This window comes from Lacerta agilis, chromosome 1, assembly GCF_009819535.1.
Source record: "Lacerta agilis isolate rLacAgi1 chromosome 1, rLacAgi1.pri, whole genome shotgun sequence".
Taxonomy (NCBI): Eukaryota; Metazoa; Chordata; class Lepidosauria; order Squamata; family Lacertidae; genus Lacerta; species Lacerta agilis.
In genome coordinates, this window is record NC_046312.1 from 82,256,830 (window position 1) to 82,378,632 (window position 121,803).

The 121,803-nt window shown below is 46.0% G+C and overlaps 5 protein-coding genes across 10 annotated transcripts in view; 3 read left to right on the forward strand and 2 right to left on the reverse strand.

Moving 5' to 3' along the window:
- The window catches only part of MTCH2 (mitochondrial carrier 2), a 13,686-nt gene extending 13,588 nt beyond the window's left edge, over positions 1-98 (forward strand). The window contains exon 13 of the mRNA XM_033159667.1: positions 1-98. This exon is cut by the window's left edge and continues 99 nt beyond it. The gene's annotated coding sequence lies outside the window, so the exon portion shown is untranslated.
- A 3,103-nt stretch (positions 99-3,201) lies between these two features.
- LOC117052659 (glycine N-acyltransferase-like protein 3) lies at positions 3,202-10,612 on the reverse strand. 6 transcript variants are annotated; one of them, XM_033159679.1, is made up of 6 exons: positions 10,446-10,611; positions 7,590-7,761; positions 7,037-7,144; positions 5,412-5,538; positions 4,931-5,060; positions 3,202-3,666 (listed from the first exon to the last, which is right to left on the reverse strand). In XM_033159679.1, the coding sequence occupies exons 1-6, from the start codon at positions 10,496-10,498 to the stop codon at positions 3,255-3,257; spliced, it is 1,002 nt and encodes a 333-aa protein (XP_033015570.1). In that variant the 5' UTR covers positions 10,499-10,611; the 3' UTR covers positions 3,202-3,254. The 6 variants fall into 6 exon arrangements, with proteins under 6 accessions (XP_033015570.1, XP_033015597.1, XP_033015612.1 ...); XM_033159706.1 differs by having other exon boundaries at positions 7,590-7,694; positions 10,446-10,608; XM_033159721.1 differs by lacking the exon at positions 10,446-10,611 and adding an exon at positions 10,355-10,422.
- A 1,781-nt stretch (positions 10,613-12,393) lies between these two features.
- AIP (aryl hydrocarbon receptor interacting protein) lies at positions 12,394-19,582 on the forward strand. Its single transcript, XM_033159732.1, has 6 exons — positions 12,394-12,604; positions 15,917-16,096; positions 17,137-17,325; positions 17,707-17,883; positions 18,268-18,409; positions 18,909-19,582. The coding sequence occupies exons 1-6, from the start codon at positions 12,506-12,508 to the stop codon at positions 19,112-19,114; spliced, it is 993 nt and encodes a 330-aa protein (XP_033015623.1). The 5' UTR covers positions 12,394-12,505; the 3' UTR covers positions 19,115-19,582.
- Positions 19,583-22,568: 2,986 nt separating this feature from the next.
- Positions 22,569-98,738, reverse strand: LOC117052696 (unconventional myosin-X-like). The gene is made up of 41 exons (XM_033159745.1): positions 98,430-98,738; positions 82,219-82,317; positions 80,036-80,194; positions 75,565-75,752; positions 75,026-75,160; positions 74,156-74,280; positions 73,784-73,797; positions 72,818-72,902; positions 69,497-69,600; positions 68,066-68,195; positions 67,349-67,467; positions 64,091-64,237; positions 62,999-63,099; positions 62,563-62,629; positions 61,863-61,955; positions 59,885-59,953; positions 58,811-58,893; positions 57,873-57,981; positions 57,151-57,231; positions 56,440-56,564; positions 55,680-55,794; positions 48,793-48,899; positions 45,379-45,681; positions 43,124-43,163; positions 40,800-41,582; positions 38,995-39,118; positions 37,930-38,173; positions 37,039-37,134; positions 36,566-36,659; positions 35,020-35,075; positions 33,460-33,602; positions 32,235-32,429; positions 31,352-31,509; positions 30,108-30,231; positions 29,166-29,463; positions 28,314-28,521; positions 27,943-28,079; positions 27,635-27,761; positions 26,819-27,268; positions 25,962-26,153; positions 22,569-25,358 (listed from the first exon to the last, which is right to left on the reverse strand). The coding sequence occupies exons 1-41, from the start codon at positions 98,448-98,450 to the stop codon at positions 25,245-25,247; spliced, it is 6,162 nt and encodes a 2,053-aa protein (XP_033015636.1). The 5' UTR covers positions 98,451-98,738; the 3' UTR covers positions 22,569-25,244.
- Positions 98,739-113,279: 14,541 nt separating this feature from the next.
- LOC117045647 lies at positions 113,280-117,886 on the forward strand. The gene is made up of 3 exons (XM_033146939.1): positions 113,280-113,299; positions 116,137-117,443; positions 117,746-117,886. Exons 1-3 carry the CDS (start codon positions 113,280-113,282, stop codon positions 117,787-117,789), a joined length of 1,371 nt encoding a protein of 456 aa, XP_033002830.1. The 3' UTR covers positions 117,790-117,886.
- The last annotated feature ends 3,917 nt before the right edge of the window (positions 117,887-121,803 follow it).

Consider the following 121,803-nt stretch of genomic DNA (forward strand, 5'->3'; position numbering starts at 1 on the left):
TTGCGGCCGCTCCAGATGCACAGAATGATGGCAGTGTGTTGATTTCTATACAGTTTTTTTAAAAAAGAAAAATAATCAAATTAATCTTGGGCAATGGACCTGGCTGTGAGCATGACTTAATGACAAGTGTGATGGGGGTTTCATTTCCATCTCTCAGATTGGTGGAAGGCAGCAGGAGCAAGGATGACAGGAAAGCTACCCCTGTCGGGGGGGGGGGGAGACGGCTTACACTGTTGGGAATGTGGAGAGTTATTTTCCTTTTTCGGAGAGCACTGATGTCTGTGTTGATGGGAATGCTATCTTTCTCCCCAGCTCCTACCTTCTGATGGTACCACCCAAGGACTACTGTGGGTTGCTGGGACAGCCCCCCCACCCCACCCCGGAAACAAAAACTGCCTGTGGGGTTGAATATGGCCATGTGCAGGGGGAAAGTGGACCAATATTTTTTTCCTCCTGTCCCCAAGACAGTACAGCTCTTAGCCTTCTCCCCTTCAAACATTTTGTTATATTCAGGCATGAAAAGATTGGTGCAAATTGCTAGCCCTGCTTGACTGTGCAGGGAGTTAAGCATTACGGAAGCTGTGGTGGGCAAATCAAGCATGTATGCTGTCCCCAAGCAGATCTGGAGTGTGTCTCTAAATTTCCTTGGCAACACTCTTGTGATAGCCACCATGGAGAAGGTTGCTTGAAATGGTTCCACACAGCCATTGCACGGAGGGGTGTTTCAGGGCAGATGCTGACTATGTGGACTAGGCAGGCTTCCTCCCCTTACCCAATCAAGCCACTGCAAGCAGTCAGATTTGTGGTGGAAATGACCCAGTCTGACCATTAAGAGGTGGTGTGCACAAGGCTCCCACACAGTGACGTCTGCCGTATCGTGATCCAAATTGGCCTCTCTCTGGTCACAGTAATTTGTGAATCGGGCCTCCACAGCCGAAGTGTTGGGGTACTCTGAGGAACAAGTCCCTGCATCTCATCTGCTACTGTTTCAGGGGTTCTGAACAAACTGGGGGGGGGGGGAATAGAAAGCAATTGTCTTCTGAAAGTGTTTTTCCAAGAGGATTGAAATGTGTCAAATGCAGTCTATTGGCCATAAGAGGTTCTAGAAGAGGTGAGTTCTTATGTGCCTGTGCCTAGAAAAATTGCTCTTTGAAAGCATGACCGTGAAACCACTGGCAGTGCGGAATGTGACGTGTTAACTCAGTATGCTATTAGGAAAGTCTCTATTAGCATTCTTTGTTAATAAAGTTGTAGACAGTGTAACCAGAAGGCATAATTCCTGTAGGCTTTTGTTCTCGTGCAAACCAGCCAGCTAAGGCAGAAGAGGGTGAGGTTAGCCCCCTGTCCTCATTCTTGTGCGATCTGTGCTACTCGCTCTTTGACCTTCCATGATTTCACAAAAAAGCACGGTTGCTGCTACTCACGTCACATTACCACCTCCAAAAAGAAATGCTGGGTTTGTGAGGGACGGAGGTGGCGGTTTGCCTTATTTGTCTACTGCCTAAAGATGTAGCTTTTAGACAGGGGTATTTTGTATACTCGTTTGCAAACTATAAAAGGCAGTTCCATTTCCAGCCACATTTTTCTTCTTTCTTAGCTCTCATCTTACACTCACTCCAGATGGCATTTAGGGGTTGGTTTGTGGATTGGAGCAAGGCCGCCATTTCTTGGAGGATGAATGGATCAAACTGCACTAGTATGTGACCAAATAGATAATAATGAATTAGGGTGATGAACATAGGTGAAGATAATGTCATGAAATGCAAAAGCAGCTGCATATCTACTATGCTGGTGGAGCCAGTCATACAGGTAAGATACTTAAATTTCTAAGAGCCTAAATTGGCCTTCATCAATATGGTGCCCACCAGATATTTTGGACTACAACTCACACCATCACTGATTATTAGTCATGCTAGCTGGGGTGGATGGGAGTTGTGCCCTCCAGATGTTTTTGGATCTGGAGTGAGAAACATCTTTTCTAAATGGATAAAGATAGGAGTGAAGATGATGCAGAGAATTGCCCACAAGTACTAAGAGTACACACACACCTGTGCAATATTCCAGTAAACTGTTAACATTGTACCAGACAATGTGTTCCCCCAAGCTTAGGGACGACCTCTTGTTCTTGGCTCCTAGAACAGCTAAATGCATTATTACAGGGTTGTTGGGTTTTTTTATGCCCCAGATAATGCTTTGTACTTGCTCAAATGTAGCTATTTTATTCCTTGGGATCAGTAAAGTTTGAGTTGCTATTTGAAGCTGTCATTCAGCAATGATGAACAGGTATGAAAAATGGGCTCCCAACAGTAACCCTTGTGGTATACTGCTGGAAGTGCACTCATGCGTTGATACTAGAAACTATGGGAAGAATTGAGCTTCAGTCTTCTGTCACTCTGTTTGCCAGACAGACCAATCTCTCCTCTCCTCCCACCACATGCTGTTCTTGGGGTTCTCTCAACACCTCCCACCCTATGAGCCAATTTCAGGGGGCACATGGCACGAGGAGAAAGCCCTATTGTGCTAGCAAAACTCCTGTGTGGGCTTCTGATGGGGGACCAGTTAGTTGACTCTGGCCCTATGTATCATCTGCTGGTCCTCAAGCCAAACAGTGTGCATTTTACAAATGTGATATACTTTAATTGGAATTTTCTGGTGTTAAAAGTCAAATATTGTATAGCACATGCCTTAACAGTTATCTGCAGCGATTGCACATAGCTTCTCCCAATACTTCATTTAAGGTTCTGTTTACAGACGTTATCATTTCTATTACAGTACTTTACTGAGCCTCTACCAGAGGTCTACAGTAATGTTTTGTCAGGGCATAAACAGGGAGCAGCACTGTTAGATTAGCCAACTGGAGGCCTCAAACAAGTCAAAAGTTCTCAGTAGACTTCCTTCAGTCATTTTGATTCGTCATGATACAGTCCTGAAGCCTAGGAGTTTGTAGGCTTCTGGGTGGCCCAGCAACCCTCAGGTGCAACTCTTCTGGGAGCACAGATGGAATCGGTGAAAATCAAATCTATCCCTCATCTGCTGGCTATTTGTTTGAGGTCTGGATCTAATTGGTTTTAGCTGGAAAGGTATTGATTCAGCTTACCACATTATTAAATGTGAACCTAGTTCTTGAGATAAACTTCATACAACTTAAAAGATAGATAGATAGATAGATAGATAGATAGGAATTTTCTCATTTAAACCATCTGTTTCTACTACCACTGGTTTATTTTCTACTGACAGAGCTTTTGAAGAGCCTGTCACAGCAGAGAAATGGGTGTATGCAGGTCATAGGATAGAAAGCAACTAGTAAAGTTGGCTTCAAGGCATTGTAGGGCTCTCTGCATTGATGTGTTGTTTTCCAGGACATCACCATAGACTGGGTAATTGAGGCTCTGTAGCTTCCTGCCTAGTGCTGCTATCACCAGCTGAATGTAGCCTTTGCCACGGTGCGCTGGCATGGTGTAAGCATGGGTCAGGCACCCAAATTGATCCAGCAGGACCCAAGAGATAGGACATCCTCCAGCATCCAGAAGGCAACTACTAGGGAAGCAGTCAATTAGCTGAGTCAGATAGCAGAGACTCAGCTCATTGCCGCCTACACTCCAGGTCTCATTCAGCAGGGGAGCATGAGTGGTGTTGAGTGATGAGAGTTTCAGCTCTGATCCTGACCTGAAGAAGGAAAGAAAGGTTAAGACCTAGCTTCAGAAGTAACACTTAAGGCATGATGAACCAGCCAGCTACAGCACCCAAGTGTCAAGTTTGAAGTCTGCAGATGGAGCTGGGATGCCCTGCAACCACCTGAAGATTAACATGACAAAAGGTGTAACTGAACCCTCTGTAACTTACCTAGATCTACGAGCACATGGTGGTGCTTGTTCTATCTCTAGTCATGGAGAATGGGAGGCCCTAGCTAGTTTATTATTTATTAAATTTATTCCCTACCGTTATTAGTGAGGGACCCAGTTTTTATGCTGACTTCCTTACTTGGGCTACATTTCCCCAAAATTAATTAAGAGGGAATGATAAGTGGCATTGTTATGAGACTATTAAATGCCACCAATGTTGTTTGTTCAATGTACTTGCTGCAACAGAGTTAAATCTTGAAGTACCAGCAAAGATTTAGTACAGAGAAGCTCATTACATTGTGTAGCTGCTATTAGCCCAGTGGACTCATAGCAGTATAAACTACAGCTATGCTTTTGGTAAGTTGATCCCACTCTAGACATGAAATGTTTCAGGAATATTAACCCTATGAATGCACAGTCCTTTACTGTATTGTAATATTTATCAACAGTGATGTTACATTCTAACCTCACTACCTGCCCTGTTGAATGTCCTCCCCTCCCCTTCCCATTTTACAGAGGACTTATCCAGTGGTCGTGATGAACATTACTAAGTATCTGCCTTTTGTAAAGCCTACAAATATGATTTACAGAGATCCACAAACATTGGCTTACTAGCCAGCCAATGTTTGTGCTTTCTCCTAATCACCTTGCTTGTGTCCTTGGGCATGTGCAGAGTACCTGGGTAAGAAGCAGGAATCATCTCTCATTTGAATTATCGAAAAAAATTAGAAACATTGAGGAGTCTTTCTGCAGTTACAACTGCCAAGGTCCTTGTCCTTTCTTCCTGAAAAGATAACTGCCTAGGTATCTGAAGAAGTGTGCATGCACACGAAAGCTCATACCAAGAACAAACTTAGTTGGTCTCCAAGGTGCTACTGGTAAGAATTTTTTTATTTTTTATTTTGTTTTGCCTAGCATAAGAATCACCTCTTGGCATTGAGTTTATTTCCTCCTGCACATATTTTCCCCTGTTACAGGTCTCCAGTGAGTGGGCACCATGCTCTAAATTACTAGTGCACTGGCAATGTCTCCTGCCTTCCTTGTATTGCTTGCTACCTGCAACCCCTGAGTCATAGAGCATGACATACGTGGGTGTGGAAGAAGACAAATTCAAGGGTTTCTGCACAACAAAAACCTGGGTCCGAGTCACCAGCTTTGCGGAGAAATGCTTGGCAGCTGCTAGGTTTTGAGATGTCTGATACACACCATCCTGCAGACCTGGGTGTGGAAAATGGTGAGGGGATTAGTGAGGTGCTCAGAGGAGAGGGGCAGAAGTCGCAGAAGCACAGACCACAACTCTGTATGGGAAAGGTAAAACGGTGATCACCTCAAGGAAGCCTTGCTCTGACTAGCGAAGAGGATTTAAGCAGCACCAAAACTAAGATTTTCTTCCACAGATGCAGAACAGGTGACAATAACACTTCTCTAAATGCATATGCCAATGCTGAAACAGTTCAGAAAAGTACACACACACTCTTAAAACTTGTGCATACAATATTCCCTTTTTTAAGAATTCTAAATTAGTAACACTGGCACATGCACAGAGCTTTGGGTGTTGAGATGTCTTACCCTGAAGTAAGAATTCTTGTTTCCAATCAATGGCATCAGAATCTTCCACCAATTTCTCATAGGCATCCAGGTCCTTATAGAAAACTGCACAAGATTGGGTAAAATAGTTCATTTCTGAAGGCACTTTCTAGGCAAAAACAAGCAGGAAAGATGGGAAGAGGTCATTCCTTTGCACACACTAGCCAACCTAGGACTCTTCATCTAAAGAGCAGGATTAAAAAGCTTTAAAACAGGTGGATTTTTAAAACAGGTCGATTTTTTTTTTATCATAGCAAACCCTCTGCAAGACATAGGCAACCACAGAAGGCACACATTAGATTGCTCATCTGATCAGTGGCAAGCGCCCCTCTTCAGATGATGGAGGTGCAATTTGCATCCAGCCTCAGATGATCAATCTCATCATTTTTTAATTTCTCCCCTTTTTGCTGCTGCTCCCAATATCGGGTTGGGGGTTTGCCACCTTTTAAACCAATTAAGTGTTACTATGCAAAATATGTGCAGTTTTTCTGTTTTAGGGGGCTTAAATGAACCCCCCCCCACTAGCATATCTGATGTAGAGAACAGCATTTCCCTAGCATTCAGCTGACAATATTTCATTGCCAGGAAAATATGCCCCAGCTCGTACCTCATTTATGAGTGTGCTGTGGAAAGTGCATGTGCAAAGGAGTTAGGCATCTGTTGGGGTGTTGTTGGCACCCTGGCAACAGAGAATTTCCTGCACCAGGAATGCTCCACCTCCCAATCCCATCTTCCCCACTATGAATCTTTGTATGTGGCTATACTCTCCCTTGGGTAAAAGTGTGCATCATCCCCCTTTAAAAATAATGGGGCAGACATGTTGCTGCCCCAGCACCAATGCACCACACCCCTACTCTGAGAGCATAAGTACAAGTTATCAAGGTATCAGCACTAAATTAAGGTTAAGGCCGACAGCATACAAACTCACTCACACAGAAAACCAAAGATCATCACAGCCAACCACAAATGAACAATCGCACCCTACGCCAATCCCAACCTCTCCCATCACCAAAGAGAAACAAGCGAACAACAGAGAACGTACACAATCAACGCTGACACCAAACCCTACACATACTAAGGAAAATAAAAACATCGTCACCCCACCTCACCCACCCACCTCCTTTCCCCTTTCTCTCCCTAATGTCTCAACAACCAAATCTGATTTGTAAGGTTAAGGCTAACATGCAAAGCGATTGCTATCTGCTTCACTTTCTGCCAGATTGGGCAGAGAATTAGGGCTTTGCCTGCCAAGCACATCAAAGTGCAAGTAGATAAATAGGTACTTCTCCAGCGGGAAGGTAAACGGCGTTTCCGCGCGCTGCTCTGGTTTCGCCAAAAGCGGCTTAGTCATGCTGGCCACATGACCCGGAAAAACTGTCTGGACAAACACCGGCTCCCTCGGCCAGTAAAGCGAGATGAGCACCGCAACCCCAGAGTCGTCCGCGACTGGACTTAACTGTCAGGGGTCGTTTACCTTTTTTTTTTTTTAACCTTCTCAGTTCCCACTGGTAGTGCTTTCTTCGTCCTCACAATTCAAGCCCTTTGCTGATGCTACTCACAGAACCAAGTCAAACATCCCTCTCTTGGATGTCCCATCCCAGCAATACCTCTCTCTGGAGCCGTGCAATGACCACTCGGAAGCTGGGCCAGGAATCTACCAGTATCTCCTGATGGAAAGCGTTTCCCCGACACACGTTCAGCACAGCCCCATGGACCTGGTGAGACAAGAGGGAGAGGGCACAGCATGGCCATTTCAGCTATCTTGACGTAACAGAAACAGGCGCATTAAAAGAATTCAGATGTGTTCCTGGTTTCTTTCAAATGTCGCCTGTCAGTTTTGTGGCCAGCCTTGCCGTTAACCTTGTCAGTGGTCAGTTGATCCATGAAGGCAACAGTGAGTCATGACACTGCCAGCCCAACCTTATCTGCCATTTTCTGGAAAGCCCTTGTGCCCAGAGTACAGTTCCTTGATCTAACATTTCTAGCGCTAAAGGATAAGAAAGAAACCACTACTCCCTTCCCTTAGATTCTTGGACTGAAGAGGTATCTGTCACAGACTGGGCTCCTGGTGGTGTTCACATTAAGCTTTGGGTTGGATTCATCGCCCAAGCAGAGGTTCTGCATCTGCCTGGCAAAGAGCAGAGGAGGATGCCATCTCACCTTTAGAGATTCAGGGAAGCAGCTCCTCAGCTCTTTCTTCAGCACTTGAAGCTCATTCTTGTTGACTAACACCAGCATCCTCAGAGTAGGCTGGGCCTGCAGATGCTCCAGAAATGAAGACAAAGACCAATGGTGCTTGGGGTGAAAGGATGTAACCTTCCCTTGTACTTCCCTTTCAGCCATGGCAGAAAAAGCAACACACATTTTAATAATGCTAGGATGTAGAACTTTGCCAATCTCAGATTTACTTGGGTCATATGACTGGGTAAATGCCATAGAACACAGACAATGAGCTGTACAAAATGGCACTGCTGTGCGTCCTTTCACACTCCAATCTTGAAAGTTGGACTAACCTGGGCACTTTGAAATTGATGAGAATGATTCTATGCCCTACAACAAGTTTTTGAGTAAGTGCATTCAAGGTTAGTAACAGCTTGATCAGTAACAGGGTTCTGTCTCAACAGAGTCAGGAGTTCCTGATGAATTCAAAGTCCAAGGCAAAATAACTTTTGACTAAGTCATCTTGGGACATCATTGGCAAGCTAGCTTTTTCCTGAGGCCTTCCCCTTCATTTGTTTGAGAGAATCACCTGGCACTACTTCAATGCAACGTAGCTAGCTGCTCTGGCACCCAGAGTAGCGGGGGCGCCACAGCGATCCGCCCGGGGGTGGTGGTGGCTGGCAAGCTGCCCACAGAGTCCGCCTGGCGGACACAAGCCCCATGCTGCCATTTCAGGCAGTGCGGGCTCCCGAACCACCATGTTACTCCCAGGAGAGACGTGTGGTTCAGGCACACTGCAGGCCAGGCCCCGCAGTAAGTGCCACCCCCCACAGTGTGCCATTTTGTCACCCCCTCAGGGATGACACCCAGGGTGGACCACACCCCCTGCACCCCCTTCCTACGCCCCTGCTTCTATATTAACCCACCTTTCTGCAACACACCTATGCTCTGCTGGTAGCACCCTGCGTCCAACTTTCCTGCTTTTGGAATAGAGGGTAAATCAAATGGCATCTTTTTTTTCTAAACTCCCAAGTGCTCTCGAACAAAAGAGAGGAGGACAATGTATTAACTGAAGGAAGGAAGCACAAGATCACTGGAGAAAGTTCAGAATTCAAGTCTTTCATCGATTGCCTTTCATGTTAATTTACACTGGCATCTGTCACACAACGTTCATGCAGGAATAACATCTCTGCAGGTACGCTAGCATCGACAGCAGCCCAAATGTGTACAGCCACGCAACCAATACCAATTCGCTGATCTGGTGACATTAGAGAGCTGACTGAGCCTATCATAATAAATTATTATTCCATAATAAATGGAATAAAGCAATAAAACAAAACTGAGAACTCTTTAGATGTAAAGTCCAGTGTGTAATAGTTAGGAACGATAGTATTGAAAGTAATTCCTTCATCCTTTATGTAGCCTACATTGCTCCTATTTATTTTTTGACATGTTTCAGGAAAGAGCCCACACATTTTAAACTGTGTAATGAGATATGCCCTAAGACAAGGGTAGGGAACTTACAGCCCTTGGCTGTAATTTGCCCACCGGATAATTTTGAGCAGGCCACCCTCATCTGCCATACCCTCTACTGCAAAGCCCCCTCTGCAGTGTTTCCTAAGTAAAAGGTAAAGGACCCCTGGACGGTTAAGTCCAGTCAAACTTGACTATGGGGTGCGGCACTCATCTTGCTTCAGTCTGAGGGAGCCGGCATTTTCCCGCAGACCACTTTCTGGGTCATGTGGCTAGCATGACTAAACTGCTTCTGGCTCAACAGGACACCATGACGAGTGCCAGAGCACATGGAAACACCATTTACCTTCCTATCACAGCGGCACCTATTTATCTACTCACACTGGTATGCTTTTGCTAGGTTGGCAGGAGCTGGGACAGAGCAATGGGATCTTCCTAAGTATCCAGCAATCAGCTGCTTGTTGAGTGCTTTGGAAGTGCTGTACTACACACTTTCTAGTGTTCAGTGCTTCCCAAGTGCCAAGCACAGGACTTGGAAGGCTCTTAGAGCTAGGGTCCTGGGCCTTTACTATTTGCTCATGGTTGGGGCATGTGTGCATCAGCCAACGCATCTTCTGCTTATCTCCATAACGAACGGCATCTGTCCCAATTCTCTCTTAAAGGTAAAGGGACCCCTGACCATTAGGTCCAGTCGTGGACAACTCTGGGGTTGCGGTGCTCATCTTGTTTTACTGGCCGAGGGAGCCGGCGTACAGCTTCTGGGTCATGTGGCCAGCATGACAAAGCTGCTTCTGGCGAACCAGAGCAGCGCACAGAAACGCCGTTTACCTTCCCGCCGGAGCGGTACCTATTTATCTACTTGCACTTTTGACGTGCTTTCGAACTGCTAGGTGGGCAGGAGCTGGGACCGAGCAACGGGAGCTCACCCCGTGGCAGGGATTCGAACTGCCAACCTTCTGATCAGCAAGCCCTAGACTCTGCTGTTAAAGGTACAAGGTGCTTGTCCTCTGTGTCTGACAAACCTACACCAGTCAATAAAAGATTCTAACTCCAATGTGGACCCTTGGCACAATCAGATTTCTTTGTAATGACCAAGCAAGATATTCAGAAATCAACCTTGTTGAATACATCAAAAAGCAAAAGCATAACTTATCATATTAAAACCTAGCAGGAAAAGCAGCATCTGTCAGTGCTAGAAAGGCAGCTTAGATCTGAACTAAAAACACACAAAAATACCTAATTGTGGTGTGTGGAGCTCTGTAGTGCTCCCATCTCCTTAATTGGGCACTTACCGTCTGCAAAATGATATGAGGATGTTTCTGGATCCAGTTCCAGGGACCTTGCAAAAGGGGAGGAAATATTCTCTTTAGCAGGGCCTCTTACCTGCCAGGTACAATGGAAAGGGCTAGAGTCCTCTTGTCAGTCTGCACAGTCATCAGAGGTGGTTAGGGGTGAAGCGAGAAGGTGAAGAGTCCTCTGCTAGATTGTCCTCATGCAGCAGACAAATGATTCATCCCCACATTTTCTGAGCCCACGAGAAATGGTTCAACCTAGCTTGGAAACAGTTATCCTGTCCCTGTCAAACATGTATTTTTATTTATTTTTTGGTTAATTATTAAAAAAACCCACATCCCTAACATCCTAGTTAAGAATGTGAAGGAGAATGTAAACAACAAAGCAGAAAAAAAATTGAAGCTGGAGAAATGGGAAATTGAAACCTTTGCAAAAAATAAAAAAATCTGGTAGAAAAACAAACAGGAAAAAACACATTCTTAGATTCTGGTGCTTGTCCAAGTTTCTCAAACTCTGTCTTGGAACAGATGGTTTTCCATAACTACTGTATGTATGGTGCCTCCATTCTCAGCTGATTGGCCATTGGCTATGCTAGCTGAGGCTGATAAGAAGTGGATACCATAACATCTGGTTGAGCACAGGTTCCCCACCCACAATTCAGAGAAATAACTTCTTGCTTTATTTCCTGGTTATTAACACCTTTAAAGAACCCACATATTCTCAATTAATGCATAATGGTTTTGCTTTGCAATCTTTTGAGTGCATGCACACGAAAGCTCATACCAAGAACAAACTCAGTTGGTCTCTAAGGTGCTACTGGAAAGAATTTCCTATTTTGTTTCGACTATGGCAGACCAACACGACTACCCACCTGTAACTGAATCTTTTGAGTGTAACCTAAGGGAACCACAAACGAGTTTGATTAGAAATACTCTTGTGCTCCATACAACAACTAGTGCATCACCAGGGAAGTGAAATGAATTACACAAGTCCATGATTGCTAGAAAATAATAACTGAGCTGTTCATAATGGAGAAGGAAAAGCAGCAAGGCTATTAGAAACAAGTTTCAACAAAACATTTATATTCTATTATAGTATGGTGATTTCTAAACTGGTGCTCCCTAAGCTGTCAAAAATGGTCTTCAAGGGTGTTAAGCACTGAAAAGAACTACTGGATTAGCAAACCAATAGGAAGGAAAACTGATGGGAGAAAGGCTTCTTCCTTTAGATTTTCTGTAATTAAGAGAAAGAAAGGGAGTATTAGTGACCTAGAGCAGCAACAGGATATGGCATTTCTTTTTACATTTAGCCCAGCATAGAATACAGTAACAGAATCAGAGTTGGAAGGGACCCCATGGATAATCTAGTCTAGCCCCCTGCAATGCAGGAATATGCACTCATACCGGGATCATTCAAACCCGCAACCTTGGTATTAGCAAGTTAGCTCAGTATGTTGAGATTTTGTGTGTAACGTTGCTCTGCTGTTCGATTCCCACTGTAGGCAGTATTAACAATTTTTGTATTACATCAGCCGATTAGCAGTATGCAACTACTACTACGTTATTGAAACACGACTTGTGCATTTTAAACGCTACTGAAAATTGCATGTTAAACATATTAGAATTTATTTCATATTTACAATGGGTTTTTGGGCAGTAAGCCTACTAGTGTCCGACTGAAGTCAGTGGTGGACGCGGCTAAGTTAGTTTAAAAATGGCTCGGCGTTCGATGCTTCCTCTTCTGCCTGACTGAAGAAAAGGTTTGTGCAGTACGGTATTTTAAAGTCTGCAGACTCCATAACTATGTACGAATGCAAGGAGATCCCCCGCAGATTCGGGAGACGCAACAGGCACGCAAAGAAAATCGCGCAGGCGCAGAATGGGCTCAGGACGCTACTTGGGACAGGAGTTGAGAGCCCAGATCCGCGCAACGCAGCGCCGCCCGTCCCGCTGTTTACAATAAGTATAGCCGGCCGAGGCTGAGCCCGAGTCATTCCGAAAGACTTCGGCTGCCGCCCGACGCGTCCGAAGCCGGATACGGAAATAACCGACGACATCCGGCATCCGCCGAAGGGAGCTTCGGCGGCTCATCCGTAAGCTACGGAGACACACGAAGGTTGCCTCGAAGCAAAACTCGGGCGAGGAGCCATCATGGCGGACCAGGTCGCGCAGCTCCGGGCGGATGGCATCCAGAAGCGGTTGGTGCAGGAAGGCCGAGGGCCCCTACCAGATTACCAGGATGGTACCAAGGTGAGAGAGGATGGTTTCTCGGTGCTGAGGTAAATAACGGGACGGGGCCGGAGAAACGCGCATGCGCAAGCTAGCGGCGATGACGCACGGGGAGGCTAAAATACGCGTGCGCAGGGAAGATAGTGGGGTGCGGGGTTTGCGAGTTGAGTTCGTTGTTGTTCAGTCGTGTCGGTCTCTTCGTGACCCCATGGACCAGAGCACGCCAGGCACCCCTATCTTTCACTGCCTCCCGCAGTTTGGCCAAACTCATGCCAGTCGCTTCAAGAACACTGTCCAACCATCTCATCCTCTGTCGTCCCCTTCTCCTTGTGCCCTCCATCTTTGCCAACATCAGGGTCTTTTCTAGGGAGTCTTCTCTTCTCATGAGGTGGCCAAAGTACTGGAGCCTCAACTTCAGGATCTGTCCTTCCAGTGAGAACTCAGGGCTGATTTCTTTAAGGATGGATAAGTTTGATCTTTTTGCAGTCCATGGGACTCTCAAGAGTCTCCTCCAGCACCATAATTCAAAAGCATCAATTCTTTGGCGATCAGTCTTCTTTATGGTCCAGCTCTCACTTCCATACATTACTACTGGGAAAACCATAGCTTTAACTATACGCACCTGTTGAGTTCGTTGCGCACACTTTAATACATCCAGAATTTTGCTAACTCGAGGCTGATTTGTTCCTGCCTTCGAGATGGAGGGATTCTTTCCCCACTCCGGCCATAAATGTGCATTTTGCAAGCTGTGCTTCCAGTCCACTTCAAATATGTGACGGGTTAATCCCGGGAGGGAGGGGAGGAAGTATGGGGGGGTCTTATTTATTTAATAAAATATATACACTGTTTGACTGTAAAACACACACACACACAAAAGCTGTTTACAAAAGATAAACCAGCAAAATCAAGAACAATGTACAACTACATTAATACATGAACATTAAAATACTAAAACATTAAAATTGTCTCAATTTCTAAGCACCTGGGTAAGCTCGTTTAAGCAGGAATGCTTTTAGAAGGCACCAGCAAGAGAACAGTGAATGTGCCTGCTTGATGTCAATAGGCAGGGAGTTCCAAAGTGTAGGCGCTATCACACTAAACAAGTTCTTACAAATGCAGAATGTGTATTTTGTGACACCTGCAGTAGTGCCAATTCTGCTGATCAAAGCAGTTGAGTGGGCACATGTAGGGTAACACATTCTCGTAGGTAAACTGCTCCCAAGTTGTTAAGGGCTTTTTACACTAATAGTAAAACCTTACAAATCTGCAACCAGCACAGGTGTTATATGCCGACAAGGCCTCACTTCTGCCAGCAATCATGTCACAGCATTTTGCACTAACTGCAGCTTCCGGGTCAAGGGATCGTGCTACTATTGGTGCGGCTCCTGGGTTTTATATTTGGGGGTGCATCTACAAAATGGCTACATGCACATCAGTTTCCTTTTTGGGGTGGACAAAGTGTGGTGCACAGCGAGATTCCTTTCTTCTTTGCTAGTTACAGGTGAAGCGTGATCTGATTGGAAGCTTGGAATCCAGCGTCATGTTTAAATCATTCCTATTCGTATCTTTTCATGTGGGGTGCAACAGGAATAGTGACAACCAATAGGTAGCTTGTCATTCACTTTTGTGTTCAGCACTTTCCTTCAAGCACTTTGACAATGCCAATGAAGCACCAAGGATCTTTCCCCAAAGCATCAATAGATACAAGAGGCCCTGCCCCAACCTTCAAAATGGGATCATATTTGCAGTGAGAACATACTTGGTACTTGTAAACTGAATATGTGCATTAAAATAGGATAAAGCCACCTCTGTGCTACCAGTAAACACTTTACAGATTAATCTGCATAATTCGATAGTGAAGAAACTTGACGTGTGTTGCTTCTCCCAGTCATAGTATGCGTGAGAGAAACCTTTATTCCTTTAAGAAGGGCCATACGTGAGTAGCAGAACAGGTGCTCTGTATGCAGGTTCTGCACCAGGCATCTCCAATTAAAAGGAACAGTTAGGAAGGGGGAGGAAAGGGCCTCCTCTTCCCAAGACCCTGTTGAACAGCTGCTGCTAGTCGGAGCATGCAACCCTAAACTAGGGGGCAAATAGTCTGATCTGCAATAAAGTAGCTTCCTGTGATAAAAGCCACCTAAGCCACCTTAAGCTAGTAGCAGATCTGTGCTTATAAGATGCTGAAGTGGCTTCCTCCATTTAAATTTCCTAATGCAGTAACTCCCCCCTTTATTCTCTGCCTGAGAAATTGGGGGGGCAGAGACATTTATAAAAGTTATTTTTATTTGCTGTATAATTCCCCTACAGCTTCATGAATAACAGTTTCTTCTGGCCCAGTAGCTTGTGAGACCTGCTGCTCAATCCATCCACATAGAAGTATGGTATGGTGAGTGGGCTGGTACAGGCTTGTGTTTAAGTTGTAGCCATAGGTGGCCAGGACTTGCATGTAGGTGAGTGAATGGGCTAGCAGAAGATGGAATGGAGTGCTCTGTTCCTCTGCATCCAGCTTGGTACTGCAACTCTCCAGTCTTTCTTTGGCAACCCCCAGCTGACTAATAAACATTTTTGCAGGCTAGGTAATTTTTCTGGGCTTATTTACAACCCTGGGCTAGGACTTGCTATATCTATTTGCCAGTTGATTTGACCAGTTATTTAAATGGATGTTGAGAATCAAATTTGTATTTATTTAATGCTTCCCATATAAAATCCCAAAGTGATTTAGCAACATCCGTGTGTGTGTGTGCATCAAGGACAGATACAGGGGGGTGGAACTCCACTTGAAAAGCTTATTGTAGAAAAGGATGGTTATTTGATAGGCACCAAAAAGATGAAAGAGTTGGTGCCTGCTTGATGTCATGAAAGAGAGCTTCACAGGGTAGGTACCACCATGTTAAAGGTCCAGTTCCTACAGTGCATGGAATGGAACAGCTAATACAGTGGTGCCCCGCTAGACGAAAATAATTCGTTCTACGAATTTTTTTGTCTAGCGGTTTTTTCATCTAGCGAAGCGGCAATGACAGCCGCGCTCCGCTAAACGAAAAAAAAAAAGACGAAAATTTTTCGTCTTGCGAAGCACCCCATTGACTTTTTCGTCTTGCGGGGCAGCTTCCGCTAGACGAATGCCGTTCGTCTAGCGAGGCATTCGTCTAGCGGGGCACCACTGTAAGCTGAAATTTCTACAAACTGTTGTGAGCTTGATTGCACTAACTCTGTCACTTGTATACAGTGAGCGCAATGTACTGTGCTATAAGCTTTATTCACCATCGTATTAGAAGTTGGTGTAATACCACGTCAATCCCTTGATCCAACCACTCTGCTTCCCTTTCTCTTCAGGTGACCTTCCACTATCGCACACTGCTCTGCAGTCCAGACCAGCGAGTCTTGGATGACAGCCATACCCGAGGGAAGCCCATGGAGCTAATCATTGGCAAGAAATTCAAGCTGCCTGTTTGGGAGACTATCCTGCACACCATGAGAGAGGGAGAGGTGGCTGAGTTCTTGTGTGACACAAAGGTAATCCTTGTGGGATAATCAGCCTCATAGAATTGTTGAGTTGGAAGGGACCACGAGGGTCATCTAGTCCAATCCCCTGCAGTGCAGGAAGTGGGGCTCAAACCCATGACCTTGAGATTAAGAGTCTCATGCTCTACCGACTGAGCTATCATACAACCAACATTCTTAAGTCTAATTAATGCATGAAGGAGTTAATACCACAGAATAAGCTGTCCTGCCAGGCTTAGTTAGGTCACTTACCCTTAGGCCATCAAGCCTATTCTAACCTCCACACACATCTACCTGAGAAGCTCAGCATGTAAAGAGCTCAGACCACATGGCTCTCAAAAACCACTCTTTTGAGTTCCTATACAAATAATTTAGAAACTTTAACCACTTTGTAACTTAGCCAACTTTTACTGTCTGTGCAACTTTATGAAGCCATTTGAAGTAAGTAAACCATTTTTAACTTACCCAATGTGTAAGAAAACCTTTGGAAGGAGCTTGGAAGGGTGTATTATGAAGGTCTAACAAATTATTTTTCCACACTTTGCTTTGCTGTATATTCTGCTATTTTAAATCTGCTGGGGTTCTCTCACTAAACAGTACTTGCCTCAGACTTGGATCTTGGCATCCAGGTACTCTTCTTTCTATATACCTATTTTTAACTTGAACCCAGAATCCCCACTTCTGCTGCAAGCTAGCTTGGTCTAGTGTGGGAAGTGGCTAAGACATACCAGGCCAGGAGAGGCCTCTTCCCTAACCCTGGCACCTGTAGTTTCCCTAACATATTGTACCCATAATTATGCTTTCTTGGTGCAGAATTAGAGTTTCCTTGGCTGCAGCTTTCAGGATTCTCCTTCCACAACTCACAACTAAGTATTTGGACCTGGCACAGGTGATGGAATGCCAGATTTGCTCTTTTTGAAGAGACAGTCCACCATTTCAGCACGTGCAAAAATATGTATCTTGTATCTTTTGGCGTGATGGTATTCCCTGGGAGAGGTTCTTTTTCCCTAGCAAGAATAACTATGCCTGATCTTTTCTTTCTTTCTCTCCAGCATGTGGTCTTGTACCCAATGGTGTCAAAGAGCTTGAGGAACATTGCAGCTGGGAAAGATCCTCTGGAGGGACAACGGCATTGCTGTGGCATTGCTCAGATGCATGAGCATCACTCCCTGGGTTACCCAGACCTTGATGAGCTACAGCAGAACCCCCAGCCCCTCATCTTTGCCATTGAGATGCTCAAGGTGAGGGGAAGGAAAGGTGAGGTCCTCTGGGACAGTCAGAATCAGCAGAGTGATGGCTCTCTTGTGTATTTGGGAGTTTCTCCTGTATGTGGGTGTATGGATGTGCAAAAAGGGAGGAGAAAGCTGATTCCCAACATATCTGTCTTGGTCTCCACTTTTATTTACTCGGCTAAATACATGAGGTGATTTTGCTAGCTTTTCTCTACTGAGAACCCTCCTATTATCTCACTTCCCCCCAGTTTCATAAATCTCACCAAAGACTGTTTTTTTTTCCCTTACCTGTACCCTGGAATGTGGAAGGCACACAGTCAGACAGGCTCTTAGAGTGCTCACATTGCCCCTGCTATCTAACCCAGCCTGCTGCCTTTGTGCCTCACTTAGGTGGAAGTTCCTGGCACATACCGGCAAGATCCTTGGGCCATGTCAGATGACGAGAAAGTGAAGGCCGTGCCCCTGATCCACCAGGAAGGCAATGAGCTCTACAAGGAAGGCAAAGTGCAGGAGGCAGCTGCCAAGTACTACGATGCCATCGCTTGCCTCAAGAACCTGCAGATGAAGGTGACTGAAGGCGCGTCTTCCTCACTCCCTAGTGCAGCTTCACTTTTGTCTACATGTTTGTGCTAAGAGGGTGGGTCAGCTCCGGGTGTAGCAATGATCCCACTTCCCTTGCATCATGCTGCAGAGGCAGGTGTGAGTTGTGGATTGATATCCAGGGTTGGCACCGCATAAAGGGCAGCCCTGCTTCCAGCGCAGTTCTTCCCCTGCCTTTCATTCCATAAGGTCTGCTCTGATGGCAGAGCTTCCAGGAGGCCACTCCTTTTCAGTCAACAGGGCCCTTGGTTGTGCTGCCCAGCCATCATGGCACCTCTGTTCTCATATGTTGGGGAACCCTTGAAATCCTCCAGCTGTGCCTCACACTCCTTTCCTTGTCCTGTACCCCAGGAGCAGCCCGGATCCCCAGATTGGATCCAGCTGGACCAACAAATTACCCCTTTGCTGCTGAATTACTGCCAGTGTAAGCTGCTGAACGAGGAGTATTACGAGGTGCTGGATCACTGCTCCTCTATTCTCAACAAATATGAAGGTACGGTTTTGCTGGCCACACCGTGCCCTAGTGGGGACTGGGAAGCAGCTCTGAAAATAGGGAGTTGTGGGATTCAATTAATCTAACTTTGTGTTGCGAGGGACTGCATGTGGGGGCAGAGGAGACCTCCTGTGGTTTTAGAGAGCCAGCATGGTATAGTGGTTAACGTGTTGGACTAGGACCTGGGAGACCAGGGTGCAAATCTCTCAGACATGAAGCTCACTGGGTGACCTTGTGCTATGCTAGTCACTGTCTCCTAGCCTATCCAACCTCACAGGGTTGTGAAGATAAAATGAGAAGGGGAGAACCCTGGTGCACCACCTAGGGGGAAAGGTGTGATATGTGTCATTTTAAATAAATAAGAGAGTCCTTGCATGTAACTGGGGTTGAGGGGGGAGCTTTGTATTGTGCCCTGGTTGAAAGTGGAATAGACCACTGGGTGGGTGTGGTCAGTGTACGGAGCCTGCCTGCATTACTCAGGTGCTGGCTCTCCCCGCAGATAACGTCAAAGCCTACTTCAAGCGAGCCAAGGCCCATGCTGCTGTTTGGAATGCAACCGAAGCGCAGGCTGACTTTGCCAAGGTCTTGCAGCTGGATCCGTCGTTGGGCCCTGTGGTCGCCCGGGAGCTGCGTAGCCTGGAGACCCGCTTACGTCAGAAAGAAGATGAGGACAAGGTCCGTTTCAAAGGCATATTCTCCCAGTAGCCACGATGCCGCCTGCTGCTGTCCCACTTGGGACAGCTGAGGCTTTGCTGTCAGCGCCCTAGGGCCAGGCAGCACCAATGGACCATGCGACTCCTTGGCTCAGGGCTAGTGTGGCCCTCCCCTTTGCACAGATATTGGGGGAGCCGCCCTTTTTTGTCAGCAAAGTATGTTGCCTCTGTGCAAATAGCAGTATTTGCCAAAGGGAAGAGGGAGAGGGAAGGGAAGGCTTTCTGATTTCCCAGGCCAAAGAGGAATGTGTCTGCCAGATTAGGTGTGAGCCTCTTTATGTTATCCCTCCAAGTGACCCTTTACCCTGTTCCATTGCACACGGTGCCTTTTCCTGTGTTGCTCATGAAGAGAGAAACTTTGCTTGTGTGAGAGCTGCCAGGAGATACTGTGAGGTTTGCTTTGTGTTGTGGGCCAAGGCTTCCTTTCCATCCCGCCATCCCCTCCTGCTGTTAGGGAGCAGGGCAGGCTGAATGGGCCATTTGTGGTGAGAGTTGCATGAAGGTGATCAGTTCCCCTTTGAGCGCCATTCCTCCTTGCCATGCCCTCTGTGTGCAGTAGTGCATGTGTTTGCGCTTGTACTCAGTCCATCCTGGCTAGTGTGCAGGTTATGAGGTGAGGTTGCCCTTTTCTGGTTCCTGGCTGTGTGGGATGATGCCCCAGGATCCAAATGCATCTCCCTTTGTGAGGGAAGCTTATGTGGTGTCTGTATTGCTGAGTAAGAAGGAACCAAACCATTGGATGCTCCGTCCAGCAGGTCTTTTTAAAGGAAAAAGAGAGACTGCACCTACTGCACTGTGGTTGTTGTGTTGGAAACCCTTGGCTTCTTTAGTTAAAAGTGTGTTGTGGTGTGATAGGTCAACCATAGACATGTGGTACCCTGTGCTGCTTTGCGATCTAGGAGGCTCTGCCAAATGCCAGCTTCCCTGTTACTTGATGTAATGGCTGCTTTCAACGTTACTTCGTGTTCCTGGTGCTTTTTAGCTGGTTGGAGGAAGAGGCAGTTTCAGTTTTTTCTGCTAAAATGAAGAAGTCTTCATTTCTTTGGGCCTTTAGTACATGACTAAAGAGAGAGAGGAGTCCTGTGCATGTTGTTTCTTGGTGCCCCCAGTGGCAAATATTCCAAACTGATGCAGCACAGCAACAGGCCTCGCCAGCCAACCAGCCCCTGCTAGAATGTATATATTTGAGCAATATACTGTGCAGAATATTCTGAAACTCCAAGGGTGACTTTGATTAAGGGTGACTGTTGCCACCTTCTGAAACGTCTAAGCCACATAAAGCAACACAGGTAATTGTTGGCACCAGTGACTTACCTAAGGCCAAGGGCACACCAGGAGGGCAGTGCCTCATAAGCACCAACTTTCCCTGTGAGTATAGCAGCAGCCAACAGTTAAGGGGATCATTGTCAAAGGCTCAGAGAGTGTTTTCCCCTTCCTTCTGTGTAGGAAAAGATTATGGGTGGACATGCCGTCATAAGCAGCTTTTTCCCTGTAATTATTTCAGAAACTGAATCAAAGACAGTCAGATTCACTGAAAGACTTATAGGATATAAAGAACACTTGTTCAGGGCATTCTTCCGTGAGGAAGGATCTTTGCCCCAACCCAAATGGGCTCTTACAATGCCTTGATTCCCTGTTGTATGGTGAATGTGATTGCAGTCTTTGCCTGGACTGTGAAACCGGCCCTAAAAGTGGGAGATACCATTTACCTACCCAGTTCAAATTGGATTGTGTTCCTACCAAATACATCTACAGAGCCAATAATAATGTATGATTTTAATTTTTTTTACATCTTCCCAGTTACTTTTCCTTGCAGATCAGTTTATTCTGTTTTGCTGGTCTGTGCTGTCTCTCTTCAGTACGCATCTGTACACAGTGCAGATCCCTCTCCAGACCGTTTTCAGCACCAGTGTGCATAGCGCGGTGTGTATAGCTGGATTAACAACTGAAGCTGTCGAGGTGTCCCATGGGGAAAAGGCACCTTGCTTTTTTCAAAGTACTGTGTGCCTGCACACTCGCAACTTCTACTCCAGAGGGCAGCCCATTGTTGTCCTGATATTACATGCACTTGAACACCATACAAAATTGAAATGTCATGAACCAAGCAGAAAGGAACACTTTGTTCATCCTTCTGTGGCTTTAAAATTTGCTACCCAATGTATATTTAGCCTAGCACATGCCCCTAGGGATAAAGTGGGTGAACAGAGAATGTGGGATCGAACGCCACAGTTGGCACAATCTATTATTTCTGTGCGGCTCCCATTCAGTTCAGCGGCTCTTGCACTGGTGAACTTGGCAGTAGATTGTGCTCAGTAACGGTCATCTAAATAACCACCAGTAGAATTCAGAGTTGTACAATAAAGTTTCCTCTCCACCACAAAGTACTGCAAGAAAATGCTTTTGCTTATGTTTTTTAATGTTAGATTATTGTATGTTGTCTGTCTTTGAGCTACAAAGGTTGTTCTGCTTTTTTCTGGACCATATCTATATTTGGAGGAGGTAGGGCTTTGTTGGTCAGCTTTGAGTCTCATGCTACACCTTCAAAGTCTCTGTACTGCTAGTGCAAATCAGTTGCAGAAGACAAGCCTGGTTAATGCAAAATCTTTGGGAAATAATTTTTAAAAATCATCATTGTATCTCTATATTGCAGGTTCAAGTGTATGGTATTTGTTTATATAAAAATTAAACATATTCAAAAGCAATTTGGTGACAGTTCTGGCATCTTTAGCTTTTGGTGGAAACTAGAAAAGAAGCCTGCAGATTGAAAACTGGCGTGCTTAGTCTAGACCCCCGTTTACCTCTGTATTGCCGTCAATAAGGAAAATTGCAACTTTTTCTTCCACAAATGAAAACAAATAATTTGGTATGAAGGAAAGTTGAAACATCTGTATACCTACTCTCCTGTTCAATGGCTTGAACAAGGAGTTGGCTCAGGAAATCAACACAGGCACAGCGTTGTATGTAAAAATTATTGTACCCTGTTCAGTTGACTTTCTGTAGCCTAATCCCTCCCCTCAGTGATGGGATATAAATTTTATAAAGGAGTCCAGGAAGGAATCAAGCACTTCTAAAATATGAAAAGCTTTAGTCCATGGGCTGGATCCCCTTAAGCTAGATTTTGCTCACACAGCAGTTTTTGTTTTTTGTTTTTTTTGGTCTGCTGTTACTAATAATGGACAGAACCCACTGTTGTGCAAGTTTACATCTGCTTGCACAACAGGACTTCCACCTTTTTCTCCTCACCTCTGCAGCCCCTATGGTTCCTAAAATTGTGGGAAGACTGCAGGGGGAAGGAGAGGAAGGTGGACTTCTGCTACGCAAGTTCATTCCACCCGTGCATGGACTGTTACAAACAATCCAAGGAATTTGAAAAAAATTAAAAATGGGAAAGAATTCTACAAAAAAGTCTTGTGAGCCTGTGAGTGAGGTACTGAAACACCAAGAAAAACAATTTCAATCCAATAATTTATTAAACTTCCATCTTGTAAAGCCAGTTACAAATTAAACAAACAAAAAGAGCAGAAGGAAATCTGCAATAGAATTAATGGAAGTTATACTGCTAATTGGGTTCAAGCTGCCTGCAGCAACCCATGAGCCAGGACAGAGCAGTAGTTCAGGGCTAAGGACTGGGGAGCAGGAAGGTGTACTAAGAAGGTTCTAGTTTGTATCAGACCAAATAGGGAATATCCAGTTCACTAGTCATCTTTGTTCTGTTTTGCAATCTGGTGATGGCCAAAACAAAGAGGTAAGAACTCTTAATGTGACTCAGTCTGGTGTCTTAAGGCAATGTTTCTCTTTCAAAACTACAAATGGTGAGACAGCCTGTCCAGCCTGTCTGATGTAACTACATAACATGCACAGAATATTTGGGTGGGCACCTTACAGGAGAAAAGAGGTGGCTGCTAAACCCTGAACTGTGGCTTTTGTGTTTCCGCTTCAATAAAAAAGCAATTATAATTACGTCACTGGATGGCTTCTTCAGACAGGTGTGACTTGCTTTATTTGCATTCCCAGGGACAAAAGGATGGGAGTGTGGAAACTAGATCCCTGATTGGACAATCCTTTGTAGAGGAAAAGTTCCAGATTCTTTGGGTTTTACTGAGTGGGCTGGACAAGAGATGTGAAATTCAACCTTGGTAGGTTAGAGCAGATTGGCAGCTTGATTTGCCTAGCTGAAAAAGAAAGTGGGGAAACCCCAAAATAGCCTGGAATAGGGGGAAATGCTGCCTTTGTGCTTAGACAGGAAGGCATAGTTGAATATAATTCGCCCCAAATTACACGAATGCAGAAATGGATAGTAGACAAAGAATTCAGGATCCTGAGAATCTTGGCTGTATTTTTCTTTTTTAAAAATTAAGTCCCTAGCCCCATAGGCTATGAAAAGATGCTTACAAATACCTGGGTAATGGCCAGAGATGTCTCAGAAGGCAGGAGGTGGACAGAGTAAGATTTGAACACTTTGGGGACTGGACTTCAATACTTTATCCACCTCTTTACCCCTTTCCTACTGCTAGCAGAAGCAGGATAAAGAGACATATTTTGCATTAACTGCCTTTCATCTATCATCTGCCAACCCACTGCAAGCTAGTAACTTTGGAGGGCTTATGTACATGGCTGCAACCACAATGGACCAATGTGGCACTTAGCCTAGTGGAAACTTGTTGGTCTCCAGGTGGACGAACCCCTCCATAAGCTCCAGCTAGCACAGCACATAGACAGGGATGAAGGAAAGTGTAGCCTAGGAACATCTGGAGGGCCACAGATCCTCCATCCCTGCCCCAGGGCTTCAGCAGCTTATAGGATAAACCCATTCTTCCCAGGTTGGCATGCTGGAGGCCTTCAGGAGAGAATGGGGCAAGTCCTCTGACAGGTGGGGATTCAGAGATGTACAGCCAACTCCTGACTCCTCCCCGTGCCCTGTTCCTTTTCTACCTCATCAAGCACAGAGGATTCCTTCAGCCTTCTGTGTTCCCAGTTACCTTGACTCTAGTTGGCTTTTCTCTCTGCTGCCTTAGCAACCAGCTTCCTCTTACCTTCTCAAAATCCATTCATTTAGTCTGTTTTACTATCTGTAGCCTCCCAAGGCTTTGTGTGGCATAAAAACTAGCCTATAGAAAAGGATAAGGAATAAAAGCAGCCCAAACTCCAGGAAGGAAGGGAAAGCAGCATCAAAGTGATTAGGGAAAAGGGACTGTTCTCCTTGCAACTGGATACACATAAATCTATCCACAATTCTCACCCCTTGGACTAATAAGAGAAATGGTTTTTTTTATACTACCGAGTGGCAAACTCTCCAAACATGCACCATGAGAAATAGCTCCTCTCCAAACGGCTTGGAAGAACAGCACCGAAAGAAACATGTGTCATTTTACACACAGCTGGTGGTTTCCATAAGGATCCTGCTTCAAGAGTCACAAGCCTCTGTGAGGATCTCCACTAACATCAAACAGAGAGTGGTTGCCTTTTAACAATTGTAGCTTTGAAAACTTGTGATTTGGAAGTAATTAAACCTTAAACTTCTGGGGATGGTAATACTGATAACACAACACAACCCACGCAGCAGAGAGGCTTCCAATACTAGTCTATTCAGTAGTAGCAGCTCATCCCTGAGCGAACATCAGCCCCCCAAAGGGTTAGTTTAGTCTTTACCATTGGAGAGCTTGGCTGCCTAATTAACTGGAGCCTCTTATCTCTTGCACATGCGGGAATCTTGCTTGGTGCATCACAGTACAACATTAAGATTCCCCACCCGCCTTTCTGCTGCTTTTATTGCACAAAATATTTCCGCGCCTCAATCTCTCCAAGAAAGGTAGACACATTTGCTTCTGGTGTTCTCACTTTGCATCTGCAGTAAGGTCTTTACTCCAAGAGTGAGGCCAGAGGGAGCCTGGCCTCCAGCTGCCTTGAGTAGCTAGCCAGAGTAGTCAGGGTTGTGGTTTTGGTTAAAGAGCAAGCCCAGCAGCTGTGGGTGCTCAGCATCAGTCCCTTTTTCCTTCTCTCAAAGCAAAGGGAAAAAAGGGAGGTGTTTTTTCCTTCTTACAAAAAAGGATTTTTGCTACAAATCTGGCTGGGACACAGTGTGTATCTTTCCTCAAGGGCTCAGTGCAGTGCCACAGGCCTCATCACCTTGTCCAGATACTCGCACGACTGTCCAGGCTGCTGGCCGATTTGATGCTACAACATTTCTTCACAATCATGTTGATGTAGGCTTTCATGATTTTAATGATCTCTCCCACCTAATAAGATAAGAGGGGGTGGTCAGGATCACTTAAGGCACTGAGCAGCTACATAGCAGCAATTCTGATGGTGGCCAAAAGCCAATGGAATATAACTGGAATGGGGACTTGCAAAGGGTCTTCTGTATCCACTTTCTTTCTTTCTCCCAACCCCTACTGCTACTATGACTTTGGGAAATGCAAGAAAGAAGCCTGCATTTGACAAGACTTTCTTTGGCTGTGCACACCTGTTCCCTGAGCAGAATTCAACCCCCGTTTACACATGGGGTTTAAATTCCGCTCAAGGAACAGGCACCGGCAGCCCAAAAAACCTGTCAAATGCAGGCTTCTTCCTTGCTTCCCGCCCCACTTCTTTGCTCAGGGAACGGGAGGGAGAAAGAAATGCTTTGCCAGCTTTGAGATTGGTGATTTCCTAAGTCCCACCCACCTGTCAAATCTGACCCATGTGGCCAATCTGGGGAGCTAAAAGGGTTCCCCACCCCTGCAGCATACTTTAAAAAGGAAGCCTCTTGGCGTATGCTTTTTGCCCACCCAGTCCTGCCTCAGCACAATTCCTTGTGGTCACTCACAAAACAGGCTAGCTTAGTGTTCCATGAAGCATACCTGGGGGGTTTCAAAGTACATCTCTCTCTCATCCACTGTCAGTTTGAAGGTATTGGGCTGGGGAGCCCCAAAGAAGACAATGTGCTCATACTGGAACGTTTCTAGGGGTTTGGGGTCTCCCCGTTTGTACACTGACACATTCTCTGTGCTGACACTAAGCCAGAGGTCGTTGGGAAAGCCACCTTCCTTACACTGCAGGAAAGAAACAAGAAGAGTTAGCAAAGGGAAGGTGTTGCTTGGGGGGGAAAGCATGCAGTGGACGACTGAACCAAAGACTGAAAGCCCCTGGTCAAAAAACAATCCTCCCCCCCCCCCATCCAATGAAACCCCACAGTAATTAGTAAAGATTCCTCAAAAGCAAATAATTAAAAAATGGTGTCAAAATAAGACCCAAAATATTTGATTTATTTCGATTTCCACTTCATTCTTTAATGGGATCTGCCAAATCCTAGCTCAACCATGAACAGGCTTGGTAGCCAATATTTATTTATTGTGTTTACATCCTGCCTTTCCAGACAGTTCAGGTCTGAGTACTCTGTTCTCTCCTACTTCCCTGTTTTATTCTCCCAACAATGCTGTGAGGTGATTTAGCTGTGGCTGAGCCAGGATTTGAACCTGGGCATCCTCCCTCCTAGCCCAATGCTCTTAGCTACACGCACATGGGCTCTTCAGCAATTCGTCGATTAGCTTGCACCTCAATTCCCTCCCCCACAATCCTCAATCTGTAATAGTGGGGGTAATAAAATGGAACCATATTTGAAGGTTCTTATGAAGTGCAACTGAGATAATAAACATAATCCTCCTGTAGCATCTTTCAAAAGAAGGATTAATACTGAGGCTTCTTGTGTGTCTCTCACCTCCACATCAAAGACAGTGGAGCCGTAGCCCGACCATTCCTTCATGATGTTCATGTACGCCACCATGGCTTGCTGTTGGAGCAGCCCCTGTAGTTTGCACCACTTTTCTGTTATGCTGGCCCGAGCCGCCGACAGCTCCTCTTTCACCCACATCTCCATCATCTGCTCCTCTTCCACCTTTTGCTTCTTCACTGAGCCCGCCTTAAAGCTACGCTTCAGAGTGCCCTCCAGGAAGCTGGTCCGCCTTTTCTCCAGAGCATGGCTGCTGGGACCGCTACTCTTCATGGACTGCAGGATTTTGGACTTCAGCCTCTTCACTGGATAGATGTTGTCCAGGGACCAGGAGATTTTGGAAATATCCCCATAGAGGTACTGCAGCCTCAGAGCAGCCAAATGCTGCAGTGTCTCCTCTGGGCCAGGGAAATGGCCGTCAATGAGACTTTCATGAGCCTGTGAATGGCAGAAGGAGCAATTTTATTTATGGGTCTATAAATGTTGTTGCTTACTATTTTATTGTTCTTTAAAACTTTGGAATTTTAATACTGTACATTGGTATGTTGTAACCAGCCTTGGGAGGTAGATACACTAGAAAGCATGCAAATAACTAGCTAACTAAAATATGTTTTTTCCAAAGGCTGTTTGCTTCAAGAGACCATCTCAATGCCTATGGTTACCCCTTTGGAATTATAATTAACTTATGTATATTGCCTTATAAGTCAAGATAAACAACTCAGTCTCCTAGTAGCAACAGGCTGTTGAAGGCAAATTCTCCACAACCCTGGCTTGACCCAGCCACCCACCCTTGTGAAGACTTACCTGCTCAAACATGAAAGCAAATTCCACCCCTTCCTTGGGAACATTTTCAACATCCAAGAAACAATACAGTTTAAAATAGAGCTGCCAGTGCCCATCCTCATCCTCCTCTTCCACGGACCCAGCAAGTCTAAAAGATGAGGAAGAAGCTGGTTACCATCTGGTTCGTTGGTTGAGAAGAGCTGGTCTACACATAGCATCTGCCTCTGAAAACAGCATCTCCGTAGCAACATGGCAGAAGGCTTTCTTGTTTAGAAAGTATCAGATCCCCCCAATGCTAAACAGGAGGATTATTCCTGTGAAACACCTACCTCTCAAACTTGGCCAGAACATCAGCTACAATCACCCGACTCTCAATGGCCTTGTCCACATGCTTGTTGCGTTCAAAGAGGGCGAACATGTTGCGACTATCTTCCATGGCCAACCCCCGGATCAGCTTCTCTACCACCTACAAAGAGAGGAGAGAGACCACATCACTCCACAAAGGATTTGGTTGCACAAGGAACCTCTCAGACAGATGCAAACAGGCTGGACTGAGAGAGAGAGAGAGAGAGAGAGAGAGAGAGAGAGAGAGAGAGAGAGAGAGATTCCCTCCACCTGCTAGTAGAGGCTATCTGAAGCAAGCTGAATGCACCTTCTTCCCTGGACAACTTTGCCTTGAAAATTCTGCCTTCGTTCTTACCTCTCCGGCACTGGTATGAGAATTGATGGTAATTTGACAGGAACCTCCTCCGTGGCAGTAGACAGTGGTGGTCATTTCCTCCCGGGTGATGAGGGCCTGTATTTCCTCCTGGGAGGGGACAAACTCCCTGCTCTTGGTTCTCTTCAGTGAATCAGTGATGAACTGAGAATACCGATCTATTTCAGTGCCTGGAAAGAGATCTTTTAATCTGGTTGAGGAAGGGTGAGGAAAGAGAAGAGGTAAATAACTTGTTGCCATTCTGTCGTGAAACAAACTTTGATCTAGAACCGTGTCATTTGTATAGCGAGGCCAAGCCAACTCAAGAGGCTGTGGGCTACCTACCACCTATGAAGATGTTGCATCACTTAATATAAGCAAATTTCATTCATTTGGACAGAGGTTATTTACTATTTTCTGCCTCTGAGACCAATATTTACACCTTTGTCTAAAAATATCAGAACCAGCTTGGCACTGCTGCTTAGTAGAAAGCAGGTATGAGGGACAGTAGTACAGGAAGCACTGGAGTTTTCACAAAGCAAGGTGGAGGTAAATTGGGGGTGGGTGGCCTCCGCAATGATCTCTAAGGATCCAAGTATTAGGCAAAGGGCCTCCTGTTTTGCATGCAGAAGGTTCCTGGTTCTATCTCCAGCTGGGACTGAATCCTGGAGAGCTGCTGCCCTTCAATGGAGATAATACTGAGCTAGTTAGACTGATGGGCTGACTCAATATGAAGCAGCCTCTCCATGTTTCTATATGTCTGCAGTGACTGGTGCTATGTAATGTATTCCTCAGTGCTATGGAGTCAGTGAGCTAGCTAAAATTGCAGAGAAATTCCTCCAGGATGGTTCTTACCTTCTGAGGTGGAACTTGAGGTAACGGAGGATTCCTCTGCTGGGCAGGAAGGTGCAGCTCATGCAGGTCATCAGCTGCCAGTGGTGAAGGTTCCCCGGGCTGTTGGGCTGTGGCACATGGTTTGTCTGCTTGATCAGCTGACAGTACACCTCGTCCCGGAGGGGCCTGAGATCATGGCAGGTCTGCAAAATGCCCTGGATAATGGGGATGGGGTCAGAGACTGTCTCGATCTCCTGAAGGGAGTTAAAGATCTTCATTGCTTCGTCCTGGAGGCTGCTGTAGCCTTTCTCTTGCTGCACTGCAGTGGGAGAAGGCGGCACAAACAACAAGGCAGGGAGAAGGCAGTCACTATGTCCTCCAACTGCGGACGGGCCAGATGGTAGTTCATCACTCCAAGAAACACATTTGCTCATGCCCACAACCCAGAGGAGAAAGGAAACTCCTCTGACAATTATCACTACTCAAAGGTTACTTGAGAGACAATTCAATTCCCCCCATTAGAAAGTTACATGATAGGGCTATGATTCTGCTCATTTCTTAATGCACAATTCTTTGTGTATCAGCTAGTGAATTCCATTCCACTGGGTAAGTTCACTGCATCTTCCCACTTCTACAGTGTTTTTCTTACGCATCAGACTTCAGCCGGAGTCAACACAGTAACTCCGACTTACCCTGCAATTCTATGCATGTTTATTAGGATGTAAGGCCCACTGCGACTTACTTCTGAGGCAATGTACACAGAATTCTTGTGCACACTCAGCTAAGAAGTAAGTCACACTGAAGTTGTACCTACTTTTGAGGAAACATGTATACTGGGTTGCACTGTAAAGCTGGATGACCTTCATCCCGGCAAGATTGTGCCTCAGTCCCATCCCCTCCTCTCAAAAATTATTCCTTTTGAACCCTTGACATTGCATCCTCGAAAGCCACCATGTCACTCACAGTTGACCCCAACGTCCCCATATGGCAGTGGCAGAAGCGGCGAGTGCAAGGGGTGCTGGGTGTATCTCAGGATAGGATTCCTCCGGTAGGTCTGTTCGACCACTTCAGGGTTCATGCTGTTCTCCTGAAAGGAAGGGGTGGGCAAGTAGAGGTTACCTTTACAGGGCTTCACTCTTTCCCTCCAAACATCTAATTGCACTATTAAATGGAAGTTCTCCCAGTCCATTACAGAAGAGATAAAACAACAGTTAAAGGCCTTGTACTGCAAAAATGGCAAGGTGGTCAGCAACAGGGGAAACTGCCAAAGCAAGTCCATAGAAGGATTTGTAGATCACTTTATTCCACAGAATATCCAGAGTATCTCAGGCCAACAACATCCCTTTCATCATAAGGAATTCTGAATATTTAGAAACATGCCATGTTCTGACAGATCATAATATTGCTTTTAGTTGTTGTTGAATAAAATGTGCATCTACACCCTTCTGCCGATTTTAATCGTGTGTGTGTGTGTGTGTGTGTGTAGGGAATCTAACCAAGTGTATATGTATTTCCATCTGTCTCCCTGAAAAGGGGGGGGGGGCAAATGGAAAACTTCAGAGAGAAGATTACAAGAGGTGCTTCTTTGTAGCTGAATGGAGGGTTCCCTACGATACAAACACATAAAGCTGCCTTCTGTACAGTCAAACTACTGGATATCCTTCTTCCATGGGAGATGTAAGGTATTGTACCAGGGACGTTCTATATGCAAACAATGTGATCCGCCACTGAGCTATGACTCTCACATAAAAATGTGCAGCCTTTGGATTATCCAGCACGTATGAATGTGCCTTAACACACTATTCCCGCTGAAAGAGGGATTCTACCAGAGTCCTTTGTAGAATCCAGACCTACTACTTAAGAATTAATAGACCGTCCTTTGTGTACAAAAATGTTACATTCTTGCTTTTGATTATTCTAACGTGTGTGCAGAGAGAAATTGTATACCTAGAAGAGGGGCAGGAAGAAAGGGAAAGTGCCAAGGGACATCTCCGCTTCTGAACTGAGCAGAATGATGCAAATAATGGGAGGGAAGCTCAAATACCTGGGTATTTACACACACATGAGCAAATCCTAAAAGGTTGTATATGAAGAGAGCAAGGAAAACTCATTTGCCTTAATAACTTAAACCTGTGAGTATAAGGGGATCCTAGTACTCTGGCTATAGAGCTCATACTCATGTGCAATTAAGAGTTAGAGGCACTTACTCTAATGTCCCGAATCAGCTGCTGCGTGGGTGTTTCAATGGGAACCTTGCTGTCAATGACTCCTTGGATGGCAGAGACCCAGCGCATGGCTTCATTCAACAGCTTTGTGTACAGCCGGTACGAGTGTTTTCTGCCATGCACAGTGATGTTCCAGTAGCCTGAAGGCACAAACAGAAACAGGCAACTACTGCCCAATCTTGGAGTAATTGAGATGACAAATGATACAGCGAGAGAGAAAAGTGTGAGGTGGCAGAGGCCAGATCCTGGTGGCAATGTTGACTGTGCTCTATCAGCTGCTCATGACATAATGCAGTTGCCGTGTGATCTAAACTGGCCAGTGGCACCCAAAGGGGTCTACAGAAAGCCCCTGGTATTCCTTTGTGCACTTGATTGGCTTGGCCCATGAAGCACTAACTTAACCCCACAGGACTCACTCTGTGTCATCATTCCCATAACACAAATGCTATTTCACTCCTAAGAAACCAGCAAATTAAATGTTATGTTTTATAGGATGAACAGAGCCAGTTCAGGAATTATTTTCAGGCCTTACCAGCTATGAATGCAGAACAGGCACAGGCATATGAACATGTGATCTGTATCATACAAAGTCCAGCCATGGTCCCATCTATCCCAATACTAGCAGCTGGTTTCTCAGGCAGAGATTCTCCCAAGCGCTGATGCTAGATCCTTTGAAATGAGAATTGAAGCTGGGACCCTCTACATGCAGACCCTCTCCATAGTCTGCCAGGACTGTGTCCTATTACAAATGACCAAAATGATATTCCACACATTTATAGCTGTGCACAAAATGGTAAAGAATGGCAATGAACACTCCAGAGAAGGACACAGTGGCACACAAAGAACACCTTTCCCCCTTCCTTACCTGTTTCTTTGAAAACCCTTTCATCAGGCTGGACCACTGAGCAGAGGCTGTTCAGCACCAGTGTCCCGAGCTTGGTGGCTGTGCGCTCGGACGATTTGTAGTAATCAAGGGCAGTGTTGGTCAGCACAAACCAGCGTTTCTTCACCTTCAGGGAAGAGGTTTTGTTACTGCTCTGGACCTCCTTATGAAGCCAGCCTGAAGGGAAAGAGGGACAAGAGGGCCAAATGGAATTGAAATTCAAGAAATCGAGCTTGCTCTCCTGCTGATGGGGTGCTGATGGAGACTTTCAAATTCCTGTTCCTTTCTTTTAAATAACAGAGGAAGGAAGAGGCACAATTCAGTCTAAACCTTCAGCTCCCCCAGCTGACTTCCTGGCTTCACTATCAGAGCATGCATTACAACTAACTAACTAACTAACTTAAGTGTTTAGGTAACACACTTCAACCACCCAAGAGCTTTTAATGAACCATGTTTGGCGTTTGTGTTTGGAGGGAAGTGAGGGGGTGGGAGGAAACTGCTTGGGATACAGAATGTTAAGGCAAGTTGGGGGGGCAGATGAAGAGAGTGCTGAATGACAGTTGAGGTGGTGGGTGGGAATTTTGACAGTTGAGAGCGCAATGACAGGATCAGCTGGATGGGAATGCATTTAATTACTGGGATGAATCACATTCACCTCAAACTTCAGTCTCTTTTCATCATTCCTCAGATTAAATACTCTGCTGCTTACCCTGGGTATCTTGTCAGTGAAACCCACGCTTAAAGGGTGTGAATAGATACCTCAGTTCTTAACACTAATGTTAGAACATTAAAACTATGGTGGCTTCATCTTAGTAAATCCTTACAAGCATCCTGCAATGCCAATATGAACAGGTGGGGTTGAGGCAAATAAGGCAGCAAACTTGCCCATGGCCACCTTGAGAATTCCTGGCTGAGGGGAGATTTGAACTGGAGGCTCTTACCACCACATGTTATGAGCCACTCTATTGCATCAGTTCTCATGGTCATCAGCAGCTTCATATCCCATTTATAAAGTGGGAAATGCCATTATCACTTTGGAAGAGTGAGCTGTGCCATGACTGTAGCAACTAGTGCTATGGTGAGATAGGCTGCCTCAAAGGCCAGCAAATGGCTTATTTGTATTATTAACACCACTGGGGCAAGGAGGGTATTGTGTTCTGCCTCAGGCACAATATATTTAGCCAGCGCTTTCATCTTGCCTTCCTACCTCTCACAAGAAACTCCTGCCCATCGACCCGGGATTCGCCTTTGGGCTTCTGCAGGAGGGAGATCCAGTGGTGCATCTCTTCAGGGATGTCACTGTTGCAGTGAATGACTCTATTTGCTGTGATGATCACAAAGGAGTTTGGCCTGAAAAATCACCATCATCAAAATTAATATCTCATCGTCAACATCATCATCAATATTAATATTTTTCCAAAGCCACAACACAAATCTGTTTGTTTTTTGCCCAGACTCAAGCTGAGCAATAAGAAAACATGTGAAGGTTAGGTCACACACAGAAACACATTGATTTTGCTCTCCTTTTCAAGGATGCAAGTCAGAATCCTGCTTCAGATGCAACTTTAAAACTGTGGAAGTGCTTAGTGTTTGCCACTTCCAGAAAAACTACTATTCTGGAAGAAATGGGCATGTGTCATGGGGAAGAGAGGGAAGTGTATGAGATGTCTGATTTGGCCACAATGACAGATGTCTTAGTTACATCCAGTTTGGATTACTCTAACACACTCTATGTAGGGCTGCCTTTGAACAGTACTCCGAAACTTCAAATGGCTCCAAAAGCTGCAGCCAGATTGTTGACAGGGGCTGGTTATAGGGAGCAGACGGCTCCCTTGCTAGAACAGCTCCACTGGCTACAGGTCTGTTTCCGGGCACAATTCAAAGTGCAGGTTATTACCTATATGAAGGACCTTATTGACCCATACAAACCTGCCTGGGTCTTGAAGTGAGGCCCTTCTCCTGGTCCCGCCACCCTCACAGAAATGCTTGGTGGGGACATGGGAGAGGGCCTTCTTGGTGGCTGCTCCCAGTCTCTGGAACTCCCTCCCTAGAGAAGCTAGACTGGCTTCTTGTTGCCTTTGCGCTGGCAGGTAAAGGCTTTCTTGTCTCAACAAGCTTTTGGGAACTGACTGCTTTTAATTAAAGGGCTGGTGCCATGCTGTTTTGATTGTAATTATTAGTACACCTTAAACAGATTTTATATATGTACATAGTTTTCATTATTGTTTTTTATGTTTTTAGTGGTTCTTGTTTCTATCTGTAAGCTGCCTTGAGTCCCAGCAGGGAGAAAAGCGGGGTATAATTAAATAATAATAATTAACAACAAAAACAATGGTAATATATAAGGGAAAGCACCCCACAGGATGGTACTGTGCCATAAAAGCAGCCATCTCTCTGCGTAGCACACACAACTTTAGCTCATAGGGCATGTAGTGTGTAGCTGCACACACTTTCCTGAAGTGTGAAACACCCAGAGCTCGAGAACCCAAACCCACAGCAACTAGACTTTATTAAGAGGAAAGCAAATGCTTCAAGGAGCTTCTGGAGCCAATGGCCAGTCACTAAAAATAAACACAGCCATTTGGGAGATATTTATACTGACTGGAGGCATTTTAAGTAGCTCCTTATCTGTTGCATTTATATTTACTCAAATATGCAGTAGATGGATTTAAATATTTTCCCCCGTTACACAATTGTTGCTGCACCAAAAATATTTGAAAATCACAAAACGAAAAAGCACACACATAGAGGAACAGCTGTAACTTACCTGTCAGGATTGTCAGAAGCACAGACTGAGTCTATGAGCCCCACGTCCAGGGTTCCCTTTAAAACAACAACAAAAAAATGGAACAAACTTCTAGATATATGCAAGATCAAGTTCCTGCCATTCTGTTCCATTCCAGTGTGATCCACACATAGGCATCCACTTTCTATTGCTTTTAAATTCATCTTGTTTTTTTCCTGCTGTTTTAAACTGATTTTTAGCTGTTTTTATTATCTTTTGTACATCACATTGGGATGTTTGTGGAAGACAGCAGCAATAACAATACATGATGTGGCTCTGCAGTTAGAAGGAGGCTGCATTCATAACTGTTGGTGTCACCAGAAGGCAGTGAACATGTTGAGTCCCTAAGTGCACCCCTTTACTTTCTCCCAGAGGGCAACTTTCCTCAACCTGTTGCCCTCCAGATGCTTTGGACTACAACTCCCATTAGCCTGAAACAGCATGGTCAATGATGAGAGATGATGGGGACTGTAATCCCAACATCTGGACATCCTGCAGGACTGAATGACTGTGTGGATCAAAAACCTCTGACCTCTATGGACAACCAAGTTCCAATGTGTGCATGCTAAGATTCTGCCGGGGTGAGACATGGCACTCCCCCTCCCCAGAAGTCCTTGTACTGGTGTGTGAGTGAGCTCTCTTTGTATGTATGTGTGCATACACTTATCTAGACACACACACACTGTAAAATCAAAGAAGCATCGGGGAAGATACCTCCAAGGGAAAAAGTACCAGCTAGCATGGGGTTATAATTTCCCGTTGCAGATTTAGACTGCGTCTCCCACACATGTCCTGCTAGATCCCAATCTACTGTTCCGATTAGCTGTGATCAGTACGGCCCCAATACGGCATGCAAGGGTCAGATATGCTGATTCAGTTACCTGTAAAGTAACTCCTTCTGTCTGGAAGCACCCTGAAACACACCCTAACAACTTCAAGCATTCTGCTATCAAGAGTGGAATTTTAAAAGCCCACCTTCCCCTTCCATTTGCAAGCTACAGTTCCTGGGCATAGTCCACCTTTGACGGTATTCTTGTTTTGGTGTCAGGCCCTAATGAAGACATATTTGCTCTTGCTTTATTAACAAAATGGGGCTCCCATATCCCTTCCCCCTAAACAATTCTTTGAGGATGACAGTCCTGGAGGGTTGGTCACCTCTCCAAATGACACTTGGTGTACACACCACTCCCCACAAAGATCTGCCTAGCATTGATCATAACCCCTTTGCCCAAATCCTGCTTCAGGCATGTCCTTTGCCCACCATGCCTGCCATCAAACTAGCTGAGGGCGTTAAATCCTTCAGGCAGCCTCCCTTTTATTTCAAACTCAGTTCTGTAAAAGGGTGTCCCATGAAGAACTCCCGTGCTGTTTACTGATGAATGTAAGAAGAGCCCAGCTGCTGGATCAGGCCCATCTAGTCCTGCATCTTATTCTCAGTGGACAACCAAATGCCTAGGAACACCCTTCATCAGCTGCTAGGCAGCCAGAAGAGTGACAGTTTCGGGGTTCCACTTGACCCACCACTCACCACAGCATTCTTTGGGTTGGCTTGTTCATCCTGCATCTCTCTCAGCTGTTGCTCTGTAGCACTGTGCACACGGCTCAGGACATTAAACCAGTCACTGTAAAAAAGACAGAGGTAGAAGACACTTGTAAAAAAAAAAAAAAAAACCTCGTATATATTTATTACTGAAATGGTTACTTTTTAATAGTCTAGAATACTATAATTAATATGCAGTTGTATACAAAGTATCATAGAAGTAATTAAATATATTTACTAATACCAAGAACTTCATACAGAGACTGAAAAAATGATTTGATAATAACACTTCTATCAGGATTCATCTTCTACTCTTCAGCCTTTCCTTATTTATATAACTGCTTCTCTATTTAGAGCACAACATCGTGGGAGGGGTGTTGCTTCCAGCTCTCCCACCCCTCGCCTTGGGAAAAAGCAGAAACTTTTAAAGAAAAGCACAGACTTATCCCTGCATCCCCTACCTGGCATCCTCTGGTGATTCTGCCACTATGTGGTAAACTCGATCACTTGTCACAATATCAAGGGCATTCTCTTTTTCATGAATATCCACAATCTCCCTGAAAAACAGCAGGTGTGAAGAACCAGGATGAAAAAGCAGTTTGTCAATGTTTGGCATCCATCTCCATTGGCCTGCCTGGTCTCTCAAGGAGGCTCAGCGCTTCCCCAATCTCTTGAAAAGACTTGAGAACAAGAAAGCAACAGCACCCAAAGATGAAGTAAGGTGACAGGCTGGTGTGGGAATGAGGGCACTGCCTACTACTGCATCTGGAGGATCCACTGCAAGGGCAACATCACTGAAAAGACTTTCAATGCGGGCAAAGAGACAGCTAAACCAATTCAAGTTGAAGGGTACTGACATGAGAAGCCAGGAGGAGTGTGCAAGAACGTGGGGCAAAATTTGCTACAAGAAAATTCTCAAATCAGTCCTAAATAGGCCCATGCAAAGGGGGGGGGGGAGTCAGTTGCACTTTTCACAGGCCTCGGAAGGCTAAACTGGCTGGGGGACCCCACCAGGGGCCTGCCAGACTTAAGCTATCATGCCAAGAACAAGACTCCCGCCCCAAGCCTCAGACAAGCTCTGCACAGGCCTAGTCCTAGAGCGTCATTATTCTGCATGCAGGACTGACACTGAAGCTTTAAAAATAACCCTTGCACTCAGGTAAGGGGCTCTAAGGCCCTACTCTCTCTAACAGCCTCAGGCCTAAAGATATCCCACAGGACTTAAGGAGTCAAACAATTTCCCCTCAGGCCCAAGTTGTTAAGGATTCCCCAAACATCTCCTGTTACCAACAATGGCAGGAGCGGGATATTGATTTATCCCATGGGCTTACTGACATAATAGTGTCCCATACTTGGCCTTCCTGATGTCAATCGTCCCTTTCAGCTTCTCTTCACTGTCATTCTCAAAGTACATCAGCTTGGCCTCTCTCAGCACAAACCAACGCCGTTTCCAATTCCGGCGAGAGAGTGTGGACATGCCTCCTCCCTTCTTGTAAAGCCAGCCTGACTTCAAGGCCTCTTGCTTGGCTCGAAACCACATGAAGGCCTCGTTCTTCAGGACACACCAGCGCCGTCTCCAGGGGTTCATCAGGCCCCCTTGCAAGGAAGAGAAAAGAGACACAGTCAAAGTTACTGCACCACCAGAATGTCCCCATCCTGCACTCCACAAGCACCTGGCAAAGACAGTGGCAGGTGTATCTTCCTGCCCTTAGCCATAACAGTTCTCTGAAAAATGCAGGGCCTCCTGTAGAGACAGAATCCTAAGATGCAAAAGCATGCACAACTTTACCACAGTGGCATTAGCTGCAACGTACAGCGAGGCAGGAGTTGACTTTTTGTATTACTACCTCCCCCTACAACCCTAAAAAAAACCCACCCTGGTCTGCCAGTTACCAAAGTAAATTTGGGAGTGGGGAGGTAAATGTGTACACTTGTACAAGCCCACACAAAACTGGCATGAGATATTTTGTTACCTGAAGTGAGGCCCAAATGGTGCCTCCTCCCTCCCCACTAAGACCAGTATCTTTTTTATAAATGCAAATTTTGTAGCATCAAGCGTTACTTTCATTTATCCACCCCCTTACTACCACCCCAAATACTGCTTCACAGTGCTACCAGGTCACTTCAAGCATGTTCCACAACAGGGTCTCTGCCATCTCTAAAAACTGTTAATCATCTGTACATGCCCATAAAGACCCAACACTTGGGACTGGATACCACAGCCTTTGTGTGGATGCCAATGCAAAGCAACCAATGTCCCTTCTAATCCCTCCTTGACAAAAAGCCTTACTGACTTTATCTTGGAAATGAAGAAGAACAAAACAGCAAAACGGGGAGCAAATGCTGAGGGGAGATGAGAGGGGATTAGGGAGCAGGGGGAAATGGCTTATCTTAGGGGGACTGACAAAGCTGCTTACCTTTCATGTAGAGATAGCTGTGAAAATAGGCTGGCCCCGATCCATTGAGCACAGTGACCCGGCTGCTGCAGAATTCTTCATCCGTGTCCATATAAGCATCCCCTTCATCCTCACTGTCTAGAAACTGGAGGCAAAATGAATGGTTACCCTCCAGAACCAAAGCAGCACAACCGGCCAAGTCCTATCGCACTTCCACTACAGATCTGAGTGCTGAGCTGGCCAGGTAGTATGATAACCATACAGAAGCAGGAATGATCTAAAGTGGGTGACTGATTTCAAGGCAAAGGCCAAAACCTGCCATACTCAGTTGCCAACATGTGGACTTTGGCCTCTATTTCCATTTTGGAACTATCTGCTTTAAGAACCTCCAATTGTCTATTGCAATAGCTCTCTGATGTTCAGCCAAATGCATTCTGGCCATCTCAGCTTCTGTCTCTCATTATCCCCCTTCCGGGGGGGGGGGGGGTCGGGGTCTAACCCCCTTCTGCAGCAGATCCTGTGAAAAGCTACAACTTTACACACAACCTAACACACACACACACATACATACACACACACACACACACACACACACACACACACACTATGCACTTACGGGCAGCACAAAGGTGTTAAATAGATTAAACAGGAGTGAACTGCCATTCTACATGGGATAGCTTCTAAAGTATATGAACTCCCTTTTTAAGATCACCCCCCAAAAGGTTCACACAATGAGTGTGTTCTCGGGGACGGTGGCTGCTGTGTGCATGATTAACCGGGTCAAACAATATCCAGTAAGTGCCCTTGTAAATCTGACAGACACAAACACCCATACAGTAATTGTAGCTGCAAGTAATGCACCAATACCAGGCATAAAATCCATATTCCAACATATATAAAATACATACAAATGTGCATGAAGATGTGAAGAACAAATGGGAAGCGTATGTGCATACACTGAAAAATACAAACACGGCAAAACGTGGGTAAAGTAACCAATAGGTTAAGGCAGTCAATGTGAATTCCTCCAAATGTTGTTGGACTACAACTTCCAGCATCCATGACCATTGAGCCATGCTGGCTGAGGCTAATGGGAGCTGGAGCCCAAAGGCTACCCCTGGGTTAAAGGAAACACAACACAATGGATTTTAACACTTAAAAACAAAACAAAATCCTGTGGCTATATTTTATTATTTATATCCTGCCTTTCTTCCATTATATTTATATCCTGCCTTTCTTTTATGATGGAACTCAAGGCAACACACACAGTTCACTGGAAGTCTCCCATCCAGGCATTGCCCAAGTCCAAAACTTCTTGGCTTCATCCAAGCTATTGCATCCTGTACCTTCAAAGCCACATCCTGAGACAAGGGAAGACTGAAAAAGTTCCAAGGCCAGCTTGCAAGAAGAAGTGAAGTTCTTTAGGAATCAGTCTTGGGAATTATTTTATTCACTACATTTCCCCCTATCTTTTTGGTTTGCAACTTGGATTGCAAACAGGAAGAGTGTGGATTAAATTTTCCAATGAAACCAAGCTGGGAGATGCATATGAGAGACCACAAGTATTGGACAGTTATGCAAGATGAAACTAGGCAATCCTATGGATGGGAGGGAGCAGAAATGTGTTCACAAGCATCATGATGAAATGCAAGGGCTGTGAATGTGGACTGAAGAAAACTAAGTGCCTTTTAACCCCAAGGAGCATGTAACTAGTAAACACAAGAGAGCACTGAGGTGCCAAACATGCACAGGAAAGATAAAAAGAAAGACACACTTCCTGCTTCAGAGCAGGATCTGTTTTTTGCTTCAAGGCAAATGGCCCTTACCGAGTCCAAGCTGCCGCGGTTGGAGTCCATGCCGTTGCTGTGGGAATTGCGCAAGGCCTCCTCCCCATTCAGGGGCTCAGCGGACGTGCTGCCAGCCTCTCCGCTGCCCTCAAACTCCTCATGGTCATAGTCAGACTCCACATCTGGAGGCAAGCTGTAAATTGGCTCTTCCGAGTCCCCATTGTCACTCTGCAGGATTTCCGAGGCCGCCTGGTAGATGCTTTCCATGGGCTGCTCCTTCTGGGGGCTTGCAGATCTCTCTGTGGAAAGACACAGAGAGTTGCCCTCCTCGTTCTCTCCCTTCCTAGGCACTGGCATATTCGGAGAAGCATCTTCCTCGGAGTAATAGTTGTCACTGGTTCTGGTGCTGCTGTCCTGGTTCAGGAGACTTGGGCTGGGAACTGGTGGTCCCTCTTCATCTGCAGGAAAGCCCTCGTCTTCTTCTTCCTCAGCCAGGGGAGCTACAAGGCTGCATTCAATGTTGAGGGTCCCTTCGTTGGACAGAGAGTGCTCGAAGCCTTGCACGCTCTCATCCAAATTCCCAAAATCCAGCAGCTCCAGGAACTCCTGCGCGACTCTGGATGCCTCCTTCTCCAGCCTCTGGATCTCCTCTTCCCGCTGCCGCTTTATCTCGTTCTTGGTGTTCTCACAGGTGATGTGGTCGGTCTTCTGCTGCCACTGCAGCTTCTCAATCTCCCTCTCCAGTCGCAGGATCTCTTCCATCTGACGCTGCTCCTCTTCCTGTAAAGGCTGGTCTTCCTCTTGGGTCCTTAGCGCCTCCATCTGAAAGAAAGGGTCACCCAAAGGAGCGCAGATGACAAACTTTCTAAGATCAGCCTTAATGGAGTCACAGTAACAGATCTGAGAAAGCAAGAGCTTGCATGGCGGCCAAGTGGCACTTCCCTCTGCTCCCTGCATGTGCAACATTTCTTCTAATTGTTCTAAGGCATGAGAACCTAAGAAGAGCCCTGCACCAGGCCAATGGCCCATCTAATCCAGCATCTTGTTCTCTCAAAATGCCTGTGTCAAGCCTGCAAGCAGGACCTGAGCGCAACAGCACTCTCTCACCCCTTGTGATCCTAGCAACTGGTATTCAGAGGCATACAGCCTCTAACAGTGGCTAGAGATGGGTCTTACTTAAAATTTTATGTCCTCCCCGTAAAGTTTAAGGTGGCTTGAGAGAGGGTTACTGTTTTGTGATGGGAATGTTCACACCACTTTTGCCACTGGTCTTTGGCTGCTTTGTATTGCTTTTTAATAAAAACCAACCTGTTTGACGAGGTGCTCATGGGACAAAAGAACTAAGCATCTGTACTGTACACCATGGGAAGCAAAGGCTCTCACAGGCACTTCCAACTCTCTTAAAAGGCTATGGTCTATCTCCAAGCCAAGTGACAATAGGCTGGATTCAAATGTGCCTTGGATGGAAGTGTCTTTGATCCACCAGAAGATCTCATTAATGAACAGGGGTCAGTGAGGAAGTGTTTTTTGCTGATTCCACCTCTCAGCTGCAGTCCCCTGCACCATTTTGAAAAAATGAGCCCCTTGAGCCTCTTATCTGGTTGAAGGGGGAAATTTCCACTGGCACCAATGCAAGCTTTCATTCAGAGCCGAATAGCAGCTGGCCGCCCCCCCCCCCCAAGTATTTTTCAATGGGACTGTGGCACAAAAGAGGGAGGTAAACCCACCTTCCCACATGCCACATTCCTAACCCTGATCAGGATCCCACAGCAGCTGACATTTACACATTCCACTATATTTGTACAACTATAGGTTGTATCCGGTGTTTGCAGAATGCAGTTCTGTTTATTACAGTACTTTGAAACTGTCCTCAGTCTAGATGACACTGTATCGCCGTTCGTAGGATCAAGCTACATGTAACACCCAACATCTAGGGACATATCCAACACCGTTATTCGGCTCGTGCAACAAACCTCCGCTTGTGCAGTTGGACTTCCCCATCTTCTCCTTGCACACCCCTAAAATCTGCTCCAGGGGGTCCCCTAACCTTCTGGAGAAGATTTTCAGGATGTGTGGTGAACTTCAAGAAAGGGGAGAGGATAGGAGAGGGAAGTTCTGTTGTGCAAGTTGATGCCTGCTGGCATACAACCCTGGGCGTTTATATTACTTTATAGGAGTGGAGCGTCATCTAGACTGAGGAAGGAGTCGCCATAGCATAGCATAGCACTGCATACTGCAAACAGTACCTTGGATTAGCCTGTAAAGAGGAAAAGGTCAAGCACCAAAGATCACCAGCATGTTTTCGTATTCTGCATAGTATTCCGAAATGAGAGGCATATGATGGGAGTCATAATGGAACACACCTGAGCCATCTGCAGTGCTGCTTCAAGCTGCTCTTTTTCTCTGTTCAAAAACAAAGAACAAACTCATCAATAAAATCTACAGTCCAGCTTGCCATGAAAATTTGCTGAAATCAATGAAGTTTTAAATAACACTGCTGCCTCAGTCATTTGCATCCAGATCAAAAAATTTGTCAGCTGTAACAAAGCCTTTAAACCAAGGGAAATTATTATATTAATGAAAGGCTTGGGTTTTCAGAAGGCTGGTTGGGTTTGTGTTTTTTTGTAAGGCTTCAGACCAGATGCTGACTGCTATTGAACACACATGGAACAATTCACAATGCAGAATGCATGTGGAGGGAAATGGAGGCTGCCTCACAGTGGATAAAAAAGGTCATACGAACATACTCTTTAGTCATACTTGGGGAGGCCTCAACAATTTACCACAGCTTAAGGTAGCTGAAGGCACCCTCTTCGCATAGAACAGCCAGATTCTCTCAGGCTTGGTTTAATTTGAGGTGTGCAGCTGTGTCAAGACTTCCCCAGCTCTCCCCTCTTGCGATTGAGGAACAAGCTAAGAAACTGGACAGAGTGGAATGGAGGCAAGGTCGCTCTGAAGACTCCCGACTAGCCACAAAGCCAAGAAAAGGGAATTGGAGGCTGGACATCTAGAATAAATAAATAATGTGGGCTCCAAAACTGTGTTTTTAAAGAAAAGTATTATGCAGTAGTTTCCCTAAAGAAGAAGCCTTCTAAAAATACACATCTCCCTAAAGTCACATATCAGTTTCCAAGGGTAAAAGTAATAACTTGGCTGGTAATCATCACTTCATTATTATTAGAGCTGCTGACTGTGGTAACATGTATGTAACAGTGTTAGGGGCATACACAATTTAAAAAAACCCAATACCTATATAATTTTTTTTTTAAAAAAAGCTCACTGCAAATGGGTGTATGTCAGGGACAGAGAACCTGTACACATTATTATTAATAATAAATTAAATTTCTATAGCAATTGATCAATCAATATTCCCTGGGTGAACTACAAACAAGAAAATATTAAAAACATGGTACTGATGTTTTAATGAGGTGGTTTTTCCCCACAATATTTTATTGAGATGCTACTGCTGCTGTGTTATTTTATTGTTGTACCACTTGGAGGTTATGTCTTCAAATAAAAAGTAGTTTAAAAACAATACACCCTTATTTGTTTATTTCATAAAATTTATGTTTATAGAAAGTAGGATCATAGTGATAGAAGGTAGCAGTTACTACCACTGCATTGCAACCTGTGGCGCTCACCCTTGTAGTCCAGAAACAGCCACCTGCAATGATGTCCTGCGACAACCTCAGAGCCTAGCGCTTAGTCATCCTTTCAGCCCAGAGACTAAAAGACATGCCCAGGTGTGCTGCTTTGGGGCTTCCAAATTCTGCAGAGTCCAGGTATTCAGGAAGCTTCAGACCACCTTGGCCTACCTGGCTCACAGGGACCAGCACTTGACCAGAGCAATTTGTGCAACCTCCATAGCTAGTCTCTTGTGCTGAGTATAGGAGTGCCCAAAAGGAAAAAATCCCAACTTAGTGGCATCATCTAGATGAGCCCTGTCATTAACACTGTGTGTTCTACAATTATCACTAAGCATGGAATTTAGTATCAGCTTGCAGCTACAAAGGAGTGAGGTTGGGTTCAAAAAAGAATGCAGAAGTAACTGGTGAAATCTGCACAGGCAGAGAGGGTGTTTCCAATGGTCAGGAGGCGGGGCTTCAGGGCCATGCATGACTCCTCCCCTACTAGAAACATATATATATATGCAGACTTACTTCTCATAATTAATTTTTTAAAAGGTCACCGAATTCAAGTCTGCCTGAGCACAATTTGGCTCACCTGGGTATAGAAGTTTGGTACTGTGTTGCTGTTCTTTTAAAGTGGTGAATATACAAAACTCTGCCTATCACAAGCAACATATCAAAGGCAGAGTCCTGTTTGGACTGTTCCGCTTCAGGCTACAGGGGGCTGATCAAATGGCAAGAGGGGTAAAAAACACCCCATAGTCCTCCACATAGAAAACTAAAACACCAGAGGTAGTTAAGCCAAAATCCTTATCCCTGACACCTGATTTTCTATACACAGGGAATCCTTTACTTGGAGGAACATTAAATCATGTACATCCCTCTCACTCCTGCAGTCTGAAGTGGTACAGTCCTGGCACAGGTCTGCCTCTTCAGTTGCAGTTTTGTGAAAGCTGGGCCAGGGAGACAGAACCAAGACTGCCTTGTACCTTTTCTTCTCCTCTTCCTCCTCCTGCTTCCTCCTACGCTCCCTCTCTTCTTGCCATTGTCTTTCCTCTTCCTCCTTTCTAATCCGCTCTTCCTCTTGACGCCTCTGCTCCTCAGCTTCCTGTTTCCGCTGCTGTTCCTCCTCTAGCAGGTGCCGGTAGAGGCTGCGAGCCAGCTGCCCACGCCAGTGCTTCTGCAGGACAATGGCAGAGGCCTTCAGGCGCAGGAGGGACTTCTTCCAGAAGTGAGCACGGTAGTTCTTTTGGATAGTCACGACACTGGCTAGCACCCTTCGATACCTCTTCCTGATTCAACAAAAGCAAGGTGGGAGTTACTGTCAATCAACGGCCATTGCTCACCAGGTTCTCCTCAGCATCTGCCTCAGAAACCATCTGACCCAGGGGTACCAAGATGCCAGATTCAATGAATCAGCACAACCACAGTTGCTTTCTCCAAAAAACATTTCCCCAGGAAGCCACTCCTTCCATGCTTTCCTTTCTCCTCCATCTGTCACCCACCTGGTTTCTGGAGAATGCTTTAGGCATCTCCCTATTGGGGCCACTCATTTCCTGTTTCTACACCAGCTCTGTCTTTGCTAAGCACTTTGAATGGCATAAGGCACACTGTCTACCCAATGGCAAGGAACCTCCCAACCCAAGGCAGAATGGCAGATTCCCCCATTCCTCCAAACAATAAAGGGATGGTTTGTGTCATGACCTCCTCCCAGCATATCAGTCTTTTTTCCCAGATGCTCCCACATAGACAGCCATGCACTGCTCTCCTAAAACAGAGGAATGGGTAGTTTTTACATCCACCCACCCCACATATAGAAGCTAAGGTCCCCGTACCATAGAAAGAGAGAGAGAGAGAGTTGGGGAATGCCTTTTATTTAGTAATGAGACTGGGCACTCTGTACATGTTCAGAATCTCCCTTCTCTGTAGCTAATCTGCAGGTGTAGAAAAAAACTCAAATTCTAGGTCCTAACATTCCTGGTCTGAATTGAGGGTCTGGTTCTTTTATTAGTGCAATTAAGGCTAGCCCACATGAATCCAATATGGATTGTATGCTTTTCTTTTTCTTTTTGAGGACCAATATGAAGAACTAGTAGATTATTTCTGTGGAATAGAAGCACTATCTAGGAAATATACTTACAAGGGTCAGGCAGTTGCTACTGTTTAACACTCCATGTGGCACTATGAGGTGTCTCCTGCTAAAGAACATGGAATGTGTGTGCTCTGCAAGCCTGTGGTTGCATTGCACAAGAAATGAAATGGATATTGACACCGAGTTCAGCATCCTGAGAATCAAAGCTTAAGTTAAAACTTACTTTTTTAAATACCCAAACAAACAAGTTTCTCACATGCTTAAAACTGATAAGATTCATAGTCTGTGTGCAAACCCTGGTGAAACCTCAAGGTCTAACAAGACACACCAGGAGACTCATCCAGAGTCTGCCATCGAATGGATATAGAGTGGGGAATGGAAGGGGACAATTACATGCAAAGGAATGTAAAGTGGAAGAAGCCTCCCTGCTCATGCTGTTCCCCAGTACTCCCACCCACCCCAGTTTCCCCCCCCCCACCTGAGCTCTGATACAGAAGCCCTGCCATGAGAAAAGTGGTGGAGAGGCATTTTCAGCAGGGGAAGCATGTTCATCACCCCTTCCAGCGCACTACTTGTTTGCTTCAAAACTGTTCTGCCGGATCTGCAAAACCAATACTCTAGCACACAGTTTGTGCTGCCATCATATCCTGTTAGGCTTCAGAAGCCGGCATGGTGACAGAACAAGGTTTCCAGTGATTTGGGGGGGGGGGTTAGGAATCCAGTACGATTCCTATGGCCTAAGACAGGAGATCCAAATAGCACCCACTACCCAATGGCAAGCTAAATTGCAATAATTATAATAAACAAAACAATGGCCAATTTGCTGCATGCCAATGACACACCTTGCCTGATGGTAGGGCTAGTCGTGTTCCAGTGTCCTGCCCATGGCTCTTGCTCTTTTATACAACTAACAGAAGCAGAATAGGTTGTGCAAAATAAAACGAATCTGTATGCAAAGGTTCTTAGTTTGCAGAATTCCAGAAGGGTTATTTTGGTGCAGAATTCTGGTGATAGCAGCACCGGCAGTGGCAACAATGCCATTAGCAACAATATCCCAGTTCATATGCAATGGCCTGGACCTGGGCCTAGCTCATGATTATACCCTCAAAATGCAGATGGTTTTCACAGCCTGGGAAATCCATGTTTGCAGCTGGAGTCCAGCCAAGTCTTGCTGTAGACAGCAGATGCAGCTTTGACTTCCTTGCCTGAACAACGGAGCCTGCCTCCCCCCTTGGATAGTATGGGGGGGACGACGACTAGTCAGATTGCCGTTATTCTGTTCACCAATCAACATTCTAGTTTGCTAGGACCAAATCTAAACTAAACCAAGGGTTTTGTGAACTTTGCAATTTTATTTTAAGGAAAGGTAGGTGCCAGTTTTATTTGCATATTTGATTATGTAAATTTGCATAGGCAGTATTTCCATAATATTTAGTCTTATTCAGATAGCTACAGGAAAGAGAAAGAAGCACATGGACACCCCCCCCCCGCCTCCTCCTAGCAGTTCAATTCAGTTCCCATCCTCCACTTTTCCTAGCCAATGGCGTTTGAGATGTCACCAGGGGCTGCTCACACATTTTCAGGCCTCTTTGCAACCTTAAAGACTAGAAACATTTTTTAAAAAATGAAGCTGAATTGCCAGGGTGCTGAATTCCTTGTGTAGTAGCAACCCCTGCGCTGTTAATGGCACGATCCTGGAATACAGGCAGCCCATGCAATAATTCCTCAAAGCAACACCAGTGTCCTTGCGGAGCACAGGTGACCGTCCGAATGGGCACACATAGCAATTTGCCAGAACAAGACAAAACAGAGGCCTGCCCCACTGAACATACAACAATTAACAGCAAGATGAAAAGGCAGAGACAGATAGATGGTGGGGATGCAGAGCCAGCCAGCTTACAGCTACCCCCACCCTCTTCTCTGCACCCAGAAGAGCCCACCAGGGAAGCAGAATCTGGAGTGGGGGGCTATAAGTGAGGAAGACTGGCCTGGGTCTGGCAAATAAAGACAGAGATTGGGCTGAGAGTCTTCAGTGCAGAGCAAGAGAGGGAGAGCTGGGGAGTTTCTCTGCAGGGCAGCTTCATAGGAGGATTACAGATGCAACAGGAAAGAGGCAGGGGACAGAGACCCGGGCAAGTAAGCAACTTGGCAGTCAGCGGCCTGCATTGGAAATGCATGGGGATTTCAAGGGGGAGCAGAGAAGGGGGAAAGCAGTGGAAGCCCAGCCAGAAGCAGCCAGCTGGAAAGGAGAGAGACCTGGCAGCAAGGAGCATTCCAGCAGCTGGGCAAAGGAGGCGATTCAAGCACTGACCTTGCCATGTAGCCCAGGACGTGGGCTCGGATGATGGTTGCCGCCTTCCTCAGCTCCTCTTCCCGGGCCTTCTCCAGTTTTTGCTCCAGAGCCTCCTTCAGGAAAACCTGGTACCCCAGGGAGGAGTTTCATCAAACACAAAGGGAGGAAACAGCAAGTCCCAGGCAACACCAGCAGGTCCCATGCCTGCCTGCCTGCCTGCCTGCCTGCCGTAACAAGGCACACAGGGCTCCTTTTATGCTCCTGCGCCAGAGCCAGTCCCTGCTCTGCCAGCCCTTCCCCTTTGGGTGCTGTCGCTGATGGACAAGGGAGAAAGTTGTGCAGGGAGAGGAGCCAAACTCAGCCCAGCCCCCCGCACTCACTCACTCTCTCTCTCTCTCTCTCTCTCTCTCTCTCTCTCTCCCACACTGCAGGCTCAAGGATTAAGGGGGAGAGAAAAAGGGGGGAGGAGGCTGCACTGCTTTTAACTATTAACCCTTTCTTTGGCTCAGTGACATCTTTTAAGGCTATCTGGGCCTGCTGCTGGAGTCCTGCTAATGAGGCTCTGGGTATGTGTGTCAACATTCCAGGCGCTGCATGCAAAATGCAGAAGAAAAACTGGCCAAACTATGACAAGATACCCATTCCAAGAAAAGAAGCTGGGGGGGGGGGAAGAGGAAGAATCTTTCCAAATATCATTTCCTGCACTGCAGATAATCCACACATATTTTTCCCCTGGCTGCTTCTTTGCATCACTGCCTCAGTGCCAGCCTGTCTCCAAGCTGTCTTGTTGGCTGGAAGATTCCTTCTCACTTTCATTGCCTTCTCTGCAATCAAACCTTCCCAAGAGGTATGGCTCACCCTGAATGCACACAAGAACAAGTGGTCATTCTGCTTTTGCTTTTTTTTTAAAAAAAAAAGACACACCTGGGCGCTATTCCTGAAACCTGGGGGCATGAAGCCTGCTTTCAGAACAGACTACACTTGTGGCTCTGGTGGGTGATGCATGATAGCACATGGGTCAGGGAAATTGCATCAATCCCATTAGATATTTCAGCGGCCCCATGATGAGGTCTTGGAATTCCAACGGTGGGGTCTGGAAAACATCCATGGGCCTGGTCTGTTACTCATTCCTGCCTGGGAGGTTCCAGAAGGATCAGGCCTGGTCCACCTGTGTGGCTGTCGGTGGACCAAAAACACTGGTACTCCAATAAAGTGACACACAATCCAAAAGGTGACTCCGAGGATGCATTGTAACTCTGCAAAGACTCTGGGGCACAATCCCTGGATTATGTGGCATAGATATTTGGGGTAGCAAATGCCTTTGGTATTTTGAATGCGGCAGTCTTCTGGAGGACTCGAGTGGTTGAAGATTGCATTAACATCCCCCCCAAAAAATCTGTTTTCATCACCTGCATTCATGGCTAGCCTCCCACGTTTGCCTGAGGTGAAGGCAATGCAACCAAAGGCTTAGGCTGCCAATGCATTAAAGTCTCCCTTTTGCATTGAAGTTCTAAAGCAGGAGTGCAAAAAGCTCTTGATCACATGAATATTTGCAGAGAAAGCTATATGGAGGGCAAGGGGATCATCAGCATGTGAGTGCTGTGTGGCTCAGGGGATGTAAATGAGCAGCCCGCAAGGGGGGTGGGTGGGCAGGGGAGACCATTTGGACACAACCTGTGCAGACGTGCGCACTTATAAAGCCTCAAGTGTTCGACACATGGCCTCGCTCAAAATTGGTAGAGCAGCATTTGCAGAAATCAAATAGAAGAAAGGAAGAAACCACAGATGCCTTTCAGAACTCCCTAGCTTGAGGCAGGAAACTGGAAGCTTGCGGAAACTGGTGTGAAGGGCAAAGCTGGCAGGGGAAAAGTATAGCACAGTGCCTCTCTGCCTAGTTTTCCCCTGCCCAAACTTGTGCTACAAGAATCCAGGCAAAGTCCAGACTGCCACAGTGGACAACCAGCAGCTGCTCCCCTCTGTCCCTAATGAGAAACACAAAGACCATCCTGCCTTCCCTTTCCTTTCCTGTGCTCTACAATTCTTTATACTAGCCCTTTTCCTTCCTCCACCAAACAATTGCTCAGTATAGAAACCCCCCCCCCTTGAAATATACCGCACAGGAAGCACTTCCCACTCCTTCCCTCATCCTGCCCAGCACATGTGCAAGCCCACACCCACACTCACGTGTGGGTGCAGGGACTCCTCAAGCCTTGCCTGCCCAGGTTGCTCATAAAGCCAAAGAGGCTCATTGGGCAGGGACATGTCGCTAACCCTCAACCTCGGCCTCACCTCCAGAGACAAAGAGGGGCCCTATGCTTCAACACAGAGGCAGGGCCTCTTGACAAGCACAAAGGGACTGGGCTCACAAGGCAAACTCATGACTCTTTTAAGACCTATTTGCTTTCTAGACAGCAAAGGAAAAGGAGAGCTGTGACTCTGCGGTGGGGCGCATGCTTTGCATGCAAGAAGGTTCCAGATCCAGTCCCTGGCATCTCCAGACAGGGCTGGAAAACACTGGAGGGGTCACTGTAGGTCAGTGTGAACAGTACTAAGCTGGGTGGACCAAGGTGCTTGACTCAATAGAAACATAACTTCCCACGTTCCTAATTGCCAGCAATAACTACAAATGCTGCACCACTATAGTGCAAGAGTTCTAAGTGATCAGAACTGGAAAGTTTGCTCTGCCTAGGGCTAGGATTGCCAACATTTTTGCTCACTCTGCTCCTGTGCATGTAACAACAGATTGAGACCACTTAGCCAGGAAAAGCTGACTTTTAGAAGACATCTGAAGGCATCCCTGTTTAAGGAAGTTTTTAATGTTTGATGTTTTACGGCATTTTTAATATTCCATTAGAAGCCACCAAGAGTGGCTGGAGAAACCCAGCCAGATGGGTAGGGAATAAATAAATAAATATTATTAACACCAGCTTAATTTGTGGGTGAGGCTACTGTTAAAAGAACAGAGGCAAGGCCACTGAAATAAGGCAGCTCTATCCTTGGTGCAAGAATACCATATTACGGCATTCTAGGTGAAGGATCAAAAATATTATCATTCTTTAACATCTTTGTGTTGCTCCTACAAAAATATAGATTCCTCCTACCACTTCAACATTTATTTATTTTTAAGGCATGTACCTAAAAATGTAAGAATGATGGAAACATGCATTTGGACACATGTGTATACATGCACACTACTTAGGGAGCAAGGATAGTCCGCAGCAACATGTTGCCTTTACACTTGCTGACAAATCTTAGCTCACTGCCATGTAATGTGTGGAACGGTTCTAAGAACTTTTTTGTATGACTCCCAATCTTGCATTGCCTTGCCTCGACTGGGTACTTGCCATTATGGCTAGTAGCCCTCTCCTCCATGAACTGTACATCTTCACTGAACCCCCAAGTTTAGCTTCTGGAAGCTTATATGCAATGAAACCCCCAATAGAGAACCCTGTGCAGATGTTGCTCTGCCCGTCCATAGAACGTGCGCACTGCTCAAACCCGGCAACTGACTTCTCCATCTGCAATGCAGAGGACAGTACCAGAGAGTCGTTATTGTAATCCTTACATATAAATAGGGCTCCATCCCCTGCCTCAGCTTTAATCCAGGCTGGGTCTCCACACTGGAGCAGATCCTAGAGTTTCCTTGGCCATTATAGCAGCATGTTAACAATGCACCACCCGTCAAACCCAGTGATGCTGGCTAACAATGTTGTATTAAGCTTTGGTCAGTTTCTAGAGGGCTTTTGAACATTTGACAGAGCACCACTGACACTGAACATACTGATCTCTGTAAATGCCAGGCACCCCCTATTGCTACCCGAATGGTCCCATACTACTACCTTAATAACCAAGGTTATTAATAACAAAAACCCGCCATTTTATTTGGATGCCAGAAAACCAACTTTGTAGCTTAGATTTGACCTGCCTCCTACTTCCAATGGTTTCTCTCCTTCCTTGTCATTTCCACCACAGTGGTCTGTGTGCCCCAACAATTCTCATCTGCTTTAGCATGATCCATTAGCTGCCTTGCCACTTATCAGGGCTGTGACACCCTTTCCTCGCTTCTCCAATGTCTTTCATAAAGTTGGCCATCCTCCCTTATCTCCTGCCTCTGAAATCAATCCCATCTGGATAGGCGGCAGAGCCTCTTCAGCCCAGCCTGCTGCCCCTCTTCCCTGCTCATCCTGAGAAGCAAAGACTTCAAAAGAGCTCCAGCACTGCCCCAAGTGGCCCTGCTTCCCTGAACAGCAAGCAAAGGGCAGCGAGGCAGCCGGTCCCTTCTCAGATGGACCAGCAACTCTGAGAGTGAGCGAGAGAGGGAAAGTTCTATTGTTCTCGGTGGGGTCAAAGGTCAGTTGTCTGCAGAACCAGTCACTTAGAGCCTGCTCTCTTTAATGGCTCCAAGGTTGATTTATTAACTCCAAGTGCTTGGTATGCAGAGAGACAGCAGTTTCCTTTCTCCTCTCTTGCTGGTGGCAAGCCGCCTTTGGTCTCCCTTGCTCGAGGACTGATGCCTGAGCTTTCCTCCCTCCCCATTTTCGTTTAAGGCAGCACAAGCTGCAGAACATTAATATAATGCATAAACCGTACATCTTGTCGCTGGGAAATGGTAAGCCAATGACACATGAAAGATAAGCTGCAGAAAAGAATCACACAGCAGCCTAAAACGTCCTGGCTAGGCCCAGTTACTTCACCCTGAATTTGGCATGCTCTAAATGCAGGGGCTCTAACTGCAGCTGGCAATTGCAACTGGTTGCCCTTGCCTAATCAGTAAGAGTCTATGGCTCCCCATATCCTCCCCTCCCCACGTGCCTTTTAAGGAAGGCACATTTGTGACCTGCCGGACTACTTCTTGAATTGCTGTCCCAAGCAACTGTGCTCCCTAGCGGCTTTATTAACTCAGAACATCTAATTTATTCCTAACAAAGACACAAAGCAAATCTGGTGCAGACCCCTTGGGTGAAGAAGAGACAGCAATGCTGGTGGCTACTCCTTAATGGCAGGGTGCCCTCTCACTGTATTGCTTTAGAATGATGCATGCTGGAAACTTTTTTTATTTCAGAAAGCCTACCCAGATACTGTATGTAACTTAGTCACCTGTATATCTGTTTTAAAGGCTTTATTGGTTTTATCTTTATTTCTAATTATTATGTTTTTACATACTTTATACGTATATGTATTTGTTTTTAATTTTGTTTTTACATATTTTTGTTTTGGTGGATTTCTGCTGCGCTTAACCTTCCAATTTTATTTGTACATTACTTGGGTAGTTTTTGGTTTTCTTGATTAAGAGGTCTATATATTTTCTAAATAAAATAAATTTAATAGGTCCCTTCTCCAAATCTACATAGGCACTGTTCTTGTTCTCCTGGATTATGGAAGCAGAAAACAATACAGAGAATTGCACTGTATTTGTTTCCATTCAATCCCAATTTATTGTGGCAGATGGCAACAAACATGGGAATTCACCAAGCACCACTCATTTGCTTTAGAGCCTTAAGAGCTAAAAACTTGCTTTTAAATAAATAAGTAACAGATTTGAAATTCTGGACTAGATTCTAAACATGACACACCCAATGCCAAATTCCACGTTTGCTCAGTATGCAGAATTACCATCACCCCAAATGTATCACCCAAATTTCTATCAGTGAAACAGATTTTACCCATTTGATATGCACTATAGTGATGTTAATATCCATTGTCTTCTACACATTGCTATAGATAACATACAGGCATGCTCACTGTCAAAGTTCCTTGTTGGCTGCCTGCCTAGCAATGAAATTACATCAGGCCTGTAATTACAGTCTGTTGATTTGGACATTTGGAAAGGCGCCGGAGTGAAGGAATCGTGGGTCCTTTTTCTTTTAAGAACAAAACAAAAACAAACCCCCAAGCTGCTTCTGTTTCATTCAGCTGGGTTTGCATAAGCACATAGGCTAGTTATGCATCAGACGCTACCCCACACCCATCTGTACCCCAGATGACTGCAACACTAATATCTGCCTTGTTGCTTAAGAAACGCTGGCATGAGGCCAGCACACACAAGGAGCCGCTTTGTACTGAACAAGATCCTAGAAACATCCACTCCAGCATTGTGCTGTGGCACCATCTCCTCAAGGTTTCAAGGAAGGGTCTTTCCCCAATTCCTTTATCTGTGGATTCTTTTAACTGCAGATGCCATATATGAAACTGGGGGTTCAGATCCTGGAGGCGGGACCTTTTAAATGCAAAGCACGCAAAATTCCACTGAGATTTTATAGCCCAGCCCTCACTGGGGATTCCATCATTCCCAATGGCACACAGCATGCACCATAAACTCTTCTTCCAATCTTGGGAGAACAAATCAGCATGGACCTTTATGGGGGGGGGGCAGAGTGTTTGATGCACACCTGTCCCCACTCAGTTCAACTGTGTGTCTACATCCAACCCGTGAGTCCCTTCCTCATTTGCACTGCAGGATGGAGTGGGAGAAAAGGGCTGCAGAGATAGTAGGAAGATAGAGGAGATAAAGATACAGAAGATAAAGGAGCGGCGTATCAACACAGATTCCCCCCTCCCTGCAAAAAACCAGGTAACATTTTCACAGCATCTTCTGAGACATTTTCTTGTGTTCTCTTTTCAGTGTCAAAATGCTGAAGAAGTGACACAGGAACCTCCTGAGAAGATACAGCCTGTGACTTAGCAATGAGGGTTGTACTATACTTCTGAACGGAGTTGCTGGGAGTAGGATGGGGTGGGTGTGTTTCAGTAAGCCTAGTCATAGTGCAGTGGAGGTCAATGATCTATGCAGAGGTGGGCACAGAAGCTTCTAGTAGTCACATCAATCTTGTACCCAGGCTACTTCTGGAAAGATTCCTTAGCGCAGAGCGTTGCTCCACATGCTCTTTTGCACACAAAGGACATACCTTGGTTTTCCCCAGCTTCCATTCTCTCTGGGTGCTGTCATATGTCTGCAGAAAGGAGGCACAAGTGGCTTTTGCACCGTCAGGATTGCCCCAGTTCTTCAAGAGCATCTTGTACCTGAGAGAACCAAATGAAAGCTCTTGACCAGCAGTTAAGGTACAAAGCAATTTCTTTCCCTCAGCAAAGCTTCCTGCCCCTGTGAGGGGCTATTTCGCTCTCTCCTTTTGCTTCTGAGTGCTGACAGGTTAGAAGCTCTTAACAGCTGGTAACTGGCTGCCCTTCACTGTCTTTTACAGTCAGTCTGAAAGCACAAGCAACTGGCATCCAACTACAGAAGTGCAGTAACTCTTAAGAGTAATCAAATGCCCCAAACATTAAAACTTAGAAAATGTAGTTTAACCCAGGTCTTGAACTGCAGCTTAACAAGTGAAATATACTTTGCTTGGGAAATGTTTGTTTTTTTGTCCTTTCCCTTCCAACCAGCCATCTCAAATGGTTATGGACAAGCAAGTCTCTTTGTTCAAACAACAAAAACGAAAGCAGTAGCCTGCAATCATTGTGAAATTTTATAGGAGACAAAGAGACAACCTGCCCAGACTCACCTTGTGCTTTTTGCTCAAAAGCAGGTCTCCTAGCTTTCCTCTTATCCACAAGCAAAACATCCACATCCAGTCATTTATTACACACACACAAAGTCCCAAAGCACTGAAGGCCACATTTGGCAGCAAAATTCCACCCTCTTGGTTGCACTGTCACTTTTACCTGAGGAGGAAATCTTGAAAGATCCACCGTACAGGAAAGCCAGCTCTTCGGACCTTCACTGTCTCCAGCATGCCTGAGTATCGCAGTTGTTTCAGCACAACCTCTGGATTGAAGAGATTTGGAGACTATGCAAAGCAAGGAGTGCAGCCAAGCCAAGGATAGGATAGGAGACAAAAAAGAAATGATTTCCTTGTATAAAAAGTATTATACTGGCCTCAGCATTGTGAAGGGCAACCTCAGAATCTCATATAATGAGCCCCACTTACATGAGTGTGCAGACACTTGTGAATACACACACATACAGATCAAGTAGATAAAAATGGGGAGTACCACAAGCTCTCTACCCGTGTTAAGAGGAAAGGCACTCAGTGGACTTATATGGCACAGACAGCAGCACCCCTTGCATTAAGAATCCAACTGAAAGAAACCATCCCTGGTTCAGACATCAGCATGCTCTGTTCCACTCCTTTCTGTGCTAGCTCTGGTCAAAAGACGAGAGGACCCTGTAAATGGCCAGACCAGAGTCACAAAACATTCCCCTATTACCACAATAGGCCCTATTTTTTTCTGCCTGCAGCTTTGGTGGGTTATAAGCTCACCATCTTCTGAAGAACAGGGTAGAAAGTTCCCCAAACACCAACACCACTTTCCAGTCTAGTCTAGATATCATTTAAGGTTGCCCAACTGTCTGTTGCTGCTCTAGAAAGTCACCTTTTCCTGGTTGGGTTTAATGCAGCGAATGAATAGTGGGTTGCAAGTGCTGAGCGTGGCCATCAAAGAGTGTAGGGAGTCCTAAAAAGAAGAAGAAGAAAAGAACACTGAAAAGGAGTCGCTTTTTTGGAAAATTAAGATTCTGACCTCTCTCTTGCCCCCACCAGCCAGTCATACAAAAACTTTGTGGATAGGAAGGGGAAACAGGAACCTCTGAACAGTGGATTTCGTGTGGCTCAACATTTCTTTCAGGTTGTGTACATGCGCACAGAATCTGTGGTGAAGGCAAAAAATCACCACATTCTCATCACACACGCAACTTTCTGACCAGGCTGGGCTCAGTGGAACACAGTTTTGCTAGTTTGCAGTGGCTGGTGGCAATGCACAGCACTGACTGGTTAATGCTCCCTGCATTCCCCGGAGCTGTTTTATAACCTTAAAAAAAAAAACCAACTAATGACTTTTTGAAAAAGAGATTGGGGAAAATGCATGTTTTGATGAATAAATGTACACAGGGCACTTTAAAAATTAAAGAAAAGGCAGAGAGTCTGTGTGAAGCATAGAGAGTAGCAAGCCTAAGGTCTAAACAACACTTCAGTGGTGGCATGCATGTCTGTCCTGTTCGTAGTACAATTCAGTGTGGAAGCTGAGCTCATCCCAGGCAAGAAAAACCCTATTGGGGCTTCTGCTGTTATGTCTGAATGTCTGCCTGCTGCTCCTACCCTGAACTGTGAGCTGACAGTCGGCCTGCGCCTCTGAGTTCCCATCTTCAGTGTGTCTTCACTGCTGCAGCTAGCAACTCTTTCAAAGAGATCATAGATGAAATCCAGCCTGCAGACAAAGAGGAGCATAAGGCAGAGAAAACATGTATTTGATCACATCTTGCGTGGGGGTTATGTTCTGCGGGTGCTACATATACGCAAGATCATATATACCCAGATCACCACCTTGGAACTGGGCCTACATGACCATCTTTACCTTCCAAGCATGGCAGAGAGCTTTTAAGTTCTCAGACTGGGATGCTCTCACAAGATTTTGCGGTGCTGCCCAAGTACAAGAGCATCCCAGAGTCCAGTAAGCAATTCTGAGAACTTAAAAGCTCTTTCCACACCATAAAAACCCATCACAAAAGGAGCTTTTGAGCTCTCTGCCTAATGTGCAATTAACTTGTGAGATTTCAACTGGCTGGCTTTCAACCATGTAAAGCTGAAATCATGCAAGTTAACTGCACGCAAGATGCAATCATGCTGTACTGCCAAATTCTGGTACTGCCTATCTCTTTCTGAAACTGCGTCATGCATTCATTCTTCCTTTTGATGAACAACAGTAGTCCAGAGCAATCTTGGAAAGTGCTGCATTCTGCTGGATCTTATGGAAAGGTTGGGTACCTGAAGTCCTGTGGCAAAGAGCTGATTGAGAAAACTGGAGCTAAAGCTCCAACAGCCATGAATTGCCTCTGGGGGCTTGCAAAATGGTCCAAAGCATGTGCTAAGACTCCATACCAGCTCTCCATCCTTTTGTCTACAGTATTGAATGTCCAAGAAACAGCTTCCCTGCCCTCAATCAAAGTGTTCAGATGTTATGTATGCTCTGCAACTCTGCTCCATGCCCATCTGTAGCTCCCAACTAGTTTGGGCTTCATTCGAAAACAGTTGCTTACCTGCTGTCTTTCAGCATGTTCAAAATATCATCTCTAAAGGTGTCTCTGTTTTTCTCCAGAAAGCCCCTCACATCATAGAGGACCTGCAGGTGACAGGTTGCAACACAAGCATTAAAATGTGCCATCATGATAATGCACAACACAGATGCATTGAATGAGGAGGAAAAACTCTTGAACTCACACAGCCAAAGCTGCCAAATACTTTATGCATCTCTCAAGCCCTTTATTGATTAAGGGCAGGGGGAACTAGCCCAGAGGCGATATGTAGAGTCCTGGTCTGCTATGTTACAGGATCAATGTACTGTAGTGGCCACCAGTCTCGGACAACAACTAGGAAGACAAGTCCAAACATACCCTCTCGGCAATTAATCTCACCAGGTGATCTTGGACCAATCAATACCTTTCAGCCTAGACTACCTTAAAGGGTTGTTATGATAATGCAAAGGAAGGGGGGGTCAGACATGCCACCAAGAGCTACTTGGAAGAAGGGTAGATAAAAGTGTCAAAGATAAATAAATTCTGCAGCCCACTGCCTCTCAACAAGGAGGGTTTAATTCAACCTCCCTTTAACAGCAATCCAGTAGCCAGAGCAGAGATTAAATCCTGCTGCCTTGACTGCACCATCCTGTTCCCTACTGGGAACAGGGCATGCAGTTAATGCAGGATTAAACCCTGTCCTCCTGCCCATCAATTGGTTTCAGCTGTGTAATCATCTGATGGGGAGGGGCATGATTTGGGGGGAAATGGCCTCGCAGACCAGATTGGAAACTGGTGGGCCAAGACCGATAAGCTGTTCTAAACCACAGCAATTGTAATGTGTGTTCTGGTCCCAAACAAGTCTATCATTTGTGGAGGTTCAACAAAATAATATTTGATAGGCCTAAACCTCAAATTGGCAAGTTAAAAGAGTTTTAAAACTTGGTAGAGGCTGTTGCTCAATCCCATGCCCATTCCAGAAATAAAAGTATGCACTTTAGGCCTTTTTTGTCAGCCTCCAGCTGTGGCCTAACTGCTCACTGGCTTGTAGGCCCCAAACTCAGCCAGCTGCTCAGCTATCAGGATAAATGCACTTACCTCTCCGGCATAGTGCTGGATTCCAAACTGAAAATCTGTTACTCGGGGCTTCATATAGTACTGGTTGCTCTGAAACAGAAGTGAGCGAAGCACTGTTTATAGCACCTGAAGCAACACATCAGCAGCTGTTTTTAAATATCATGAGTGGTAGTTATTTTGTGCACATAACCAAGCCAAACAGTGAGGGTCAGGACCACACTCTGGTGCAGTACTATTGCACTTCATAAACTGTCGGTCCCAAAATGGCCGCACGGTAACCACAATAGTCAGTCAGTTAAGAGTATTTTGGTGGAGCCCAAAACAGGGAACTATCCTGGCAAACATCTCTGTCAGTGCTACAACTCAGACATTCTGACGAGCCAGAAATTTTCCTTCTGGAAGATTCCCTGCCTCATAGCATCCCAGCTATGTCACAAGCCACTAGGATCAGTCTGCCTACTGGAATTCCCAGAACTGCTAAAATACAATGTTCTTCACAGAGTACTGAGTGTGTCTGTTAGCTTTTAGCCATTATCCAGTAAACTGAACAAGGAAAGCTATTCTACCCTGAATTGTTAACCTAATTTTAAACTTCCACCCGCTGAATCTTAGCAGCTATTCATTTGGTAAGAGACTTAGGGTCATCTGCTTAAGAGACACATTATGCAATGCTGTTTGCTTTGCTTTGAAGAGGGTTAATTTGGCCTCACAGTTTGATTGCCTTTTCTATCAGAAGACACCAAGGGAGCCTTCCAAGGCTGAAGCAGAGGCTCAGCCAAAGAGGTTCCAATAGATGAAGTGTTGATAACTGGTTCTTTGTGGACTGTGTTCCTCTTGCTCACTTTGTGGCCTTCTTTTAAAAATCCACAGTGGAAGTAGTTCCCATTTCATACAACTAACAGAGCACCACCTACTTTGTTAATAGATGAGAGGAAATTTAAAATATCAAGATTATGTAAAGTGTAGTTTGTGGGAACACATCCTGTGTGAATGTGGGGTGGCGGGGCGGGGAGAAAAGAGCATGGAACAAATCCCTGAGGGGCATCAAACTATGGTTCCATACAGGTTTCTCTTCTCTTTAATCTATAGCTTGCTCTTCTTATCCCTTTGGTGTGTCAGGTATATGAATCAAGACTATATACCACCACCCACTGCAATATATGCGTTCTACACAGGGCTGCCCCTCTATACTGTCTGGAAGCTGCAGCAGGTCCAGAATGCAGAGGGTAGGCTGCCAACTAGTGTCAGCCAAGCAGATCAAATACCACTGCAATTATTTAGAATAGATGCCAATTAATTTGTTTCCAGGTCCAATTAAAAGTCCTGGTTTTGACTTTTAAAACCTTAAGTGGTCTGGGTTTCTTTCAGGTCCTTGAAGGAATGCCTCCTCCCTAAACGTTCCCCCTTTCTGCTTCATGCTCATCAGGTAAAGTCCCGTTTTGTTCCACTCACCCCTTGTTGGGGACTATGAGATCTGGGACTGTCTCTGCAATGGCATCTTACCTTTCAAACTCCTTGTCTAAGAAGGTCTGCCTACTTACTCCTGATTCTTAGAAGGATGCTTAAAAATCCACAAAGGTGTTTTGGTTGCTGGGAGGCAACTGATGTTGGCTCTATTTAGTTTGCCTTCCAATTTCTGGTTTGTTAATACAGCAATCCTGCAATTTATGCAGAGGTTACTTTCTGGAGATTGCACATAGTCAAAACACATTGGGTTCAGTGTTGGGAGGGATTGCCAAAGTCTTTTTCCCCAGGTGCCTGCCTGCTTTCGGCCCCATTTTATTTATTATTATTATTATTATTATTATTATTATTATTATTATTATTATTAAAATAAAGCTGAATACACACAAGTTAAAAGCAGGCTTACTGTATTGGGATTGTAATATTTTACATTGTTTTCTATATTTATTATTATTATTATTAGCCTATGATATACATTTTGGAAATGCATAGATAAATGCATGCAAGTGCTGTGTATATATGTATCTTCACTTACCCCATGCTGGTTGTGCAGCTTTTCCAAAAGGGTACCGTCTGTGCCTTTGGGGAATCTACTCTCTTCATTAACCAAGGCCAGCAAACCAAGTTTCTGTAGCCAAAGAAGAAAGAGACTTGCAGTCTGCCAACAGACTATGGCCGCAGGTGACAAGGTGGGATGTAAGGTGGAGAGGGAAGCAATATATCTAACTGGGATGTGGGAGTGTGGAGGGCAGGGCATTTTAGAAAACAGTTGTAGATATGCAGTTGTAAAGAGGAATGAGCAAAGAAATGACATTGAAAATGAGGAACTAATATCCCAGGTAACTAGTGATCATTTAATGTAATGTTATGTAGCTCAGTCCAAAGTAAGGTTAAAGGGGGTGTAAAAATTGAACAGCAAACGCAAACACACACACACACACACACACACACACACACCCCTTGAGCTAGCCAGGATTTCCACTCATACCTCCCCCTTCTTTTTCCTTACACTCTTCCTTTTCTTCGCAATGAACTCTTCTAACTTCTGAATGGAGCCTGTCCATTTCCATAAAAGTAACAGAAGCCAAGGTGGGGAGAGGCAAAATACCAGCTATAAACTGAGGCACAGAAACAAGGCTCGCTACTTGGGATCAAGGTCAGAGAGAAAAGCCCCGTCTACAGAGGAAGCATACACTTGACTGCATGCTAACCCATCACACTGGAGAGAGGCCTACCTTCTCAATAAGATCCAGGCATTCTGCATTGTCCATCCAATCAATGGCTTCCCAGCTTATCCCCTCTCTGCCAAAAAGAGAGGGGAAACACAAGTCAGGCACTCATATTTGCAGAGAGCAGGAGTTGAGAAACAGCAAGACGCTTTGGACAGGACAGAAGTGCCAGAAAAGGAGAATATCATCCCTTGGAGGGGAAAAGCAGAAATTAAGGTAAAACTGCTCCCAGGCAGCAAAGTAGTGGACAACTCTTGCTTTTATCAAGCTTTCCAAGGATTTCCTTGACCCCCACATGGATTGTCAGTGATGAAATCCAAAGCGGCTTTTCTGCTAGCAGTTTTTCCTCCTCCACCTGAGAGCAATGGGCTCCCTTGGTTGCCAAGGGCCACTACCAATAAGCAATAGCCACTGCCTCCTGAAAAAGGCCACTTTTAACTACCTGTTGTACTCAAGCTGCTCCAGGGAGAATATGTGCTTGTTGAAGTACTCCTGGAGCTTCTCATTTGCATAGTTAATGTTAAACTGCTCAAAACGATTCACCTGTGCGTGTGACAAGAGAAACCAATATTAGCACCCATGTTCTTGGTCTGGGGGGAAACTTTTTTCCCTTGAGGGCTGCAAGGAAGAGGAAGTGCATGCGGGAAGAAAGGGAGGGTCAGCGGAAGTGCTGAGGGGCCCATTCAAGGTAAAAACAGGGCACATAAAGAAAAGGATCAGTGAATGAAGCTCAATGAGTGACCTTGGGTCAGTCTCAGTCTCTCAACCTAATCTACCTCACAGGGTTGTAGCATGGATAAGTTGTTGCGTGGTTGAGACCCACCAGGGAAGGAGGTGGGGTATACAATAAAATATAATAATAATAATAATAATAATAATAATAATAATAATAATAATAATAATTTAATAATAATAATGTGCAACCTTAAGCTCTTTGGAGAAAAGGTGGGATATATCTGTAAATGTACGGTAATAATGAAAGGGGGGGGCACAAGGGAGTGCATGCCCATGTAACATACATGCCAAGAGTTTGACTAAATGCCTTACCAAAGTAATTTTCACAGGACATTGTCAAAGTTTGGGGAAGAGCTGTAGCTCAGTGATAAAGCATATGCTTTGCATGCAGAAAGTCCCATGTTCAATCCCTGGGTTCTCCAGGAATGACTGGGAATGCTCACAGTCGCTGCCTGTCTGTGTAGACAATACTGAGGTAGATGGACCTGGTTGCCTGACTTGGTGTATTTAAACAAACAATATACAGGGTGTAGTGATATACGAGCAAATTTTTTGTGTGACTTTGACTTGGTGTATGGCAGCTGCCTTTGTTTCCAATTACAAGAATGAGGTTCAAAGGGGAATTACAATACCATCCCCTGCTCAACTGGCTTGGCATCGAGCAATTTATGTTCCAATGTACTGAAATTACCCTGGAAGGCCTCTGCCTTGCCTCCAGGTAATCAGCTCAGCTTGTTTTCTGCATGCACTGGAACTTTCTTTGGTCCACACAGCGACCCCCAATAGTTTAATTTCTAACCTGGAAATTCTCAAACCCGAAGATATCCAGGATTCCAACAGACTTAAAGTTTTCCTTCCCTTTTATCTTTGAGTTAATCTTGCCAATGATCCATGAGAAGCACCGTGAATAAAGGGCCATGGCGAGAGAGTCTCTAGAGTCAGCAGCCTAGGGGCAAACAGGGAGGAAGACAATGCTTGTCAGTGAGCAATGAAGTGAGAGGGGGACACCAAACATCACTCTATATGCTGGAGAGCAACACAGCAAACTATGGGGAGATCGAGGCAGCAAAGGCCTGGCAAATGAACATTATCCCTGGGAAACTAATTTTAAGTATAGAACAGCAGAGAAACTGCAGTTGAAACTCAGGTGCCTGAATTGCCAAGGATGGGATGACTGCTATCAAGCATGCCTCCCAACTCCATCTGTGCCAAACTAGGCCTTGTTCCCACCATGAGAAAATGAGGTATAAACCTGGATCTGGAGAAACCTGGTCTGAACAAAGACATTGCATTCTTATCTCATTATACATGACAAAGCTATCTTTAGCCATCTCACCCCTTGCCTTTCCCTGTAAGACCAAATTGCAGTGTTAACAGTTGTCTACAGGTTTTCCACACCTATCAGCTGATCACCCATTCCCACCACCCTTCTGAGTAATACCCCTCCCCACTCCCTCACTATATTTAAGGGTCTGGTGACTTCCGTTTCAGTGTATCTGAAGAAGTGTGCATGCACACGAAGGTTCATACCAAGAACAAACTTAGTTGGTCTCTAAGGTGCTACTGGAAGGAATTTTTTATTTTATTTTGTTTTGACTATGGCAGACCAACCTACCTGATACTATATACATATACATGTTTTGAAGAAAAGGGTCTAGCCTAGTCTTTTACACAGCATGTGAGCCTTCCATGAAGAGGAATCTGAAAAGGTCCAGTGGAGACATGTAGTTTCATTGCCTTGGTTACTGTTTGTGAGAATTAGGCCCTTGTCAGTCCAAGCTTCCTCCTCTAGGAGGGTGCTTAAAGAAGTCCCTTTGGTTTCCTCCACCAGCTGCCTCACACTACCAAGTGTTTTCGCTTCTCACAGGCCGTCTTTACCCGGGGATGCAAGGGGTGCGGGGCAGCTGGGTGTTGAATTTGGGAGCGGGGGCGGCGCTGAAGCCGCTTAAGCTCTTAACTATCTACGTGTTATGAAATATTAAATAATTCTGATACATATACACCTAGGTATTACTGATATGTATACCTACTGTTTCACTAAAGAACTCTCGACTTGGTGTGCTAATTTACCAAAGATGCGCCGCACCAGTGGCGCTTGTCAGACTCAACGACAGCGCTTGTCATTCACAACGGTGCCGTGCACACGAAATTAACTCTTACATCAAAATATTATGTTACGTATTGTATTGAGCTACTATGCGGCAGCGGGGTCAGCGGCACCTTTGACACGACTGATGTTTCTCCTAAGTAGGTGCCTAAACAATACTTATAAGTTTAAGTGTGGTGTTGTTGTATACTTAAGTAAAAGTGTATTGTAAATAAATGAGCAAATAAAAAAGTTTCTTTTTCCTCCCTTCTTTCGTAAACAAGAGATAAGGCATAAGAGTGGTGTCTGTCATAAGCATAATAAAAGTTAGTTTGGGGGCTAAACTAAATTTGGGGGTGCTGGGCGGATCTTTGCACCCCGGCGGCGCATATGCTAAGACAGCGCTGCTCACAGGAAACCATAGATCAGAAGGCAGGAGAGCCACAATGTCTCTCCTTTGGCTCAGTGACCACCACTGTCCTTTAGGAAGCCTGAGGCCTAAATCACACGTTACAAAGAATACTTGGTGGCTGCCTCCTTGCATCTCCTCGGTAATATTTAGTCAAGGAAGATGCATGATGCCAGCACACTGAGACTTTCCCTGCCCCTGCTCTGCATCACTGGCTGCTGCTTGCAGGGGGAAAGGAAACTCTGGGCACAATGATGCCCTCTCAAATGGTCTTTAACTAAACAGGGCCGAAAAGACATGGTGGAAAGATGCAAGTGGGCAACAGCTACACATTCCCTGTATTGTATAGTTTGGGCCGGAGCCAACTGCGCTTAGCGAAGCACAGACAGGGAGGAGCAGAACTGAAGTGGCCAGACTGCCTGGTAATTCAACATCTCTGCAACATCTTCCAGGAATGGGCACTTGACTCAACACACCCGGGACTAGGACAAAAGCAGGGGCGGGCGGCACACAGACACGTGCGTTCTGTCAAAGGCCCCATTGACTGGCCTCAGCTCCTTCTGTCTAACGCACTGGGAAATGCCAGTGCTTGGCATTATAATTAGCTCTGCGTACACTGCAAACTGACTGGCATCACATTCTCTCATGCATCTGGCAATAGTTGGCTGGCATTCCTGGAAAGCTGGGATGGGGAAAGAGGGCATTTGGCAGCAGGAAGTCTAACTAGTGAGGAAAGGCTATTGAGGAGTGTGCCACAGTGCCCTCATGTTCTGATTGCAGGTTTCCAATAGGCATCTGATTTGCCACTGTGGGAAGAGAGTGCTGGACTGAGTGGGCCTTTGGCCTGATGCAACAGGGCTGCATCCTCTGCAGAGTGCTTGCTGCACTTATCTACAAGAGAATCCATTTATTTGCTTGTTGCTTCTCCAGAGACACCCAGCTCACATTATGCAGCATCTGCAGCAGAGATTGGGGGAGGGGACTCAGGCCTGAGGGCCAAATGCAGCCCTCTAAGCCACTCTACCTGACCAACAGGTCTCTACCTAGACCACACACCTTACTGGCCTCTGCTCTGCACTCTCCTTGATGGTTTTGCCTGGCTGGAATGTGTCCCTGAACTCTGAGAATGCCTCTTGCTCATCTGGGTGGAAGATACAGAGAAGTGTGAGACAGAAGGTACCCTACTGTACAAGAGTCACATTCATCGCTCTGTCCCCATTTACCTTTGGTCCCACTTGGTGCCAGCATGTCGCCCTCAGAAGCTGAAAACGATTCCCTAACCCAGCTCTACAGCGGTAAAGCTGTTAACAAGGCTGATTCACCCACTCTTCCTGCCTTGCAAATGGCTTCCCTACATCTCACCTTACTCAAATTCCTGAGCCATGGTGCACATTCTGGGAAGCCCTCCTCAAGGATTGGGAGGGGGGGAGTACGTAATGTTCAAATCCGAGGCATCCCTCAAGTGCCATTTCCCCTTGACAACTATGTGAGTTGCTGCCACCTAGGGGCAAGTGCCCTTCAAAGCCAGGCGCCACCACCATGCTTGGTGCAAAGCCACTCACCTGCTCCACAGTGAGGGGAGAGCTGATCTCCTCTCCCCGTAGGAACATGGATCTCTGGGTGAGCACCTCAGACAACTGGAAGGCATCCAAGCCAAGCAGCTCGCTGACATTATTCAGCACTAGGAGAGAGGATGATAAAAGAGAGGTGGCAGTAATGCTTGCAATAATGTGTTCTTATTATGTGGAAGTGATTGATGAGAGAGGGGGCCTCTCCTCAAAAAGGGACAGGAAGCCAATACAATCAAGAAGCGGAATAGACGTTTGGAGAGACCTTGCTGGCAACTCTTGATCCCCCAAGACTCCACTGATAGGCCCAGGGGGAAGGTGGGAAAATAACAGAAACACAGTAACCGTGACAATCCAAAACGTGGCAAAGCTATATCTGGCAAGCCAGCATGACAATTAGGGTAGAGGATTTGTAAGCTTGAAACCATAGTTTCGCAACATGGTGTGTGCATGTTCGAGCCCGTAAGCACACTCAAAACCTAACTTGAATTGGGGGGGTTAAAAATTTACTGTGAATTTAACAGTGTCTCCTATTAGGAAGAACTAGACTTGGAATTGTCCCCCAACTCCTACAGTTCCTGGGCATCCATTTTGTCCTGTGAGCAGAAAGACAGCAAAGCCTGCCCAGCGGATCAGCATGATCACCAAAACGATGAGGGAGGAGAAGCAGATGCCAGGTGGGGACGCCCTTCACAGAAGGGTGCCGCTTACCAGTTTTTGTTGTAATCTGAGCTCCTCCGGCCGTCATAAATTCAATGTTTCCAAGTTGCAGGATGCCAGACAGGAGTTTGAAAATGTCTCTGATCTCTTCAGAACCGAATCCCATCACTTCGAGGGCGGTCTGCTCAAAACACATTGGAGTTAGGTTAACTCCACTGTCACCCACCACCATCGGGCCAGTCTTAGACTTGCTACAAAGCAACCCTTACACATCAGCGCACACAAACCAGTTAACACATCCCTCTGTGAGATTTTTGCTTTCTAAGGCTAGCATCCTAAACACACTCACTATGAAGCAGCTCTACTGAGGTCCATGGAATGAACTTCTGAGTAAACCTGCTGGGATCGTCCTAGTTCAGTCCTTTGGAGAGACTGTTTCATGGACTCACCTGTTTCCTTGATTCCATATTGCAGCTATGATTTTTGCCACAATGAACACAGAGCCAGGAATGCTCTGGGTAATAAGTTGAGCCTGGTTTCAGTTAGCCTTGCACCTTATATCCTGGTGGCTGTCAGACCCAATCTGCAAGAGGATCCACAACAGGGGTAGAGATCCTGTGACCTTCCAGCTGTTGCTGGACTACAGCTCCCATGATCCCTCAGCAGTGTCCGCATTGCCTGACACTGTCCAGAAAAATCTGGAGGGCCACAGCATCTCTATCCCTGAGCTACAAGAAGACCCTCTTGTACTTCCAGGCTTTTCCTTAAGCAAATCCTCTTCTGCTCTCTTCCTAGCATGCCCTTTCCTTGCCCTTATTCTACCGTCTGCCTTTCGATTTTATCTCCTATACAGCACTCTGCTTCAAAAGTGCTTTATAAATAATAAATATGATTCCTATAGCACCCTCACATATTTTCCCTACTACTACATTACAAATCAGTGCCCATATTTTTGCAAGCTAAATCCTTCCCCCAGCTCCTTTTTTTATTAAGTGATGGGAACAAATGTAGTAGTGCAGAACTGCAAGAAACAATGGGGGGAAATATGCTAGTGGGCAGACAATGAGAAGTGTCTTCAAGCTACCGTTACTTTAGTCTAAGCAGCCTCTCTAAATTGCTATCAAACAAAGCACACAATTAGCAGGCACTACGTACAGACAGGCCATCAAGAGTGAAAAATGATCCTCTTGCATTCAATTATTTTGCAATTTAGTCTTCATCGAAGGAAGAAACAGGCACACCTTTCCCTTTAAACACACACACACACACACAGTGTGAACCCCCTGCGCTCGCAGCATTGCCTAATGCAGGTGTGTGAAACCTTTATATACCCAGATGTTGCTGAACTACAACATGCATCATCCCTGGCCACTGGCCATGCTTGCTAGGGCTGATGGGAGTTGTAGTTCTGCAACATCTGGAGGGCCACAGCTTACCCACACCTAGCCTAAAGTCTTGCCTGGAGTCAAAAGGAAGACTCACCATGACCTTGCTGAACATCTCTTTGTCGTCCAGGTTCTCATTGGTTACACAGCCAGACTGGTTTAAGTAACGATAGCTCTTGGGCTCCAGCAGGACCAGGGCTTCTGTAGGGAGGCAGCTCCCCAAAGGAGAAGCGAACATATTGGAGGTCGGGGTAGGAGGGTGGGGGAAGAGAAGAGGGAGAGATGAGCCAGGGACATCCAGAAAGCAACCAACTCTTCTTCCACTTGCTCCTTTCTCTGTGGTTGTCTATACAGCACTCCCAGTTCAACATCATAGGACCAAACCACAGCATGGAAAAGTCTCCCCCCAAAACAACAACAACAACAACTCAAGGACAATATATTGTGGAATAAGTTGTGGGGAGCCAACACTAGCCTGTAACTGCCTTGTCCACAGCGGAAATAAGACATTTTAAAATTGTAAGCAGCCCTGGCAACTTGCAGTTTTGAATGGCAAGTGAGAGGGTACACAATCCATGAGGTAAAAACATAAGAAGGATCCTGCTGGATCAGATTGAAGGCCTATCTAGTCGAGCATTCTGCTTCCCACAGTGGCCAACCTGTGGTGAATGTAGCCTGGATGGGTGGTTTAGAGTTGGAAAAGAGCAAAGTGGGTTAAGCGGTTTAAGTATACCCTCCTTTTGCTGCTCCTCTGCTCAAAATTACAGACACCCAATGCTGTTTTTCTCTTCTTTTCTTTTCCAATAAACCTGCTAGGAAGTAACTTGTAATGTCTAGTTTGCCCCAATGCTCAAAATACTGGGAACTAAACAACCAATTCCCAGGCATCTAATTGCAGAAGACTTCTAAACCCAGTTATTGGTGCATCAGTAAGTACAGCAGCAATTCTGCCAAATAGATATACCTTCCTGTGGTTGCCGGCAGAAAATCCCCCTTCTCCAGCCCAGGGACTGCTAAAGTGTGTGAAGGTAACATATTACTCTAATAGGGACATTCCTGGATGCCACTGCAAATTCCCTTTCTGCCAATCTGAGATATAGGGTTGCCATATTTCAAAAAGTAAAAACCAGGACACCCCAAAAGTTGTTGAACTTTTTTCAGGAAGCAGAGTTTGGCCCAGTTGCAGACACACCACAGAGGAAATACCACAAATTCCACTCACTGGAATCTGAGGTCAGGGGTTTTCAGCTCCATTCCCAGGCTCACTAGGATCCTGATAAAAGTATTATTTAAGTGGGTACCAAAGCTTGGTCTCTGTATCAGAGGCTACACCCCTTCCCTCTTAAACTAGGCCAACTGCATCAGAAATAAAGGCAACTCCCTCCAAAACAAGTAGCAGAGAATGGCCCGAGGAAGTCTGAGATGCGTCTCCAATGCAAATTTTTCATGGCTAATTCCAATTTCAGCCTTGCTTTTTGTAGTGCCCCACATTCATCGTGGGATTTCTGGGACATAAACCCCTGAGGCATTTCCCTCAAATAATTCAAACAAAATTTTCTTGCTTCTAGTGTAAGGTTCCCCAGCCCCAGCCCCAGCTTTGAATTTGTGGCTACGGTTAACATGGTTGCATGTAACATGGAAAACTAGCCATTGCTAATTCAACTGATTTAGGTCACGGACAATCCCTCAAAGGAAGAAGGGGGTTCTGGGGGAAGTGCGCAAGTCTTCCTGCGGCAGAAGGGAGGGGAAATTGAATCTGATCAGCGGCAAGGCACAGGGAGCTGCAAGAAGCGTGGTGGGCTGGGAAATTTAGAAAGGGCTGGTGGAAGGAAGAGAGCAATGCACTGACTAGCCCTCATGAAAAACATGCCTCTGTTAACTGTCCAAGGGCATGGTTAAGTACAGAAATTGGGCTACTGATTCTGTGGGCAACGAAGGTGTCTCCCTGCTCCCTTCTGCACTCCTCTCCTACAAGAGGAACGAGTAGGCCCAAAACAGGAAATACAAGCCATCATTTAAATACATCGTCTCAGAGTGGACTTGAGATATGCTATCCCTCCTTGAAGTTGTAAGAGAAATGCCATTCACAAATTGGAATTCTGCGTTCAGGACTCCACCATTAATTTGTACAGAGCAAGGGTGCATCAGGGGCCAAATCCAGCCCTCTAGGCCCCTCTGTCTAGTCTTTTGCACTCTCCCCAGACCATACCCCACCCATAGCTGTCAATCTTCCTTTTTCTTGCATTGGGAAATGGCCATAGCTGTCAACCTTCCCTTTTTTGCAGTGGGAAACGGCACTGGAATAAGGGAATTTCCCACAAAAAAGGGAAAGTTGACAGCTATGACCCCACCCCTCACTGGTCCCTCAAGTGTTTCTGTCTAGAATGAGTCCTGACAGCGCCTCTCACTTGCCTGGATGGAAGACAGAAGGGTGTTTGTGTGAAAACTGGCCTACTATATAAAGGTACAATTTACACCTGCTGTTCGACTTGCTTTTGCCTCTGGCTCCACCAACCACTGGCATGTGGCCCTCAGAGCGTTGACTGGAAAGGAATGTGGCCCTTGGGCTGACAAAAATTTCCCACCCTAGTGTAGATTTTTATTCTTAAGATTCTGAGTCCGTTCCTCCTCTGAAACCCGGGGTATTAGCCTGCCCTCTGAGCCACTCTGCAAGAGTAGGGATCCTCCAGCCCGCATGGGCAGTCTTGGCCCTCCAGGGGCTTCAGTTTGGTCTGCAAGGCCAAACCACACACCCCTCATTCATCAGCTGACATCAGTGGCGACGTCAGCAGATGGGTAGGAGGACAAGGTTTAATCCTGCACTGCCTGCCCGCATGACCTGTTTCCAGCTGGGAACACTATCACACAGCAAAAGGCAGCAAGATTTAATCTCCACTTATCAGCTGATGGGCGGAAATTAAAGCCTTCTCAAAATTGCAGCTCCTGTGCTTCTCCAGCCAGCAGCAGAAGCAAGGAGAGGGGGAGAAGAGTCTATCCCACCCTCCCCTGTGCCACTAACCACCAGCTCACAGGAGAAGCAGCACTTATGAGAAGCACATTAAGAGAAACCCCTGGTCCAGTTTCAGCTGAAATGAGACCATGAGAGCTGCTTCTCCCATGAACAGGAGGGTGGCAACAAGGGGGAGGTGGGGAGAGGCTCTTGTCCTTCGCTCGGCTGCTGCCACTGCCCACAGGAGAAGTGCACAGAGTTCAAATCCTTTGCAAGCCTCCCTCCCTTTGTTTAATTTCAGTGCCGAAAGGATTTTGACTGGTGAATGGCCCCACCCACCTGTCAAGTTTGGCCCGGGAGGAACCCTAATAAGGATCTGGCCCCAAAAGGTTCCCCACCGCTGCCTGACTGCAGGAGCATTGCTCTTCTCATTGAATGAGAGAAAGCAACTTTGGGAAACCTCATTACCTTTGTGTTCCTCGCTGACGCCCGCTAACAAGGCATAGAAGATATGATAATTACGTTCCTCTGGGTTCTGGTGAACAACTCTGTTCTGAAACAAAGAAGAATGAAGGGTGTGTGACCCCAAAGGCACACACAAACTAGCAGAGCTCCTGGCAATGAAATGTGAGCTCGACATAGGAGGAAGGACAGCCACTGTGCTTAGCCCTGTTTCTGCTACATCAACAGCATGAAAAGAATCCAGGTAGGTGTGCGTCACCGCATACAGTTTTACATGCAGTTGGTCCTGGGGTCTATGCAAGAATGAGGGAAGTCCACACCAAAACCCATAACCAGTCACCGTTTAATCTCCGTTTCCATGCACCAAATTATATCCCTCCTTGAGTGGGGCTTCTTGAGTGATTACTGAGGATTGAGGTCTTGTGCTGTCTTCCTTCGATGCTATTTTCTTGTTGCTGCTCCTTCACTACTACTGGAGCCTCTCTCCCTTTTCTCTTTTTGATTAATTTAGCATCATTTCATCCATGCACTTTCCCACCGGGACACGTTGCTCATTTGCCTACTTCACAGTCTCAGAATCTGACTACTTCCTTTCCCCTAGCAAAGCAAATCAGCCTCACTCCTCCCTTTTCAGTACTGTCTTGTGTGTGGGTCCATTAGTGCAATTGCACAGATGCAATTGCACAAAACAGAACATTTATTAATAACATAGATGTTCAAAGATGAGGAAGCATATGTATTATGGGAAACTCGTGGTTCTTTCTGAGACGGTGAAGGTTTATAGTGAAATGAAACAAAAAAGGGGGGAATATAGCTTAATGTAGTGCAGACACACCAGAGTTTCTACTGAGCAGAACATTTAGGGGTGTCGAGACAGTGCCCTACCCAGAAGTAGCCATCATAGCATCTTCATATCATCTGGACATTGTGGAGGAGCAAAAGAGGGGCATGATCAAAATAAACTTTACTCACCTTCTCCAACAAATCTGAGCAATGAGTTAAGGAGGAAGCAATGGTACAATGGCTCCTAGAAAGACTTCCCAATGTCTGGAAAAGAATCTTTCAACGACATAGGAATCTGGCTGCAAAGAACTCTGCCCCCAACTTATATGGGCCAGGATTGTTTCGCTCCTGGATTCTAAATGGTTAGAGAGCTACCCTTTTTTGCAAAGGAAAACTCAACACAGAATCGGAAATGAGCTGGAAAATGGGGAGGAAGGTCCCCTTGCCTGACATGATTATACCCTGCTAAGTCAGCAGTGGAGATACAACCAGCTCACCAGTTCCGCTTGGCCTTGGGTGTGCTAAGGTAATCAGGGATAAAACCATCAAAAAGAAGGATACAGTCAGTGACTCTCCCACCCTGGATATGCCCATGCTGGGAAAAGTGCAGCTGGATGAACTTGCCAAAGCGACTAGAATTGTTGTTGTAGACTGTCTTGGCATTTCCAAAAGCCTCCAGTACTGGGCTAGGAAGGAAGGAAGGAAGAAGATTAGTAGTGATGTTTGGGGTGTATAATAAGTGTAGACTATGCACTTTCTTTAACTCTAGGCATAAGTTTACTGTGGAGACCTTTCAAATTCTGAAGAACTGAGCTCTCTTTTAACAAAAACAACAACACCCTCCAAAAAACACAACCTTCCAAGTTTCTAGCCCTCATTCTGCAACGACAGACTTGATATCTCCCAAGTCTGTGTTTACTGCAACTTGCTCCTCCCCCTTGACCAGCAGAAGCAGAATGAACCAAATATATGCGGACATTTTCAATTAATGTAGCTTATGCATGCTCCACAACCCCGCTCTTCTTAGTGCACCAAGCAGTCCCACTTATACATGTCGGACACCTGAGGAAATGGATGTGGAAACAGCCACCAGGAATGAGCATGGCAGGCATTATCGATTTCCCGTCTTTGCTCCCCTGGTTCAAAGCAGCACAGACCGCTGACCTCTGAAGGGTACCTGGAAAAAGTCAGGCAGATGGATTCTCCATATCAAGTGCAGAAATATCCCAAGGAATTAAGGACTTTTGCTGGACACTCTCTACGCATTACAGCCCCCTAGCTGAAAAAGGAAGTTTGCGGGCCATAACTAGAAGGCAGATAGTTGGGAAGCTGCAGTGCCAGTCCAACCCCTTGCCCGTGACGTGGCTCCCCTGAGAGGAGAAACCTCCAAACCGCACACTCACGCCAGCCCTGTGCTGTGTGGGCTTGTACCTGCTCTCCATGATGGCCTCCTCCACATGTGTGCTCTTCTCTGACGCAGGGCCGCCCAGTGAGGTCTGGCTCATGGCTGATAGGAACTTCAGCAGCAACTTGGTGCTCTCTGTCTTTCCAGCTCCACTTTCGCCACTGTTAAATGGACAGCCAAAAACAACCTGCTCAGGACAGCACCAACCAAAGGGAATGCCAGCCTCAATGGCAAGTCAGAAAGAATGGCTCAAGAATATATGTGCAGCACCCGCCCAAAAATCCCGACTGATGGTTGGGGAGTTGTTTGCTGCAATGAGCATAAAAAGATAAGGAGAGCCCTGGTGCAGCAGGCCAGCTGTCCACCCTGGTTCAACAACCTGTATTCGGAGGCATACGGCCTTCAAGAATGGAGGTACGACACCGAGAGCCTTATCCTCTGTGAATTTGCTTAATCCCTTTTAAAGATGGCGGCCATCGCTACATCCTCCATTGTTTAACTATATGCTATGGGGGGGGGAGTGCTTCGATTCGTCTGCCCTCCTGATCCAAAGTGCCTCCCTCACCTGATGAGGACGCATTGGCTGTCATGGCGCCTCCACAGGCAGCTGTAGCACTCGCTGGCTGTGGCAAAGATGTGGGGTGGCAGCTCACCCAGACAGTGCTGGCGGTACAGGTCAATGGCTTCAGCATCATACAATCCAGCGATGGGCTTGTAGGGATTCACAGAGACCAAGATGGAGCCAATGTTTGTCTGGAGAAGAAAGCGGGAAGAACAGCAAAATAAACAAGCAGTTTTAGTGAGCTGCTAGGGAAAAACTCCATATATTTGTACACATGTGCTTCTGTAAGAGCCACCACTCACCGTTTGCCACAAGAGGGCAACATCCTACCTCCCTCCAGGCACTTTGAACCCATAAAATCTGACAGTGCTCATAAGCGAATAAGCTCCATACAGAGTGATTTGTTTCAGTCACCTTCTTGCAGATATCTACATGAATCGCCATATTACAGATGGTTCCATTTGTGCTCAGGCCAGCCAGTGGCCTTCCAAAAACACAAGCACATGTCTTGTAAGATCAGCAATCACAAATCTCCCACCTATCACACAGTTTGACCCTCAGACCTACTTTCGGCTCACTGATATCCTTCTGGAGAGGATAAGGAACACCAAAGGCTATTATATACCTGAGGGTAGAAAGGATCTATCATTCACAGGACAGAAATCAATGGTTTTAAGTGGAGGACAGGTCTTGAGAGAAGGCTTAAAAGGACTGAGCCTCTTCAGCCCAGCCGAAAAAAGAAAAGAAAAAAAGGGAAGCTAAGAGGGTACATTACAGCTCTCTAAAAATAATTGGAGGGAGGTAGCTATTAATGTAGAGGGAGACATGCTAATTTAGGGTACAGGACATTACTGAGAACAAGAAGAAACTATTATATAAGCTGCCCATTCAACAAAATGTAAGATGCATTCTAATGGTCAGGAGAATTCATATTTGGGAAGAATCTCCCTAGGGAAGCTTCAGCGATGAAGATTTTTTAAATTAGTTTTTTTTTAATGGAGCTAAGTACATTTCAGGGATACTAAATGATGTACCTGAAGTTTCACTGGAGCCTACCAGGGTGGAGCAAGAATGTTCTCCTCCCATTTAGTGCCCCTCCGATCCTTCCTCAGAGGTAGAGATGACCACAACTGGAGATGGGACATTATATGGACAATACTATAGTGCTCATGTGGCAAGGAAACCTCTATGGGGTCATGACCTTGGGCTGAGAGGAAGCCTCATCTCTGTAAGGGTTGGGCAGGGAACCATGCTTGGCTGGCCTCTCTCCCGTTTCTTTCTTTCCCTGTATTACTCCTTGGCCATGCTTTGAAGAAGCAGGACACCACTGTGCAGGCTTGGCTGAATGGGAGTCTGGTCTGTCGGGATGTTTCTGGGAGTGGGGTGGGCAAAGAAAAACACTGAAAGAGGGAAGCAGGAAAACAAGAACAGTGCCTGTACATGTTGCCTCGTATGTCAGGTTCTACAAGATGCTAGAGATGTACTCTTCGGAGGGGGGGGGAAGCTGGGGAGCTGGTGGTAATGTTTCATGGTGGTGATGGTTGGTGGGGACTGCTCGGTAGTCGTTAAGTCACTCGGCCTGGTTCACTGAACAAGCAACCATGCTGAAGCACAATGAGGAAACCTACTTCATCTCCTCCTGCTGCAATGCTGCTGAGAGCTAAGCCATGGCTCAATGCTACATCCGAATCCAGACTTGTGATTTGCCTCACTCCAAAAAATAAACCATGAACTCTAACCAAGGGTTGTTGTTGGCTCATGGTTTGTTTGAGGGAGGCAAACCATGACATAACACTAAAGGCTAACGATGGCTTATTTTTCGGTAGCACGGCAGGAGCAGGCCTGGTTCTGATGTCAAAAAATACAGTTTAGCATTGTGGGGACAAGGCTAGCTTCCTGCTTGTGCACCCCTCTCCTCTTCCTCTTCTGGCACAGTCACAAGAGGCCATCAAGAAGCTTTCGGTTCTTGATTAAATTAACTGCAGCTTGCTATTACATCTGAACCTAGCTTAATTTTAAATATGCTTTGTTTGAAACCCAATTTCAAACCATAGTTTACGAAGCTGGCTGGTTTCAACAAATCATAGTTAACCACGGGGTTTAGATGACAGAGTAAAACTGTGGCTAACTGAAAACAGAAGCTAAAGCTTCCAATTCCCTCCTCCTGGCTATGCTGGGGAGGTGGGGGAAGTGCACATACTGAAAGCTCACTGCAACTTGCCACACTAAACTCTGCTTTACTCTGGCAACCAGTAAGTCTTTCACATTTCAGAGTGTAGCCCCATCTCTGAGAGGAAATGAATTTGTAGCAAAATGAAGGGGTTTTTTATTGTTGTTGTTTTTTTTAAAAGAAAAGATTGGTTTAATTTTCTATAATCTCTTTTGCCCCAAGGTAGAGCTATGGGTCTGAAATGTGTCAGGACTTACTGTCTCTCACAATAAATCTTTAAGCGCCTCCTGGGATTTTTAAAAAAGTATCCACAGGCATACATCCTCCTGCCTAAATCTTCTCTCAGCCCACCATCTACAAAATGGGGATAATAACACCGAATGTACAGGGTTGTGTCACTGGATTACTGAAACCAGATTTTTACAAGAGACTCTGAGCTACTGCTTCTGAGTCTCTTCACACTCTCCCCTCCTTGGAAAAATCAAATGTAAACCACGTATGGTGGGGGTATCGTGTGTGTGTGCGCGCATGTGCGCTGCCTGTACCTCGCATCGCTGCTTGGCAGGGATGGGGAAATGTACAGTGCAATGACATCGTGTCACGTACTATCTGTCTTAGATATTACAAGAAACAGAGAGCAGGATCAGCCACAGCGCCACGTCTCTTACAAGTTCTAGGATGGCCCCAATACAGTGTCTGCAAAATACTCTCTGATCATTAAAAAATATATATGTAAATGCTAATTATTATCATTATTATTCTATTTCCCTACAGCAAAGAGAGAGGTGGGGGAGGGAGGGAAGAAGTAGCAAACTGAGGAAATTAGGGTAGGCAGTTGCCAAAGGGATGTTCAAGAGGGTAAGATCAGATTGTTAAGGTCTGGGCAGTAAAGAGCTGCTTGCACAGGGACCACTTGAGAGGTTGCAGGATGGAGACAGACCTGGGTCAAGAGAGCAGAAAGAGAAGGCATGTCCACCACAAGACAGCAAAGATTCATTACTATGCAAAACAGACTTTGCAACTTCCTTGTCTGCCCAAAATGGAGAAGATGCTTCCCAGAAATCGGGTCACTTAATTGATCATTTACTGGAATACAAGATGCATATAGTCCTGTTGCCTTAGTAACTGTTGCTATGCAACACAGCCTAAGATCCCCATTTCAATATCAGAATTTGAACGGGCTTGCACACAGGTAAGGAAGAAGGAGGAGCATGCCTCATGGCCCTTCTCGCAGTCCCAGGTAATCTTGCAAACACCATAAATGGCACCGAGCCCCCTGCATCTCTCTGCCTCCCGTACACGGCTCCTGAAGTGGGATGAAAGAGGACGTTTACTGCCTCTGGTGCACATGTCCGTCATTCAACCTAGGAAACCTGTTCCAGGAAGAAACACCTGGAGCATCTTCAAATGCCAGCTGCTAAGAACCCTCTTGCAAAGAGAACCAACCACTGATGGCATGGCAAACATTACTGCATTTCTCATCTGCAGCAGCCCAGTTAAGGTTACCAGACGTCCCCGTTTCCCAGGGACAGTCCCCGGATTTACAAATCAGTCCCCATACAAAATCTATTGAAGTTGAAAAGTGTCCCTGGATTCATTGAAAAAAATCTGATAACCTTACCGTAGCTACTCCTGGACATTCCAGCCTAGTCTAGGCATTCAATAGAACAAAGTAGTTTCCAAAATGGCAAAACGGACTATATCACTATAGAATGCAAATGATGGGATAGCATTTTTGAATTCTTCCTTTTGTAAAAATGCCCCTTGCAAGTAGAAAACTAGTGTCTACAGAGCAGGCTATGGTAAAAACACTTTCTCTGGTGTGCTAATTTTGGGTGGGTCTTTTTCCAAACCTACAGGCTTTTCTTTTTACTATAGGGAAGCATTAAAAACAGCACTCCCATATTTATATACGTGTGACTGTCACTCCCCACCTGCAATCTGAAATGGTACAGTCTAACACACACACACACACACACACACACACACACACACACCAAAAAATCTGCATGTGTAGACAGGGCCTTAAAAAGGTAAAGGTAAAGGGGACCTCAGCTGTGCCTTATGCTCAGCATAAAATCCACTTGTGATGCTTTGTTCCAAATGTGTGTCAAGTGGCCCAGGAATACTAACTGGATTCAGCCCAAGCACAACCAGGAGGAGACACAGACTCCTGTCCAAGCCATGGTTAAGAGGTCTCCAAATCGGGTGGGATGGGGTAAAGCTGAGCTTCATTTCAGGCCGCTTCTGCTCTGGCAGCCTGTTGGTGGGCTAGCAAAGAATCTGTCTGCTTTGGTCACTCACATAGATGAGGTCCTGCTGGTAGCGCTGGTGCAGATTGAGCAAGATGGCCGCCTCGTGCAGGTCCCCCAGCATGGACATGTCCTCCACCCCCTCCATACTCGACCGATGCATCGGCAGGACTTTCTCTCTGGGCACAGAGGCCCACGGGTAGCAGAACACCTGGAGAGAAGGAAAAGATGGTGCATGTAGAGATGCAGGATTCTGTGGGGGGCTGTAAGTCCTGGCAGTTGATCCAGTTGACTCTCGTCTGTGCCTTCGGGCTGAACAAAATGCAATGGTGGCCGGCACATTTCTTGCCCTGTATATTTATGAAGTGGGTGCGCTCAAAAGTAAAAGAAGTGCTAGGGGGAGGGACATTGAACCCTCTCCTCTCCCATGTCTTAACATCCACTCTGTTCGTTTCCCCCCAGCCATTTTTCACTGTTCCTAGTTCAGTTCCAGAGGCTGAAAGAAACAAAAGTGTAGAGAGGTAAGGAACAGGAAATGGGAGGGGTCAACCCCTCTTCTGTACAGTGGTACCTCGGGTTACAGACGCTTCAGGTTACAGACTCCGCTGACCCAGAAATAGTACCTCGGGTTAAGAACTTTGCTTCAGGATGAGAACAGAAATCGTGCAGCGGCAGCTAAAGTGGTACCTCAGGTTAAGAACAGTTTCAGGTTAAGAACGGACCTCCAGAACGAATTAAGTTCTTAACCCGAGGTACCACTGTATTTACCTTGTCCTTTCGCATCTATTTTAAACTTTTATTTCTACAGTAAAAAAATAAAATAAAACCATGGGTGGTATTCAACCAAGTTTTACTCAAGAGTAGTGCCACTGAAATTACTAGGCATGACTAAGTTTGGTCCTTTCATTTCAACATGTCTACTCTTGAGTAAAACTTAAGCTGAATGCCATCCTACATGATTTATACACATTGAGCAGGATTCAATGAATGAATCCTTTCAGTGAATACAGCTGGACTCACCACTGGGTGAGATCATCCAACAGTGAACTGAAGTGACACATTGTGTTTTACAAGCAGAGACATCTTTGTACAGATGAGCTTCTTACCTCCACACTTTGCACTTTTAGGTGTATACCAATTATCTATATCTATAGTTACCTATATCAGAAGGGGAATCAGAATACAAATTTTCTGCGCCTGGAAAGTGTGATAGCTAATAGCTTGGAAGAAACCCCACCCTTCTGCCACTCTGTTAAGGTAAAGGTACCCCTGAACGTTAGGTCCAGTTGCGGATGACTCTGGGGTTGCGCGCTCATCTCGCTCCATAGGTTGAGGGAGCCGGTGTTTGTCCACAGACATCTTCCGGGTCATGTGGCCAGCATGACTAAGCCGCTTCTGGTGAACCAGAGCAACGCACGGAAACGCCGCTTACCTTCCCGCCGGAGTGATACCTATTTATCTACTTGCATTTGACATGCTTTCGAACTGCTAAGGTGGGCAGGAGCTGGGAATGAGCAACGGGAGCTCACCCGTCACGGAGATTCGAACCGCCAATCAGGACCTTCTGATTGACAAGCCCTAGGCTCTGTGGTTTAGACCACAGTGCCACCCGCGTCCCTGCCACTCTGTTAACAGGCCCCAATAGTTGGAAGTAACACTATAAAAATAACTGATCTTCATGAAGTCATTTTGTCTTATATGCTATGGGAGGGTCTGAGAAAGATGCCAATCTCCCTTCCTTACATAAACCAAAGAGATTATAGGCGGAAAGGGAGGTGGAAGTGGACTGACTCCCCATCACTACAGGGATTATCACCAATTTCAGAGGCAGCCACTTTTACAAATGCTAAGAGGTGTGAATTGCTTGCATACAGCTGCTTCCAAAGCCTTCAGTCTGTCTGGCTTTTGCAGACGCCTCTCCTGAGCATCTAAGTGCTTTGTGGCAATGTCAACAAGCAGCGGTAATTCAAGGAAAAACCAATTTGCAAGCCTTAAGAAAAGGAGGACAAAGCCTTAAGAAAATTGTACCTGCCAAAGCCACCTAGGGAGGAATGCAAAGAAGGTTTTTTCTTTGTAACTTGGCAACCTTAAAGGTGCTGCATATTATGGCCAAAGGAGGGGGGGGGAAGAGTCTCCTGAGCCACCAGCTTTTATTTAGCCCAAATGTGCAAGGGAATGACCTGGAAGGGTTTCCTTTGGCGGCTCATGAAAATGCTGTGTTTCAATTTCACTTACCTCGCCATAGTCTGAAGTGAAGAGCACGGATCCATCAACACAAGAGCCAACCGTGCAGGGCTGCAGCCGGTCCTGCTCCTGCAGCCACACACGTGTTCCCTGCAACCAATCATAGCAGGATTTAAGCCATATGCTCTACACCTGACCACACTTATCTGTGCACTCGTGAGCATATCTGCCCCAGTGTTGTTTCCTGCAGCCTCCCTTCCAGAAATGAAGCCTGTGGGCTGGTGGTTCACACATGGGCATCTCTGAATGACTGCGGCAGTTAGCCATGACTGGTGTGGAAGAGCCACCATAGAGGGACTGTCCATACCCCAGGGGTATCACCTTTAGGACAAAGCTTTTCAAGGGCGTCTGTTCACAAATTCTGTCATCAAATGGCACCAAAGTCCTGAAATGGTGAGAAATCAGGAAACATGCATGCCTACACAGGCTCCAACTGCATCATCTCAGGGAACATGGTGTCTTGTGGTGGGTTTTTGTTTTGTTTTGTTTACATTTCTGTAGCAAGCTATGAAAATGCAGAGTGTGAGACTTTATTGGCTGACTGTAATGGCCAGAAGTGTAGCTCCCATGTTCAATTAATGCAAGAAGTGTGCACGAAGGGGGGGGGGTTGGGGGCCTAGGCCCTGTACCCCAGCCATTACACATGCCTCCAATGTACCTTCAAGCATACACCTGCAGGCACACGGCAGACAGGCCCACACATGCCATGAATGCTGAGACCTAGTCAGTAAACAGGGCTTAAGTTCCTCCCGTTGCTGCAGTCTACATATATCAGGTCTTCCCAGGGCCCACCAATCCCCCACACCGCCAATGAAAACTAATTAATGAATAGGAGAACCTACCCACATACACATTCCCTTCATACCTGCATTTTTGTAAACATTGTTCAGTTGGGAAAGTGCATAGCAACATTTGGATAAGAGCGAATTTCAAAGGATAGCTGTGCTTCAGTTTGCGTATCAAAGGATAGCTGTGCTTCAGTTTGCTTTCAAACTGCTATGTTGGCAGGAGCTGGGACCGAGCAACAGGAGCTCACCCCATCGTGGGGATTCGAACCGCCGACCTGATCGGCAAGCCCTAGGCTCAATGGTTTAGACCAGTGCCACCCGCGTCCCTCTGGCTAGTGTAGGAAATGCAAACTCAAATCCCCACTCCATCTTGAACTGCCCCTACATAGTTTCCCTCCCAATGTACCTCGCAGGGTCTCATATGAAGCTAAAAATGCCACTACTACCTCCTTGGCAGGAGGTGGGATGCAACTGCAATATTTTAAAAATACTTCCCTCACCACCAGCTTCCTACATGCAGCTTTGATGATCCTCAGGCAGACATTTGTGTGGAGAAACGAATAACATAAACTGGCAGTGTGTGAGTGTGGCTGCCAAGGAGTGTGGTGGAGTCTCCTTCTTTGGAGGTCTATAGCGGAGGCTTGACAGCCATCTGTCAGGAATGCTTTGATGGTGTTTCCTGCTTGGCAGGGGGTTGGACTGGATGGCCCTTGTGGTCTCTTCCAACTCTATGATTCTAAGTAGTCAGCAATGATTCTTACAGTCACACAGTGACTGGGGAAGGTGCTGTGACAATTGTAGAAATGGCTGCTGGTTGCAGCAGAGCACCACCAGTTCAATAAACCTTCCCACAGGAAACACAGGACCCTGCTTGGCCAAGGACAGGTGAGGATTGACCAGGTTTAGGAGGGAAGATCTCTGTGAAAAGGTCCTCACACAGATGGTCTCCACTAAATATTCGTCCCAGATCCTCCTTTCAAATGGCATATATTTTACCATCTTTTTGAAATGAGGAAATTGAACAGAAATGGGAAACAAGGCCAAACCAGGGCCGGGGGGAGGGGGAGGGGGATGAAACCAAATTGGGGACTTCTCCTGACCTCCAAAAGATACCACTCGATATACACACTCAGAAACAGTGTTTCCTAATTTGCTGTTAATAAAAGCAGCAAATGTCCGTCTCTGCAAACAGGTCACGCATCGGAGATGGGACTTTTGCTCTTCCCTTGGAGGTCAGACATGACTAGAGTTACAGTAGCAGGAAATATTGATTAAACCCAGTGTGCAAAACCAGAACAAGCGAGTTCTTACTTCTAAACGGTATTCAATGAGTTTTAACAGTTTTGCAATAATACAATGCCGCAGTATCAGTGCTTTTTTCGGGGGGGGGGGAGTCAAGGGTACGCATACCCCTAAACATTTTGTGAATCTAAGTTTGGCCTCATTGAGGGGTAGTATTTCAATATGAGTAGGGAAATGACAGTACCCCTAAACATTTTTTGGAGGGGGCGTGGAAGCACTGAGCAATATGTTCTGCAACCCCTCGGGAGAAAATGCAACCCACGAGGGCAGCTTGGAGCACAGATGCAGCAAATCAGTGAAGAGGTTAGGCAACCCCTCCATTTTCCCACTCCACGTCACTACCAAATTGTGTGGCTTCACAGAAATGTTATAGGCAGAGAGTATGACCTACATATGAATATCTTTACAGCATTTTTGTCTTTTAAAAAAAAGTCTAGCAAAAGAGATTTAATATCCAGATTGATGAATATCAACATTCAAATCATGTCTAGCTCTGCACCACCTCTAAAGAGATTTCAACACGAGGCAAGAAGGTTTATGGGAAACCTACAGAGGAAGGATTGATTGCAAAGTGCTGCGGTTATCAGCAGAAGGGCAGCCTGGATGGGGGGCTGGTCTTGAGCCAGGATGCTACAATGCAAGCTATGGCAATGAATGCAGGGAGCCTGCTTCCTTTGTGCCTCTCCATGGTGATTTAGCTCATGTTTGTTCTTGGTTGCAGATGAGCTGCATGACAAGATGTACCAGAGGAACCTTTCTCCTGAAGACACCTCAGGGTCTTGCAACATTCCGGAGTTTCATGGGATCCTGACTCAAGAGCTAAAAATGTGTCGGCTTATGCCCATGATGCACAGTGTACTTGAAAAGCTCAAACACCAGAAGACGAAAAGGGTGGGGACTGTTGGGATTTTTCATTAAAAAAAAAAAAAAAAACACAACGGCCTTCAATTATGTGTCTGGCCTGTGACTCGAGAGGTGATGGTACTCTCTATGTGTTTTTTTGTATCACAATTCAATGGTAAGCGCTGTACTTTTTTTATTTGTTGAGGTGTGTTAAGTCACAACAATAAGATGACAAATCAGGATACAGTGTGGAGTCGCTCCGTCCTGGCAGTCTTGGCTAACACAGCTAGCAGAGGCTCTCCAGAGCTCAGGCAGAACCCATTATCTGCTGCTCAATTCTTTTAACCAGAAACACCAAGAATTAAATGTGGGGCCTTCTGTGTGCTTTACAAGTGAATGATGGTCCTTCTCTCGACTATGGTTCACTCATGGTAGAAGATGTACAGTGAAAGACTCACCAGGGGGTACACTATCTGAAGCAGGAGATAGATCCCTGTCCTGCTGTCTTTGGTAGTAGACGTCCAACACCCTGGGCATTATGGTGCATTTCTTGGGAAGAAAGAGCTTCTTGAACCACTACAGTTGGCCAAGAACCAAGTTCCTGCCCTGTGGTTTGATGGCCACGTTACAAAACTTTTATCAAAATAGCTAACCTATCTTCCTGGCCTCAGCATTGGGGGAGGCCTACAGTCTCCGCATAAGGCTTGAATCAGGTTTCAACAAATGCATCTTCTGATTGATCCAATGGATCATGAATAAGTGATGGATACATATAAACAGAAATTAGCTAATGGAAGCAGGAGTAAGAGTACTGCCAGGGGAAGAGCATCCACTATACCCACAAGAGAAAAAAAGGTTATCTGATCAGTCCCCAAGGAAGGTTTGGAGAGGAGGGAATCAATAATGGCTTTCAGAAAGGGAGGGCACACCACATGGATCGTAGATGGGGACTTTCATTTATACTTCTCGAACAGCATTGCGCTTCCACAGCCTGATCTCACACCCATCATCATCACCATCACCATCTTGCCTTCTGGTCTTCCCCGCTAGAAGAGCCAATACCTTCCCCTTTGCTAGTAACACCATTTCTAAACCTCGACAAGCATACCTTCCCTCTTAGGCTGGAGATCTGTTGCCTCTCTCAACACCAAACAGAGCTTGTCTTCAGCCTTTACATGCTCCCTACTGTCCCACCTAGGAACTTGCTCAGCCGCACCATTCAAAACAGTTAATAGTGTGACAAGAGAGCATGAACTACCAATCAGGAGTTGACCAGAGGAAGCAGATTGGTGAATGGGCCAGAATGATGAGCTTTTGCAAAATGGAAAGAAGGGATATATGGGAAGAGGTAGAGGTAGGAGGCAAATCAGCAGGCGATGAAGCGCTCCAAAAGTAAGGGCTAGCTAGAAACTTCATATAAGCTTCAAGGCAATAACGCTTAGGAGACTTCTTAAGTAGTCAGTTTTGCAATAATGGGATGCCCTTGCAAACACATTTTGAACTCTGCAGAAGGAAAAGCGGTAATAAATACAGTATACGGGTTTTATCCATTTGTTTGGCACTTCTTTTCTATTGTGTGGATACTGCGTTTCATAACCACTGCAATGTTTTATTGTGTCGAAAAATCTTCAACTATGGCTCTCTAGAGTTGCTTTGAGAGAGGGGGATACAAGAGTGTACAACAGTTAGAACTGACTCATGGTCAATGACAGCACTATTTTTTGTTTGTGGATGACATCTACTTGTTTTTAGCCTAGGAATAAGATTTGTGCTGAAACAGATACTAAGTTGGAATTCATAAGAGACATTGAATTCATGATGATGGCAGAGCAATAGTCAATACCTGTATGCTTATTCATGATTATCTTGAGTTTCACATTCATTTTTATTTTCTGTATTTTTTAAAACGTTAGCTCCATCTGTTAGCTTGACATGTTCAGAGACTCTTTTTCCAGCATTTTCCAGGTAGACTTTTATCCCTTTACATCTTTTAAGTGGAACCTACTAGTTCTGCTCACATTATATACACCCAATTGTAATTATATATGTGATACTGCCATGCATAAACTAGGTTTATGGGACAGCAGGGAAACCAAGTACAAATTATCCTGTTCCTCTCTATGTCAGTGTCATTTTTTTTCATGGTAGAGAAAGGTGGCTTGCAGGGGACTGCAGCAATTCCCAGTTTGCAAGACTAACAAATCATGAGATGATATACCTTCTTCATTTTCAAGAATGAGACAACATACCTGCCTAAAAGAGCAATTGATATGAAAAATGGGAGGCTGCCCTGTCAGCAAGCAGCAAGGAAATAACTAAGGGAGATGAGAAACTCAGGCTGCGCCATTGGTGGCTGCAGGTCAGGGCGAACCAGCTGACACTGCCCTTCCTTTCTTGGAGGTCTTCCCTGAAGCAGAGACCCACCCACTCTCTTCAGCTGTGCTTAGCTTGCAAATCGGGCAAGGTCACAGGCAGCGAGATCTGGCTGGAGACTCACAGCCCCAGGGAACAGGAATCAAGCAATGCCTTTAGACTAATGTAATTTCCAGCTCCCTGATCTACTGGTTCCAAAAGTGTCCTCAGCTGTAGTAGCAGCTGCATCTACTCTTCCCACAATTGGCAATATGGGGTATTGCTTAGTATTCCCCTTACTGTACCGGGATCTGAAACTGCTGCAGGTGAGCTCCCGTGTCACCCTTCTGCCCAGATCCACCAAGTGTTTGCACCTTGCTGAGCAACACTGCATGTTCATTGTGTATCAAGGCAACAAGGTTTGCTGGAGAAAAGAAACTGGGGAGTTTTTTGCTGAAGAGTGGGTGTTCAGGGTTCCCTTTGACATTAAATTCCACTCTGCCTCCACACAAACTCTGCAATTGCTTTGCTCTCTCTCTCTCTCAAAAAAAAGAAAACACAGAGCAACATCCATTCAGTCACCTCACGGCAATTAACGTGCAAATGCACTCCTCGCTGTTATCTACAGCGACAGCATGTCGCATGGGGTCAGCATCAACAAAATCAAAGTAAAACCATTGCCATCTTCTTACATACACACAAATTCTCTGATGAGTGGATTGCAAGAGGTAGCCTGTTTGGAAAGGAGTTCTCGGCTCCACACTGATGACTCCCCCTGAACTTTTCTTCCGCATTACCGCTCCACAATCTAGAAGAGGTGAGAATTCAGCTTACTGTACTGTACTCAAAGGTCTGGTAAGGCAGGCTAAAATTCCTTCCACGATCCAGACTTCCTTGATGACCATGGCAGTGGAGACTACTCAGCAGCATGGTATTAAGACACCTGGTGTTTGATGCTACTTTCAAAGGCCCTTTGGTAGAATTCTAATATGTATAATTTATTCTAATTCCTACACTGAGCTACACCAAGCAGTTGTTCCATCATTGAAAATGAGGAGAATGTACAGATATTTGCTTCCATCTACATAGACACAAAATGACAGCTCTCTCCTGGCCCATCAGATTCTCTCCCAACTGTTGATGGTGTCTTTGGATACTGAACTGTGTCAATATAGAACCATGTCTGTTTTAAGAGTAGTTGACACATGAATGTTCGTTGTGTGGTTATCTCTACATCAGCTGGTGGCCTGCAGGCATGAATACTGTAAGTCGTTACAGGCATCAAATAGTAGCCTACAGGCTGAATGTATATAACACTTGAAGCACAAACCAGTTTAAACAATAAGCACTGTCCACGTGATTAATCAGGATAGAATAAATTGGGGAGAACGGGGAGAGAGAATAGGATTGTGGAGGGGGGAATCCCTCCCTCACCCTGAATGCATTTGATTGGTTGCTTTTTTATGGGATCCCTCATCATGCACATAAACCCTACATGTGTACAATTAATATAGTCCTGCAACCAACTGAATGGGTGGGGTTTGCAGTTGCAATGCAAATGCCCTAACATACAAACTCAAACTTCACAGGCTGGTCAAATGAATAGTACTACGAGCATTAAATAATCAAGTGACTAGAATGGCATGCGTGTGTGAACTTGGGTCATTATATAGACACTCATTAAATTTGTATTCTGTGACCCAAACTCTTTCCATTTTGTTCATACACCTCATCCTGCAAGCTCCTGCAGAAATGTCAATCTTCAGAATATAGGGAGTCGTATGAAACTGCATATTTGATCAATGTCCTGTTCAGTAGAACAACATCCCCTGGTAGAGACAATCCAGGATGAAGGCAAAGGCACACTGCCCAGCATCCTCCCTTTGGTCCGGGTGGAAAGGTTCGGGTCACTCCCACCAACTCCCCAATAGGCACTCAGAGGAAAGGTTGATGTCTTAACACCTTGACAGCTCTGCTGTAGCCACCTTGCTTGCTTCATCCTCTAGACCCCTGGCCATTTTCCTGGCTGTGTGCCACTCCTCCTATTGGCTGGACAAAGTCGTCTGTCAGTCAGAACTCAACGGGGTCAAGGGCCAGAGTTCGAATCCCCACTCAGCCATGAAGCTCATTGGGTGACCTTGGGCCAGTCACCATCTCTTCGCCTAACACCCTTTACAGGGTTGTTGCGAGTGTGAAATGAGGGAGGATGAGAACCATGTACACCACCTTCAGCTCCTTGGAAGATAAAGGTGGTATATAAATGTAATAAATAAAACAAAAGGTGCATATGTGGGTGGTGGCCAACAGAGAGAGAAATAGGACTTGACACCCTGTTGCTTCCAGGCTACCCTACAGGGTTGGTGCTGGAGTCAATGACGCCACCTGACATAGCCTTTTCCTAGAACTGTTTATAGCAAGTCACCATAATAAGCCATTGCTTGAGTTGGGGAAGGCTGCTGCATCCGCTGATCTGTGGCAGGTGCATTCATGTCTTTGGGCAATCCATTGAAAACATCGCCAACATCAGAGTTTTGCACCAACCAGCTCACCTGGCCATGTCTAAAGGATGAAGGTGTTATATATATATATATATATATATATATATATATATATATATATATATATATATATATATATAAATCCGGAAATGTTTAACAGCTGCTTTTTTTGCTTCAAAGCCAATAGAGTATTAGAACTACGTGGCTTCCTAGCTTTATATTTCTTAAAACATCTATTCACTACTGGTTTCCTTTGTTAACACACAAGTGAAAAGAAGGTCAGCAGTTTAATCAATAGTCTGTTCAGTGCCCCCCTCCTTTTTTCCTTTTTTTTAATATGAATGTTTCTCAGATTTGGGTCACACTCAGATCCCATTGCAGATGTGACAGAATTATTTTTGTCCACTTCAGACTTATAGGTCTTTTATTCCAATTTCGTTCTGCTTAAGCTGCTGCTTCTTTTTTCCACGCTTGCCAAAAAGAATTGTATCTGAACCTTTCTCAGATACAAACAGCTAGTAGAATAGAAGAGTGGGGCAAAATAAGAAAAAGCAGAACAGTGTGTGTCACTGGCATTGCACTGGTTGAAGTGCAAACAGATATCTGGATCCAAAAATGACATGTGTTTTTTTTTATGGAAAACTATCAAATTCTCAAAATACAGCCCTCTGGAATTTTATTATTTAATGTTATATTGTTTGTGTTTCTAGAACCTTCGCCTCCTGATGCAGAGGCTGAACACCTACTTTTCTTTGCAACACTGGCGTGTCAAAGGAGTTTTCGATGAATCCACATGTCTGGTTAAAAATGGCGTGAGTGTTCTTTAAATCCCACCCAGGGCCCCGTTCCACTCTCTCTCTTTGTGACTATGAACCAGTCATGCACTACACATTTTCCTCCATTTCTGTTACAATCAAAGAGTAGAATTTTGACTTTGATCTTATGGGACGTTCATCATTCCAAGAGTTCTCTCTCTCTCTCTCTCTCTCTCTCTCTCTCTCTCTCTCTCTCTATCTCTCTGTTGTGCCAATACTAGGAAGATCTGAGCAGAGACACATCTGCATTCAGCATCTGAGCTGAGCACCATCACAAGCTTGGGTGCTCTAGGCACAACAAAATAAGATTTGGGTGAATGTTCCAGCTGTTATTTTTATAGGGAACTATTAGAATGATAAGCATTAGCAGGGAGCTTGTTTATAGGTAAACGTGGGCTTGGTGGAGCTGCTGCGAGGCAGCCACACATTTCTGAGCTTCTGCATGAGCACATCGTATGGAGCTGTGCCAAAGCGCTTTACTGAAAGACAAGGTGCATTTGCAAACTGCATCCCTCCCCCATCTCCTCGCATAGATCAGGCCAGTCACATTTTCGAAAGAGGAGGGAGCGCACGCCCCGTTGGCCGGTTGGCATGAAGCATCCTCGTCAGAGCTGTGCTGGCTGCTGTTGTTTTAAACACCACAACGCTACCCTCCAGGGTGACATCATCTCCGTCCTCAAGACGGATGGTTTTATGATTCGTTCTAGCAAAAAGGCTGGGACCAAAGTCAAGCTAACAGGTCCATGATTTGTTGGATCCTCCTTTCTCCCTTGCCTAAGAATAGATGCAAGGTTCATTCCCCCTCTTGTCCCCCAGGGAATCGCAAATGCTGGAAGAGGACACAAATGAAATTCAAGAATGACCTTGACAAAATTCAAGCACTGGAGCTCTCTATAATGGGGAAAGAGAAATCCAAAGGAAATGAAAGCAGTAGATGTTGGACAGAAACCTACCCATCCCAGCCTCCAAGGTTTTAAAAAATCCAGATGTACATCGGTGTGTGGGTGATTAGGTAGGGGATAGGAACAAACAAAGGACCTAGATTCACGATCAGCTATTGCTTTTTTAAATAGGGGTTCACTTACATGTCAAAACACTGACAAGGGTTTATTAACCCTCTCCTTGCCAGGGTGAGCAGGCTCTGGCAAAGCTCTCAGGCAGCCTGGTTAGCCGCTGTGAGAACAGGGTGCTGGACTAGATGGGCCATTGGACTGATCCAGCAAGCAAGCTCTACTTATGATCTTCTCATGTCTCCTCCCGATGAACGTCAGCATCTTAGTCCAAGTCACTAGCAAAGGGCTCATTATTTAAATCCCTCTTTGTCATGAACAGCCACAGAAACTCTGCTAAAATTCTCTCCCTTATGCAACTCAGCATCTCAGTTGTGTTTGCACAAACTCTGGAAGAGCCTCTGAAGGTGAGAAGACGCAAGCTTTGGACAAGACTCCAGGGTTTGCCTCCGAAAGAGGGGCTGAGAAGGTGCATAATAATGGGAGGACATCCCAGGGATCGGATGCTACGGAGGCCAGTCTGAGCTCCTGGGCTGCCAGTTGTTTCTTCCTAACAAAAACTGTGGTCCACTATATTTGCTAATTGTTTATTGCTAATGTGATGATGTTGGATTCACGGTGCAATAACTAACCGAACTACCCCACCTTGCAAATAACCCGAGTGCTAATAGACAGAGGTGGCACAGAAAGCAATGGAATGCAACAACACCTTACATTTTAAAAAAAAGCATTCCCAAAGACCTACCCTGTGTTCTTGAAGTGATATTTCTTATATAATTGGAAACTTAATTTTTCAGAATGGTTAAGTACCCTTACAATGAATGATGCATTGGTATCTTTAAAAGGGGGTGGGGAAGGAGTTAGAAATTCTTAGGAGCTGATTCACTTCTCTGTCATCTCCCCAGCCAAATACTCAACACTCATTAACTTGCCACCAAATTTGTGTATTGAGCTGGTGTCTGGCAATACAAAAGCTCTCTTATGAACCACAATGGGCGTTTTACACAGGAAAATGTTGATGTTGCACACAAGTGAAAAACACACACATGTGAAATAAGAACATAAGAAGATCCTTGCAGGATTAGGCCACTGGCCTATCTACTCCATATATCCTGCATATACAGCAGCCAGCTAGATGCCCATGGGAAGCCTGAAAGCAGGACCTGAGCGCAATAGCATTCAGCCTTAGATTGTACCTTAGACTGTACACCAACTTCTGAAGGCAAGTGAAATTCCTCAGCCAATCACACTGTATGCCTCCCTATCACCTTTAATATCCTTTAAGTTCCCATAAGGAACCTCTTTGATCACCACTCCTGAGGCTTTTGTTTCTGGCCCATGTTATCTTCCCTGCCATATATCCAGAAAGGTGTGTTTCTTGAACATAACAATTCAGTTCTAGTGAGATATACTGCTTAGTGTTGGCTAAGACCAAGGAGGTTCTCAGCCATGAATTGCACTGGGTGACCTTGGGCCTATCACTCTCTCTCTTAGTCTAGTTTACCTTCCAGGGTTGTTTCTCAGGAAGAGAGCAGTGAGGCAACCATCTCCCTGGCCAAACATGCCCTATGTACAGTAATCCAACCTTCACTTATGTTGAACAAGCTTTATTCCCTTCTATGGTGGCAAGCTACTTGTTTGGGAGCCAAAAGAGTCAACAAAGGGGTTTTAGACACAGGTTGTTCCATGCCCTATGGCTCCACCATCTTTTCAACCAAACAAAAGTCACTTGGGAAGATGATGGCATAAGGAAAAACGCAGCCACCTAACTCCTCAGAGAAATAAGCGGGGCACAAAGTTTTGGAACATATAGACAAACCATCCAGACCAGAAATGGATGACGAGAGCAGAGGAGCAACTTCTCAGAGCTTGACCTAGGCCTCCCCGCCATTCATCCCAAAAAAGCCCTGGCACAAAAAAGGCAGAGAGCAAGAGGCAGACAAACACAAGGACCACTTCCTCTGTGGTCACCCACTTCCTGCCCACAGATACACAGAGAAAACACTGTCATAGTCACAACTCCCTTTGGACACCCCTTGCCACCATTTTCTCTCCCCGACCACCCGGTTCTCTCTCACACACACATCCAGCTGTGCAGGAGTTTTCATTGCGGTTGCAAGCCACTTTCCTCCTGGCACAGAGCTGCAGTCATCTTCCTCCCCCCATTCCACCTCTACCTCTCCCCTGCTGAGCTGCTTCTGGCTACATGTCCAGGGAAGAAGCAGGCCAGGGTGACTAGACCACTGTAGAAGATTTGGCTTCTCTAAGATCAGAGGGGGAAGGGGAAGCAAGGCAACCATTCAACTGTTTGCTCTGGTTTTCAGCCTGCAAAGGGAAGTGCCCGCGCCTGCTGGCAGGCTTCTCCAGAGAGCAGGGCAGCCTGCCCACCGTACATGCAGAGGCACTAAAAGGCACAATGGGCTCTGTGCCACCCAGGACTTCCACAACACCACAGGGGATGCCCTTCAAGCCATTGAGCCCATTCTGAGTGTTGCTGTGTGGTTTTGTTTTGTTTCGTAAACTCAAGACACAGCACGGAGCTACTGCTTGAAGCTAAGTTGTCCAGCCAGCAAATCATGCCAAGCACAGAAGTGGCAGCCAGCTGGGCAAGAGGGCAAGCAAATATGAGCAGTCCCATGCCCACATGTCCCACTCAGTTCACACGCTGTCCCTCCTGCCACAGTCGGCTTCCTCATCTCAGCCTCCTTCCATCCACGGAACTGCTTTTCTCAGTCTTGACTTTGTACATGCTCTCCTCTTCCTTCTCCCCCACCAAAGAAAGCATTTCCTTTGGGATTTGTATCCCGCTCTAATCTTCCTCCATATAAGCCTATCTGCTCTCATTGCTGAGGGGCATCTTTGAAGGTTAGGTAGATAACATGACACCTTTTCAGCCACTGCACACCCAACAGGCCTTGGGAGCCCTCTTCTCCAGTGGAGGTGGGGAGGGGGAGATGCCCACCTCCTTCCTGACCTTCCATCACTGTGGTAGGAGCACTCTTGTGTTTTAGAGGACTTCAGAAGAATGTTACTTGTTGTTGTTTAGTCTGCTATGCCTCCTTTCTGTTTCTGTTCTTCTTCCCCCGCCCTTCTGTTTAGTTATATTTTAAAAATTGCAGATGACTATATTTAGGTTTGATTTTACTAACCGCTTTGGATGAGCCACTCAAACCAGAAATGGATGTCGAAAGAGAAGCCGCTTCTCAGAGTTTGACCCAGACCTCCCTGCTCATCCCAAAGAGCCACAGTCCAAAAAGGCAGACAAGACAGAGAATCACATCCTCTGTGTCACCCACTTCCTGCCCACAGACATGCAGGGAAAGTTGTTCAACGGAAAAGTAGGATATAATTTAAAAGCAAAGGAGCAAAGCTAGCCTGTTGGTTGTAGTGTCTTGCATTTGTGCTGGGCTGCCAGAATCTGTTCCAGTAACAAGCGTAGCTCTTGGATAATGTAAAAATAGATGCATAAATAAATAATATGGAAAGTGCCTCTAACCAGGTCTAGAGTGTCCTTCCGTATTTATTTTTTTAAAAAAAGAATCACAAACTTAGGCATTCCAGCCAAGGACAGCTACATGCTGCTTTGCATGTAGAAGATCCCAGGTCACCAAGGAGGACTGGCAATGTCCTCCCAACTGAAATCCTGGAGACCCATTGCCAGTCATTGGAGACATTACTGAGCTAGATGGACCAATGGTCTGACTCAGAATAAGACAGCTTTCTATCTTCCTGTGCAGATCCTTTTTGGCTACTTGACTACCCACTGGAGGTACCTGCAACTATGCTTGAAGACTATTGAGAAAAGCCCCGGTCCCTGCAGTGTCTGCCCTATAGAGCCATACTTCTACTGAGCAGTGTGTTTGTGTGTGTGTATGTGTGTGTGTGTGTAGGTGAAGGGCTGCAAAGAACTGTCACGGATGTAAAAGGAGGGCTGTTACTTTGTTCTGCCTGCATTTCAAGTGCTTTCCATACTGGCTGGGGCGCAGAGGGTTGAGGGGGCAAGATGCTCCTTTGCGAGCTAATGGGGCTCCCTACAATTACAGCCAGGCACCAGACGCTCTGCGCAGCATTAGGTTAATCAGTTAAAGGGTGCAACAGCAGCTCCCGGCCACATTCTGTGCAAGGAGAATTGGGGGAGGGAACAGCAGACACGGCCTGCTGTGTGAGGAGGGGAGAGGAGAGTGGAATCCATAAAAACATCTGTTCATATAAAGAAAACAAAGAGAGGGTGGGGGCAAGATGGAGCCCCTTAAACCCATTATCTGCTCCTGCTCCCTTAGTGCCTGGACAGCTCAGACACTGAGCTTAATGGCCCAGAAACTAACAGAGGGTGGGAAAACCTCTAGCATCAGTCAAGGGGAAATCCAAAGGCCAAAGTGGCCCAAAGACTGTCAACCCCCCAGTCCAAGCCACAGCTCAGCTGTGCTCCCACACAACTCTTCCGCACTATGGTCCTGTAAAACAGAATTAGGACTGCCATGGCTAGCCATTTACTGCTCAGTCATCTGGTGCTGCTTCAGGAAAGGGCAGCATCACTGTTCACATCAAGGCCACTGTCAGCCCTTAGTTTTCTTGGGCGCTTCTAGGCCAGAGTAAGAAGGCACTCTTGCTTGCACAGCAGTAGCCCATTGCTGCATTAACAAGACACCTGCCAAATGTCTGTACAGCTGCAGCTCTTGGGAAGAGAGGGGTATACAGGTTACAATGGTCAGGGGAAAACTAGGGCTTTGGGCTCCATCTCCTGAAGGTCAGGCTGCAACAGGCCAAGTTGCCCCTGGTATGAAGGAGACTTAGCAGCAGTCACCAATGGCACTTGGAGTAAGTGTTCTGGGTTACAAAGACCAAGCCCAAATACACGTAGGCAATAGTAGAGGCCAAGTGAGGCAGCAAGTGTTTTCCAAACAAATAGCTTCACCCCCCTCATCTAACACAAACAAACTGTTGCTGGACCCCTGGTGGTTACTTAAAGAAAAGGTCCTTTCACATAAAGTACTGTATAAATTATAATTGAATAACAAACTGGCACATGAAATAAGTATGGATTCCTAAAACTTGAAAGTTTACTTCATCATAGTCAACAAGACTGACTTCGGGGGAAATATTCGAGACGGTCAATGTGAAATGTGAAATGTCTCAGTGTATCTGAAGAAGTGTGCATGCACACGAAAGCTCATACCAAGAACAAACTTAGTTGGTCTCTAAGGTGCTACTGGAAAGAATTTTTTATTTTATTTTGTTGTGAAATGTACAGTTATTTCTCTTTCAGGAATCAACAGGCAAGACTATTCATGACTTATTTTTTGTTTCTGCTTTGATCTCCTTTTCCCCCTCCTCTCCCCAGTATTTCCCCCCCCTGATGCTGCCTGTCTCCAGCATCCTGAATAAGGACATGTGGAAATATGCATGTGCACATGCGCATGCGCGCACACACACACCAGCCCTCTTCAACTGTATTGACGGGAATTCCTTGGGCACAGAGCCCGAATTTGCTCATTTGGAGGAGGGTAAGGTGACTGTTTTCACTTTTAAAAAGCAAAAAAAAAAACAACAACAACCACACAACAGCTGAGTGCCACTTTCAATCAAGGAAGCACCCTGTCATCTCCTCTCCCCAGAGAGACAGAGGAGTATATACTACATGAGCATAGCAAAAACCCAGTGTGCGAATTAGTAACACAGACAGACATAAAATCCCCAAATGGCTCATCCATTTCAGAACGAGTTCTGGATTTAATGTGTCTGTTGGGGTATATTACTCATTCGCACAGTAGGATGCACCCATCCTCGCAGAAGCAAAGGAGGAAATCAGATGTGCCAAATCTGCCCCCTGGATCCCAACAAGTCAAGGTTCAAAGCCTCCCTTGTCATCACTGGAGAGGCTTGGACACCAATAGACGGTACAGACTGGCTGAAGGGTGGGAGATTCTCGGGGCCAGTTTTAAGGGTCACCCACAGCAACCAGACTGTCTCACGCCCGCCTTCCCCTCCCAGAAGGAAACTCCTGCTCCAGCGAAGCTTGACCAGCATAACCCCGGTCTAGCAAACGGATCATCACCCCTTGCTCCCAAAAGGTCCCCAACGGACCCGGTTCTGTTTTCCGCTGGAGACCCTGCAGCTTTCCCCTTCCCTCTTCTTCCCAATGCCAGGGTTAAGTGTGAGGATGGTGGGGGAAACGAGGTGCCCCTCCTTCGCCTTTCATGGGCAGAGAAGCCCCCCACTGCTCCTTGGAGCTAAAGGGGGAGAAGCCCTTGGCCTCAGCCTCGCGTCTCCAGTCTCGACCCTCCGCCAGAGACCCTTGGATCAAAACGAGACCCGACCCCCGACACACCCACCCCCCGCCCGGGCAGTCTCGCTCAGCCGTTTGACGGCAGCCCAGCCGAGCCTAGCAGGGGCGCCTGGGGACCGGGGGGGCTACCTCTCCTCTTTGGCCGGCCAGCTTCTAGCCGGGTGGAAAGGGATCCCGCGCGCCCTCCGCCGCGCTTGAAGGAAGGCGAGGGGCGCAAAGGCAAGGGAAGAAGAGTCCTAGTGTCGAGGGACTAGCAGCTTGGAGGGGGCGGGACTGTGCCCTCAGGCTCGTCCTCGCCTCGCTCTCACCTCCTGCAGCTGGGGGTCCATCTGCTCCGAAGGCAACGCCGATTCCAGAGGCGGTGGCGCTTCTCCCTCATAGGCGTCCACCTGGCCTGGTGAGGAGGAGGCGGCGGCGGCGGCGGCGGCGCCCTCGCTCCAAATCTTCAGCGCCTCCCCGGCGCGCTCGGTAGCAAGAGCCGCAGCACGAGCATCCCGCAGGCAGAGCGAGCCCAGTGGCCGGCTCCAGCCTCGGCTCCGCCCCGACGCCTGATTGGAGCCCGAGAGCGCCTTGGGTGGCGCCTGCTTCGCGCCAGCGCCGGCCTGTTGCCCCACCTTCGCCTCTGCCCGCCTTGAGGCGCGGAGGTATCGGGGAGGTCACGCCGAGGAACGCTGGGCTGGAAGTCCTGCCCCCTGTGATCCCGTTTGTGGGTAGCTGGAAAACACTCTGCACTTGCTCAGAAGCTCTCTTGTTCGTGCTTAGCGCCATGTTCCATGGCTTGAGACCTGGAGATTCTGAAGTGCTAAGTTGGACATAGCGACACGCAGGCTGGTAATTTTATTTATTTTCACATTTGTATCGCACATGAGCATGAGGCTCTTAATCTCAGGGTCGTGGGTTAGAGCAAAAGATTCCTGCATTGCGGGGGGTTGGACTAGATGACCCTCGTGATCCCTTCCAACTTTGATTCTGTTATTTCCTCCCAATGATCTGAAGGTATCCAACAGGGTTCTCTCGTTGTAACTCTTATTTAGTCTCTGTCGGACTAGACAAAGATCAGGGATTATAGTCTCCAAAAATACCTGAAAGGCCACAGGTTCGCCGTACCTGTTACACACTGTCGTGGGCTCTGCAGACCCTCCAAGTGCCCCTATTTTCAAGGAACATCTGCGATTTAGAGAATCCGTCCTGGTTATTTATTTGATCCTGGAATGTCCCACTTTTCCTTAGGGTGTCCCTATTTTCGCTGGAAAAATGTTGGAGGGTATGGAATTATCTGACCCCCAAGCCGTCTGAAGGCAATCCTGTATAGGGAAGCTTTTTAAATGTTTAATATTTTATTATGTTTTTATATATGTTGGAAACTGCCCAGAGTGGCTGGGACAACCCAGTAAGATGTATGGAGTATAAATAGTAAAATTATAATTATGGAAAGGGACGTCCTTATTTTCAATGGAGAAGTGTTGGAGGGTATGTGCCTGTTGTATTTCTTTATTCTGCAACAGCTTGTCTCTCCACTGATTTCAATACAAGAGGATTCTAATATTTTGGTTAAATATATGTGGGGTATGTGTGTTAATTGCCCTTCAGTATGTTTTCAGCGTTTAAAATATCCACCAGCAGATGTAGTGTGTGAAATGACAGGCTGTGCACCGCATGGTGCCATAGTGTTCAAGTGCATGCATGTGCTCTTAGAAAGCAAGAAACAGGCACTCACCCACTCAGAAATGGAATAGAGGCCTTGGGACACTCTTCCCCACCTGTCTGATTTTTTTGGACTACAACTCCAAATAGTTCCTGCCAGCATGGCCAGTGATCAGGGATGCTGGGAGTTGTAGTCCAACAAAATATCTGGAAGTCAGCAAGGGAAGAAGTGGAACCATGGAAAATGGGCAAGGCCCAGAGTGACTGGGGAGGCCCAGCCAGATGGGTAGGGTATAAGTAATAAATTGTTGTTGTTGTTGTTGTTTATGAGAAGAAGAAGAGTTTGGATTTGATATCCCGCTTTATCACTACCCGAAGGAGTCTCAAAGCGGCTAACATTCTCCTTTCCCTTCCTCCCCCACAACAAACACTCTGTGAGGTGAGTGGGGCTGAGAGACTTCAGAGAAGTGTGACTAGCCCAAGGTCACCCAGCAGCTGCATGTGGAGGAGCAGAGACACGAACTCAGTTCACCAGATTACGGGACTACCGCTCTTAACCACTACACCACACTGGCAGTTAGCTCACACTAGTTACCAAATGTTTAAGTAGCCATCTCCCAAAGCCCCAAAAATAGGGATAAAATAAAGATCGTTCTTTATTGGGGGTGGGGACTATAAAAAAGGATTGACCCTCATAATTAGGGACAGTTGGGACATATTGTATATGTGTGTGTGCAATGTATTTGTTTATTTATTTTTATTTATTAAAAAAAATGTTTTTATACCACTTTTTATTTAAAAATCAAAAAGCAGTGTGCAGCAGAATATAAAAACTACCACAAAACCACAACCTGTATTGTAATAACAACAACAATAATTAATCCAATGCAAAAAGATTTAAAAGAGACGGATAATAATTGCCAACAAAGGTTTGGGGGAATAAAAGAGTTTTCGGTAGGCATTGAAATACCAACAATATTCCATAACTCAGAGAGAAGTTTGCATCTATATTGCAGGTGTTACATGTTAAAGGAGACTTGATTTGATTAATCATTTTGAGTTTTGTTTAGTTAAGCAATACATTCATCAATTTAAACTGAATATGTTTGCCTATAAAAAGAAGAACTTTCTGGTTTTTGCAAGGCTCTCATTGTTTGTAGTTGCTACCTGCATGGGGCTTCCTCTTCAAAAATGCAGCCTCCCTACTCTGAGGAGGGGACACCTATTCTCAGCAGGCATGTACACCACAATCTTTTTTTTTTTTAAGTACTGGCTGTTTGAAAACATCTACAAATCTCCTGCCCAATTCATTGATTGAAATATTTTAAACCAATTAATCTATTAATTGACTCAGTGTTGCAACTCATGTTTGTGTGGTTGTGCTGAGCAAGATGGGTGCTTCGTGTACCTAATGAGTGGGTTGCGAGTCCATGAAAAGCACCTGCAAAAATGCATCTGCCACAAGAACTCCTTTTTGTTCTGGTGAAAGAAAGGATGAAAAGAGATGCAAAGCTTGCTGCTTGGTGTCTGTATCAGAGCCGGGAAGTGATTGTCTGTAGCCACTAGTCATGTGGCAAACCCATTAGTGGGGTTTTAGGGTCTCTGCGGGGAAATTGCGGCAGGAGTCCTGCAGTTCAAGGCAGCCTCTCTAGTGACCTAAAAGGAGACATTCACAATACCCAGTGGGAAATGTTAATGCTTTCCCTTTCTGTAACCTCTATTTTACTTATTTCATCCCTTATATGTGTCAGTTGTTCTTTGTATATGAGATGAAGATGGATGGATGCTTCCCCAAGGTAATGTTTGTGAGCAACAAGTACAACTCGCACTATACATGACACCCACACACCACATGAAAAGCGGCATGAGAGAAGTGTATAGAATAATGCTAATAATAATAATAATAATAATAATAATAATAATAATAATAATAATAAATTTATATCCTGCCCATGTCTTCCAACAGAATGTTAAAATACAATAATCTATTAAACATTAAATGCTCCCCTAAACAGGGCTGCCTCCAGATGTCTTCTAAAAGTCTGGTAGTTGTTTTTCTTTGCTTTTCTTTGACATCTGGTGGGAGGGTGTTCCACAGGGCGAGTGCCACTACCGAGAAGGCCCTCTGCCTGGTTCCCTGTAGCTTGGCTTCTCGCAGCGAGGGAACCGCCAGAAGGCCCTTGACACTGGACCTCAGTGTCCGGGCAGAACGATGGGGGTGGAGACACTCCTTCAGGTATACTGGACCGAGGCCTAGTGTGGAGAAAGTTTTTCTCCCCTCTCTCATAGCACTAGAATCATAGAACTGTCGAGTTGACCCTAAGGATCAGCTAGTCCAACCCCCTCCATTGCAGGAATAAATATTTAGGTGTCACATTTGGGAATCAAACCTGCAACCTTGGCATTATCAGCACCATGCTGTCACCAACTGGTGTTTGGGGACATCCAGTTGGAAGATTCTGGACATCCAAAATAAAGTACTTATTCAAACAACATATAGTTAAATGATGGCATTCGCTCCCATAAGAGTCAGTGATTACCACAGACTTGGATGGGTATAAATGAAGGTTAGACAAATTATTAAGATGATAAAGCTGTCAATGGCTACTAAGCCTGATTCCTCATTCCACCTCCACGGTCCGAGGTAGTATGCTTCTGAATACCAATTGCTGGAAATCCCAGGAGGGGAGAGTGCTCTGTGTTCTGGTCCATAGGCATTTGGTTGGCCGCTGTGAGAAGAGGATGCTGAACTAGATGGGCCACTAGACCAATCCAACAAACACATATTTTATTGAGAAAATATGTTCCGCAACAGAATAAGAATATCTACATATGCAGGAGGGATAAGGAAACTGTGGACCTCCAGATGTTGTGCTCCCTTCTCTCATCAGTCCCAGCTAACATGGGCAGTGGCAGAGGTGATGAAAGTTGCTGTCCAACAACATCTGGAGAGCCACAGGCTTCCCATCCCTAGCATACAACAAAATAGGAGAACAAATGGTATATTAGAGCAGTACAGACTCCAGGCTCTATATTTGTGTGGATGAGAACAGAGTGGCTTTGTGCAATCAGATGAGAGTGCCTTTCCAAAAAGGTGCATGAGATACTGGAGATTCCACCAATGCGCCTCTGTTAACACTCATGGTGATGCATGATGAATGCTAGGAAGTCTCATAGAATTAGTCCTGTCTGGCAGCATCCCTGAGCACTCTGACCCTAGTAGGTCAGTTCTTCAGAAAGAGCTACGTAAGTGCCACACCCTTTTGAACACCAGCTCTTCAAATATCTCTCTGTGTTTGCAGTGATAAGAAAGGCGTTAAGGTCTTTGAGAGGTGTAAATTTATATTGGGTCCCATAGACCGAGAGCATAGCTAGTTTAGGATCTGGCTGCAAAATTTGGCACATGATTCTAGTTATTTCAGAGGAGTTTTGCTTCCAGAAAAACCCTCTAGACTGATGCAGTTCCTCAGAACGCCAGGAATGAGGCTCTGGCACAGATGTCTTTCAGCAGGTATAGAGATGTTTGCGTGCCAAAGGAGTGAACAGAAAACACTGCTGCTGGGATTCCTGTCACTTTCTTTGCCAGCTCTGGAAAAGAACGGAAACATTCTGTTCCCTTTGTCCCACATTCCCCAGAGCTGAGACTTCTATCTGGAATCTGCTAGGTGCAGAGGCTAGTAGCATGTCAGATTGTGCTGCTTTAGATGGATAACAACATAAGCTACAAAACCCCAAAAGGGAAACATGATCCCTCCCCTCTCTCTTTATCTCTCTTCTGATCTGTAAAGAGAAAAATGTGCTGTCCCCCCTCCCCTTGGTATCTTCTTCAAGTGCCAAATGCCCATGAATGAGAGGGTTGAGCACACCACAGTGAAAGAACTGGAGTGTTACAGTCATATTGATGAGGCAATTCCCATTTCCTCCATGAAGGATAGCCACAAAGCCACAACTGGAGGTAGCCAAGAGGACCTCAGTCTAAGTGCCTGGTGGCAAAATAGTGGCTCCCATCCAAGGCCATTTCCACTGTAACCTGAAACACTGAAACAACTCATTCAGTTTCTCTTGACTCTTTTCCTGTTACTGGGACTTTCATCACTGAATCATTGTGGTAATTAGACACGCAGCACATCAGGGTGTGTGATGCCTTACTGAGCATAAGAGGGAAGGTCCTTGCTTTCAGGGGCTTACAGTCTAAAAATTAAGGGTACTGGGAATTGTGCAAAGGAAACTACAGCTCCCAAGATTCTTTGCAGGAACTCATGTGCATTTGAATGTGCTAGGAAGCAAGGAAATGGCCAAGGAAGGGAAAGCTGGGAAGGGGGCACAGTGATTAGGAAAGCAGTAAGTGATTGTTCCAGTTAGATGTGTTTAGGCTTAAATTACAGAGTTATAGTAGTAGGGTATTCCAGCGAAGGAGTTGCGCCCTGTGGTGGCACCAGAAAAAAATGGGGTGGGGGGGTGGGCGAAATATTTTTCTATATGGGTGAGTTGTGTTCCACATATTAAGAACTCTGAAAGAAAAATAACAGTGTATGTTAATAACAGTCGACAAATTGGAGGTGAGCTCCTTTTGGGGGGGTGCTTCCCCCCCCCCTCGGTGCTGCCCATGGTTCTAAATAGGTGGGTTTTGAGGAGAGATTTGAAGCAAATAAAACGGAGGGAGGGACGAAGATGGGGGAAAGAGCTCAGGGATGGCATGGCGGGGAGGGGGGCGGCTAGTTGCCCCATCAAGAGCCAGGGATGGGGAAACCTAAGCCTCAGAGGGTAGAAATCAGATGCAGAGGAGACTGAAGAACTGACAAAGCTGGGAGAGGTTAACAGCTGGGCTTTGGGCAAAAAGGCAGGATCATCCAGGACTGTTGGATCCTGTGTCATTATTTCCCAATTCCTGCCTAGGTTAGCTTGTTCTTCCTTCTGGGAGCCCCCCCCCCATCAAGCATTTTGAATGACAAGTAGGCGATCCCTATCTAGGATGCTCTCCTGTTGCAGGGAGGGAGCCATCCTGTCTGCCTGGGATTGGCAAGGGCTGGAGATGCGCCTGGTCACTGACACAGACCTATCAGCACATCAAAGGAGGGTCTGGTGAGCACCCATTTCCTGCCTTCCTGCTGCAGCTCCTTAGATGAGGTCATTCAAGAAGGGGAGGGGGAGGCAAAGGGAAGGAGAGGAGAGGAGAAGGATTCGCCTGCCCTGGAGCACTGAGAGGCACCCATGGACTTCTTGAATCTCAGTCCAAATGCAATCCCCCCCCTGCAACCCCCCACTATAGGACAGCACCTATGCTCCCCACACACACACCCTTAGCAGGAAGCAGCCGAGAGGGAATTTCCCATTCTGCTGGGGGCTGCAGGAAGCGCAACAGGAAATGTGTACTATGTCTGTGCATAACCCACCCATATCTCAAGGTGTGTAAGCTTGCCAGCAAATGAGACATGCCCTGAATGAACAACTTCAATTCAATGATGTCACTAGCTCCATATGAGTCAGACCTGCTTTATCAAAATATAAATAGACAGGAGCTTCTGCCTGAGGGCAACACCTACCTTACTCATGATGCCTTCATGCGCCATATTTGGCGTGGGATCTCCCCAGATGAACAATTCTACGATTCAATGATTGCCTCTAGGTTGGTTGTTCATCCTATTCCCAGTCTGGGATCATTTTGGTAGCACAGTGTGAGGCTCTCTCTCAGATTTTTGCTAGCTCTCCCATATCTCCTTTCGATCAGAACATAAGGAATGGTTTTGTAGCGAGTCGTGCCATTATTCCATCTACCTCAATGTTGTCTGCACCAACTGGCAGCAGCTTTCGGGGATTTCAGCTGAGCTGTCCCCAGGCCTATCTGGAGGTGCTGGCGACTGAACCTGGGACCTTTTGCATCCATGGGAGGTGCTGTGCCCTTTGAACTGCAAACCTCCTTTTCTGGTCCTTGGGAGATGTTGTCCAATTTTGAAATTCCTAATTTTGGAGATCTTGGAACAAAAGATTTGTCCCTCTGCCTATTTCTTTCTTTCTTTCTTTCTTTCTTTCTTTCTTTCTTTCTTTCTTTTTGGCACACTAACCAAGCCATACACTTTCTCATATGGTTTGTTTTGTTGATTTCTTGCATATATTTCCTAGATTTCTTCCAAGGAATTCCAAGTGGCTTACATAGTTTTCCCCGTTTCCATTTTATCTTCACAACAACCCTGAAAGGTAGGTTTGGCATAAGGCCATCCAGTAAGCTTCATGGCTGAGTGGGGATTTGAACCCAAGGTGCCTGCAGTCTGACATCTGAGCAAAGTGATAATATTTTTATGTAAGTACAGTACTGTTTCACTCAGATTTTGCAAAATGTATATGAAGTCTGAGATAAATGAAAAATACCAACTCTTTCCATGCCCATAGCCATATTTACAAATCCCTATTTCCGACCACGATTCTTCCAGTTTTTCTAATGGTATCCCACAGTAACTCCTACAGTCCACATTTGTACTGTTATGAAAGAACAAGCAAGAGTCTTGTGGCATCTATAAGATTGTGGCATAAGCTTTTTTGGACTAAAGCCCACAACATCAGATGTGAACTCTCTAACCTATGAAATCTTATGCCACGATAAGGCTTTAAGGTGACACAAAACACTTTGCTGTTTTTGCTGCCATAAGACTTAACAGGGATACCCCTATGGAACATATGCTTTGATGAATCTGCCTTAGTTAGCTGTGGTGGGGTGGTAACTCATTTTTGTGTGTGTTACAGTGTTTCTCGCCCGTCTCAGCAAATCAGGAGGTTATCTAGCCTTGCATGGTAATGATGCATAAGAGTGGATTGCGTTTCCTTTGGGTTTAGGTTTTGATCTTTTAGCGCTTAGCAATGCACGGAATTGTGGTTGCTTTAGTTGAGGTGACTCCTCAAAACTGAGAATTGTCCTCTGGATGGTTAACATCTGTGGCGTATAGTTTTGCTTTGCAGCTGTTGCTCTAGAGCTCTGCACAAATAAGATAGATCTTTGCGTGCACAGCTGTAGGCAAAGGACTACAACTTACCGGTATCTGAGTCATCTCACAATCCAGAGACATGGAACTTGCAACACTGCAGTTGCTGCTAGGCCACATTTCTCATCATTTCAGGCGTTTGGCAGTGCTATCTGAGGACATGAGAGTTGAAATCCAGCAACATCTAGTTCCCCATCCTTGCCATAATCCTTGCCATATTCCATGGCAGTCGTGTTACTTTGAGTAAGATTTGCTTCAATATTTTATTAACCGACTGCTCATCGCCCGATATATTTCTTGTGATGAGAAATGGGTTGATATGAACCCAACACTCTCAGTTGTTTCTCTCAAGATCTGCACGTGGAAACTAATGCAGGGAAAGGAAGTTTTGGGAGGTTAATATCTTACAATAGGCCCACAGCTTACACAGGTGTTACATTCTGGGGATCGGGCCTAAAGCTAAAATCATGTATAGTCAAAACCCATTGGGTTCAATGGTGGGTGGGATTGCCAAATACATTTTTTCCAGAACCCCTCCCTTTTCTGTTCCCCTTTCTTATTTATTTGACTTTTCCTCCATGCATCTAAAGCTGAATGCACACAAGTTAAATGCATGCAAGTTGCAGGCTTACTGTATTCATCATGCTGATCGGCTTGCATGGCTATTAAAATTTGTCAGTTCATGACTCTCCAATGGATTCTGGTTTCTTCCAGACGAAGCACACATTGGGCAATCTGCCTGATTTGTTTCCCTCCAGTAGCACCTTAGAGACCAACTAAGTTTGTTCTTGGTATGAGCTTTCGTGTGCATGCACACTTCTTCAGATGAAGTGTGCATGCACACAAAAGCTCATACCAAGAACAAACTTAGTTGGTCTGTAAGGTGCTACTGGAAGGAATTTTTTTATTTTATTTTGTTTTGACTATGGCAGACCAACACGGCTACCTACCTGTAACTGATTTGTTTCCGTAAGAGTTGCCTGAAGGTTATACGATGTTGTTGTCAAGGTGCTGCTATCTTTTGCTTTTCCACTGTAGTTTTCTGTCTCTTTTCTTACCCCTCAAAAGTTTGACTTTTTTTTGCCAGGGCGGGCAGGAGGGAATGGATTTGTTGTGCAAGAGAGGTTTTATTTAGCTGTTGCTACTTGTTGCAATGTGTGCACTCTCTTCATGGTGGGTTGTGAATGTGCACTCTGCTTGCTCAGAGGACATCTACCTGAATGTGTGTCCAGCCAATTTTCAGATTTGGACCTCAGGATAAACAGATTCTGCAAACCTTTCTTATCTGCCCCAGGAGTGTGTGTTTGTGGTTGAAATGAATGTGAAGGAATGCCTGTGCAGGAAAGTAATAATTTCACAACCTGAACAGTTCTGCAGTCCTCTACTTATGTTCCTGTAACAACTGTTACTTATGCTAGAGACTTCTGTGATTTGCTGGTTTGCTTTTGTAGTGTTCTTCATATGAATAAAACCAATAAAAATGTGTTGGGTTCTTATTTAAACAAAAACCAGTTGGCAACGATTATCTTTTTATTTCATAGGATTTCTACACAGCTTCATTGCAATATAACCTCAAAGAGATTTCCAAAAATAAAAATAAAATAATAAAATTATCAGGTGGTTTTTTAAAAAACCCAGTTAGATACAACTACTTTAAAAACATTCAAAAATAATAAACTTTAAAGTATGCTAAAAACCAGATTAAAACACATGTCAACATTACTGGACACATTGTCTGGCTGCAAACGTGTGCTGCGTTGCTCTTACAGTGCTGGAAGAGAGAGGGGCTTGGGCATTGCTCAGCTCTGATCTTCTGCATTTTCAATCAGTGACCTTTCCTGGACTTGGTTCCACCCCCTCTCCGTGTTGCTTTTGTAGGAATTAGGCCTGGCTCCCTTGAGATAGGATCGTGTTCACACCAGCTGTGCCCTTGCTCCGGTGGAATGAGATTAAGGGGGTGTGAGAGGCTTTCACAGGATCACACTGGGGACCTGTAACACCTGCTCCCACCAGAAGAGAAGGGGATTGCCTAAAGGACATTGCTATCCCAGTCAAATCTGCCCACTGGCTGGCATTCCTAACGTAAAATGTTTCTGACTGCAAGCCGAGAACAGGCAAGGACAATGCAATGCAATAGCTGCCTCTTCCAATAGCTTGGGACTTTGTAGTAGATGTGGTCTGCCCTAAGTGGATATCATTTAGACCAGGGGTAGGCAACCTAAGGCCGGTGGGCCGGATGCGGCCCAGTTGCCTTCTCAATCCAGCCCACGGATGGTCCAGGAATCAGCGTGTTTTTACATGAGTAGAATGTGTCCTTTTATTTAAAATGCATCTCAGGGTTATTTGTGGGGCATAGGAATTCGTTCATACCCCCCCCCCCAAAAAAAATATAGTCTGGCCCACCACATGGTCTGAAGGACAGTGGACCTGCCCACGACTGAAAAAGGTTCCTGACCCCTGATTTAAAGCGAGATGAGTGCCGCAACCCCAGAGTTGTCCGCGACTGGACCTAATGGTCAGGGGTCCCTTTACCTTTATCTCCAGGATCCTCCTAACTCTTAAGGAGCTCTAACTTCAACCACAACAATAAAAACAGAAGTAACCGCAGCAGCAATGTTAATGATGACGGTTTACTTGTTTATTATTATTTATTTATTATTAAATGTTAACTTTATTGGGAAGACAAACTGCATAATGCCATCACCAGTCTCCATAGTTATAAGCTTATCCCATCCAAAATCTTCCAAACGAAATGGGGATTTGATTCCCTATTCCAGACCATCCTCGGTTCACAAGCATTTCACTCAGCAATGTACGAGCTGCAAACGTGCTTCATTCGCCCAGGATTATTAACAACTACTCCACCCCCCATTTTTATGAGAAGTTTTGCTAATCATAAGGCTGTTTGAGGAAATATCTTGTACACACTTCCCCTTATTGGAGGAGGGGTGTGGAAGAAATTGTGGTCTCCTCGGTTGTGTTGAATGCTAAGCCTCTGCTCTTTTGGTTTGGGTGTAGGACGGGGTGATGAGATTTTGTGCCTTCCAGTTTCCATTTGTGATGGCTGATGAGCTTTGGTGAGAACCTGCTTCAGTTGCACACCCTTCATTATGAGGTGATATACTTCAGCTTGTTCCTAATATTATTTGAAATATACAGTCATACCTTGGAAGTCGAACAGAATCTGTTCCCAAAGTTCGTTCGACTTCCAAAATGGTTGGAAACCAAAGTGTGGCTCCTGCAGCCAATTGGAAGCCATGGCAGACATTTGGCTTCTGAAAATCGTTCAAAAACCAGAACACTCACTTCTGGGTTTCGATTGTTCAGGAGCCGATTTGTTCGGGAGCCGAGGCGTTTGAGATCCAAGGTACGACTGTATCTCACTAATGAGCTAATATTCTTGCTTTTACCTAGCAGGGCTGAACATCTGTTTGTGCAGAAGGTCTATTGGAAAAGATATTTGACTTAGGGTGCATAGAGAGGAACCATGTTTACAAGTGGCAAAATAAAATAAAAAATGCACTGCTGAAATTGTATTCTTTATGAAGCAATGTATCTCCCAAAGTTTGGCATATTTTCCACCTCTTCAAGCCAGCTCGGATGAAATGTGTCTGTCTCTGGTACACTTAGAAGCTTTGATATTACCTCTTCTTGGCTTGGCATTGTTGTTTGGCTGCATAAGTTCATACTCAGGAAGGCAAGCAGAAATGTGTCGGTGATGTAATGGCTGATTTGGGTCATGCATAATGTGTGTGTTTGTGCATGCAGTAGATACCACATTCTTGTTGCAATTGCAGTTGCAGAATAAATAGAATAGTTTGGGTTGATCTAGGAAACATTTCTGTCCTTCCTACAACTAGCGGTGGCTATGTGCAAGCACAGGGATGAGGAACCTGTGGCCCTACATATGTTGTTGAACAACAGTCAATGGCCAGGAATGATGGGAATTGTAGTCCAGCGGTATCTCACAAGCCTCAGGTTCTCCACCCCTGGACTACAGCAGGGCTGAAATGAGTTGAGAGTCCAACAACATCTGGAGGGCCACATGTTTTCCATTCCTGAGCTGTCAGAACGCACTTTCACTGCAGAAGGTTAGGCAGGACACCCACTTGAAATCACCACCACCCTTTCAGTAATTTGTAGTGCCTTTCTTGGCCAGGGCTATACATCTTTTGTGCTTCTGTAACATCTTCATTTCATGGCTTGCCTGCTGTTCCCCTTCCAGCAGCCTGCTCAGCTTTTTCTAGCACTGGAGTCTTGTCTAGTAGGAAGTGTCCATCTACACAGAGAGGTTGGTGCCTTGAGTCAAAGCCAACAAGATGCCATCGTCTTTGACCACTGGCCAAGCTGGGTGGGACTGATGGGAGTTGTTGTACAGCAACTTCAGGAAGTCACCACCTTGGCTTTCCCTGCCCACTGACCAGTTCAGGTTTTTCGATGCCAAGGGGCTACTGCCAGGGCTTCTGTGCACGTCCAACAGATTCATCAGATCAAGCCTTTCTCAGCATGGAGGATGCAATGATGGAAGAGCCTTCCTCTACTGTAGCCTTTGCCTTCCAGATAGTTTGAACAAAAACTGATAGCATCCCTGGCCATTGGCCACAGAGGTTGGGTGTGATGCGGGTTGTATTTCAAAACATGGAAGGCACCAGGTCGAGTCTACTGCACTTCTCAGTTGTAATACAGTTGGCAAAAGTATCCCCCCCCCAAAAAAAAATAAAGCGTGAGGGGAGAAAATGTTGCAAACCTTTTGATACCTGGGACTGGTTCACTCACAACCACCTCCTTCATCTGCCTCCCTGCATTGTAGTTGCTGTTTACCACTCCTCCCACTAACAGCAGCTCTGAAGCACAGTAATCCCTAGCATGGAAGAATCAATAGGCCTCCCTCCCAAAGGGCAAACCTGCTTTTGAAGCCTCATACTGCCTGCGTGGAGATTGCCCATTATTTATACTAGATAGTAAAGTGCCCATTCACCTTCTTGAAATCATGGTGTGGAATTAACTAGTTATTGCCTGCCCCTGCCCCATGCTTTATAAATTGGCAGCACTGTGCTAAAAAGAGGATTTCCTAGTCACTAATGGTAAGAGATAAAGTGTTTCCTTGTAACACTTAAGAACCACCAAAGTGAAATAAGCATTATATTCCTCAGTGTGTGTGTAGGGTAATTGCAAGTTACCTAAACACTCCCCTTGCCCCTCGCCCAGGCCTGCATCTTTCCCCAAGACTATGCTACTTGGTTGGACAGTGTCTTCGAAGCGACTGGCATGAGTTTGGCCAAACTGCGGGAGGCAGTGGAGGATAGGGGTGCCTGGCGTGCTCTGGTCCATGGGGTCACGAAGAGTCGGACACAACTGAACTACTGAACAACAACAACATGCTACTAGAACCAGCTCTGGCACTCTGCTGCCTCCTAGGGAAATTCACAAGAAGTACATAAAAATAAAGGTAGCTGTTTTGGTCCATAAGCACAATCCAAAATTCACAGCTGGACAGTTCCTTTTGGTGGGACCAACCCAAAGGCCACATAATCATGGCAAGTTTTGAGGTCTCCAGAACTCTTAATCAGGAAAAAATGTTACACAAATCAGGGTGTGGGATTAGGATGGTGGAGAAAAAATAAAGGTGCAAAAATTAGGCTGGATGTTGTAGCCTATAGTCATGAGGTCAGCTCTGTAGGTTCAGTTCCAAGATTGGGATCGCAGGCTGAATACAGTTCTGTAACTGACAGAGTTACATAGCACAGTAAGGCAAGAAGTTGTTGCGGGCCGTAGTGTGAGGCAAATCTTCACGGCCTGTTCTGCCTTTAAAGCCAGCTGTTGGAGAGAGCTGCTTCCTATTCATACTGCATCTCGCAGATGTAACAGCAGACATCTGGATATCAGAGCACCTTTGCTGCTAACAGTTTTCTGCCGCCTTCTCCTGATGTGAGAAGAATACATGCGTAGTCAGCAGGCCTTGTAGCTGTATCAGACGAAGTGCACTCTGGTTCGCAAAAGCACGTGCCATAATAAATTTGCCAGCCTTTAAGATGTGGGGTAAGCACAAAGCTCTTTGCTGTTTATGCTGCAACATAACCATACCCCTCTGGATAACCATACTTAAGGTTACCCAAGAACATAACCCCGCTGGAAACCATATTTAAGGTTACCCAAGAATGGGGCAAAGAAGCAAAATGGTTTTTAAAAATAAAAATAAAAATGAAGGGCTGAAAAAGGATCCTGGTTCTCAAGCAGGGACCCAGTGTTTATGCTAGAGAAACAGGGATCCTTGCCACAACTTTTATGATACCCACCTAAAAAGACTAAGGGTGAAGAAAGTTAGGTGCAGGAGTCTAACGCAGACTTTCAAGCCCTTGGAACTTTCCCCAGGCCACCCTGCTCACCCCTCCCCTCTACCATGCCCCACCCATGTGCTTTTGCCTGGCTAGCATGTGTCTTTGAACTGTGGCAAAAACCTCTTGCTTACATGGATGCAGGATGGGAGCTGTGCCTGGTGTGTGTGTGTGTGTGGAGCCCTCTAACATTTGTGCGGGTGGAATGAGGCCCACGGTGGAAAGGTGAGTCACATCCCTTACTTTGCACATGTTTGCTTCTTGTTCAAGCCTACCACTGGCACATGCACATGCACGTACACACACACACGCACACACACACACACACCCCAGGTGGTTGTGTGTGAAGTAATGTGTCCCTTGGGTTGGAAAGGTTTCCCCACCCCTGCTTTAAGCACTAATCAGCGCAAGACCCTTCACTGTCCCTGGACAGTGTCTCTCCCAAAGAACGCACTATGTGCATATTTTGCCAGAGAGCCTGCTCTGGTGGTTCTTGCTGGCTGAGGCCCCTGCCTTCCCCTTTGTTTCTCCAAGAAGGTAACAAATCCTAATTCCATAGTGCCTCTGCTGTGCTAGGATGTTGATTCTAACAAAGAGAGAGCAGTTCCTCTTTTTTTCAAAAATCCAGGCACCTGATCACTTCCCTGTTATCAACCGCCAGGGGAACTATTCTTCATTTGCATGTCTGTTTTCTAAACCTGAACACTTAGCCCTCTCCAGGTGACTCCTTGTTAAGCACCAGGCAAAAGGAAGATAATGTGTGGTCCAAGGCAGCAGAGGGGTGGGGGTGGGGGTCAGTGGAGATGAAATGAGAAAAGGACAGGTGTAGGCTACTCATGTTTGTGTTGTGGAGAAATGATTCCAGTTTAGGAAAATTCCACAAGATTTTGAAGTTACCTTCTTCAGCCAAGAAGATAGGCGATCCCCCCAGATTTCTCAATTTTGGGGGGTACAGACTGAGTAGCCCCATACAATTACAGTATATTATCATCCATTTTCCCTCCCAGTGGGTGGCGCTGTGGTCTAAACCACTGAGCCTATTGGGCTTGCCAATCGGAAGTTCGGCGGTTTGACGAGGTGAACTCCCGTTGCTCTGCCCCAGCTCCTGCCAACCTAGCAGTTTGAAAGCACACCAGTGCAAGTAGTTACATAAATACTGCTGCAGCGGGAAGGTAAACGGCATTTCCATGTGCTCTGGTACTCGTCATGGTGCCCCATTGTGCCAGAAGCGGTTTAGTCATGCTGGCTACATGACCTGGAAAGCTGTCTGTGGACAAAGGCCGGCTCCCTCAGCCTGAAACGAGATGAGCACTGCACCCCATAGACACCTTTGACTGCACTTAACCGTCCAGGGCTCCTTTACAGAGCCGTCTTAAGGGGATCTGCCGCCCTGGCGCGGCTATCCCTCCGGCGCCCCCGCCATGCCGCCTCTCCGCCGCCTCCCTCCCGCGCTTGCCGCCCCTTGGGAGGGGGGTGGGCGAGCGGGGGATGAGGGGCGTGGCGCTGGAGCGGCGCGGGGCTCTGCGCGCCCTTCCAGCGCTTCCGGGATGGGAGGCGAGGGCGGCCGGCTCGCGCTCCGCGCGCAGCCGGACGGCGCGGCGCGGCTGGGCAGCTCGCGCTGCATCGGGCGGGCGGGCGGCCAGCTGCGCGCGGAGCGCGAGCTGCCCGGCTGCACGAGCCGGCTGCCCTCGCCTCCCGTCCCGGAAGCGCTGGAAGGGCGCGCAGAGCTCCTGTGCTCTGCTGGGCAGTCAGAGGGCGCTGCCGGCAGGCGCTGCCAGCGGGGCTGGAGGGCGGAGGCGCCCTCCAGGCCATTGCGCCCTGGTGCGCCGCGCCACCAGCCCCAATGGATGAGACGGCTCTGCTCCTTTACCTTTTTTTAATATCTATTCTGACCAGGGAAAGCAGACCTTGGCAACAGGGTTCTGTGCTATTCCTAGGAAGATCACAAGGTAAAGAAAAGAAGTAAGTTTCCGTGTGGCACTGCTGCTTTAGGAGTACATTTTTGCAAGTTCGGCTTGTTCCACAGGGATGAGGAAAAGCTCACTTTTAATGCTAAAGGAGCATTGTCTTCCTTGGCATCCGGTCCTTTGACCCTGTTAGTTCTGGCACATTATGAGTACTCCCTTGCTAGCATGGCTGGATTATGCCAACTGCAGGTTTTGCCCCACTGATTACAGCTAAAGTTGTAAGGACTGAGTTCCCCTATTGCACTGCTAAAAAGCGTGTCCCAACATGCTGTGTCCATGGCAAAGGGTGTTTATTTGTCCCTCTGTGCAGTGAGACATAACCTGGTTCTTCTTTCTGCAGGTGACTGCTGTTCCTGGAGGTGGTAAGTTCCCAACTACAGAGAGTGTTGGCTGTGGAGGAAGTTTGAGATAAGGGGGGACTTTTCGTACAGAGAGGGTGGGGTGGGGGAATGGCACCTCTTTGGACCACTGACACCTTTGTGTCTCAATACTTACTCTGGTTGCATTGTTACTCTGACATGAGGGTTATAGCTTCTAGTGGAGAAACTGTGTTCGTCCATTGCAACAAGAGCAACAGAAGTACTGAATTTTGGTGGCCCAGAGCCCACTGTATCAGATGCTTGAGGTGTTATCCTCAGTTGGTATTAAGTGGGTCTACACAAAGGGACGCGGGTGGCGCTGTGGGTTAAACCACAGAGCCTAGGGCTTGCTGATCAGAAGGTTGGCTGTTCGAATCCCCGCAACGGGGTGAGCTCCCGTTGCTCGGTCCCTGCTCCTGCCAACCTAGCAGTTCGAAAGCATGTCAAAGTGCAAGTAGATAAATGGGTACTGCTCCGGTGGGAAAGTAAATGGCGTTTCCGTGTGCTGCTCTGGTTTGCCAGAAGTGGCTTAGTCATGCTGGCCATATGACCCGGAAGCTGTATGCCAGCTCCCTTGGCCAGTAAAGCAACATGAGAGCCACAACCCCAGAGTTGTCTGCGACTGGACCTAATGGTCAGGGGTCCCTTTACCTTTACCTTTACACAAAGGTATAAAGAGATTTTGTAAATAGTGAATTTTGACAGGCTGCAAAAAAAATTTTGCATTTCATTGCAGTTTGACTCCACTGTTTACACACTTCTTTATTTTGAGGGTTGCCTTGTTCTGCTCACAATCCTGTGTCTTTAACAACTGCAGTGACAGGGAAAGCTCTGCCTGCCGAGTTGCTTTTCACAACTTACCTAACCTTTCCCCATTCTACTTTCTTAGGCTGCTGATGGCATCAATGGAAACCCTGTATACTGCTCTGCAAGATCAGATCCAGTCCTTTGAGGGACACATAAGAAGCTGCCAGCAAGCCTTTGACATTGACACCCTTTACAATGTGTTGCTGCTGCTGTCCCCTGCCACAGATATCCAGAGCCTCGAGCAGCTGGAAAAGCTTGTTGAGTCCAGGGAGCAGGATGGACAGGATAGAGTGAGGATCACAGCTGGCTGTGATAAGTGTGACATTGCCAGCTACATCTCCTGGTTTGTCTCCTATGTGCAGTACCTGGGCTCCTTGAAAAGGTCGTTTGACACCAAGGTTGTGTTTCCATTGTGTGAAAACCTGTACGTTAATGATGACTCGCTTGATGCATTGACCTTTGGACACAGGAGAGGACATGGCCTTCGTGCCCCAGCATCCGTTGCACGCACAGCCAAGCAGTTGTTCTCTGTCAGGAGGAAATGGGCTTTGCTCCTGAAAGGGGACACAATTGATGCGCAGTTTTTCAGCCCCCAAAGCTGGCTTGATGTGCAGGGCTTTGGCGACGCCTGTCCCTTTGGGAAGGTCTTGAGGTTGGTTCCTGACCTCTTTCACAAGGGCTTGGCTACTGCCCGGCTTGCCAGGCTGTGGGTGGAGCGCCATGCCAGAAACCACGGTACCCGCCCAGTGCCCTCAAATCTAGGTTCAACCAAGAGAGGCAAAGTATTGGCTGTGGACAGCTTGGAACACCATGGGTACAACAGTTCCCTTTGCCAGCCTAGGTTACCCCAAGCCCAATATGATTGCTTGGAGGTTTGGTCGCCGCCGAAAGCCAGCAGCAGCAGGTGCAGCAATGAGAGGGGCACCTGCACCTGCATGAGAAGTGCCAGCCAGGGAAGGAACAAGCTGCACGAGATCCGTGGGGAACTCATGTCCCTGCTGTGTCGGGGGGAACGTTCTCTGAGCTTGGAAGCAGAGATTCAGGAGGTAAACCAGAGCATTTCCAACCTGCGGCATCACCGGGTGGCTAAGGAAAGGGAACTGGAAGCCCTTGAGCAGCAACTGGAGAAAGACCATTTGAGTGTGCCCTGCCCACAGCGCCAGGCTGTTCTCTGTGAGCTGGATGCCTTGGGGAGGCAGCTGAGGCTGGAAGAATACCGCAAGAGCATCCTGCAAGGTGACTGGCTGCTAGAGTTGGAGGTCAGGCCAGTCCTTATGCGACCAATAAATACAGTAAGAAGCTAGGAAGTTAACCAATTGTGGGACCCAAAGGTGGGCAGTATGCTGCCAGCCCAGAAACAGAGCGGGCTAGATTCCTTGCAGCTGGAAGGTGGTGGGCCTGTGGCTGCATAGAACTGGGTCTTGGGTGATGTTCAAAGGGCAATGAACAAAAGGGAGAATAGCGATCTTGGGACAAAGGATGGAAAAATTCATTCCCCTTTGAGAGATGAAATGTGTGTCTTTTTATCTTTCTTCCAGCTGCAGGAACGCTGCCAGGAGCTTGCACAGCTATTGCAGGGTAGGGAAGAGGTTCCCCTGGATCTTCAGCTTGCCAATGAAACATAGACTCTCCCTTCTGCTTGGTTGCCTGCCTCTCAAATGAAGGTCGACTTGCCTCTGGGTGCATTGTGGCGGAATAATGCCTGGTTCATCATCACTCCCATGTTAGGTAGGTGTTCCCTGGGAGGCGGAGCTAGTTGGCATTCTAAAAGGAGGGGGAACAACCTTGAAAGGCAGTTGGGGGTTTGGCAGTTGGGTGTGGAGGTTAGAAAGAGAAACTGCGAGGCTAGGCTTTGGGGAATGGGAGGAAAGGTCATTACCATTGCTAAAGGGATGCAGGAAATATAACTAAGCTGAATTACATGAGAAGAAGATTTGTACAAGTAATAACCCAAGACATCCATGTTTTCAAGTTACCTAATAAAGTTAAAAGTGCTTAAACGTTCGCTGACTGTGGCAGTGTATCAGTACCTTAAGAGGTTTGACTAAGAGGAGAGAGCAAAGCTTTCCTGTGGAAGAGGAAACAGTTTGCTTATTCTCCTGTCATACAGAGGGCTGGACAGTGAAGCCAAGTGTGCCACGTAGTTGCCTAAAGGGGAGGCAAACTGCAGTAGTTGGGAACCCTGGTAGGGAGATCCCATAGGTGGCAAGAGGTTTTCAAACGTTAAAGCACTGAGGTACCCCAGAGACAACTCCCATATAAACACTGAAGGATTCATCCTAGTTGTTAGTGAAACATAGGGAGAGTCATGGTTGGGGAAGTATCTACAGGGGAGGGAGTAGGATCCCTCACATGCATCACTTAATATATACCACCCCAAGCCTAGCTTCCGTTAGGTTGATCACTGCAGTGTATTTTACTTTGGGCTGCCATTCATGACTATCCAGAAGTTCAATTCAGTGTGAGACACAGTGATCCATCTCCTGTCACAGGGAGCATTTTAAACCACTGCTCCAGCATTGGTAATGGCTTTCCATGATCCTATGGGTGCAATTTGGGGTGTTAGTTTTAACCTGTAAAGTTCTAAATGACTTGGGGCTAACATACCTAAAGGTTGCACAACAATTATGGAACTCTGTCTTGTTGCAAAGTCAGTGAAACCAAAGCTTGAACAGTTATTTGGAAGCATTGTGAAGCCTTTTTGAATGAGGCAGCTTGGGGAGGCGTGATTTAAGCTGGTAGAGCAAGGATAGGAAATCTGCAGCCCTCCAGAAGACTCCAACACCCATCATTACTAATCATTGGCTATGGGAGTCAGAGTTGGGAATCCAACAACATGTGGTAGAGAGTTTGGATTATTTTTTTTAAATTACATTTCAGTTGGTGTTCTAGTTTGGAATGGGGTAGGTTATATATATTGATTACAAAATAAAACAATTCAGCATGGTGTCTCTTTTGTTGGTGAAAACTGTTCAGGTAGATCCGTCGTTGTCCCTGGAATGTCCACAGCCTGCAAAGAACACCCTTCCCAAACCCATCCTCTAGTCTACTAGCATCTAGTAGCAGCAGCTTTAATTCCAGTTCTAGTAATAGCTACAGTTGTGCAAGGTAGGATGCAAGTGAGAATTGCTAGTTTCTGTAGGGGTTTGGATAGCTCTTGCTTGCACAGCACAGGACCTTGTTCCGCTATAGGGTATTGAGTACACAATGTGTATATGGTAGTAAGGGAGCTGTGGTTCATTCAGCTGTGGTCACCAACCTTTTTTTTTTCTGAGATGCTGTTTTTAACACACCCAACACACACACACATGAGTTAGTAGCTAGACATGGAGTATTCCTTGTTCACTTGTTTGGGTTTCCATACGCTCGGCACATGCAGCTGTTTTTAAAGCAGAACTGGAACTTGGTGACAAGTCAGTATTTCCCCAGGGACAGAGTATCGGCCACCAAGAAGTTTTCCGATAAAGTAAAGGGAAGCAAAACAGGAACCAGAATCTGGGTGGGGAAGCTGACCAAATTCCAAATGAGAACCAGTCTGTGGTGGTGATGAAATCAATCATGACTTGAAGTCATGATAGTCAGTGGACCGCATGATGGGGGGAAACAGGGACACATGCTGCAGATGGAGTTCAGCCACCGCTGGCTACTCAAGTTTGTGACCTGGGGTGCTTCTGCAGCTACTGCTGCATCTTGAACTCTAGGAGTGTGGTGGAGGCCAGAAGTGCTTTTTACTACCCTGAGAAGGCTACCACCCTTTCTGTTGCAATTAGACCTTGCCATTACTGTACAATAAATAAAAATTCTGATGCACAGTAGCTGAAAATTTGACCAGAGAAAACCCTGGTTCAAATCCTACCCAAGTAACAGTATGTAGCTTCAGGCAAGTCCAGGGATGGGGAACAAGTGGCTCTCCAGATGTTGTTGGACTCCAGCTCTCATTAACCCCAGCCAGCGTGGCCAGTGGTTAGGGATGGTGGAAGTTGTAGTTGTAGAACGCCACAGGTTCCTCATTAGTGGTCTGGAGAGCCACAGCTTCCCTACAGTTTCCAGTCTATACTATGGAGGTGGTATTATTGACATCTTAAGGTAAAGGTAAAAGTACCCCTGACCGTGAGGTCCAGTCACGGACAACTCTGGGGTTGCAGCGCTCATCTCGCTCTATAGGCCGAGGGAGCCAGCGTTTGTCCGCAGACGGTTTCCGGGTCATGTGGCCACTTCTGGCGAACCAGAGCAGTGCACGGAAACGCCGTTTATGTTCCCGCCAGAGCGGTACCTATTTATCTACTTGCACTTGACGTGCTTTCGAACTGCTACGTGGGCAGAAGCAGGGACTGAACAATAGGAGCTCACCCCCTTCGCAGGGATTTAAACCGCCAACCTTCTGATCAGCAAGCCCTAGGCTCTGTGGTTTAGAACACAGCACCACCCGCGTGCCTGTTGACATCTTACAAGGCTGTTAAAAGGCATAACAATGTAATGTATGGGAAAGGCTTTGATCACTTGAAAAGCACTGTATACATGCAACGTGGTATTATAACTTCCAAACAAATACAGTCATACCTCAGAAGTCAAACAGAATCCATTCCAGAAGTCCGTTCAACTTCTGAAACGTTTGACTTCCAAAGTGGCTTCTGACTGGCTGCAGGAAGCTCCTGGAGCCAATCAGAAGCCCCGTTGGACATTCAGCTTCCAAAAGAATGTTAAAAAACCGGGATACTCACTTCTGGTTTTTGATCGTTCGGGAGCCAGAACGTTCGGCTCCCAAGGCGTTCGGGAACCGAGGTACAACTGTATGTTATTAAATTTGCCCCTGAGAGCTGTTTGCCTGAGAGCTGTTTGACCAGCCTCTGCCACCAAGGTCATCTGAGAAAGCCCTGATTTTCACCAGAATTCATTCCTTCTGAGAAGGGATCAGAGAAGGGCCATTCCTAGTACAGCACAGGTGTTTGGAGGGAAATTGCCTACAAATGTTATTCCTGCAGGCATTCATGAAGGCTGTGAAAAACTACTTATTTAGAGTGGAACTGCACTTTACAACCATGTTTAACAAAGCTAGGGTAGCTACTTCTGTTAGGGAAAAGCAGCTTTGAGAAGGGATGATTTGGAGTGGAGAAGCAGTTCAGGAGGGGCTCTTTACCCTTCCCTTGCCCACTTCTTTTCTGCTCGACCTCCTGCCTTCACGCTGCTCCACAAACACACTTGCAGGGTTTCAGATGTGTGCTTCCCCTCTCTTTCCTTACAAGCAGCCTGTTTTGCTTTGTTACATGCATCTCTATGCAACGTAAAGGGGGAAATCCAGCTTTAAATGTGAAATTTAAGTGGAGGGGTGATTTGAAACAGGAAGAAGGAACTTTTTCCACATGTGATGGACGTGCCCAAAGGTAAAAGACTTCTGGGAAAAGATTTATAATGAAATGAAAAAGGTGTTGAAAAACACATTAAAAAGGAAACCAGAAGCCTTTTTACTGGGCATCCTAGGCCAAGAAATCCCAAAATGTGAAAGAACTGTATTTATGTATGCCACAACAGCAGCTAGAATTTTGATAGCTAAAAACTGGAAGACAGAGGAACTACCAACGATTGAAGGATGGCAGAT

Excerpts from the sequence above, each read along its gene's own strand:
- LOC117052659 (XM_033159679.1), bottom strand. The coding sequence starts at position 10,498 with ATGACTGTGCAGACTGACAAGAGGACTCTAGCCCTTTCCATTGTACCT. Across the intron at positions 7,762-10,445 it reads CTTTCCATTGTACCTGGCAG|GGAAGTACAAGGGAAGGTTA; the intron begins GTAAGAGGCCCT and ends CATGGCTGAAAG. Across the intron at positions 5,539-7,036 it reads TTGCACGGCTCCAGAGAGAG|AAAGTGCCTTCAGAAATGAA; the intron begins GTATTGCTGGGA and ends GTTTTTGCCTAG.
- AIP (XM_033159732.1), top strand. The coding sequence starts at position 12,506 with ATGGCGGACCAGGTCGCGCAGCTCCGGGCGGATGGCATCCAGAAGCGG. Across the intron at positions 17,326-17,706 it reads TTGCCATTGAGATGCTCAAG|GTGGAAGTTCCTGGCACATA; the intron begins GTGAGGGGAAGG and ends TGCCTCACTTAG. Across the intron at positions 17,884-18,267 it reads TCAAGAACCTGCAGATGAAG|GAGCAGCCCGGATCCCCAGA; the intron begins GTGACTGAAGGC and ends CCTGTACCCCAG.
- LOC117052696 (XM_033159745.1), bottom strand. The coding sequence starts at position 98,450 with ATGGACCCCCAGCTGCAGGAG. Across the intron at positions 58,894-59,884 it reads TCCAGCACTATGCCGGAGAG|GTCCTCTATGATGTGAGGGG; the intron begins GTAAGTGCATTT and ends TGTCACCTGCAG. Across the intron at positions 43,164-45,378 it reads GAGGAAGAGGAGAAGAAAAG|AGAAAAAGAGCAGCTTGAAG; the intron begins GTACAAGGCAGT and ends GTTTTTGAACAG.
- LOC117045647 (XM_033146939.1), top strand. The coding sequence starts at position 113,280 with ATGAGGCCCACGGTGGAAAG. Across the intron at positions 113,300-116,136 it reads ATGAGGCCCACGGTGGAAAG|TTTGACTCCACTGTTTACAC; the intron begins GTGAGTCACATC and ends ATTTCATTGCAG. Across the intron at positions 117,444-117,745 it reads CCGCAAGAGCATCCTGCAAG|CTGCAGGAACGCTGCCAGGA; the intron begins GTGACTGGCTGC and ends TCTTTCTTCCAG.